This window comes from Adelges cooleyi, unplaced genomic scaffold, assembly GCF_023614345.1.
Source record: "Adelges cooleyi isolate 19-005CV unplaced genomic scaffold, UGA_ACOO_1.1 ACOO_flye_CR_arks_rails_tigmint_CR_PRNA_2, whole genome shotgun sequence".
NCBI classification, from domain to species: Eukaryota; Metazoa; Arthropoda; class Insecta; order Hemiptera; family Adelgidae; genus Adelges; species Adelges cooleyi.
In genome coordinates, this window is record NW_026095860.1 from 4,727,002 (window position 1) to 4,871,180 (window position 144,179).

Sequence of the window (144,179 nt, forward strand, 5' to 3'; positions counted from 1 at the left end):
AAAACTATGTCGGTCACACATTAATAGGAGTCTTTTAGTTGTGATCAAGAGTCGTTGTAAAAATGTATATGGAAATATTTTTTGCCAAATGGTGCCAACCAGCCCTAAAACTTCATTTCCACAAAAAACCGTAAAGTACTAAATTTACTCTAACTCAATTATTTAAAATGTCGTCTGATAAAGTAATTACATTTTCGCAGACTAGCGTTCATTCTGCTGGACAATGGACAATGTCTACAGTAATTACTTTCTCCGGAAACAAAAACTAATAATATATCTTATAGATAAAATAAAATTCCAAGTTTTTTGTACTCTACAAACTCCTGTGTTATTTATTGTAAGTTTATTTAATTAACTTTTACTACCGATTTTCTATGATGATAGTTTCATATGTATACTACATACGTTATTTTCAAGATGTTCAAATAACTACAATTAATAATCCTAATAAAATACATTTAACTTGTTTGTTCGTTTTCAGCTTTTTTTACCTGTTTTCTTTTTTTTTAACACTAAATTATACATGACGATGCAACTAAAACAGAAAAGTTTCTATAATTATACATTTCTTATTCTTTCTGCAAAAATTATCTCTGAAAACGGACGAACTCACTTCCCAAACTTTATTATAATATTGTAACTAGTAAAGTTTTATATACCGCAGCACATAGAGATTCTTATTAGTTAATAAACATTAGAAATTAACGAAAAAAACCTTTGTTAATCCTACTATTACTGTTCTGGTTTAACATCAGAGCTGAACAACTTTGCCTTATCTTAATATATACTAGTTGATGAAAAAAGTGCATTATATTTATAGCTATAGTTTCATCCGTTATATTTTTATCGGGTCATTTGTTATTCATTAAAAAGTTATATTTGCCATATAAATTAATATAAATATGCTATTAACGAGTTTAGGTTTGTTTTCGACTAATTGCCGCATTCTTAACCATTGTGCAAGTGACGCACATAATTTTCTAAAAGATTGCACAAGTCCATGACATTTATTTGTTAAGCAAACAACTATCAAAACTTTTAGAGGCCGAAGCCCCTTAAATTATTTATGAAGCACAATGACATCATTAGCGATCAATTCATGTAACTAATTGTATGTTTGCTGTGGAAAGCTGAATTTTAAATTTGATAAATATCTTTGGAACGTTGAATAGAAGAAGTTTTAATAACTTTTTTTTTAAACACATATTTATATAACAGTGTTCTTTTTGAAGAAAACATTATCAAACCTTTAATTGCTTGATTAAATAATTGATTAATTATTTTAACTGCCTAGTTAAATAAATAAATAATAGAAATAGAAAATTTATCGTTTTCTAAAAAAAAAGAGTAAATAACATTTCAATTTGAATATTTTTTTTCAAATTTTAACAAAATACGTTAAGAACATATTATAAAGATATAAGAAAACTAACTAGTTAAAGTCACCGATCGTTAGATAAAACAAATCTAATTTATGAAAACAATTTAATACAAATTTAAATGATTTAAGATAACGTTTAGAAAAAAACCAACTTTACGAAAGATGTATAAATCTGGAATTTACATAATTTTTATTCGTCTAACCGAGTTAAATGATTGCTTTTGTTTGGAACAAATGTATATTTAATTAAGTTTAGTGAACCCCCCTCCCCTAAAATAGTGCTGACTGTCTGATGTATTTTTTTAATATGGCGTATAAAATAGATGACGTGTTTTAATTAAATTTGGAAAATCTATTAATGTATTATCTTCATTTGGAATAAAATGGTTTGTAACCAACGAAACTGCAACAAAGTACAGTTTTTAAATGATAAATTGTGTTGATGATAAATTCAAAAATATTGTAGTAATAACACAAAAGTTAGCACAAAGAATTATTAAAACGGCGCGTTAAATAGGCAAAATAGGTACATGCCTGCTGACTTGTATCTAATGGATTGCTAAGGGGCTTATAGAAATAAGTATCGTTTTGATCTTTAAGAATATTGAAATACATCAGGTTAGGTTATGTATACTGTTGAAATACAATATCGATTACACCTTTACACCTTTGGTAATCTAAATTCAGATGACATGTGTCGCCGGCACATTTTTTAATAAATTTTATTAAAAATTATATTTTTACTGTATGTGTTTAAGTAACGTATAATCGAATAATAGACAACATGGTGTTAATAGTGCAACACATAATTTGAAAATGGAGTTTTTGCTCTATTGTAAATTTGATAAAAAATGGGATATTCAATTAGTTATGAGCTTAAGCGACGATACATAATGTATTTTTTGAAAACAAATTCTACAACATACACACAACGTATGATTTGATACTTCAACTCGATGGCAGGGAGACTGTATAATAGAATTTCTAGATAACACAGCGCTGTGTTCGGTGAAGCTTAATGCGGAGGAAGAAAACATAATATTATACAGTATAATAATGCCGATTGCATATATTTTCGCTGAGCGATATTGTCGTCAAAAACAATAATGCGATCCTTATTATTCGAACCGTCGTCGAAATGCGAATGGGTTGGAGTATAAAAAATGTCAAGCGTGTCTACACACGATTAAGTTTCGCCCGAGAAAAAATATCCCATAATATTCTCAATCCCGTGGAAAAATATATGTATATAACGGACGGCTACATTACACATACACACTTGTCGAAAATGGCAAAACGTGATCGCTGAAACATCTCCTAGTTTAACGCACAAATTGAGCCATTCATCTTAACACACACATACATTTATACCAATTTTTTATATTATAATAATATATATTGTTTTTATGTATATTACATGCCATAATATAATACAGAACCTGACGAAGAAGCTTCGTTTTTTAGTATCTGGAAACTACATTCAAAAGTGTGCGGGTGTTCATATTGAAATTGCATATTGGAATATAAAATTCCAAAAATCTATAATATATTTTGAAGACCAACACGTTAATAAACGTTTTGGGGGATTAAAAAAAAAACTTGAAATATTATAATTGTACAATTCAATAAAATTTACAAACGGTAAAAACATTTTATTGTTTTACTATCATCAAACAAAGTGTATTTACAATTTGTATATAAAAATGCAATAACCAAATTAGATAATGAATATCACTTAATATGCAAACCTGATAGAAAATGTCCGGTGACCCCACTTCAATTATTTGTTTAGGAGCTTTGTGTGGTTTCAAGAAGGACTACTCTTGGACATCTACTTTTGGGTTGGTTTTGTGGGATTAATGAGACTATGTAAGTTTGAAATTAGAGAATATTTTTGTTTTCGTTATGAAAAGTTTTGTATTTTTGAGTTGCTAGATTTGCTACCGTTTGTATTTTTAAGTCTTTACAGGAAGTGTTATTACCGACATACCAAAGTGTCCCAGCTATTAAACGCAAGTTTATTCATTTGAATTATTAGAGAATATTATTTATTAATTATGATATTAGTTATTTTTGTAGTAAACATTTTTGAGTAAACAACTTAAAAACATTTTTTTTTATAAATCAAATTATGTAAAGTATTTTACGCTTATGTCAGGTTTTTAGCATCAATCTAATCTTCCGAGTAAACATCTGAAACTACTCCTAAAATTTATATGAAAAAATCCACGATTATAATCCGGCAAAGCTATAATGAAAATATTTATTTTTTAATGTACATACATAGGTAGGTAACATTCCATAGAAATATATTTACAATTATTACCAATTCGGTAATAATAATTCAAAGTATCTGGTATCTGTCACTTGCCAGTTTGGACAAATGACAGTACACCCACGTGTTTCTCTTTCCAACCAACCGTGGGACGTACAATATGATTTTGTTATTAATCGGACATAGAGAACATCTCATTCCACAGAAAGGTTAAATTCCGAGTTACATAAACCTATTGTTATTTGATTTTCGTCATTCAAATGTATGGAAATTCATAGAACAAATTCAAAAACACCAACACGATAATATTATAGTCCTAATCAGACAAGTTCTAGCAGAGCATTATGCTATGCGATGACCATCACATCACATTCAATGTATCTACGCCACACCATTACGAAACATGTCAAATAACAACTATTGTAACGCAAGCATTAGTGGTTACAAGCAAAGTGATCATGTCCACCAGTGGACATTGTTTATGCGGATCTAATAAAGGGAAAAGTTAAAAATAATGCATTGAACTTCTTTGGAAATGAATAAATTATCAAGATCCGATCAGTTAACTGGACAGAGCTACTGTACATTCATCTCTTCTTTAATTTTCCCAAACTATGTCGATTATTGTCTCTAGTTTTGTCAGTTATCGAAAACATGCCCTATAATTACTTTATACCCATGTACCTTTATACGACTTTTCGAAAGACTATTTTCTGAGCTTTTTTTCTCATTACGTCGATAATATAATTTGTTTTAGTAAAAGAACAACATAGTCCAGTTATGCTTCGTTCCTATAGGTTTTTTTTGTTTGTGTTTATGGAACAGTGTAAGCAACACCTCGTAATAATGTTTAATTATAACTGTTTTCATTATAATATGGTTGTATAAAACGTCTTTTACATTGGGATCTCGGTCGGATATTTATTAAAACTTATCAATGGTGGTATCTTGGTTGTCACTTTGAAAGCGTCGCCCAATTAAATAAAACAATAAAAGACGAACTGTGGAGCTCCGAATAATGAACAACCGTTGTTATATATATATACCATTGATAATGATTCAGTAGGCAACATGTCACATTCTAATATAGAGCCGTACAAATCACAATTATTATTTTATATCTCGAACAGTCTGAGGGGGAAAAAATGTCTTGAAGGTATAACTTGAGTAAAAAGTTTCCTCGTTCTTTAGCACTTAACTCGTACACCATCATTAAGGGTTCAAAATTGTTATTTATTACCAAATAAAAGTTGCTTCTAAAAATAAGAGACCTAATACAGTACATTACCCAGCCGTTGAATGACAACTAAAATGATAATATAATATTGTCTCTGAGAAAATATAAAAATATATAGTTCTTATGTACTTGCTAGGTACATTTGTAGTAAAAGTCTTGAGCGTTTATTGAAACACATTATTTTTTCCATGAAGTACGTCTTCGGTGGTCGACCATATTTAGTCAAGTACAATATCTGAAAAATTTTAGTTTTCATTGTTTTGAACTGTTGGATTGTATTTTTTATTACTTGATCCAAAACCGTTAAAACCCATTTTTTTCTAAAATTGGATTGGCCCAATTGTGACTGTCGACAGAAATATTGTTATGGAAAAATGTATATTGAAATTAGGGTTTTGACCACAGAGATTTTAATTTTCATAAAACCCGTTATTCTAGTCTTATTAAAGACTTGTTAATACTTATAGATACGATCTATAGATAAATATCCAAATTGAAACTATTTACAGAAAAAAAATTATTAAAAAGTCAAAACCCAATGGTAAAATCAACATCATTTTCGAAGCTTCTCGTATTGCTTATAAATATTTTTGCATATTTTATTTTTGTTTAAATATTTGTTTATTATTGTTATATTTTTCAAGACTTTAAAACTAGAAATTTTAAATCGTTCGTTTTTTTATTGTAAATCTGAATTTCAAAAGTCCGCCGCTAATCGAAGTAATGATAAAATGAAGAAAAGAACGAAGTTCATCAGAAAATCAAATATGTAAACTATTTGACGTTTAAAAGTTCCCCTTAAAAAAAAAAGCATTCTTGACTTGAACAATAAAAATGATTTTTATTATTTGATGAAATAAAAATACCCAGTTTGGTTCGCTGCGTATAACATTTTTCTTTTCGTGGACGTACGAAGCGTTTACTTCATATATTATACATATTATATTGTATTTTCATCAAAATAAATGATCAAAGTTGAAAATAAAAAACACATTTTCGTTATATTTCCTTTTTAATAATGTTGTTTACCAAATAATTACTATAAACTTACTTGGCGTTCCATTAAAGTGATGTTCACTAAAAACATATTTGCTATGCTCCAATAAATAGCACTACAACATGTTTGCTACCGTTGGAGGTGAATGTTTGCTTGTTGGACGGATGCGCTTAAAGTGTTTTTTACAACGTTCAGGAGAGAAGAAGGAGGGGTAAGCGCTTTGTACTGTTACTTCAATACAAAACTTTTTGTTTGTTACAAATCTCTACAGCATATTATGGTCCGTCGTTGATGAAGAATACCCGTCTAGCTGTTTGCGAGCAATACGCTTGCTATACCGGCGTGTCTACGGGTGTAGAACAAAATATACGACTGGCGCACGCAGTTGAGTGATTTTTCATATAAGTTCATCCTGTGCTGGTGGGATAAGGTTAAAATTGATTCAAGTAAAAAAGTCTGACGGTTCGCGGGTAATCTTTTTCAATGATATTATTGAAATTTATTATTAAAAAAAATAATAATGTTGAAAAAAATAAAAATAAAAACGCAATACCTACAAATTGGTCAAGTAGGCGTCGCGCGTTGTAACAACAGCATATGATGAATATAATATAGTCGATAAAATTAATCCAAGCAAACAAAAATAAAGAAAGTAACGATAGTAATAATAAAATTGGTACGATTATTGGGGGTTGGGGTTTTTTTTTTTTTTTATTTACAAACGAGGATACACCTATGCCCGGATAATAGACTTTACAAATAATTTACTAGAGCTTTTTGGGATAAGGGACGAATGAGGTGTTCGGTGAATATTAAGGTAATTGATTGATGTCCGACAGTTAATCAATCAGTCACGGAGCAGCTTTAGTGTGGTCGACGACACTTTTGCCCACAACGCGATCACGGCGCTGAAGATTCTATCGGACAGTGTCGGCGTTTGCATTGTAAGGAGCTGTTGTGGTAGTAATGGTAGCTATTGGTCGACGGGCAAGTGTTCGTGCACGTAGGTCTTGCCGCCTTCTTCGGTAAACTGCGAGGCCGCGTGCCCGTCGCCCTTAAGTATCCACTTGGTGGTGAGCAGACCCTCGACTCCAACGGGACCTCGGGCGTGGATTCTGGCCGTACTTATGCCCACCTCGGCTCCTGTTAAAAAAAATTAAAAAATAGTATTCAAATTTGCATCACAAACAGCTGTCGAACCGGCTAATCGCAGTGCACGATTTACGGGAACACTCGTTACGCCCTAACCGTACCTAAGTTTAAGCATTGGTCAATTTTATATGATAACGTCGACTGTGTGAGTGAGAGCCTCGATGAAATTTGGTTATTTCCCCCTTATTACAATCTAATAAAATATAACAATAATTTAGAACCTTCGCTGCACAACTATTTCTGGTCATCATACCCTTACTTCACTCTCTTCCAGTACACATCCCCCATGTATAACATCATATATTTTACAACCTTGTTATAAATCTACCTTTAGTTTAATTTTCAAAACTCAAGTCCTAAACTTCACCTAAAAAAGAGAGACCAATGAAAACTTTCTATCCCGAAGGAGAGGGTTAATGATTTTTCCTTGGTTCTCCGCGGTAGTTCTATATCTAAAAGGATATCCCACACAAGTTTGGAACTAATTTGACTATTTGTCAAAATGTCATAGCGTGCGTTGAAAATGTTGTAAACTTATTTGGCGTTTTTCTCGATTTTAAAGAGGAGTGGAATTTGGCTTCGATTTCTGATCCATAGGCTTGCTAAATGAAGAATCGGTCTACTATGAAAATGTTATTTTAAAATAAAAAATAACGTCGATATCTGATCCCTAACCTACTTGCACCGAGCTACTAACTCACTAGCTCTATAAATCACACAGAAAAACCATAATAGGCTGCCTCCTATACCGTAACTTGTCTCAAGCTGGGCCTCATCGTGTGTGCCGACGACTTCCTTTAACCATAGATTACATTTACTACAGATAGGCCACGTTAATGTTTCAACCGGCAACGTTATTTCATCGATGAGGTGCTCGTAAATCTAAAGTTCACAGTGATAAAACTTTTATGGAATCCTAATGGAGACCGTTAAATCAATATACTCAGGCCTATCTTTATAAGTAGGTAATATATGGTAGGTAGTATAGGACAGTGGTTAATAGGTACACACATATATACTTTAATCTATGATTTCATCCACAAAAATAAAATGTTTTACAGTACGTATTATTTAGTGTACAATGCATATAATAGTTTAATATACACCAATAAAGTGTCTATTGGGCTCAGTTTTAAATTTTCAACTATGGGAATTGCAGTCAATTAGCGGTTAAACAAATATCTAACTAGTAATATTTTTTTCAAACGAATACTCTCTTTTAAACGGCTTTGAGCGACTATAAAGAAGTATACACCTATGTATAAATTGTGTTCGAAAATTGTACTTCTTTGGTTTTTAATACAGGTTGATTGCGTTTAGGCTTCTCCGAAGTCACGTTACAACCAATAACAAGGAAATCATTTATTTTATATAATTTATTTATGCTGAAAGTTCACCGATGTATTCGTGTTAAACGGCTACATAATATTTTTCAGAAAAGGCATCATTTAACTCCTTGACAAAAACCCGATCGTCAATCTCCTTAGCTCACCTTAGAATAATTTATAGCTTATTCTGCAGATTAAAAAAACACCAAAACCTATATTAACTTTCGTTTTTTGACGACCCAAAAGGCTACATTTAAACCTTTTGTGATAATTTACAAATATTTTTTCTACAATCAATTTTCTGTTGTCTGTAATACCTAACATTAAGACACTTGTGTGGAAAATAACAATATTTTATTTAGGTTGGCCTTAAAGTAAGTACGACTTCAACCAAACTTTAACAAGCTATGTTGTTTACGAAAGAGAAATATTACTCACTATAGAGATTAGAGACTGACGTTTTCTCTATATCTTTAGGCGTTTCGGGTAGTTATGACGTTGGCAATTAATAATATATTGTAATATATACATCATCATATAATATAAATATACATTTAACTTTTTTTCAAATAGATCTTATTATTCTTTTAATGTTTGCAACAATTGGATGGACATTAAAAATCGTTTGATCTTTGTTGTTGTAACTTAAAGCTTCGGTTCGTATTTTTTACTTCATTTTTTTTAATGCAAGAAAATATAAGTGGTTTTAATATCAGTTTTAACATTTTTGATCTTTTTTTTTTTTTGTAACCAACATCCAACCACAGCGCACCGTGTTACTTGTATACTTGTAAACAATATTGCCGCAAAGCCAGTAAAATGTGTTTTATAATTTCATTAGCAGCGAATGAGGACAAAAGCTATCAATAAATGACGGTATTGTACAGTCTAAACCGTAAATGTTCGGCTTTGGAAAATCCAAAACTTTGTCTTAATTAAAACGAATTCATTTAAATTAATTTCTCTGGAACAATTTATGTCACACTGATTTTAATTATTGTAATTTGGTATTTTCGATGGATTATTACCCAGTGTAAAATTGTATTTGTCAAAGTCTAGTATAACTGCCAATAAATCACTGCCAATTACACAAAATACAAAAATATAAATAAACATTCACATTGTCCTTAAAATATTAAGTGAAACTTATTAAACGGCGCCGATATAAATTTCTGCACAAACGTTATGAGCTATAAATGCTAACTTTCGCGAATACAAGTTGCGCAGGTTTATTGTATTAAATTAAAATTATAACATGAATTAATTACAAGCTAAAAATATAATGCGAAAGGTCCAAGTCCCCTCCATTAGGCAAACTAATAAAAAAATGCATGAATACAAAAATTTGAAACTGCGCCAATTTTGTTGATACAATTTTAAGGAGCTTTGGGGGTGTAAGGCGTTACGGCCGCTCGGTCCGGCTATTTTTGGCAAAGTTGTAGCATTTTAAGGTTGAAAACATAATAAGTTATTGTCTACCTGTATACTAATGCTTAACAATATTTGCATTGTGTTTAAACTTTTTCGAAATGATTTTTCCAACTTAGTAATTGTATATTAACCATATTATCAAAATAGTTTATTTATGATAAAAGTTTTTTTAAACGATTCATTTGAATAACTTCCGTCTTCACGTCGAAAGAGGGAGTGGTAGATTTTAAGTAAATACATTTTTTTGGCTATTGATAGTTAGAGGTGTGCTAAAGAAAAACTGCCGAAAAAACTTAACCGTGTTTTGGCAAATTTATAACGGAAAATGTAACCTAAGAACCATAGGGCTCTGGGTAGCTGATATCACTGTCTTTATCTTTAAAATTCCAATACGGTGTCACTGGATATTAAGATCTAACATGTTGGACTAACGCCGGCGGGCAGAAATGTTGAGCTTGTTTTTGAACAAAATATAATCAAAAAATATATTTGCAGCATTTTTTTTTTTGTGCTATGTGATAAATCGAACAACTAGTAGTACGGCATAAATTATAATATTTGCGTTTTACACATATTCATGTGGTCCGGTTCACGTTGATTATACATATTGGGTGTCTTACCCAGTTAAAATGATTAAAATTTCTCATAGTGTGATTGAAAATTGTGTTTTTTTTAAATTATTCTTTAAGGAATTATTAGCTTTTAATGTAAAGGCGGGAAAGAGATGGGTCGTTTATAGTTAAAGTGGTGTAACTCTAATTTTTTTAAATATACATATGTTTTCTTAGCGAGATCACATTTAGTCATATCTTTCATTATAAAAGAGAAGCAACTCCAATAAGTTCAAATTTCAATAAAAAATAGAAAACACTGGATGAATTCTTGTATTGTCTTTCATACACATTAATTTACAAAAAGGAGATAGTTCACTTTTACAACGAACGACACAAATGCAACTTGGCCCACTATACCACGGAGCATAAACTTGTCCACTAATTTAGACTGTCGTGTCAGAAGAGAACACAACAGTTTCACGATGAAATTTGAAAAAAAAAATAAACTAAAATACTTGATTCAAAACTAGTTGATTAAATTAGAGACCATGTTACAGGTTACAGGCACTTGAAACAAAACTCTACAAGCAATATAGGTGAGAACGCAATACCACTGTGTCCCCAGTCCGGTCCTGCAGTCGTAAGACACCCTGTGCAGCGAACCGGTCGAAAACTGTTGACCGTCACATTTATCGGGCTGTTGTGTTAATCGAACAGCGATTGTTTTCGGTTTGTCAGACAAAAGACATACAAAAACAATCAGAAAAAAAAGGCCAATCGCTAAAAACGTCAAAAGCGCGCGTAAATATGAAATATCGTTGAAACTTTGACGTTTGAAACCACAAAAAAAAAAAATTTGAAGTATATCCGGCTTGCTCGAGCGACGATAACACTATGTACGGTCCCCGGGGATGCATACGTGTGTTTCGGTGCACTCTATATATATATATATATATGCGGTTTCCATATTGAACGTGCCGCTTCTACCTAAACCGTAAAAATATATTATGCATTGTATGTTTAGGGTACAAACAGTATGTTCCCAAAAAACCGTCGTCCAAACCGTTTGTTACCGAAATATGCCCGATAGGCCGCACATATTTTATATTGTAATCCGATGTTGTCAATGAAACTACATCAAATCTGTAATCCCTGTGGAATGAAATTTAATTTACTTAACGCGGCCATAACGTCCGGACACGGTGCTGTAAAACTACTTGCTTCCTATACATTCGATTATCTACAGAACAACTGTACACCCAATATAATAATATATGAAAAAACAACAGTTGTCGATGCTGCAATATTACTGTATATATACTGTCAGGTCCAACTAGATTTCTAGTGCTGACTTCTTAATCCACCACGCTGGAGTTTATGTGATTATTATAAATTATAATTATTATTACTGACCCGGTTCAATTACCTGACCCGGATTAAAAGATGGTTTCGAGGTCAAAGCGTTAGACCAAAGTATGAACATTTGTACAATTGTTGGGTTTTAAAAATGACATCATGGCGTGATAAAACTGTTAGGATATCTGACAATCAGTGATTTTGAAGAATACAATAACATTGGATATTGTAGCATTTAAACAATTCCTGTATTTAAACAGAAATGAAATTTGCCCTTAACCTATACCTAATATTTACTGGTAACCTTACCAGTTACCGTTTTGTTTGATCCGACCGCTTTCTGTATTGTGTTTGTTTCAAAATGAAAATACGATTGAAATATAAATATATTTTTTTCTTGCGTTATAAAATATTGCAGTACAAATATATGCCAATATGAACGTCAAACAAAACGACCCTCTGAGTATAATCATTAACTTTTTTACTTTGCTTTAAAGGATACCAAACGTTTGTTTTTAAAATGAAAGCTTTTTTGATTTTTATTGAAAACCCAAACATTTCAAAGGTATTTGTAATTATTTAACTTTTTATAGTTCGGTACCACAAAAAAAACTCGAAACGGACGAAATTGCCTTAAAGCAATCAAACAAATAACCCAGAAATTTTATTTCTAATAAGGTATATCAAACGCTTTCATTGTTTTGTCCATTTTTTTAATAAAAAATGTTCAATTGGTAAAATGATTGGGAAACAAAAAACTCCGTTTTAAAATATTGTTATTGCATCAAGGGTTTATGTACTAAGAAGTCACACGGTGCCTTGAGCGACAACCGAACGATATATAGTACTATTCCAAGAAATGCTGGCTCGAATTTTTTTTCAAACAATTATTCTAATAACAAAAGAAACCTTACCTTTGTTTTGTTAGAAAATACCTAACCACGATTCGGACCGAAATAATAATAATTACCCACAAAATAAATACTCGCTGAAACCGTTTGTTTTTCGTCCCTATAGGGTATCCCTTATCCTTACGTATACTTATACATATGTACATATACATTTGGGCCGCCAATTACGCTGATCCACACTGTTAATTAGGTATACCAGCAAATATTTCTTAAAACCGATTTCGCTAAACTTGATACAATGAAAAATCTATAACGGTTGACGCGCGTTGCTCTTGCCAATTCCCAAAGCGTTACAATATGCTCGTCGATCGCTGCGAACCGTTAATGGCTAAACCCGAAATTCCTTGTCCTCTCAATGGCACCGTACCCCATTCCCGTTGTAATTTAATCACAAGGGTAAAAGGCATTTTAACATCAACGGCAAAAAGTGACAACGGCCTATAGCGTATTGATTTACATCATATATAGACGGACGAAAATGTCTAATAAATCGTAATTTATTCATTAATTATTATTGTCTCTGGCGCACTTGTCTTTGTGGATCGAAGAATTAAAGCCAGAACATACTTTTTGAAACTAAATGTTGAACAAGTTCATCATTTCTCACAAAAACCGAGAAAAACGCCAAACAAAATTTTCAGCACGAGATTATGCTATGACATTTTGTAAAATATTCAAATTAGTTCCGAATTTAAAGTTGATGAAATATATAGGTTGACCATTTAAAAAGCTTACTTTGATTAGATTTTAACACACAATGGATGGAGTTATTGTTTTTTAAAAATAAATTATAATCGGACAAACTAATAACTATAAAAGTATAAAAAGCAATACTTTTAACAAGTCTAATTCGGTCTAAGGTATTGGCTGGTTCATATAGTAAGTGAATCCCACAGTGTTAGTTTGGAAATGTATTAGTATGTCTTGCAAAGTCTAAAACGTCGTTCTGGGGTTCGGCGATAAACTAACGAGACGTTGACATAGGTCTACTAAGGTCGAATATAATCGAATATAAACTCTGTATAAGCACATAAGAAATAATTTTTTCGACATTTTCCCTTCCAAACTTTAAAGCATTTATTTTTTTTTTTTAGTATTAAAAACGTGTTGGCAACTTTCCGCCAGACACATGTCGTTATTGGTTTCTTTTTTTTTATGAATAAAATACGTGGTCTGAATGATAAACCTTGGAGAAAAGTTTTTTCCCTTTCTATGATTGTTGCCTTCATGCATTTTACATCACGGAACGTGTCGCCCACATACACCTGTTGTTACTTGTGTCGCGGTTTTTTTATTTTTAACTTTATCACTCACAAATAATGCCGTCAAGTCCAAATCACTAAACCCAGCCGGGTCGAACAGGCGGCGATTAAGCGGATTTTGGATGGGGTGGATGATACATTTATTATTTTCCAAACTAACGTCAGAGTTCTCAATACGGGCTCTACATTATGGGCTGTACCAGGAGGGCGGGGTGTAATCCGCAGTTGTTCTTTGTCTTAACTTATTCTAAGGGAAAAAAAATACATGCATCAACGTTTGTCGATCGAATATTGACGTTCCAACGAACGACAACGCACAAACCAGCGGATTACAGACGTTGTGCAAATAATGCAAAATAATGTTATGTACACATTCTAGTCAATCGAGTTAAGTATGTATTTTATTTTACATTAGCAACAATTAGTTTGAGTGCGTCGTTTGGTAAACGTACATTCAATGGCGCCAATAAGTAAAATTTTAGGCGGGGGCAAGGCAAAATAAAAGTTTATGCTTAGCAGAGTGTAAACTAAATAAAAGTTGAATGTTTATTCAACGTGTAAATGTAAATACGCCATTATGCTAAGTATTAATAATTAGTGTTTGTATTGTTATGCATTTTAATAAGTAGAGTAAAAAACAATTATTTTTCAGAGAGGAGCAAGTGTCAAGTGTCGTCCCCCCGGAGGTTCGTGCATTTCCATGTTTTTATTAAATGATCCGAAAAACAGCTATACAAGCTAAAAATTTGAATCAGATTTTAAAGAATCCAAATTCAAATATATTTACAGCATATTTTGTATTTTTAAAATATTGTGTTTAACTAAAAGCACCAATAAAAATATCATGAAAATATTAGGGGATTTGTTTTTTAGAAAAATAGAGAACTATAATATAACAAAAATTAGTATTATCAGATGAAAAAAAGATTATTAGACAGTTATTTTGTTTATATAATTTGTTTCAAGTGTTTTCTTTTAAAAAAAATGTTAGTTTTATTATTTTAATGTATTTACAAATAAATATTGCATAATATTTATATGTATTTATTTTATTAAGATTTTTTTTTTATTTAGACTGCGGTTACAATTGTTGTTCTCAACTAAAAAAAACGTAGAAAACTGAAAACAAATTATTTATTATTAACAATTTGAGTGTTTGAAAATTAAATTAACAAATGTTTTTTTTAGTGCATAATTGGGGGTTTGTTAGTGCATATATAGGCAATTTTGAACGTATAAACGCATGCATTTTTTGGTTGATTTAAGAACATAAATAGCTATTTACGATTGTCGATAAATACTTTTGAAATAACAGCTAATAATCGGGTGTAACATACAATGTTATTGCACTTATATTAATTACTTGAAATACAAATTAATTACTCGAAATACAATCCCTCGTCAGGGAGGGATTCCGGATTAGAAATGCTGACAATGTAGAGGCTGACTGCCTTGGCTCACTATAATTCCACTGTTCTACTAAACAATAGGACATGGCGAGTTTAAACGGCAAAAACATTTTATTAAAAGATTGAACTGAACTGCCGATTTGGCAAGTTAAAAATAATTAAAACCCGCCTTTTTCGTCAAACCTCTTCCGAGCCATTTCGCGCAAATCGATAAGATGTGCGTTTGACATGAAATCGCTAATTTTCAGTTCTACAGATTTAAAGTGTTATCAAAGTTTGAAAAGTACAAAAATACAAGTTTTTTAGTACAGCTGTGCAAGTCACAGAATAGCAAAAGCACACGTCAGAGGTGCACAAGTGTGTATCAAACGAAGCGAATGCGAATGTGTTGTAAATTAAAAGTCGGTGGCCAACTGTAAATCTAAATCGAGTGTACTTCATAAGCGTTAACAGAAAAAACAAAATGAATTTCTTTCGTGAAAATCCAAAATTTGAACTTCTACAAACGAAAAAAAAACAATAATTAAATATGACAATAGTTTGGGAATAATCAATTTGCATTGTATCACCAAGTTTCATAATTACCAAAGTCTACAAGTGGAAAATACAAATTATACGAATGTGTTGTCGGGGGTTATGATAGTTTTCGATATTTCAAATATAATACATATATAAAAAAAATTAAACCCAATTCTAATTAGCATTAATTTTGTACAAAGTACAATATTATTTTATGTAAACAATGGTTTCGTCATTAAATCAAACTACATAACGTGTATATATTGTTAACTAGCGTAACGCAATTAAAAAACAATGATGAAATAATATCATCTGATTTGCATGATATTTTCGCACTGTTTCTCAGTTTTTCTCATATTTTCACCTCGGCAATATCCAACAAGTAAAACAATTTTTCTATTTATTTTTTGAATAAAATAAAATTGAATTGTTGTATTATCATTTTCCAATAATAATATCATGTATATTATAATAAATAATAATCATAATAGATTATTCTTCTTCTTCTTTCTCTTTGCCTTTTTCCGTGCCAAACAAGGTTGGTATTAACATTATAATATTATGACTACGGCGATAAAACACGGAATTAGGTATCGCGTCTCAAGATTATCTTAAGTCGCCTTAGGAATAATTCCCGAACTACTAAGCTGGAGGACGTATTCTGAAGACAAATTTGTTTCCTTTATAACAATCCAACGATAAATACGATGGTGAGAGGGGGCGTCTGGTGTATGACAGAATGAGATTGATCTTTACTAAATCACTAAACGCGTTTATTATGAACCTGAGAAATAAACGAACAGCGTTGGCATTATTTTCGTTGAATACATTTGATTGAAACCCGAATGCCATTCGTCTCGACCGAATTATACAATAGTACGTATTTATGTTAATTGTTTCGCTTAGCAATAACTTGCTGGGTTCAATGAACTTACCCAGGCCAAATCTGAATCCATCGGCAAACCTAGAGCTGGCGTTGTGGAACACGCAGGCACTGTCGACGTCCCTCTGGAATTTGGCGGCGGCGTCGGCTAATGAAATAAACATTATACACGTGTTAGGAGAAAGAGAGAAAAAAAAAATCAATAATCCCAAAAAAACCCACTGTTCTCGGTAATAATGACTTCGGTGTGCCCACTGCCGTAAGTGTGGATGTGGTTGATGGCGGAGTCCAAATCCGACACCAGTTCAATGGCGCACGCTAGCTCACCGTATTCGTGTTTCAGCGACTTGGCTCTGGGAGGTCCGAAAGTCAAACGTTTCGACAACTCGGGTCCCGAGAATATTTGTACCTGAAAAAAATGGAGACTTAAAGGTAATCTCTCACACAAGAGTGTGTCGAGACCGACGGTGCAACCCAAACGGCTCCCATCCATTGTATGTTTTTTCCCAAACGGCTCCCGTTGAAAAAGGTTTTACGAGTAGGTAAATTCCCAAACGGCTCCGGTATTCGGTACTACGCGTATATTATCAAGTCTCTTTAACTTTTCAAAAAAACTTAAACTTAAATTTAAACCTGTAACCTCGTCCTAGACTTTAGCCTACAAACCTAGGATATTTTTAGTTAGCGAAGCGAAGCGACGGCGCCGAGCGAGCGAGTGCCAAAACACTCGGAGACCTACCGTCCTTATCAATACGAATTCCGAATTTGGTAAAAGTGGTAGCAACCCCTATTAAATCTATTAAAATTGTTGAAAAAATAATAGAAAATGTTTCGTTTTTATTCCATAAAAAACTCGCTGACGAAAAGGAATTTGTGTTGTAAAAAACCGGAGCCGTTTGGGAATTTACCTTTTTGTAAAACGGGAGCCGTTTAGGAAAAACGGGAGCCGAATGAGTTACGTCCGGACCGACTGTGTTGTGTGGGCGATAGACAGGAAAATAGAACCTGGAATGAGTGTAGCTGAGAATGCTGGTGGATAAGTTAAGTGACGATAGAAGATAGGATACAAAACGAATACATCTTGGATAGCGGACAAAAATTAGATAAAATGGACTGAGATGGTTCGGACATGTTATGCGAGGAGAGAGAAATAGGAAGCAGTAAGATGGTCACGAAAATAAACGTAAGAGGAAACAAGATAAGAAGAACGAAAAAACCGATTGGATGATAGGAGGATGATGATGTGGAAGTACGTGTCGAGTGCAGGTTTAGGCCGAGGGTGACCGACCTTAAATAGTCGGAATTGAGGCGAAGGAGAAAATAAAGATTGCCACTATTTTTCGGATACTAATTTACACTGCTTCAGTGTGTAAATGAACTAATGTTATCAACGAAGAGTCTAATCAAATCAAATTAATTAATTTAAATCAAACTCATAATAACTTATATCTCTGACCATTTTTTCCACATTTTACCGTTGGTAAGCAAACAACTAAATTCATTACTGTTAAAATGTGACATGGGAGAGCTGGTACTGACGAAATAAAAAAAATATCCATTCAAGGTATATTTATTCGAAATTTAGGAAAGACATTCTTCGTACCAGTCTTTGTATCTGGTTTTTTTTTCTTGAATAAAATACCTTAAAAAAGGCCGAAAACGGCTTCAAACCGTATTGTAACAAACTGACTATGATATGATGAAAAAAAAAAAGTTGTTGAACAATGGCTTCAATTCAGATAGGATGCTTGTTATTTAATATAGTTATTGAAAACTTTATATTTTATTTACTAAGGATAAAAAATTGTCAGCGTTCGACGTCCCGTTTAATGTAAACAATGTGTCAGGTCTTATGTACTTAATAATAATTTGCCAGTCCGTCACAATTGGAAAACGGATAAAATAATATTTATTTTGTACTTCTATTGAAAATACAACGCTGTTTGTTCTCAACTACATCCAACAGAAAATTTCTCTATAAAAAAAACCGACCTATAAGTCATGTTAGAATCATAATCGAGCCCTACAATTCTACAACGACCTTTGTCGACACACGTCCTTTACCTAAACCTCGAGTGGTTTTTGTGTCCAACTATTGCACGTATGTGTGTGTTAGTAGAGGGTTGTAGTATGCGTGTGTTTGATAGAATACCCTATCACGAATGATAACTAAACGTAATATAATGTCTCAAACGATACGCACCTCTTCTTGCTTGAGCATGTCGCAGACGTCATTGAAAAAAGGTCCACCAAAAAGTCCCTCGTGGATGAGCAGCGTTTCCATGGCGTTGCAGGCGGCCGGATAATCGCATTTGGAGTCGCGGACTTTTGTTACAGCAAAATCGTATTAGTACACCGTCGCCGGCAAAGTAATCAAATAGGAATTTGATCCGACCTAAACGGATTACTCACTTATGGTCAGGGCCTTTTCAAGGTCAGCTTCTTTGTCCACGTACACGTGGCAAATGCCCTCGGCGTGCCCCAACACGGGAATGTGCGCGCTCTGGTCCTGGATGCTGCGCACCAAGTCGCTGGACCCTCGGGGTATGATCAGGTCGATGTGCTGCTCCATCGACAACAGGTCACTGATCTCTTCCCTGGTAGACACCTTGATCAATCGCCGATAGGATCAGTTAAAACAACAACAAAAGAAGAACACTGGGCTCCAACACTATCGTGGGGGCTGAAGCCCAGGATAAAAACATTGTTTTAAAGAGATTATTTCATCGTTTTTTTGTATGTGAATTAAGGCGCACCCTGGTTTACAAAATCAAAATTTCCGAAATTGAAATTTGTTAAAAGTTTTTATTAAAAGAACTTTTTTTCATCGTTAAAATCTTAAAAATGCCTAATTTTTTACATTTTAAAAACACTTCTTTTAGATAGCTGTATAAAATATGTTAAGGAATAAAAAACGTCAGCAGTTATATCTTTTAAAAAAGATGTGTCGTTGTTTTCAAAATTACTTTCGACCGAAATTCTGAAGGGATTTTAAGGGTTTTTTAATAGGTCTGACCTTAATAGGCCTCCCCCCTCCACTAGTTAAGCCAACACTTCTTAAGACTGTAATCTACTTAAAATTATGATTAGTCAATAACTAAGTTTTAAGCAATCACTAACAGATTTTAACTTTAGGCAAAGTGTGGTTTATTAATGCGCACATATAAAACAACAATGACCTTCATTCCGCCTAATTATATTTAAACTTGAATTTTTCTAAGAGTTCAAACTTTTTACAACTGATTATTGACCATTAAAAAGTGAATAAAAGTTAAAACTAAGTTGTTCATTTTTAAGTTCTACAAGATCGATGAAGCTTTTAAAAACTTTACAAAAAAATGTAAAAATTTGGAAATTGTACAACATTTAAATGACATAAACAAAAATAAATCCGAAATAAAAAGTAACTGCGAATTTTCAATTATTATTTCCCGACGAATTGTGTGGATACCTTTAAGTCGATCACCCTGTGTAAGCGTTACATATATCATACGAATCGGGTGTAATGCGCTTTCGAGATATTACTTTTTGTTCTTTATGTATAGCAATATTTTCTTCGACGTTTTTTTATTTCTTCCGAACAACGGATCACGTTATTGTGAATGAGAAGAAATCGAAAAAAATATTCGAACATAGAAAAGCTATTTGAAAATAGAACGTTGTAGTAAAATGTTTTACTCGTTTTGTGCGCGGGCCAATCCGAAAGGGTAAAAGTTTATGTGAAAAAATTCAGTAGGCTTTTTCGATAAGCTGTTTTTGGTTGTGTTTGTCAAAATCGAATTCACACGTGTACCATGTGCCGCGTTAGGTATACAATGTGTCTATTGCTTTTTGTCTCGCTAAAATGTGCAAATCGAAACGGTATTTATGTTAGTAGTAATTCCGTTTAGCTCATGATAATTGAAGACTTTTGTGATCCGTCTGACTAGTAACCGATTTTACCGGTTACGGAACTAAATTGAGATTAGCTTTACCCGTGAGTAAAGATGTTTAATTCAAAAACCAGAACCAACTATGCTACATTACGTACTAAAAAGGGATAAAAAAATTATTATAATTACACACATAACATTGTTTCTTAAAAATATTTATAAAGTTTGAAATCAAATACTTATCACACTGTAAAAGATATTATTTAAAAGTATGTGATGACCATTACGGCAATAATGGTTTGGGGAGACACAATCATTAGTGATGTGCATGGATTTAATTTAATTTAATAATCCAAATTTAAAATTTACAGTAAAACCCAAATTTTAAAATCGAATTTTCGGTAACTAATATTAACAGCGATTTTTATTTAATCGATTTTAACTAAGTACTTTGAAATGGGTGTTGCGAAAAAAGTATCGGTTTAATAAGAAAGAAAAAAAATTTTTTTTTTAACTAGCTCATATTAGCAACTCGGCCGTTTTTAGATCCCCACCTGTCGCGCGTCGGTCGCGTTAGATTTACACGCTGCGTATAATATAATAACGATAGTAGTAATAATATATATTATATACAATGTGTACTCGGTGACACAGAACGTGAAACGCTACGGTGAATATATTTACCAGAGATATAGCGTCTTGGGCCCCGACCGAGCTCAACGCTTCTTTGACGACATCCATAAGAGCTTTGTTACTGTGCGACGCCTCTTTGCCTCCTTTTAATAAAAGTCCATTTGCCGAGCTCAGCGCCAGAGCAGCCACCTGTTGACAGCCAAGAGCCACTAGTATCATATATATATATAATATAACATAATAACATTTTACATTATATTCAATCGTGTTATGCACATATAGGCACACACACACACGCGCGCGCGCGGACAGACAGACGATGTACAAACGCCTGGATGAGCGCGACTGAGTGCCGGAACAAAAACAATTCATCGTTCGACTCGGCAAAGGGTTTTCACGTTTATACATAATATACATACATATGTGTGTATATATATATATATATATATATATACCGTAAAGGGTTAATGGTTATTCAAATTTCACGTTACAATTTTTTTATTTTTTTTTTTTTACCATAAAATATAGTTGATTTTGCTAAAAAAAAATGTCAAATAAAATCCCAATTAAATTTAATGGTCAAAAATTATACTCGATGTTCAAGTTGAAAATTTTACTTTTAAAGGTCATATGCTCAGGGATGGCATTTAAAAGCTAAATAGAGCAACCTATGTATTAAATTTACCTAAGAAAAACATAACGAAAATAACGATAACCAGTTTTGGACTAATACTTGTTTAGCTAAAAAGTTATCACAGCTTCCACTATCAGCCTAGTTTGAAAATAGCTACGCAAAATGCGTTTTACACAGCCTATATAATGGCTATAGAGGAAAAACGCTTATCTTAAAACCGATATATGACGCCTTTGCAGTGGGTATGACATATCCATTTTTCAATATATTCAATAATCGACTTAATATTTTGACGTTGTGATATTTTTTTATCCTATTGAACAGCGATAACTTTCGTCGAGAAATCCATGTTATGAACATCTATGAAATATTTCGATAAACGGATATGGCGTTCTCTCTGAAAAGTCATCCTCGATCGATTTTTAAAAAAATATGTTTTAAGCCCTTTGAAACTATTGCGAGGCAAGTAAAACGCGTTTAGCGATTTAACGATTTTACATTTGAAATAGGCGGTAAACTGCAATGATTGTCATTAAATGGGAAATTTAACAGTGAACGTGGACAGATGAAGAAGCGTGTTTATATTTTAAATACAAATATTGTGTGGAGTGAATCATGATAATTTAGCTCAAAACTATCGTTGACTACTAACGAACTATTCTATTATTATAGCGCTACCGATACTTAACGTTTGAGTAAATTTAAAGTTTGTACGTCTCCGGAAACTGTGGGGGAAAAATGATCGTTATAAAGTATGGAAAAGACGACCAATATTATTTACCTACAGACAACAGCTGCGTATTTGTACGCATTGATGATTTCCTGCATTAATTCGTACAATGAAAACAGAACTCACTCTATCAAAATATACAAAGACTGTATACACACACAATATATATATATATATATATATATATATATACCTATTGCATTATAATAATCCCGTTGTCATGTCGGATGAGAGATGAAAATAATATTATTAACTGTTTTCGTCCGGAAGATGGCAACTTCGAAAAACCAATAATAGGAGAATGGAACGCTTCGTTGCTTTGATAATCGGTTTAGATGTATGAAAGCGTAAAGCTCCTGAATAAAATTAATGTTTTTTTTCTTCTCCTTTATATTATTGAAACGTTTTTCGCAAGAACAAACTGTTAAAAAAATACTGGTATACTTTGAACTACCCGCATCCACGTCACTTGGCATAGGTAGCTGTTGTCAACGGTTCACAGCACTGAACTCATAGACCATAATACATATTTTCCTATAAATATCGTCGAGCTAATAACATTTTTACACTACACCCAATGCAGATGGGAATCAACAATTTAAATTTTTATCGACACAATATGGGCTATGAGTTCATAAGACCTTGATTGCGCACAATACCCATTTTTAACATGAACCTTTGATTAGCTAATTTTGTTTTTGTGTTCACCTGCGGCAAGCAATCCGGTCGAGATTCGAAAATGACCAGCAAAACTCCAATCGGTACGGTGACTTGGGTCAAGTCCAAACCGTCGGCGATTTTAGTCCTTTTCAAAACTTTACCGACGTTGGTAAGACTTGATGCGGCGATTTGTTTCAATCCTGTTAACAAACGCCACCATATCATTCGTTAATCCGACACCAGACCCGCATTATTGCCCGACATTTATATGTATTTTTTATTTATTACAACTACTTACCAACGGCCAAGCTTTTCAATTTTTCTGGGGTTAAAGACAAACGACTGACGAGCGGAGCGGCCGTCTTTTCTTTGATTGCGATCGCAACGTCTTTATGGTTAGCGTCCAAAATAGTCGCTTGTTTGCTTATCAACAAATCGGCTAAATTGTAAATAGCCTTGGCCCTGTCTTCGGGCGGTAGTTTTTGCAAAACTCGACTACCATGGCGCGCTGTTATAAAAAAAAAAAAACAGTACAAAAATAATAATAATAATACTCATTCATTGTACCGATTCGTAATTACAGTTAAAAAGCGGTTAGGTTATTTAAAATAGTCATAGGTCATAAATAGTTTATTTTTTGTTTATGTATTTTACATTATGTTCAAATTCGGAAAAACTTACATTATTTTGATTGAGCTTTTAGTTGAACTAAACAATATATTTAGCATTTCATATGGAGTGCTTCATTAAATTTCCGTACGCCTCGTATGAAAAAAATTATTTTAATTGCATTTTGTGTAATACGTTATCATTTTAAGAAAAAACGTTTTTTATTAATTAATTTTTTTTTTCATTTTAATTACTATTTTCGTATTGTAATATGTAAATTGTAATCTAATTTAAGTAAAAAAAAAAGAACATTAACGATGTAATTGAATTTATTTTGTTTTAACTAAGGTTTAAATATGAAATTTAAAATTCCTTAGTACACGGTTTTTATTTTATGCTGATTATTTATATAATATATACTTTTTTTTATCTCGCGGAATAAAATTTATAATAATTCTATTATTCTATTATATAGAAGTGATTATAATAAAAGTCGGTTTGAAATTTTGATTACATGAAGATGTAATGCTAGTTAAAAAAACAATTAAAATATGTGTTATGTATTAGTTACAAGGTTATGCTTAACGGAATTTTTAACTATATCATTTAGTTTCATGGATCATGAATACATATTTAATATACAAAACGTATAATGTATTACACATTGTGGGTATATTAAGCTAACGATCATAGTATAAATAAATAAATGATATCAGAATAACCATATTACTACTTAATTAGTTAAAGTTTATCGCACTAACCAAGACAATGTTCCTACATTAAAATATTAATATGAAAGATTATGAAAATCTAACGGTCGCCAATTCGAAAGGTTTGATTGTTTTAAACGTTTCAAATTTAAATACTTGATAACATTTTTAAATAGCTTTCTAAAAACATAATTCGGTAATTAGTGAACAAGTATGGTTGTTAAATTAGAGAAGTTATTGAAAAAGTACCTTTTTTTTTTAATTAGTATTTAATGTAAAAGCAATTGTAAGCATTCAGTAATGAAGAACTGAAAACGAAATTAAACAAAATTTGATTTTCTCTAATTACTTCAATAACTATATTATACAGAATATATTATCATAAATGTAAATTATGTCACTTTATATGGGGTCATATTCTATAGAAGCTAAGAATATATTTCTTAGAATTTTTTTTCTATCTAAAAAGTTTGGAGGGTTTATATAAAATTATATTGTAAGTAAAAATGAATCTATGATATTTCTGCAAAATTTTCTAACTAGTTGATAACTCAAACTTTTAGATTTTCTGATATGAATTTAAATTTTTCAAAAAAATGTTACATTTAAAAAAAAAATTGAATTTTTGTTTTTTACAATAAAACTATTGTTTACGTTTACTGAAAAAAAAAGTAAAAATATCAATTTTACTTAAACATTTTTACGCTTTATATGGTTTAAAAAACATCTAATCCAAAAAACAAGGAGTAACTAGTTTTGCACCAAAATATTTCTTTCAAGTTGAAAATTTTTTTTATATAAAAACTAGAAAACGTTTTAACTGAAAACTCTGTAAAAATGTTTTAAATATATATAAATACTTAAGTTTCCTACTTAACTTATTATTTTTTAATTATCCTAACACAATTTAGTTTTTAAAAAAGTGTCTTTGCTTTGCCTTATAGTTTAATAGCAATGCTATAAATAACGGCTATAAGTTAAAAATCACTCTGTATAATAATAATAATAATAACAATAATCGTTTGTTTAGGTCATATTGCAATTAGACAAACTTAGTTGCAACTTGAAAAATCTATAAGTTTCTTCGAATTTTTCTCAATTTAGAGATAACTCATTATGTAACTATTAGTCATTTTATCAATACAAATTGTAATTAAAATAAACTGGCCCATTACTTTTATTGCATTTAACTATATTTAACTATTTGATTGCATTTATTGTTTTAGCTGTCGGGGATCAAACATCTAATTAAATCAATGTTTAAAATCAATTTATAGCTAATTTATAGCTTAATATAGTTATTAAGTTTTGGGAATTAAAAATAGTAGTATTAATTAATTTAGTAACTAACATGACATAAGCACAACATCCATAAACTGAATGCATGGTATATATTATAAAGTCTAAAGATATATTTTCATTTTGTAAGTAGGTACTGATTAATTTGGAGAGCTTTATGTACTTGACGGATAAAATATGACACAAATGACAACTGATTTTATTTCTTATATATTAATTATATTATTCCTATTTAAAACATCAATCAATATTGACGTCGACAATGCTAATATTATTACAGACGCTTAAAGAGTATTTAATATCAAACACTGGTAACGAGTACTTAACCATAATCGTAGTCAATTGAATTGTAACTTTTTATCGTAGGTATATTGTGCCAAGTGTGAGCGCCTAATTTTTATCATCCGTTTTTGATAACTTACCTAAACGATAAAAAAAATACTCGATCGATTTGAAAAATACATTTACTACCAAATGAACAAGTCAATGAACTTTGATCGATTACAGAACAACAGTGCATAAGTGATAAAACTTGGCACTCAGATTTCACTGACAATACAAGAGTGCAAGAGTTTTTACAATTAACAAAAACATATATTTCATTAATTTCCATCCGTTAAAAAAACATGGTTCGAGAACATGACTCCGTAGACAGACCATAGATTACAGTATTAAATAGTCAATACTTAAGTATAATTGCACAGCTAAAAAAATGTATCCGTTCGAGGTAGGAATGCTAACTAATATTCAATGATTAACATAGACTCGTGTATTCATTTAAACATACATGTAACTGTTTACTATTAAATTAGCTTATTTGTAAGTTTGCCTTGAAGTTTAGAAATTAATAGAACTTCTCACTCACCGTTTTCGGCTAAAACTTCGACGGGCGCTGTGCCGGTTGTAGGAGCGTTTGTAAAGAACGTGCCAATTTTTCTACCTGCCACAATGGATTTTATTGCTTTTTCTTGCATGCCGTTACAGATGACTACACTGACGCCTTTATTAAGCGCCCACGTGGCCGCTTGCACCTGAAACGAGAGTAATATTATAGGGAAACACGTTGATCGTGTATGAATAAGGCGTGTACGAAATTCAAAATCGAAATTAAATTTTGAACAGGGTCAACTATTTCGATTAGATTCGAATGAGCAGATGCAAAAACAAACTCGCATTGTCTTCTTATCTGACTTTAAACGCGGAACCAATTAAGTCTGTTTCCATTAGAGTTTAAACTTCAACGTAATCAGACAGATACGAGATGTGTAAGTCGGCGTTTTATTGAAATTTTAATGATGGCAATGACTCACCTTGGAGTCCATACCACCTGTGCCCACGGTCGATTTCTTGCCGAACTGAATTATGTCGGCCATGTCGCTGTTGTAGGTCCATATCATTTTGGCGCCTTCTTGTTTAGGCGGTAGTGTGTAAATACCGTCCACGTCGGACATTAGCACCAACAAGTCCGCTTTGACTTCAGCGGCCAACATTGCTGCCAGACTGTCGTTGTCCTTGATGCTAATTACCTGTGAACATCCAATACCAATCTGTATTGTTAATATATGCGTTGTATTATTCCATTTGCTTGTAGATTATATTAATACGATTACAGACTACGAGTAATCTATAGGCATGGGAGAAGGCATTGGAGGAAATTTGCTTGACCCCCAAATGCGATTAATTAGAGCTCAAATTTAGTAGTAAGCCTGGTTGAAATATACAGGTTATTGCACATCGTCTCGAATTGTTATCTTCAGAAATAAAATGGCAAATTAATTTTACTATTACTACATGTTTTACTGTGTACGTATACACTTGATTTGGGCTCCCGTTACGCTGACATATTTGTTTTAACCATCGAATATTTGAATAATTGGTAAAGTGGAACAGAGGAAGTGTAGCTAGAAAATATAGAAGATGGCAACATGTGAGATGTGTCTAAAAAATGGTCCAAACTATGTTGGGATGTTGGAACTATAATTGTAAGTTCCCCTTATCTCCCCGGCGTCAAAAAAGATACCAATAAGATTACTCAACGTTGCCCGAACGGCCATACACTAATAGCCCTGGTAAGCTGGATAAGATAATGGGGAGTTCCCGATATCTTCCCGGCAATAAATAGTAATCCAATAGGACTCCCTCGCGTATGCCGAATGTCTATATTCGGGTACTTCCCAACTATAGACATTCGACTTGTGTGGGGTACACTATTGGCTTCGTAATTATTGTCAGGAAGATAACAGGAATGCCCCATTACTTTCCTAACATTCCAATGCTATTAATGTACGTTTAAATGGCTTACATACCTTTTTTCCTTTGGACTTGACCAGGTTGTCGTCTTGTGGCGGTGGCGTCACCGCGTCGTTGGTGTTAATGATTGGCACGATATTGAGGCTGATCAGCTCAGAAAGTGTGCTGAAAAGATTCTTGCGAGTTTCGTCGTTGTAAAAATCAGGTTTAGTGACCAGCACTTGGGCTATCTTAACGCCATACTGCGAAAACATGGCATCGTATAAGGACATAAGACCCGACTGACCGACGGCAGCAGCTGCTCTAGCTTCCAAACTGGTGGTAACCCCTTTCCTGGTAGCATCGCTTGGAGATAGGGTCTCTCGCATGCTCATCGACATGAGCAACTCTTGGGTGAGCTTTTGCTTTCCAAAAGCTACAGCTCCGCTGGTAACCATTATGCACTCGCGGCCTTCTAAATGACATTCGGCTACCTAAGAAGGTTTATAAAGTGTTATAAGGATAACGAAGGTTTGCGAAGAAACCTATATGAGTCGCCAATACCAAACCCCATTTCATGTATATAAAAAGTTGACATTTCCATCAGTTCGATCTACAGTTGTGGATACCCATTCAAATATATTAAATTACACTATTTCTTGTTATTTTTGCACTTAACTACCACTTGCGACTAATATTGGGCAGCGCTGCACAATAACTCAACTTATTCTAAAAATTATCACCTCTAACCTCTATGCTTACCTCAGTCACCGTAATAGTATTCGCCGCCCATTACAGACTTAACTACTTTATTGTCTTCTCTTTTCATAGCATGTTTTTACCACTTTATTAATTCGAACAAACCATTATATATACCCTAATAGAACCGGGAAGTTGGGAAGGTAATGGTGAGTTTCCGTTGGCTTCTTATTTAATGCTGGGAAGATAATGATAAGTTATCATTTTCTTCCTAACTTTCCGGTGCTATTAAGATAAATTTAACGTTATTATTTTTAATTAATCACTGAAAATATACTTTAGCTATGATATTTGTAATAAACAAATGAAATTTCAGTGTAAATAATATGACAATTGATAACCCTTAATAACAACTATAAGCGATAGGTATATGTATATAAGGTTTGTTTATTTAATGATAAGTATACATAAATATTTTCCAAATCTAAATTTTAAAAGCCGATGAATAAATATTAAATAATCAATTGTTAGTTTATTATAATTTCAATATAGAGATACGTTATTCCAAATGTCACGAATTACTAAATTTACCTTTACAATTAATATGCGTATCATCAGAAAACGTGTAGTAAACAAAATGTTGTATAATTAAAAAAAAAATTTTAATTTAAAAATAGTTCACAGAGTTCAAGGTAAAAGTATTATTTTACTAAGTTGTTTTGCAAGCTGATATTTAAAATTCAAATAGTACGTACCTATCTACTACCTAATATTTTATTAAAAAAAAAAAATTAAATGGCAATCGTAATTAGCCGATATTCAATCAATGTTGAATGGGTACATTCTTTTCGAGTTATTACTATTTAAAAGTTCAAAAAGAGAGAGAGATAAACTGAAATATAATTTTTTCTATTTTAATCCGCGCTTATACGCTCAAAACTGGGTATCGACAAATAATGTAAATACCTAAATAAAAATTATTATTTTCATTACTTCAACTTGATTTAATATTTTAATAGGTAAATAAAATATGTAGGTGACTGGTGTTAAATTACTACGCAAATAAAAATTATATAAGAAAATTCAATTTTTTCTTTACCATACTATTGGCTCGCAAAAAATAGTTAAACCAAGTCAAAGTTTGTGTGGAACAGTAACCAGGCATGTCTTTATCTAAGGACAGCCGTAAAATAAAATGTCGTCAAAAACTCGTTTGTAGGTGCAATCAGTAGCCTCCGTCATAATGAAAAAATATATTAGTGACAAACCCAACTGAACCTCTAAATGTAACATCTCCCTAATAAGTTAATCCGACGTCATAGTCGACCAGGACTAATAGATTTCTACGACAAAGGTAATTGAACATTGTATAAGTAAGCTGATGTAATTTTACTGGGAAACCCGCGTTTTTTTTTCAAATTCAATTTTAGGCTCGCTAGAGTTTTGTGATAATGGTCAGAATATCTTCTTAATATCCGGATATGGCTGTAAAACCGCTTTCGAATGATACGCCATCCCAAATTGTGCGTAGCAGAGTTGCAAAGTGATCAAATCATATTCGGATTACTCGGACTTCGCCAAGTTCTTACAGGTGCTGGTTTATACGGCTGCACGTTCCATTGATGCTAATTGGAATTTTTTTAGCAAAATTACAAACGACTTACTTGTTCGACGATGGAAGCCAGTCGACCGAGAGCGATACCGTGTTCATCTTCTCTAGTGATAACCGCACTGCCCAATTTCACGACCAGACGACGAGCGTATTTCAGTTGCGACCTGTCTGAAAACCCGCTATACTGTGTGTCGGTCGCCTGTAAAGCGCGCTTCAAGTCCAGCTGCATGCTCTTGAAAACCAAATTAAAAGCATTTTGTTTTTATTTTCCAAACGTCTTACGGTATTTTTTTGTGGTCGTTTACCGAGAGCTGGCTGTAGGACCTCTTCGCGCCGTACTGACGAATGCTCGGAGACGTGGATTTCAAACATCTACATATCCTGATACTGTTGGACAACGCCGTCAACTGGCGGTTTTGACGTCCCAAAATCATCGTGATGTGCTGAAGAAAAACAAAAATACGGATCGAATTAAAGCCAAAGTCTTTTTCCAAACTAACACAGACAACACAGGGAATTATACACGGGAAGCACCTAAGAATATCGGATAAGGGATGTTTGCAAGTTTATGAGATATTCTATTTAATTCCCGGGTATGCTACAGCAAGTAAATAGGATAAACTCGTCTGCATTTAACGGACATACTTTTTTAGGTATGAAATAAATTCCCGTTTCTTCTTGCGCTACAACGCTCTATATAAAGTTACTGCTACCATACATTCACTTCTTCTCCATTCCGTGTCTACCTCTGCTTCCCTTCTCAATGATCTCTCTTGTCTTTAAAACTAAGGGGTACACTCAGTGTGTGTACTTTGTAAACTTTTCCATTAATAGAGAAAACAATTAAGGGCTAAGATGGACTCTTGCTCTCATAGAAAATTTGTTTGCTTAATCATACATACACTCGTATTACTTCACTACAACTTAAGTTAAAAAAACAAAATTTACCAAGACTAAACAACAAGTATAACCTAACGAGATATAAAAATATATAATGTGTATGTTTTGACAGAACGGCATTTTCAAACACAAATTTAAGTATAAAATAAACGAATGATTTCTACTTTTTTTATACGTTGGTTGTAAAAATATAGTCATTATAATAGATTCCATTGTTTAGCTAACTTTATTTTTTTATTTCCCATATAGATTTTTTCCTTTTAACCGCTATACTGAAGACCCATAAACACTAAATGAGAAATACTCATTAATGTCATTTATACTTGATGTTTGCTTTAACATAAAACTATTAGCCACGCACTGTGAACAAAACCACACATTGTCGATATCCAATATCAATCAAAAACAACATATTGATTAATATTAAAAAATCACTAGTATTTTTTTTTAATTAAAACAAATTCATTAACATTATCTGTACGGTAATGTTCTATTTTATAAAATATTCAGACAGACGTTATATATATAGGTCTTGCACGAGACATATGCGAATTGAATAAAGTACAAGGTAAACTAGAAATATTTATAACTGCTAGCAATTATCGTTTGCTTAGCTTAATACGTCTCGTGGGTCATAGTGTTTTCGACTAATCCTTTGCGTGGAAAACACATTCAAATCGAATGCTAGAGTTCCAAAGTCGTTTTCTCGTTATTGACGGAGAAAAAATATATATAAAATATACAATCTAAATAAAAAATCTATATAAAATATAAAACGTGAAAAGCTGGATGTGACGATAAATGCGTTGGCTGCGGTTAAATGCTGGCAGACTTTGGTGGGCCATCGATTGTTGTCAAGTCGGAAAACGCCGCGGTGCTAAACCCCCAAAAAAAACATAACAATATAATATTTTTTATTTATGTATATATATATTTATATTCTTCGACGGTGATGCGAGTTTAGCAAGCGTGAGTAGCTGCCAATAAAAGTTTTAAAAGCGTTCGGTGTCGTTAATGCGGTTCCGGCCACGCCCGCCCGCAACGCTAACACATCCGGCTAATTGCGGTATTTATAATAATTATTTTGAAAAAAAAAAAAAATAATTACGTAATATAAAAACTCACTTTGTCGGGTGGCAATATTTGTTCGTAAAACGGTTCGCCAAGTGCGGTGAAACGCTTACGGGGAAAAAAAACTTGGCGGCAAACAATGGAAAAGAAAAATATGCAACTATCCAAAACGCGAACGTTTTACCATAAAATAGAGTTCAACGCGTTGATTTCGTTCTAGTAATTGTAATAATATTAGTTGCGTTGGTTCCTTACCTTCGATTGAGAGATGCAATGACTCGAGGAGAATACCTACAATACTTTGCAAGTGCCCGGATCGGTTTCGGGTCCGGATTTCAACTGATTTGACAGCCAGTAGCTAGCGGCTAATAGAGCACTGTAAGTTTTTAATTGAACCCTGAACGGTCCATAAGATGCCTCATGCGGTTATCACAAAAGCAGATAAAAAAATATCAATGATAACAACAACACCGTTACTCCTCCTACATAATAATATGAAACGATTGTATTCCTGGGTACCTACTCTCACCTTTGCCGTCCGGTCGCTACAATACAATAATATGCTTATCGTCGATCCTTGTAATAGTGTACATTATTATACCGGGTGTACCATGTTTGACCTTATTAGTTGTATATTTTAGGTAATGATTGTTAACAAAAAAATAATATACTTTGTTTGTTATTCGTTAGATTATATAAACAACAAAGTATATTTTATTTTTTGAAACGAATAAAAATCGCATTATAAAATTATTCAAAAATGGCATAGGTAACTATTATTTTAATTTTTAAAATATTAATTTTAAAGAGTATAGTTCCCCAAACAATTTGGTTTAGAACATTAGAACAACAGTAATATCATTTTTAAGTACACACACGTTCTGTACACGTTATGTGATCCTTTTGAAGGTTTTTTGAATTTGTTCATTTTGGAGTTCTGCAAAACGGAATAAAACAAAACAGCTACTCTAAATGTTTGAGAATTTTATTTAAATCTGTTTGTTCGTTCCAATTTCAGAGAAATGTTGTTCTTGGTATATTGCTTTTAGAATACCGGCAAGAAGTTTTTATTTATTTGAAAACACAGTTGTTATATACAGTATACAGATATTATTCATTCAAATAAATTTTCCTGTGAGAATAATTGTAGTCAATAGAGTTTGTATTTCTGAAAATTTAATGAGGTCATTTCATTCCAATTAGCTTTTTAGTAAAAAAATAAAATATAAAATATGCAGTACTCCGGGATATTTAAAATATACCGGGAAAATCTTTCTAACGCAACTAGAAAACAAAATGATTCGTATGAAAAATCTCAACAAAAAATAGAGTGTTTCATTTTCCTCATTTGAAACCGTTTTGTAGTGGGTACTACTCCACCGCATTACCCTTTCCCTCATGCCTCGTCTACATTTTATAACGTTAATAACTACATATGTACCCTAACAGGTTATCGACCAATTAACATTTTCCCGAAACCTACTCTATAAAAAACCATTTTTATTTTTAACAAATGTTATTTGTTTCATTATTACTAAAAATTATTGTTTGTTCTAGAAAATACAATTTTTTTGTAAATGTTACATAGGTCAAAATCTTATGGAACACCCTGTATTGTGCACTATTGTAGTATTTTTTTTTATTAAAAGGGAATTCGGTAGTTTTACTGTTAATCATAATATTTTAGTGTTTTTCGATATGCCCGCCTAAAGTGCAAGGCCGCTTGCATGAGCAGTCAATGTCGCGAACAAACCGATTCTTCCTTAAACAACACCACCAATATATAGCTGTGTCGTCACTTTGAACAATAATCATTATTTCAACACATGGAACGTTCGAATTCAAGTACATATTATGGATTTTTATTTTTATGCGTAGTTTTATTGGATTTATCGTTGCCGGTCATTGATAAAACACAATCATATTGTACTGTTGTACAATAATAACGTCATCGTTGCGGAAACGCTCATAATATTTTCCAGTAAAACACCGAGGTAAGCAAAATCAAGTTTTTATCGCATAGAAAACTGAAAACAGTATCTTCATCGTTTAAGTACGACACACACTTGCCAGTTGCCTTAATTACTAATACTTAATAATCATAATATTAAAGATGATATTTATTTTGTTTGGTCTAATGAAACATACATTGCAAAATATATTAAACACATAATTTCCGCACAGGGCCTACATGACCTTTGCGGATTATATCATGTAACTTCTATTATTTACTTGGTAAACAATAGAAAATTATTTTACACACATATGAAATATAACTTGTAGTAATTTGTGCCAAGTATGTAAGTACTCGAATAGACCTACTGCGATAGTTGATTAAAACTAGAGAAAATAGAGAAAAATAAGATGATCATGAAAATATGAGACGGTTTTAGAATGAAGAGAAGCAGAACGCAGAGAAAAATAAAAATAAAATGGATATGAAGGTATGAAAAATCTCTAATTTAACTACAGTCAAACAACATTTAGATGTACCGGCTTTTTTAGGTGGCATACATCTTTGACAATTGCCTACAAAGTTATTGCTTCATTGGTTTAACAGTAGGAATGCGGTGTTTCTCCATGTTTTACTATCAGTTGCTGTTTACATTAAAATAATATATCTTCAGTAGGCTTTTTGGTTGAAAACAATGATTAGGTATTAGCAATCAAGCTAAAAATATGTTTTATCAAAACCGAAAAAAATACATAAGAACCTAAACAAAGTTATGTACGTTCAATTATTCAAGTGCCGATTTTTATAAAATCGGTTCTTGTAACCATGACATTTGAGAACGCTTGAGACCTTTGATGACATTCGGGAATTAAATCAATTAAAACACAGTTACATACATTTTTTCAACAGCTTAAGGAGTCCATGTAGGGTCCATAGCTAGTTATGAAATTTAATCTTATCGATTGAACTTTTTTCAATTGCTTACTAATTTGCAAGGCCCACGGGTATAAATATTGTAAACGGTCGTTTTTTTTAGCAGTTACGTTTAGCCAATACAATCGCGAGTTTCCACGGAAAATAATAATAATGTTATTTGTAATACAATACTATATACTTCACCCCGGGTATATTTTACACAAAGGGAATACCTTCGGAGGAATTCGTTTTCTACTTAGGGTTTACGCCCGAGTCAACTTAATCGCGTTTCTTTATTCCGGGCCATCGGTTACACGTCCTCGGTGCACACCACAAAAATCTCTATACATATTATACGTGTTAGGGTGTACGCTCGAATTACTGTGGTAACGCCTATTACATGTCTTTACCGGTGTTTTTTTTAGCTTTCTTTAAAAGCCCATAATAGCCGGTCAATGTTTGACGATCGATCGGCCATTATTGTTTTACCAGGACGTATTCCAAAATAATAATGTACACCTCATCCGACCCACTCGCGCACAACCTTTATACCTACCTACGTGTAGATAATGTGCTATAATCGGTAGAATAAAAATGTTGGGTGTGTGTACACTCTTAGGGGAAAAAAACACAATAATAACGTTTGAGCTGCGAATCGAAGGAAAAGGCATACCACATTATAACGATCACGTCGATAAGAGTCAAGTTAATTAAGATAGTATCGCCTATAATCCAAAATCCGCCGACAAAAGTCAAAAGCTGTATTGAACTTTTCAAATATAATAAGTATTTCGTTGTAAGCCGCTCTTTTTGGTAGACTATCTAAGGTATTTTTATTTTTTTAAATTGTTCCCGGCCGGCCCCCATTGGGGTTTTAAGATATATTTATAAATATTTTACCCTGCGATGAATTATTTGTACGGGTGGAATTATTTCCCCGAGACACTAATCGAAATGTCAAAAGCAATAACCCAAGGGAAAACTGACCGTGCGACCAATTATTGATCTTATCGGAACTAGGTATAATACCAACGTCATCTAAACCTATTTTCCGAATAATGCGGAAATTTCTAATAATATATATATTGTTTTTGTACATTTTTTTTTTTGTTACATAACTTGTAATAATCGATTAGTTTGAGTAACGAATTTCACACGAAATTGAACAATATATGAAATTAATTGTAACACGCCCTTATCATAGACATTTAGTCTTTGCGAAGCAAATACTATTAAATTTATAATGACCATAGTGTAAGTTTAGAGTGGTTTAAATAAATGTGTTGAAAAGGCATTAATTGAGATAAAAATAATTAGGATTAGAGAAAAGAAAAACGGAAGAAGTTAAGAATTTAGCATTATTACAGTCACTGAAGCGTTTGACCGAGCTCATTCTCAAATTTAAAACAAAAATCAGTGCAAACTAAACACAAAAAAAAAATGGCTGGATGATAAAATCACTTCCAAAAAAAAAAAAAACAAGTACAGTCCGAACAGTCTTTACGATTGTGCTGTCAAAAATAACAAAACGTTTCAATGATTAACATTATATATTTTGTTTACAGACTGCAGCAACGATATTGCTCTGATTGTCGTCATGCTATTCTATTTGTTGGCCTTTGCACTGTGCGTTCATTACCTAACAAACACATATAGCCACTGATCACGTTTTTTAGTATTGTTTACAGAGGCATAAAGGTGTGAAACGGTTTCCAGCAAACAAAACTAATAATATTCTTAAAAAATATATATACACACACACGAACAAAAAGCCTTGTAGTTGTACAAACTTATTTTCAAGCACTATAACTTCTTTATTCTTTTATACTTATTGGCTTTGTGTAGTATATGTATGTAAACCGAGTTGTGTGGCCAATGATCCTATGGCTGTTGTTGTTGCGTCTTAAAAATAAGTCTCAAATATATACATATTGGTTTGGTCGTGCAAAAGAATCGAATTCGGCACTCGAATAAAAAAATCGTCATGACATTTTACATTCGAAAAAAAAAAAAAACTTCAGTTTAATAGATTATACATATCAATATTATAAAAGACCTTCGACGTACTTGACTTGAACAACTTTTCCCCATTCTCGAAAATTACATTTATAACTCAAACTTTCAACTTTCTTAAGAAAGTGCAATTTTTTTTAATGTCAAAAATTCAGTCGGAAATAATTTCTTAGCTTTATGAGATCAAATAACTCACACGTATCTAGCGGAATATAATATTATTTTTGCGATAATTTAAAAATTAAAGCCAAAACAAAATTGTCTTATGACATAACTTTTTTTTTTCAATAAAATAGCCTTAATTTAGCGCACAAGATTTCTTTAAGGTTTCAATTATAATCATTTGTACTGCGTTATACACATTACATCATTTATACCGTCACGCTACTAATTTAACAAGTTTAAGCTTGTACATATACAATATGCGTTTATAAGGGTATTCGTATATTGTATACACGATATTTCCAATCTAATGATTCCTTCGCTTAGTCACGTATTAACTTTACTAATACCTTCATTACCATTAAATCCCAAAGGATCTAGTCGTTATCCCTATAATTCTCATTATGGTTGTTTGCTATAGCTAATTTAATAACTACAGCCGTTGTAATAGATAACTAAATGCATTATAAGACTATTATGATCTTTGATAGTATATTATGATTTATGAACAATGGCTGTAGGCGAGTGGTGGCCAGAGGAGTGAGGAAAACTGTCAGGAATGATAATATTGTTTGGTTTTTGACTGCAGATCGGTAGTGCTAAACCTACAGAATAATCTGCCATTCAACCATTTTTCATACAATAATAACATATATTTTTTAATTGAAATATGTGTTAATTTTTAGGGCATTTTGTTTTTATTTTAAAGAAGTAAATGTGTTCAGGCCTTGTATGCGGGTACGACTTTAAAAAAAAAATCGTTAAATTATAGTTTGTCGTCACTATACCTTAATTAGATAAACTTACATGATACCTATTAAACATTTTTTAATCAGGTACACTAAAAAATTATTTTTTAATTCTATAGACCATAGGTCAGGAGTTAGGCAAAGGACATTTGCTGGATATTAAGCAAAAGCCTAAGGGTATTTTCTGTGTTGTAAATAATCATTTTTAAAAATATTCAAATACAAATAAAGATACGAATTTTCAATATTACTTAAAATACGTACGTTAAAAGTATTTAAAAACCTATTAAATGAATTTAATAATGAAAAAAAAATGTAATACTATGTAATGTAATAATGGCACGCACGATTATCAACGTTTAATAATAGTTTGTAAATCATATTAAAATTACAAATTATATTTTTTTAATAATTTGTGTTATTTGATTTTCTGCCAAATAATTGTTAACAAAAAATTCTTAGTTTTAATTTTTTTTTTTTTTTTTGAAGCGCACTACCTCGATATACTTTCTGTCGTTTAACTTAATCCCGGTTATTAAATTAAAATTATTTTTATAATAATAATGTTTATTAATGGATATAATGACCAAGGTCAAAGTTCAAATTAATATATTTAATTTTTAATTATATAAATTCAAGTACTTAATTGTAGTGATGTGTTGTAAATTTGTGCAAGTTATTTTCTATTGATGGTTATATGGTATAGTCGGCAGTTTTATTTATCTATAGAAATGGCTGAATGTGTCTAGATTATTATCTTAAATTATTGTCTTTGGTCATACGCGAGCCTGACATAATATGACATCTTGCAAGCGTTACATGATATTACTAGATATAATTCCAATACGCTTTCCGTAAACCATCAATATTTAATGAATTGTTTGACAAATAAACGTGTACAAACTACAAATAGGTATGTAGGTACATTCCAAGTGCATATATTACCCTACCAGACATACTTTATGAATAAAATATTTATTTGCACCACACTTTTTTTGCAATACTAAAACAATTCTTTGGAAAAACACTTTTTTATAATATTCCTCAATGTAAGATTACATTTTAATAATAAGACCAACACCACAAACAAAACAAAATATATAAATAAAAATATATTTTATCTTGAATAATGAATCATTAAAATGACCATTTACAATGTGGGTGGTCAATAGTGAATTTAAGATTTTTCTACTTCTTCGTACTCCGTAATTAATTTTGAAACATTTTCTTTGGCTACAGAAAATACGCCTTCTTCTATGCCTTCACCTACATAATGGTGTAAAAACGCCCGTTTCTTCAACAATGTGTCGTATTTTTTCAACACACTAGTCCAGCAGTGTCTGACAGCAGTATTATTGCACAAGGTAGTCACAACTTTAGGAGTCTGTGCGATATCTCCGTTTGGCACAAATGTAGGAGGCCGATAACACAGACCAAACTGTTAATGAAAACATTTTAAAATTAACATAAAGAATAATGTTTTTTTTTATAAAATATGTCAAAACAGTTTTATGGCAAACTTTGAACAAAGGTGAGTTCATGCTCGTCACTGGAATAGTGCGTTCGCGTTGAATAAAAGCTATAGTCGTGTTGACATCGGTTGGCGTTAGATCGCCTCTGAACATCATGCACACTGACAAGTACTTGCCACTTCTGGGATCAACCATGACCATTTGGTTGCCTTGGTCAAAGCACATGCCGGCGAGCTGAGTATTAGCAGATAGGTTGCTCGCATCGTGCACCATTGGAGCATGGGTTATCAACGGAAAGTGCAATCTTGGCCACGGTATCAAATTGGTCATCAATTCGGATAAATTACTGGTCAGAGATCCTTCAAAACGAAGGGATGAAGTCATGCCTGATGAAACCTACGTACACAATTACATACAGTTCAAATAATACATTAAGCCAGTACAGTAAAGGTGAGATATGGTAGAGGCAAAGCATACTGGAGAAAGGGAAGTCACTAGTCTTCAGGAATTATTAAAGTTGAAAGTGATAAAGTCACTTTAAAATAAATTCTTTGATGTGAAACTGTAAATGGTAAAAATTCTAAATTCTAAATACAAATAATTGTTAACACAATAAATGTGTTTATAATTATTTTATTTGAATTTTAAGTTTCCTCAATAAAAAAAAAAGTATCTTGAGATTTTTTAAATTAAAAAAAAAAAATTGTATAAAATCATTACTTTCTCAGCTCGGCATTAAAGCTAAAACATTTTTAAATATTCAGTTTTGTATGTATATATTGTACATACCATTGCTATTATTCGGTTTAAATTCGTATAGGTCGGCTTCGGAACATTCAATTTAGAACATATATTGTATAATGCGTTGTTGTCGTATAGCATAGTACAATTAACTAAATCCAAAGCAAAATGCGTTGCTAGGACAGCGTTGTATGGCTCAACAATCACTGGTGATAACTACAAAAAAATATACCATTATTTAATAGTGATATCGTTTCTATTTCAAGAAATCTCTTACCCTTGGTGCTGGGTAGACATTGAAATCAAGAACGGTTTTAGAAGGGTACCTATTCTTGATAGATTCAAGTAGTCCTGTACCCATTCCCGATCCCGTTCCACCACCAACAGATCTGGACACGGCAATCCCTTGCAACGAACTACAGTCTTCCGTTAAAGTAGCTAGTCTGTCCAACACCGATTGGGATAGCTTTCTGCCGACTCCATAAAAACCAGCTGCAAAATTACTCGCTGCATTTTCTGTTCCGGTTAAGAGATTTTGACTAGAAAACAGATTTCTATAAGCGCCATGTCTGATTTCATCTGAAAGTTTGTAATTTCTATAATGACATCTACAATAGTAATAATGCAATTGTACTGAATCATACTAACCAATAACTGAAGGTTCAGTGTCTACTAACAAAGCTCTAGGAACGTATTTCTCCGTTTGGGACATAGAAAAGATTGATGTAGAACTGGTGGTTAATTGATGGACGGTGCCATCTGGATTAATGCCGTGTTCTAAGCAAAACAATTCCCAACACGCAGACCCGATTTGAACTCCGGCCTGCCCAATGTGTATGAATATAAATTCTCCTTGAGAAGGTGGCGGCGGCGGAGGTGGCGGTGGAGCAACTTCTATTGCTGGCGAGGCCATTACTTTCTTTTTCGATCCTTTTTTTGAATTTTTACCTTTAGAGGTCGGTTTTTTAGCAGGCTTTTTCTGAAAAGGTTACTTATCCACCATTATACTTTTAAAAACAAAAAAAAATATGTTTTCTTACCTTAGGCATCAATCAATTTAGTCAAATAATTTATCAAATGTATAAATTTTCTTAAGTAAATAAAACATAAATATGAAATAAACAACTAAATAAACATCTGTTTTTATATTATACGTATAGGGTGTACTGGGTTTAATAATGTAATAATAGTATCAGATGTTGCTCGTTATAATTTTAATATTTATTAAGATAATTCATAGCTTTAATATAAATTTAAAGAAATGCATAGTGAAATTAAACCGCTTACAAGATTATATTCTATAAAAATAAAACAATTTCTTTTTAGATTTTAACAAGCAAAATCTCATACTTTATAATAAACAAATTCTCGCCAAGTTAATATATATTTTTTATAAAAATATTTTATTTTTTATTTATATTATTAATCTACATTAAAATTATTTTAACTAATAATAAATATTATTATACTTTAGGTAATTTTTTAAGTTCGTGAACTAACCAAAGTGCTAAGGATAATAAGGTAAGTGAACCTGATTGATGAGCTGCTGCTAGAGAAACCGGAACGTAAGTAAGAAGTGTGGAAATCCCTAGGCCCATCTATTATAAATAAAAATAATAGTAATAAATAATAAATAAACCGCCGGCATAACTATAAAATTCTTACTTGACACCATGAGAAAACGGCTAATGCAGTAGCTGCCGCTTTGGCTCTGGGTGGTAGCTTACTTTTACGAGACATAACATACAACGCAGATAAAATTGACACCGTACTGATGCCCTACAGAAAGAAAAACTAAATAAATAAAAATTTATTTGTATATTTTAAACAATTGCAAATCAATTTTAAAAAAAATTTCCCAAAATCTTAACGTTGTTACCCATGTTTCAAAACACAGTCAATAATGCACTTTTTTCCCACTAATAACACAACTTTTACAACTTTCTGTGACACTCAGATTTTTAAAAGAATTTTTTACTTAAACAGAAAAAAATCCAATTAGTGTTGGCTGTGTTATTAAAATTGGAAAAAGTAGGTATTTTGATATGTAGATTACGGTTAAAATTTTTGGAGGATTTAAAAATTGATTTGCAGTTGATTGAAATACCAAAGTTATCAAAATTGGTGAAAAGCCTTTTTAAGAACATATCTAAACTAATATAACTTTAAAATTATAATTTAACTATTACCAATATTCTATGATTAAATTGAACAGTTGTTGGGTTTTCTGTAACATTACTAATGACAGGCTCCATGTTCAATATGTCATCGGGTATCCAGTTATCGCCCATTTTTGGGAAAGAATTATACACAAGACCTGCATCTAAGCCAGCCACAAACGCTCCTAGAAACATAAAATGTACTTGAAATTAATTTTTTTGTTAAAGAAGACGTATCGTAAACCTCAGCCAAAAAAAAAACTAATATACAAACCAGATAAGGCTGTTATAAACACCATTCCTTTGGCAGCCATAGCTAGACCAACAAACTTCTTACTGACGGCACCAATAACTTTAACCGGTAGAAGAATTCGTAAGGAATTTGTTAGTAAAAAGGAATACAATACAAACGCCAAGCCGAGATGTGAAGCTAACCTATACTGCGATACTCTTGGAACGTCTGTAGGTTTATCAAATCTGTCTTCTAAACCAGATTTCACCATGTACCAACCCATTAGACCCTAAAAATCACCATACCAAAATATTTTTTTATGTTGTTAGCTGATATGAATAAGATTGTTAAATCTATTTGTTAATAATTAATTAATTAATTAATTACAAAACTCACTTGACCGGCTAATAGCACAGAACATATCATGGAATGTATTTTAGAAGTACGACTGAGTTTACGAGTAAACCACAGGCCAGCCATTGGTATCAAAAATGCTGCTCCAATACATCGGCCCCAAGTTCTATGCGCGTATTCCATCCACCAAATCCACTTGAATTCTTCAATAGTCATAGTTGAATTTTTCCTAAATTTTAATTACACTTTTTAGTATTTTAATGGAAGAAATATAATAATATAGGTAGACAATAACATTTTGAATTCTGGATACTGTTGATATTTACTAAATTCTTCTTCCCATTGGCTCTGAGTAGTAGGTAATTTTTCACCTAATAATTTCCAATTAACCATCGATAGACCTGATTCTGTGAGCCTTGTTATTCCCCCTAGAGAAACGGCAACAAAAACCATTCCACTACATCCCAGAAACCAGTATCCAACGTATTTTGGGTCAGTCTCTACGGTTTTAATATTGTTTAAATTCCTTTTAAACAATTGTGTCTAAAATATAACAACACCAAATGTTTAAAAATGTGAAAATTATGCTAGTATTAAATCAACTATGAACTAGGCAAAAACTGGTCCTTATTTTTGGATTTAAAGTTGTAGATAACTACATAGTATCTGTGGTAAATCATCAAATTAAGTTTTATCAAGATTAAATCTATGAGCATACTTACAATTGAATTTTTAGGAACTAAAGTCTTCTCGATCGACGGCCGATAAAGGCTGTTAATCGTATGGAGCCTAGCAGTTTTGAATTGTGAACTCTAAATCAAAGATCCATTTTAATAGACAATAATTAAATAAATAATTTATTCAATTTTGTTTAAATTAATTACCTTATTGAGTACATAACGGATATTAATTTTTGTACTCAGGCCACACAAACATCTATTCATACTGAACATAATAATTTTCTTTTAATCAATAATTTGTATTATTAATATTGAGATTAAGAACGAGTTTTAATTTTGTAGTTTTCTAGTTATTTTATAAGGAAACGTTAGATGTTGGTTGAAAAATTTAAGCGTTTTTTTTTTTTTTAATTATAATTTAAGTAGTAAGCTTTATGTCTGTCGGCACTCGGCTTTCATCAACTGGCGCAATCAGCAATGTTATCTGATAAGCCATAACGAGCTAGTATCATTAATCTATAAGAGACATTGATAACCGTGATAATGGATAACACCACAGAATAAAATAAATAATAATAAATTGTAGCCGCAAATAAATGCTACTTTGGACTAGTACCCCTACTCAAGTCAAAGATGTTATCATGGAAAACGAAAATAACGCTGTACAAAGTTCTGATAAGACCGGTAGCACTATATGCCTGTGGCGCATGGGCAACAACAAAGACGGATGAGAATAGACTAGCTACGTTTGAACGAAAAGTCCTTAGAAGGATATTTGGGCCAAAAAGAAACGCCCTAGGGGACTTTGAATTAAGAACAAACCGAAAAGTAGAAGAACTGTACGGCGAAACAAATATAATTGGAGTGCTTAAGAGTAGTAGACTGGGATGGGCTGGACATGTGTGGAGGTCCGAAGGCCCTATAGGATTGGCAACGAGTTGGATGCCAGACACAAGAAGGCCGAGAGGACGGCCCAGACAGCGGTGGAAAGACAGGATTACAAAAGATGCATCGAGGTTGGGAGTAAACGACGCAAAAGAACTAGCTCAAGATAGAGATGGCTGGAGGCAAGTGGTTGTTGCGGCAATGGACCTAAATGGCCCGTAAAGCCAAGAGAAAAAAAAGAAAAAAAATAATAAATTGTAAAAATTTGAAATTTTATTTTTCACAATTTGCAGTATATTTTTTTTTAATTAAGTAATACTAAATTTATTGTATTTAAGATTTTAGTTTTTTAGTTCAGCAAATAAATGCAGCAGTAAATGCGAATAAACAAACATAATTTTTTTTGTACTAATTTACTTGCTTAAAATATTACTTATTTTACAAAAAAAGTGTAACATTCTACCCCTATCTCATATTTTTGTTTTTAGTTAAAACTTTTAAAAAATTTACTAAGATAATGTAATAATTATCAGTATATGTATGAGTCTTTTAAATAATATAATAGAATAAATAATTATTCTTAAAAAATTACAGCACAATATAGTAAGAAATATTTGTTGCTTGTATTTTTTCGTTTTAATAACAAAATCAAGGAAGTTATGATAAACAAAAATGATATCAAAATCAATCAGTTATGTATGCAGAGCACAATTACATTTTAAAAAGTGAGTGGCTTTTAAAAAAATACATTAATTCATAAAAATATGTAATGCTGAAAATAATAATAAAGGGAAGCTGAATATGTGGCTTCCTATTTAAACAAATAAATTATAATTTATAACATAAACACTGTGCAGTCAATACCAAGAAAAAGACTTATACATAATCAAAATCAGGACAGTATAATACTGGCATATTAAAAATATTAACACCAATGGAAAATCAGCATAGTATAACATTTCAACTTAATTTATTACAAAAATGGCTTAATTGTTGTTGACATGTATGTAGTATGTCACTATCAAATAAAATACTTAATAAATAAATAAAATAATTAATAATAAAATGTAAAATAATTATATATTGGCATTGAGAATCTAAATTAAATTTTTCAATAACCTTATTTTAAGAAATTGCAGATTGGTAATGTTGTTGTTTATTATTTAATATTTATATAATATAATTCAGTCTTCAGTAACATAAGTATAAACATAACTAAAATTTCATTAAAAACAGTAGTAACATAAATACACATAATAACAATTTGTACATAAAGTCCTTAACGTTAAAAAAAAGATACAATTAAGTTATGTATACATAAATCAGATGTAAAAAAAAAGGTTACAATGCCTTAAATTAATAGACAATTTAAGAATATTGTACAGATATTATGCTGTTAAAGTAACTTTTGTTTAGTTTTTCTATATTACTATTTTCTTGTTATTTTTTGTGTCGATGGTTATATTTTTACAACACCAATTTGTATGAAACTACAAAACTGTTTATTAGTTTCTGTTATGTAAAATGTTTAAATTAAATTAAAAAGTTAATTTGTTTTCACAAACTTTTATTGAAACACTATTTACTTATCAATAAAACTCCAATTATTTTTACACAAAAATGAAGTGTAACTATTGCAGTCTCGTATCTTGTTATGCACATATTATCATGTTATGCACTACCATAAATTATAAAAAGTAATGTCACAATGTTGTTTTAACAGTATTTTCTACAGTTCAAATAAAAGGTTGCAAATTTGATATAAATATTAATAATAAAAAGGATGATGTGTTTGCTGAATTTCTCAGAATAATCACAATATAATTATGTTCTAAATTTTTGTAACTATAATATATTCAGCCCATGCATAAAAGCTTACTGATTTCACCTATTGAGAACTTTGTAATGAGTACCGAGAACAACAAATGGTGTGAAAATATTGTATAAAAATGATTCGGGTATCAAATTTTTTTTTTTTTTAATTGCTAACAAGATAACGTTATATTGCAGACATCTCATCTATTTTTTTACTGATATACACACGCTTATGTATTACAATTTGAAAGCTTTGGCTAAATAATATCTTGCACACATCTCAATCATATGCTTTTTCGTAAGTATGCCTACTCTTGATATGCTTTTTGAGATGACACTTTTGGACAAACGATTTTTCACAAATAGCACATTCGTATGGTTTCTCACCAATATGCACACGGTAATGTGTTTTAAGATTACCATTACTGCTAAACGTTTTATTGCACATTATGCATTTAAACAGTTTCATACCAGTATGCAAGCGATTATGTGTTTTGAGAATACCCTTACTGCTAAACGTTTTATTGCACACAGTGCATTCATAAGGTTTGTTACCAGTATGCATACTCAAATGTATTTCGAGATGAGAGTTTTGGACAAACGATTTTTCACAAATAGCGCATTTGTATGGTTTCTCACCAATATGCATGCGATAATGTGTTTTAAGGTTGCCATTACTGCTAAACGTTTTATTGCACGTAGTGCATTCAAATGGTTTCATACCGGTATGCAAGCGGTTATGTGTTTTGAGAATAACCTTACTACTAAACGATTTATTGCACACAGTGCATTTATATGGTTTGTTACAGTATGCATACTCAAATGTATTTTGAGATGAGACTTTTGGGCAAATGATTTTTCACAAATAGCGCATTCGTATGGTTTCTCACCAATATGCATGCGATAATGTGTTTTAAGGTTGCCATTACTGCTAAACGTTTTATTGCACATTATGCATTCAAATGGTTTCATACCGGTATGTAAGCGATTATGTGTTTTGAGAATACCCTTACTACTAAACGTTTTATTGCACACAGTGCATTTATATGGTTTGTTACCAGTATGCATACTCAAATGTATTTTGAGATGAGACTTTTGGGCAAATGATTTTTTGCATATAGCGCATTCGTATGGTTTCTCACCAATATGCAAGCGATTATGTGTTTTGAGAATACCCTTGCTGCTAAACGTTTTATTGCACACAGTGCATTTATATGGTTTGTTACCAGTATGCATACTCAAATGTATTTTGAGATGAGAGTTTTGGACAAACGATTTTTCACAAATAGCGCATTCGTATGGTTTCTCACCAATATGCATGCGATAATGTGTTTTAAGGTTGCCATTACTGCTAAACGTTTTATTGCACGTAGTGCATTCAAACGGTTTCATACCGATATGCAAGTGATTATGTGTTTTGAGAATACCCTTACTACTAAACGTTTTATTGCACACAGTGCATTTATATGGTTTGTTACCAGTATGCATACTCAAATGTATTTTGAGATGAGAGTTTTGGGCAAATAGTTTTTCGCTAACACCACATTTATAAAAATGTTTGACAGTATACATGCCTTCATGTAATTTGAGTTTAGATTTATAAGTGTGACTGCCATCGTTTCCAGAAAATTTTTTACCCCAACAGTCTAGAATTTGGATACCTTTTTGAGACTTCTGCTTTATGTTTGAAATAGTGGAGTGTGATTTTGAAAAATGATAAATGATTAGTTTTTTGGTAGCAAACGATTTTTGACACAAATTGCAGATGAACATACATATTTTGGGTAAGACTTCCTTTGATGTTTCCCTAAAAACTTGCAAATTATTGTACGTATCTATCTGAGGCTCATTGTTATAGCAATTGAAGTCATCTATTTTACTTCTTGTATTGATAGCGTTTCTTATAGTTTTAACTCTAGAACATAATTAATTGCCTACATTAAAAAAGTTATTTGTTACAGAAAAAATAAAAAATATCATATGCAAATTAAATTCATAATTAAATGCACAATACATTTTTGAATACATTTAATTATTTTTTAACTAACTTAATAACATTGTTAGTATTGAGTTATCCAACTTTTTCGATTTTCAACGATATTAAAAAAATTAATTATCTAGTATCTACATACAAGTTTTCTTTGCTTAACTGAAACCTATCTTCCTACCTGGCACTTAAATCAATATGCTTTGAAGCAGTAGTTTTTTAATTTAAGCAAACTTCAAGGAAATTACTAAATATGATAAATAACAGTAACATGTTGATAAATAATCCTCCATTTAAGTATAAGTTAATGGTAAGAATTGACTTCTAGCTCGTTTTTAAAAAGAATAAATATTTTTACAAAACCAATATGTATATAATATAGATGTAACCGAAAATGTTGTAATTAGTTTTAATAATACACACTATACCATCTTAAACCCAATTTATAAATATTTTCACCTTAAAAAATCTACAAATAATATTTTTTTAGTTCAAAAATTTGTATTTTTAGGTGCTTGTGTTTACTGATTAATGAGGTTAAAAATATCCTTACTTATATCCGTTTTTGGCTCTGATTGAAAATTCATCGATTGTAGAATTATCATTGTGCGATGTTGTAATATGATTTTTCAATTGCCTTTTAGATGTAAACGGCTCCAGGCACAAATCACATATTTCTTCCGCCAAACTGTTTGATACTTGCAAAGGCCTAGTTTTTTCAACTTTCATCAACAATTTAGAGCAATTTTCTGCCATTTCATAATTCTTATGTTTAATATTTGTCCCATTTATCATTTTATTACCTCTACGAGAAAAAAACAGAAAACTATGTTATAGATAAATGATAGATAGATGGGATAAATTACTAAGGGATACATAAAATATCATTAAACAGTGGTGTAACAACCTCAACAATACCTGGAAGAAATCTACAATGGATAACGCATAATAGCGTAAAATGTATACATTGGAAAGGATGTAGACAGTAGAAGTGGATTTTAATCATTGACTGTTAGGAATGAGCTTGATAATGCTCTCAAATATTAAAAAAAAAAAAGACGGCAGTAGGACCCAATTTAAATTAAATTATTAATAATTAATTAGTGAATTGTTAACAAAAGTTGATGACAATGTGAAGAGAATTATTTATAATAAGATATTAGATATGTAGAACACAGGGAATATCCCTAATGCTTTCACAATAAGTAAGCTATTCACCATCTCCAAGAAAGGAATGCTACAAAGTGTACTTAATATAAGCAACTAGATTTAATTGCATATACTTTAAACATTATAGATACTGCTAAACATAATTTAAAACAGAATAAAACTAAAAGGGGAAAATAACATTAAGGACAGCCAATATGGTTATAGATCAAGAAAATCTTAGTTTGCCTTAAGAATATTACTAGAAATATGGTTAAATCTCAACGGAAGCACTCATGTTGCGTAAGTGGTCATCAAAAATGTTTTCAATAATTTATATTGAATGGATTAATCAGTTATTTTCTACCTATACAAACAAGAAAACTCACAAATTTAAATCAAGGACGTAAAAAAAGTGCTCTAATCAGGAAAGGAGTAATACTTAGCATTAATATGCTAAAGCCAATAACTAAGGGAGTGTTAATAAAATTAGATATTAACTAAGTATGTGATGACTCTTTTACAAAATATGTTTTGAGATTTAAAAATGCCTTACTCGAATCTATTATCTGATTTTTTTTTAATTGAAAGATCGTCGATCGTAGAAATACCACTGTGCGTTGTTGTAATATGATATTTCAGTTGCCTTTTAGATGTAAACGGCTCCAGACACAAGTCACATACTTCGTCCACCAAGTTGTTTGTTACTTGTGTATACAAAGAATATTTATCCATTTGGTTATTTTCTCGTTCAATATTATTCTTGTTGATAATATCGGTATCTCTACGAGTAAAAAGAAGCAAAGGTTATTAAAAAGTATAGGTTTTTAATTAGTTGATTAATAATTATAGGTACTTTAAAAATTGTACGCTCAAACAATATCTTATAGGGTTTACCCTTTATAATTACTATTACAATTATTACACTACTAAGACAAAATGATAGAACTCGGTTTTTATTTTTAAACTTAAAAAAATAAATTGTTATCATGATCAGATGTTGGTCCAGTCTATATAAAATGATGAAAACGTCACACATAAATTACGAGATGACTGTTCAAATAATGTAATTATGTATGATTTTTCCTTACCCCAGTCTTTTTTTTGGCATCTAGGACTTTTCTTGGTTGATCATCATATATTATATTTTATAATATGATAGGCAAACGAATGGCTTTATTTTGTTGTTCAAATCTTACAACATAAGTTGGAATTACGTTTTTCATAAACATTTATTATTATAGTAAAATAAATACTATGTAAAATATAATTCTACGAGACTTAACATCTACTCTTTTTTTTTTTTATAAATTTAGCGTTGCCATGATGCGTAATGAGAATTATGAGTTCCTGAATTCCGATGGAAGCAGCAATAACCGCATGGTTATATAGATAAACTGGTTGCATATCTAACTATGATAAAGACAGTCGCAACTACCGTCCATTAAACACCGGCCGGCGGCCGGGCAAGTGACAACATTTTGCCTACATTATCTTTCATAACAATACCAAAGTAAATATTCCAAACTGCTGGAAAAGCTGTTTACCGTTAGGAGCAAACATATTATTAAACAGTTTTGTCTTTTTATTTCAAACACAATCGGCACCCACCGTTTGCTTTCGGTACTTCCCAGTTCCCACCGATATATTATAATTTATAAACATACGGTAAACAGCTGTCATAGGTTCCTGCTAGATAGCGGACGACCGACCATATTATTAAGGATGTTTTAAGGGGATTGCATGCGGTCTGTTTTTTATGACGATTGTCCGCATTCGAAATCACACGCCGAAACTGTTTGCTGAAGAGGATAATCTGGAATTTGTCTAACACAGACACAATCGTTTTTTAAAATCATAATTCATAGAAATAGAAGTATGTTTCTTATTTCAACATATTCCAAAACGTACAATCCTAATTCCTAAAAGCATAAAAAATATGTATAATGTACACATATTAAAATTTAAAACTGATTACTAACAAACATAAAAAACCTCGTTAGTTTTTCCCTCGAAAGAAAAATATTGGACCATGAATATGTCTATTGGTACCTCCTATACCTATATAATAGGAAGGAATTTCAATTCAACAGATAAACTGCACCAAATTACTTCAAATATGTGTTCATGGTCATTTTCCTACCCTCACGTTCCCTTTCTCCTCTCCTCGCTTTCCATTTCCCTCTCCTTTCCTTCCCCGCCCTGAGTGTATATTCAGGTACCGTTCGTATTATACAGGTTTTGGTTTATTTTGGAAACACTTTGTCTTTGGCCCATGTCTTTGCTAACTGATGACGAGCCGTCGTGGAAAACATCTAGGAGAGCCGTATGCATGGTAATGCAAAGAGATCTGTCCGGCGCTCGACTACTTTTGGCCACAAAACCGGATGACCTGCATATCGCAAACTGCAGTTGTTTTATTTCAACGGGTAAAGGTGGGTGTAATTCTTTTTTACATGAAACAATTAGGTATAGTTTAATCTCAGTGGTTTACTCGAGTTGCTTTAACTCGGGGTTTTAAGAGGACACTGTATATTTTTTACAGGGTGATACTTGTAATTAATTACATTACACGAAGGAAGTTGATTGAAAGTGTAAGAAGTGAAAAAAAATCACCTGATAATTGTAACTTGCTAATGTAAAAGGAAAATTATAACAAGAGTTTTAAAAGATAAAAAAAATATAGTTATGAACGATATGTGAAGCTTCAAATGTGTTTATTAAATTAAAACAAAAATAAAAACAAAACTGTAATGTTTGATATAAAAATAATAACTTATTCTTCTCTCAACAAAACAATGAACGATAACCTAAATGGCGTTTGAACAAAATTAGAGTAAATTTATTTGGTTTAGCAAGACCCGTTTTATGCGCCTTTTCAGATGTTTAATACAATTGGATTAACACGAGTGAAAATAATGTTTCACAGTACAGAACATTTTCATTTAATTTAAATTCAACATTATAATTTTTATTTAAAAAAAAACTTAAGTACAAGAGAAAAATTAAATCGTACCATCAAAACGCCGTGCATTTTTTCAAACGTGAGCTTTCAAAAAGTTGCTTTGCATTGAAGACTTGGGTACAAGTAAAAGTGTACATTTTTTACTGAAGCTCTTATTTATGTGTTTTTCACGTCCTTAAATGTTGTTTTCCCCGTTCTTTGCAGTATTTGCTGTTGGAAACTCCGAATTATATTTTTCAATAATTATCTATCAAAACGCGGTCTTCTTGAAAATCATTATGCGTTTATTTTGAAAATATGTAGTCAGCTTGAGCACAACATAATAATATAATATAATAATATAATATGCGTATAATCAGGGTATTCATACTCGTTTCCAAACCACCTATGAGGTAGAGTACTTGGCTCGTTTTTTTTTCGACGTGGTATCTCCATCTACGATGATGTTTCGAATTGTATTTACCAGTAAAAAGCGGATTTGGAAATATGTATGTGTTGGAGGTGTCTTCTGTGGTGGAAATGAGGTCTTGGATTTAGGTGGTTTTAAATCTTTTTAGTTCCGCGAATGTGTACTATTCCAAAAAAAAAAACTAAAAAAAATGATAAACGCTTCGTTTGTCAACATAGACAACGTGTTTGTACGGAATACTCCAAATTCCATTCCAGGCTCGTTTCCTACCTTCGAAAGATTTCTACAATCGTGGCCTGGAACTTCAATCCCTCAGTCCCGAGCCTGCGTTCCAGCATAGTTTGGTTCTATAACCCGGAAGCCAGCCGAGCAAAGTATACATGGTCACGTCGAAGGTTTAATGCAGTTACCTACCGCTACCCTCTCCGTTAACGTGAGAACCTTTCGGCTCATATCACGCCCAAACTTAGCCGGGACTCCTGCGAGCTATAACCCTTATACGCTGGCATGAAATGTGGAAATATTTTTTCTGTACGAAATTATAGTAAAATACTTTAATTAATATTAAAATTTAAATTTAAAACGTGTATTGACTTGTTTTTGGCAATAGTACACCGCGGTCGTGTTGTGCCTATTAATCTTCGAGAAAGTTATAGTTAGTTAGTAAGTATAGTTTAGGCGCGTGTAGGTATTTTTTGAGATATATGTATGCATTTGTAAACTGAATTAGCTATGAGTGTAATTGAAGTACAGTTACAGTTTCAATTTTTGTTCATGAGGCGAGGACATCATCGTACACAGACCTAATCCACGCAGTACTTGACTTGGTCGGGACAGGGGGAGGCGATAATTATCAATGGACAATAATTAATACTAGTTTAAATGAATTTAAAAAAAATGTGTTTTTAATAAGGGCCAATTTTATAAGTTTTCAGAAAACAGTTTTTTACCAAATCAAGCAATGTATTATGTAGGGTCCAGAGTTAACTTTTCGATGGAAATCTCCGCCACCAATCAAGCACGTTTATAAGTTATTCCACAGTTTGACAGGAGTTAATTCCGGACCCTTATATAGGTTGTTTTAAATTATTAATATTTCACTGTACTATAATATTGGTTACTTGTCCATTTGTATTGTATATTTATTTACACAGCAACTGTCATGGCTCATGCTCACAAGTAAACCTAAAAAAAAAAATACATATTTATGTGAATAATAATAACCTTTACTTATTGTTAAGGTTTTGGCAACATATTAACATATTGTTAACTGTTTTGTCGATCGATGGACCGGTTTTACCGTAAACTATGTAAATTTGTTAGGTGTTCTATCCTTTTTGAAAGGGTAGGAGTGAACTTTTACAATTTTTGCCCAAATAAAGTGTCTTTCAGGAACGATTTCTGATGCTACACGAATAAATTGGCTTAGGGATTTAGGAAGTATCGCGGGCCCAGGCACACATCGTGGGTTCGGAAAAATAAAAACACAATACCTTCTCGGCTCCTGTAAAAGACACGTCGATATGGCAATGCGTTTTTAATGGTGGTTGACGTTCCTTTTTTATCCAAGTAATATCAGAGTATACTTCCTCCCAGAATGGCTGACGTTCTTGTGGATACCAATGCTAGCCTGTTAAACTGTCACGAATGTGACTTTTGGAAATAAAAATACCAGCTACTCTCTATTTCTTGTACAAAATAATAATTACAAAAACAAAAGTACGTAATACAATATAAACAAACCTTACAATAATAACAATCAGTAAACATAGTTACACATCTTGTTATTCGGACCGACCGTTAAGCTTATATAGGTTTCATATAATATAGGTATAGGCCGTATAATATGTTCTTAAACGCAATAAATGGTATAGCATTATGGACTTACTTTTTGCAAGCATCTGTAAAATTTTAATCAATACACTTATTACACCTGTACGTTAAACCATCGTTATAATATTGTCTAACTTTAGGTGTCGGGCTTCGGGCGGGGGGGTGACAGTGGTCGCGAGTGGAGTATGGGTTTTTTTTTTTTTTATGCCTTTATTAATAAAACATACTTGGCTCGACAATTAAACAGTACTCAAGAGTAAATGTAAGGTTACATTATTAGTAATGACATGATTTTAAACGATAAATATAAAATGATAGAAAATAACAAAAAACAACCAGAGAGTGCGTAAAACTAAATGAAATTAATATAAACTTAAATTAAACTGAAAAGCCAGAGCTCTTTAGAAAGGAAAGGATTGCAAGAATGACAGGAACGGAACGGAAGTTTAATAAGTTAACGGTAAAGAGAGGCTGAATGTTAAGAGAGGAGAAGAAATTAAATAGGGAGAGCCTTTTGTTGGTTAAAGCCGGACAGATGGTAAGGAGGTGAGAGAATCGCAAATAGCTTCATCATCATGAAGAGGACAATATGGAACAGAATTAAGCAATAGATGGAATGCGTGTGACGGTAGAAGATTATGCCCAAGTCTAAGGCGTCAAAATAGGATATTACATTTCTGGGAATATTTAAATTATGGAACCAAGGACGAAAGGTAATGGAAGGGGAAATAGAACGTCTTGCCACGCTTTGACTACAGTTTAACGGAAAAGGCGGACGAAGTCAGAAGAAGGTCTTTAAATGTTAATTTTTTTGTAAAATCCTATTCATATACAACTGTATAGTTAAATGTAAATCATATTATGTACACTTAGGACTGAATGTGAGATTTTATACACTTTTATTTAATTTGTATGCAATTTTTGTTCTTTTTAATGTACAGTGCATATAATTTATAGTATTTTACAAAACATTATTATTTAGTAAGGAAAACATATAGTTTAAACACAGGTGTAATAATTAATTTTAGTAGGTACACAACTATACGCCACGCCGTGCTGTTTGCTGTCAAATTATATATTATTGTAAAACGAATAATTACGTTTGATATTGACACTGTATAACTTAGTCGTACTGGTAAAAGTTTAATAACTAATAGTACATTTCGTCACCTTCTATAAATTTTTTTCAAAAAGACTAAACTATGTTTTTCTTCCGAACATCAATGGTGGTTTTGATGATTTTTACTCTTTTTCAAAACGGAGAAACGGTCAATGGCAGTTCAAAACAGTCAAATGATATGATAGCTGTTCAGTACTACAATTTACTGAACGTCGATACGGGATATTCAAACGATGGTATGAAAGAAACACATAATCAGCTAGAAGAAATCACCGAAAATGCAGTAACGGTAACAAAAGAAAAAGTCTACAGAAATTTGTTGTGTAGTTATGTGTTTACTTGTCGGTATTACATGAATTTGATTAAAAATCTGATAGACTTAGTAAGTGAAGATTTTTTTAAGGTTGCATTAAAGTACGATATGATCAATGCGACATATTTCAAAAATCAAATTGGTATAATGTTTTTCGTTTTGAAACATCTCGGTAAGGTAAATTCTTTAGACCCGTTATGGCTGATGTATGCTTACTTGGATTGTTTAAAAATTATTGCCTCTAGCGAATTAGTCTCAAAACAAAATATCAAGAAGACCATCCTTATTAGGCACGATCACGATATCATCTATAGGTCACTTACTAAATTTACTGACAACAATTGCCAACCGGATAATATGTATAACCACCAATATAATGAGTCCGACTTCTTCAAAGAATTGAACAAGCTCAGTTTTACTGATACAAACACAGATACCCTGATAAGTATATTGCTTACTGATATTTTTCAAACGACAAACAATAGACAGACAAAAATAAGACGAAGCTTAAGCATCGACAATGTCCATGCATATTTTACCAATGACGATTTGCGCTTAAGACACATTATGCTCGACGCAGATATTATGAAAATATTGTTAGATGATTTCGCAGAGGCCAAGAACAAGCCGGATGCGTACAAGACAATACAAAAATACGGTTTAGACAGCAAACCGCCTCCAGTGGTCTCTGTTCGATCATTCGTCGCAGAGTTTGGCGGGTGCCTGGTTATGTTTGTTAATCTAATGAAGTACATAATCGCTCGTAAAGCGATGAAATATGTACTTGATGTGCATACGACGTTGCCTTTGTGTAAAAACGGAACACAGTCACCAGAGGAATTGACACGGTGGATTTTGCAGAGTAAATTAGAGACGACTAACGAAATTATGTTGAAAAACTATAAAGATATTATCAGTTTTTTAAAAATAGACGAAGACGATGAATTAAAATTTGTTGCCGAAATGTTGAGCTCGGAACCGCATGCTACGTTTAGTGATTCAAAGAAGAATACCGAAAACGAAATCCGAATTAAGAACATGCTGGCCAAATTTTCGAAAGCGTTACGCCTTTTCTCATCATTAAAAATTGCACGTGCTGATTTTGATCCATCTTACAAAAGTCAGAGAAAGGCGGAAGTGCTTAACTTGGCAAAACGGCTTAAAGTGGAAGCAAGAGATTCGGACGGGAATGAATACGAAGGCATGCTTGATCTTTTTGTACTTAAAGTCTTCATAACTAAACTATACGGTGATACTAACTTTGACGTTCCTCATTCATTTTTCGAATTTCAAACAAATTATTTTATTGATAACGAAAATGTTAGTACATCGAAATAGTTATACACGGAAGCGATTTTATATTTATAATAAAGACAATTTTTTTTCTGACTTTTTAAAATTAAATTTTTATTTTAATTAAATCATAAAATCTGTAATTATTTATTTTACAATAGGTATTTTATTTAATTGTTTACAGTCAATACAGTATACACCTATATTACACGCACAAATTTTACACGTCTCAATTTGTTTTTCTTGGCTTATTCTAGGCCTCTTCTTTGGATATGCACCTTGTTACATGTGGCTCAACATGTTGCAAAAACCAATTTTCAACTTGACAGGCTTTTTCCGTGTATATAAATGAGTTTATTAATAACATAACTATCTTAAGTATCTAATTAACACATATTTGAGCGATAAGAATATAAAAAATAGAGGTTCTGAACCAATTAGTTCAAACATTGATTCGCCAGACCATTGAAATGATTTCCACTGATCAAGGGTCACACTTTTATAAATTTGTGAGCATAACTAATGTTTTTTTACTATTGACTTTGCATGTACACAATAAGGAGGCATTCTTATTTTATTTATTCTTTCGGGAACGTTGAGATATTACTTTGAGGTACTAATGTGGTATTACTATAAAGGTACAATGGTATTCTACATATTAGTGTATAATAGATACATAATGTATATCTAATATAATAATAAATAGCAAAAACATATCTATAGAATAGTATTAACAAACAATGGTAATAATCCTATATTATCATAAATGGATGTATTCATACTAAACTCTACTTAAATGATAAGCACAAACCCGCGAGTAATCGTTTTTTTTTTTTTGTTGAGTTACTACAAAACGCTCCAACTCCACTCCTGTCTCCTTAGTCCTTTCACAGAATGACGGCTGGACTCAAAAACAACATGATAACAGCTGCTGGCTGCTGCTATCGATTATTGATAAATACAACAAAATAATAATAAAAGTGTAAACAGTTTAAATAAAAAAAGGAATAATTTTGTTAAAAAGTATTCGCTATTGTGTTTTTGTAAGGTATCATCATGATGATACGGTTCTAATATAAAATAATATTGTTATATTTATGTAGCAGCAGTCAATGTTGGAGTCGGTCGAAGAACAAATTGATTCATATGTTTTTTTCCTTTTTACGTTATGGGATTTCGATTTCTGAATGGATACTTTTAACTGGTAAGTATCGTCGAATCTATGACAACACAGCTGTTCAAATGAATTATGTAAAAAAAATCCTCTGTTAAATTATACTCATAAGTATGTACTTTGTTGAGAACAAACTTGTATATTTAGGTATGTAGAGAGTTCATCGTCATTACATCAAGTAAAATCCTTGGGTTTATGCGATTTGTCAAATGTACAACTAAGGTTCCTGTGTCCACAAGATATAAATGAGGTAATTACTTGTCGACAAACATTTTTATTTGTTTGAATGAATTGCATCAATAGACTTTATAAATAAAATAATGTTTTAGTATTTATGTGTACATACAGATAGATAGCTTAATATAGAATTAAAAAAACTGGGGGGGAATTCAACAATGTTACTGCCTAATTTGATCTCAAAAGTGAAAAAAAAAAAACTAACGCATGCCGGCTCTTGTTGAGCAAGTTTTTCTCTCTCTCATCAATTGGCTTTGATGTTGTAGTTCATAATTAATTTCTATTGGTGCTTGTAACATTAACAAAGCATAAATGGGGTTTACACTGATATAATAAGTATGAGTATAATAGAACCAAAATGACAAAAAAAATAGTTAACCTTATAACAGTAACACATTATTGTAATGCAAACTAATAATGATTTATATCTACTCAAATTAGAAAATATGTTGACAAAGTTGTAAATGGTCAAAGTTAATTAAGCGACTATAATCGATTTTAATTAATTCCTTGTTTTTTTTCTACAGGTAAATGCATTATGTGTGGATTGTTTTCCCGTAGAGTATCCGAGATCTTGGTACGAAGACATTACTTCTAATCCAAAGTTTTATTCATTGGCTGCTATTCACAAATCGGCTATAATCGGTATTATAGTAGCAGAAATCAAGCTGTACATAAAATTATCACCAAAAGTATGTAATCATTTAATAATTAATGTTTGACTTATTTATTTAAATTTTTTTTTTTGTCAGGAAAGAGAAGTAGTATCGCCTTCAGCTGGAAAATTCACTCAAGTTGGATATATTTTAAGTCTAGGAGTAAATAAATCGTATAGGCGCAATGGAATCGCTTCATTGTTGTTGGACAGTTTGGTGTCGCACCTTATGTCGCCAGAATCTCAAAATTGTAAAGCAATTTTCCTGCACGTGCTCTCTAGTAATTCGTCCGCGATTTCCTTCTACGAGAGAAAACATTTTAGGTATTGTATCACAAAACACAATACAAATTAATAAACTCTATTTAATGCCACCAGCAGTTTTTGTACAACAAGTGACTACTAACGCATTTGTAACATTTTTTTTTTAATGTTAGTTTTTGCTTTACCTTTATTGGAAAACTGCTAAAAAAACAAAGTGGTGGTGGTGTGTACATTACGTAGTTTGGCAGCGACGGCATTACAGTAGCAACAGCCTCTAAATTGGTTAATAACAGATAAAAAAAAAATCCAAAATTGAAATTAAAATCTTAAAAAACCATTTTTTTTTAGATTAAGCTCTAACATTAAAACTATGATATAAAATTTACAAAATTGTTTTATTTTTTTTATTTTGTTAAAGGTTACATTCGTTTCATCCATATTATTACATGATAAACGGAATAAACAAAGATGGGTTTGCATATGTGCTGTACATAAACGGAGGCCACCAACAGTGGATGATATTATATCCTTTTAAAACAATAATTATTGCTTTTTACAACAATTTCCTTTTTTTTAGTTTTTATATCAGTAAATTAATTATAAAACATTAATATTTGTATATGGTTTGAATAACGTTGCCTTAACTGATATGTTTACTGACGTCTTAAAGTACATCTACACGACTGTTTGCGAACTAAGCGTTGTAAGATGGACATTAAGTAAAGCTCGGAAAGCTGCTCGACGTTATTGGCCGAGACTCAGACGTATAGCATCTCAGAATACTAGCACAATTATGATCGACTGTAGCTGAAAAACGTACGCTGAAGAGACGTGTACTTTTATATAATATTACCACAACTGCCAACATTATATTTACACGATATTGATTCTCTTCTTGCAAATCTATTAAAACCACGTTATTGTCTTCTTATAATTTATTACATAATATTTAACTGTTATCTTCAAGTTAGTGTTAACGATTAACTTAATATATATATATATATATATTTCAAATGGATTAATTATATCTATTACGATTGGGCAATTTTCTTTAAATGTCTTGCCAACGACTATTCAAACAATTGTAGAAACTAACGCAAATTTGTTTTGTTATGTAATGTTATTTTTGGTTTTGGTCGGAGCTTTAGCAATATTATAATACTAGTTTAAAAATGTACATATTTATTTAAAAATGTTTGTATGTATATGTTATTATTTATCAAATTCTGGGTCCATTGGAAAAAGTGTCAAACTATCTACTATATCTACGGAAGACTAATCTTTACTATTTTTGTATAACATAAACAATATTACAAATTATTCTTAATAATTAAAAGATTACATTATATAGTAATTATTTTTTAGTATAAAACTATGAATAGCATTATATTAAAAATATTAAATTGATTTATTGTCAATTTGTAAAATTATTTTTCTAACGTTGAACAAATTGTTCTTTTGTTTTTCATTAAGACCGTTTTCTAGTCAGATTTTTATTTTAATAATATTTGAAGTTAATCTCTAATTTTTTTTTATAATGTTATTTCTATCAACAGCCATTTTGTTCTTTTGTTGTTATTTTTTTTTGACAAAACATTAACTCAAGTGTATGTTTTATTACGAACACTAAACGAATAAAGTATTAAACTAAAGATCTTTATTTCCCAAAATAAAAATATATTAACTTGTGTATTCGATTATTTGTTTTATATTTTATTTATGTTTATTTATAGTTTAATGTTATTATTTTGATATACATTTAAAAACCATTTATTATAATAATTATTGTTAACCCGTATCTGAACAAAAATAATGATCTAATTTTTTTAATTTATTTATATGATAGTTGTTTTTATTCTGTTAATTATATTTTAATTTTTAATAAACTGGATTCAATGTGAAACACATTTTTATTTCCAATTGAAGTATTTTTTAAATACTTATTTTTAACTACTAATCATTCCAAAACTATTTTTTTTTTTTGTAATAGTTGTATGTATTTAATTTTTAAAAAATTTAAGTTAAATTTTTAAAAGTCTGTTATTGTTTTATTAGAGGTACCAGAAATTTGAAAATTTATTAACTTCAACTTAGGACGCATTTTACCTTGACAAGCACAATTTTATTTATAATATATATTAACATTTAGATTATAAAAATTAAATTGTAACAAGTACAAGTTTTTTTTTATTATTTAGACCATAAAGACCACAATATAAAAATTTTAAGAAAATAATGTTTTAATCTTTATAATATTTCTATTACAAGTATATAATAAACAAAAACTCAATACTTTGTATTTGGTATCGCATGATAACTACAAAGGAGAACTGTGTTTTAACCATGCCAATATTTCCGGAGTGTAGTAAGATACAACTACATCGGCTCCTAAAACAAATACAATTAAAATATAATTTAATTTATTACGAGAACAACTTGTAAAACCATACATACCTGCTCGTCTCATACTCTTTAATATTTCTAACAACCCGTTTTTCAGAGTGTAAACACCTGCTTGAACAGCATGATGGATCATCGCATACTCTCCTGATACCTAAATAAACAAGTAATAAGTAAAACAAGAAGTCTTACATAAGATTGTAATTTTATTTTAGTTTTGATGTAGAACTAAGAGGGTATTTACAATGACGTGTAACAATAATCTATAAATCAGAAAGTGTACCCAAATGGTACTTTATAAGGCCGAAAAAAAAAAATTTACCCCTCAGTTTGAGAAAAACATCCTAATAATTGTACACAATTTTCATCTTATGATTAGTAAACTCGTATAACTTTTTTGAAAACCTCAGAACCTCTTTTCTAGAAGGGGTAGAACCTTTTTTTTTTCTTATACAGATGTAGTTATACCTGATACACAAACAAAGGTCTGTTGGGATATTTGTTTTTGATTTTTGAAACAATATCTAAATACATCATTGCCGGCTTAACCATTAACATATCACAGCATTCTGTAACATCTCTATCCTGTAACATTTCATAATATGTGCATTAACAAACAGATATTAAAAAAAAAATTATAAAAAAATGTAATGATTTTTTTGAGAATTCTTAAGATTAAATGGTAAAGAGGAAAACCAGGTTTACAAAATCGAACATTTTTTATTTTATTGACTTTTTTTTATTCTGTTTAAAATTGAAATTGGCTGTATTTACACACACAATAGGTACGAAGCACCAAAACTTAAAACTTTAAACACACATTACTCAGAACATTTTGTTTTTTAAATGCAGGAAGGATATTAAAAAAAAACATTTGATTTTGTTAATTTCTAAAAGATTGTCTAAAATATGCATTAGATGAACATTTATAGTAAAATATAGATTAATTATTTTGTACAAAAAACAATTCCATCAGAAAACTGCAACATATTAAATGTTGACAGCATAACCGTTTAAAGTTAGAACTGTAATAACGAACAATAATAACAAAATATCGAATAAAGAGTATAATTTTTTACAATGTTAATACTATTTAATTTTAATGACACGTTACATGCAACTTAAGTCGATACGCGGAAAAACAATTACTGACCACTATTCTTTCTGCGAGACTCGAACTTCCAACCGGAAGCTGATAAGAAGCTCGGTTGCTAAAACTGGGAGCACAATTAGCGGCATCTCTGAAAGGTCCATAAAACGATGAACAATATTTGGCAGCGTACGACAAAACTGCAACTCTACTTAACAGACCTCCTTCTAGTAATTTTTGTTTTATTGATTTCACAGTTCCGTCCATCATACAAGACGGAGCAACAATATCAGCCCCTATAAATTAAAAAACCGTTTAAACATGATTATATATATATATTAGATATATATATATATATATCATTTTATTTATTTAATAATTTATGGCATAGCCAAATATAGTGAAATACTTATTTTACATACAAAATTATTTTCGTGCCCTTTAAAATTAAACAAATTCCAATTATTTTACGTTCCATAGTGCTGACATGCATAAATATATCAATTAGAGTTATCAAAGGTAAAGAGTATTTGTTATACTTTATAAGTTATAACACTTGAGAACGTACCAGCTATGGCATAAGACAAGGCTATTTCTCCTAAACGCTTAATGCTTTTCTCATTGTCAATATATTTGTTTTCAATAATTCCACAGTGTCCGTAGGTAGTATAAGAACAGAGACATACCTACAAATGTTAAAAATATATTAGAAAATTACAGTAAAAATTTAAGGTGTGAACTATCAACATCATATTCATAACAAGTTTTTTTTTTTTTAATTAACAAGCAAACCAAATGATTTTTCCCGTGAGAAAATTATTTTCAAATAAGATTATTTACAATCGTAAAAACATAAGAATATTGATAATTGAATAAGATCAACTTATGCAAAAAATACATTGCTTGTGCCAAGTATAATTTTCAAACTAAAAATTTTATCTTTTTAAACATTTTTATAACTATAGTATTATATAATAACAAATGAATTACATCGCATGCTATTGTTAAGTTTGGATACCATTGTTTTAATAAAGGCAAAGCTTGTATGACCGGATTTTCAGGGGAATCTGCGTGTGTTCCGTGCTCGTCCTAGAGAATAAAAATAAATAATAATAATATTCTGTAGTACAATAATTAAAAATTAAAAAAGTGTGCTTTACTTTAGGTAATCTATTAATTACTCCAAAGATCAATAGAGATTTAAGTCCAGATTCCACCACCGGGTCTAATGACGCTTTTAAGTGTTTTAACCCTTGGCGAAAAATTCCAGGCATAGACTTTATTTCTTCTTTAATATCCTCATCGTCTCTAAACAGAAATAAAATTATAATATTGATCACATTATAACCTACACTATATAGCCTAAAGTAACCGGACAGTATCTAAAAAAAATTCTAGAAGGATTTTTAATGTATAATGTTATATTGTATTATGTAATAATATAGTTGTAATATAGTCATAATATTACTGTCGAGTACTTCTCAGTTTTGTAACAACTTTATTTACAACTAATTCACTCCTACTCTAGTCTACTCACACGTTTATTTTCTACATTAGTTATGATGTCAGTATAAAATTTTAAGTTTTTATACTTTTGTGAAATATTTTGAACTATTTACAATTTAAATCTTAAAACTCACAAAATAAAAATCGGATACATCAAATTTGACGATGTAATATACGTATTTTGACATTGCCATTCTCTCAGTGTATCGTTAAAATAGCCACTCTGAATAACGCTTTCAATTGAACTCATTTTTTTAACAATGGGAACGGAGAAAAATGTTTTAAGTAAAACGTACAAATTTTAACTGGAATTATTATTTAGGAAAAAAAACACATTGCACAAGAAGCTTGTTTCTAATTCTTTATTTAATTTCGTCTCATATCTCAATTACAATTAACAATTTTTTTTTTTTTAACAAGCAATAATTACTAATCAGTAATCGGTATCTGACTAATAACTGATCACTTATCAGTAGTCGCTAGTCATTAGACAATAATAATAATAGGAAATAGTAATTTGCTATTTGAATTTCACAAATCAATTCAAAAACCTTGACCTTTATTTTTTAGATTTACAATGTTTAATATTTTTTTTTTTTTACTTATTAGCCTTTATTGGGAAATATGATGGCTCGACAATTACAAATTATTATTTAACCAAAAATAGAAGAGCGTTACAATAGGTAATATGTACGTTTAATGTTTATACTTGATAAAAACAACTATAAATCATATTATATATTTTAAACAATGCCGTAATATGTGCAACGAAATACAAACCATAGACAAGTATACAAACTCGTTACTCGTATGCCCTGAGCCCGTATTTGTAATTTGTATGTTCTAAATTCTAATTTAAATTATAAAGATAACAGACAAAATAATAAAATTGATAGCAGTAAAAAAACATGAAATCATGAGTAGGTATGCTAGCAACTTGTGATGACGCTAAAATGGCAGCTAATGTTTTTGAGCAACTGTGTATTTCTTACCGGAGACCAGTGGTAGCCATGTTGTTAAAATTGATAACATGAGTTACTAGCATACTTATTCTTTTTGCCACAACGCGCCGAAAAATTAAAACAAAATAAGTTACAAATTCAATTATTCAAACAAAAAAAAAAAAGCTACAACCACAAATGTTTACGTGAATACGGATTTCTGTGATCATTAAAACGATAATATTGGTTTGATAAGAAGAAGGGATCACCTTAATGTATAGAGTAAATATCGTTTTGTGAATTAAAATTTGTAGTTTTTAATTCAGAGTTGGCCGTTATTATTCACTTAAACCACTGGTAATTTACCAGATAACAAAATATACTAAGCACTTGGCTTAGCTAAAACAAGTAAAATTGTTATAATATAAAAGGTTTTCGTAATAGATAATTCTAAGCAATTAGAGCTACTGTTAAAGTGTTTTAATAACATAGGTTTTTTTTTAAATATAAATTACAAGAAATCTTTACTAATTGTTGTTATTTAACCGTAGAATTTGAATATGTGGAATCGTCATTACGTGTTTTAGCAGTAGCGTTCTACTGAACACTGAACTTTAGCACAAGAAAAGTTATACAATTTTCTCATGAAAATTCCAAGTTTATACTTGGAATGTATTATTCGTCTTCGTTATTCTTGTGTCTAGGCAACCGCAGGGTAATGTTGTTTTATAGTTTTGAAGTTCTCGAGTCAACTTTGGACGGACACAACAAAATATACACATTTAGCCGTCATTTGGTGTTAACTTAACACGCCTCGCGCGACCAACAAAAGTGGACAACTGACAAGTATAGTGTATACTATAGATAATAGATATGTATATAAAGTGTATTGAGGCGGTGCCAAAAACATCCTTTTTTTTTGGTATATAACTTTTAAAGTTATTTTTATTGTAGTTACGGAGGAAATTTGATAAAAATGACTACCTATTGTAGTCACTCTGTGGCGTATTTAATAGTTTAACTAATTACAGTTGTTCTTATATAAAGTATTTTTCAATTAAAATGTTTGTTATAACTTTAAAATGTGTTGTTTTATGTACCATAATTGTATACGAGTACATGTCGTTTGGCAACCATAAACACTGGCCACTGCGACTCGCATCCTTATAGTTATACTAATCTTTCTCTAGCCTCGATTGGATAGACTATTTCCATGTAAAAATAAAAACTAAAATCTTAAATTACCAACATAATTCGTAATAACTACAATGGTCGACACTCGACAATAATATTATTACCTAAGCTACGATGAACCTGTGAATCTCGGAAGATATTAGACTTTTTTAAGTTGAGTTAATAAAAATACGTGACCATTTCAAAATCTCAAGTTCATAGGATTTTAACATACAAGGCATGTGGTTATATTTAGTCGACAAATATGAAATATATCAAATTTTGGCTTACTAATAACTGTGTGTGATATAATTAAATAAAAGTCGAATAACTATTAAGATATAGACTGGTTTTTGTAGTTAGTGTATCAGTGTATATAATATGAGGTGTGCAGTTTGATTTCGAGTGAAGTGTAAGTTGTAACCTTATAGTCTCGATTTTTAGCCCGTTAAGAGGGCGTCGCACCGGTGTTTTTCAGTGGTAAAAACATGTTTAAGCAGACTGAAAATAACTCGCTTAATTTTGGTTTTAGAGTAAAAGCACCCATTATAAAAATAAAAGAGAACAATATTCCGGAGGGCAAGACGGTGCGTTTTTTTTGAAAAGTTACAGTCATTTAAAAATGTTAAAATAGTCGTAATTTCTAAACTATGTATTGAGCGCTATACTAAGAATAATGAAAAAAACGCACCGCCTTGCCCTCCGAAATATTGTTCTTTTTTAATTTTATAATATATGCTTTTACTCTAAATCCAAAATTAAGCGAGGTATTTTCAGTCTGCTTGAACATGTAGAGATGAAAAAACATTTTTAAATCGCTTTCAAGTATGCTGTGATAGTCCAAAAAATAAATTAACTACCAAAATAGAGTTTTAGTTATTGAACTAATAATTACACATCACAGTTTAACCTTTAAATTAAGATTTTGTTAAAAATTGCCTATACTTTACTCCTTAAAAATGGACGGAAAAACATGAGAATTCAGAATCCGATTACGGCAATACTATAATTATTATTAATTTGTCGAATATCGATTATAAAAAAAAAAAACCGCACACAGTGTGACCATTTATGAAAGGTCTTTTTTTAATGTTAACAACATCTGGGCCGTATTATCAAGCTGCTGTGTCGGACCATCATATGTGTCACAACTCACAAGTGTTCACGATTTTGACAGCAGCAGCTGCAGCAGCTCTGGTGTCAGTGCGTCTCCTTTTTAGTCAGTTGGGTTCGGTTCTGTGCGGTTATTGGTCATGGTGGTTGGTCTGTAGGACTGTCCGTCATAGCAGCTGTAGTATAACTATATACCAAATAGTGATCTTAAATTAAATTACATTTTTATTAGTTCATATTTTATTATTTTATTTTAAAGTTAGTGATCAAAATCATTCGAGTATAATGAATCACCCGAATTACAATCAAAACTACAAGCTGGTTGTCGTCGGCGGCGGTGGTGTTGGGAAATCTGCTATAACTATACAATTTATCCAGGTAAACTACTTATTTGGTATTTACAGTAATAATATATTGAGTTCAAACGACAACATATTCGATTTCAATCATAAATTCGACGATTATGAACAAATTTTTCTTAGTTTTTTTTTTTAAATCATCGAGGATTATTATACTGTTTAATATTATACAGTCGATCAACGTACATTATATTAACTCTATTTTCCTTAAAAATGTTTTGTTTTAAAAAGAGTCATTGGGTCAGAACTGTTAAAATCAAATGCCATATTTCAAATTTCCATAATAGTACTTACCTATTTATACGATGACCAATCGTACAATTATTTTAATTTGGACGAGTACCTATTGAAACGTTTAATATTCATTCAAAAGTGTAGATTGAAAAAATACTAGTTTAATTTGTCCCGGAAATTGTAACACTAAAGCAGTTCAAATACAAGAGGCGTATTTCAGGGCGCCGAGAGGATCACCCTTTGAGTACCAAGCTGTCCCTTAGGTGTACCAAATTTTTTAACCGTTAACATCAATAAAATTTCAAGGTTTAGTTTTGAAACTAGAAACACTAATGTGCATTATTCCCCATTTATTTCTGATATTTCCGGCACTGATAATGCAAATCCCTCAAAATAGGCCTTGTTATAAAAATATCACAAAGGCATTTTATGCTGTGGGTCGTTCGGTGGTCCAGTCTATTTTTTATCTTTTTGAGCAACTGCTTTGCTCATTTTCTAGTAAACTAATGATTACTTTAATTATTATAAAACGAAAAACAATTTCTCAAGTTCATTGTATTTACATTTAATTTTATACTGAAATGTTGCACAAATATAGTTAACGTTACCTGCCTATATGTGGAAGATTAAAAATTATTTCTAAAAACATAATAAGGACAGATGAATGAAGTTTGTAGAAAAAAAAATTGTTTTTTTTTTTATTGAAATATATTCTAAAATAAATTTCACAAACTAATTGCATAATGTGTGTAGGTGTGGACGTTTCCTTGCCAGTAGGTCCAATCCAAGGTACACTCATTGTACCTACACAGATCACATACAGCTCCATATATGGATTTGCTATAGGAAAAAACTACATAATTTTATTTATGTGACAAAAACATGTTATAATTTTAAAAAAAATGTTTAGTATTTTATCTTATAATTAGGTCATAACATAATAATAAAATCTATGATTGATGATAACATTAAGTCCATTCCTAAGTTTGATGTGTAAGTGTGTTAGTTTAATTTCTTAGTAAGATACCAACTTCCAGTAAATTTGGTTTTACAATTTAATTAAAAAATTATAATTTTAGGTTTTTATTGAGAAATATTCTTATTTAGTAGGTTATAATAATTAAATAATTAGTTATAATAATTGGACAACAATTACATTTTTTTATTATAATGTTTCAACATTTATTTGGTTAAGAAAAATAAAACCATTTTACTATTGTGGTAAAGACTAGTTACAGTTTGTAATTTCTATCAAAACAATTTTTTTCAAAATGTTATCAATGCTAATTAATATATTTTCACCGGTATAGATATTCATATGAAATTTTTAAATGAAACATTTGTTTTTATCATAAATTAAATATAGCCCAGTAATGTTCTTGGCTAAATTCACATTTTACTCTCTCAAATAAAATAAAAGTATTTTTTCTAAAAATAATTGTTGCTCCGAATTGGAATATATCATTCTACATACATAAAAAAAACTGTTTTCTAGTCGAGTTATTTTCTCTGAAACTAAATAAACTCTATAAGTCCCGGAGAACCTTCCCTGTACCAATGCATTCATTGTTTTCAAACTTGGGATTATAAACTGTGTACAAATTTGATTTACTATTTGGACAACTAGAAAAACTGGGAAGGCGTATTTTTCACCAAGGTTAAGGACTTTAAACCATTGCAACTTTTCTAGGATTGTAAATCTGGAACTTGCTGGCCAAGTGGTACAAGCAAGATTTTGTATCGAAACTGCAGTCTTAAAGGTTATTAATAAACAGTTTCCATAAAAATGTTAGCAGATAAGACAATCTGTATAATAAAGAATTAATTTGATTTACATGGCCTCAGGCTGTCGTTACAATAATGTAAATCCAATGAATGAAATATTATAAAATATTAACTATTAAGTACACTTAGCATAAATATGTATTTACTATTGTTATTTGTTGCAGAAATATTTTGTGACAGACTATGATCCCACAATAGAAGACTCGTACACAAAGCAATGCGTAGTCGACGATGTTCCTGCAAAATTAGACAGTAATGTTTTTCAGCTCTTATACACTGCTCAACGTAATAATACGTAAATTATATTTATGACATCTTTTTTTTTTATATTTAGTTTTGGACACTGCCGGTCAAGAAGAATTCAGCGCAATGAGAGAACAGTACATGAGGTCGGGTGAAGGATTTCTGTTAGTTTTTTCTGTGGCAGACAGAACGAGTTTCAACGAAATGGAAAAATTCCACAGACAGATTCTCAGAGTGAAAGACAGAGACGAATTCCCCATGCTGATGGTTGGAAATAAAGCAGACCTGGGCAACCAGCGAATGGTATGAGTTCATTTATTATGAGGTCACCCCCCCCCCCCCCCCCGAAATTATATCCTATATACTCCACCGCACATGGGTGTTTCCGTTGGTCGTTGTTCGTTTTGTAAAATAACAACTAGCTGTTAATTATTATTATATTTTGTATTTTTCATTCTAAGGTTTCTGTACAAGAGGCACAAAACATGGCTATGCAACTTAAGATACCCTACATTGAATGCAGTGCAAAAGCAGGAATGAACATAGACCAATCTTTCCATGAACTCGTACGCATCGTCAGGAGGTTTCAGATTTCCGAGAGGCCTCCGATCAAATCTGTGCCACATAAAAGTACAAAAAAATGCAACATACTCTAGCAGACCGACTCAAAATGTTGTATACGAGCTGATCACCTAAACAAAGAACCTAAATTGTGTTCCCAACTATTGTCATTTTCAACTCTACACATTTTTTTCTTATACAGTATTTAAATTTTTTAAATCTAGTCGTACGAAGTTTGTACAATATTATTGACACAACTTATAGCACATAGTTAACATTAGCCATTTTTTTTTTAAGACTAACAAAATTATTACTAAAAATGCATTTGACGAGTCAACTAAATACAGTTTTGGTGAGTCACCGATTGGGTTGTTATGAATTTCGATTAATATAATTGTTTATACCAATAATTGTAAATTCCTTCTAAAACACTACCAGTGGTTGTAATGTATAAAACATTCATTTTTGGGTAGTATATACAATTTATTTCTGTTATAAATATTGATCTTATCAAACAAATTATGTTGTTTTACTTTATACATCTTTTTCTATGTTAATTAAAAACTCCTCTTAAACTATGTTAGTTGCTAATAATAAAAAAAATCAACTTAAACGACCAATTCAAAATATTGAAGTATTACCATAAACGCTATTTGCTAATTGTTTTTTTTTTTTTTTTTTTAATTGTAAACTAACTGTAGTGTTTATACTATTAACAGAGCACTGGATTATAATCAAAAGTACAATATTGCAGCTAATATATTATGTTACCTAAAACTTTATATTTTTGATGAAAATAAATTTGTTTACATTTTTTTTTTTATAGTCTATAAGATTTATACTTAAATTATATATTTTTAACATATATTTATTATTTATTGAGTACTTAAATTAATTTTATTATAACCTGTTTATGTTTTTTTATTGTTAAATTATTTTAACAATACGTTTGTAAACAATTCTAAAAGTTGAAGTCAAGATCTAAATAAATGTAAATTACCTAAATAAGTAAACTCGTGTTGTTTTTTTGATTTATAAACAGAATTTGACAAAATAAAACTATATTTAAAGTTGGTACAGTTTTAAATATTGTTACTCTCTTTGTTAAATGTAGTCAAGAGTTGTGTATAATTTGAATATAATGTTATCTTAATAATCATTAGGATAACACATTTTTCAAATGAAAATTATTTAAATCATTCCAAACAACTATTTTAAATTCAATTATTCAAACACTTATGAACATATTGTTTAAATAATATATAAGTTATGTGTACCAAGTCCTAATTCAATATATACTAATAACAAAACCAATAGTGAAATATTTTAATGATATATAAAAAATTATTCCTTTATTTTATGGCTACTAAGTTTTAGTGGTTCCTTAGATATGACAGATTGGCAACTATGATATTTATTATTTACACATTATTTTAATCCTCAACTTCTGCTAAGCTAATAATATAACATCAGGGTATGGCTATTTTGTTTTATTTTCAGCTAAAAAATATGTAAATCTGGTTGTAATGTTTGAGCAAAACAAATAAAATTGTTTAATATAAATATTTATCATATAATAGATAGACAACGCCGATATTTTTATTACATAATATATTTAACAGTTAACACGGTGAAATAGTATTTCATTTCCAGTTGTTACATTAGTGTCGCCTTCACATGCATAGTATATTTATTCTATGATCACATACACTTATATACTATTATAAGATGTAACCCAGAGGAATATTTTAGATTACACATTAGGTATTTAAAAATTCATTAATATATGTGCACATATTTTTTTTTTAATATTAATTTATGCAAAAATTGTATGCATTTTTAGTACTCCTTACCTGATTAAGTTGTAAAATAAAAAAATTATTTGAATGTTTCATTCGAATAAGAATATTATGTACAACAAAAATATACTAATGCTCAAATATATTATAATATGAATGAAAAAATGTGTACTATTTGAAATTGTGTTATTTCTTGGGCTTAGCAAAATATAAAAATTCAAGATTTGTATTAAATTGTGTAAAAATAAGAGTTTAAGCAGACATTTTCATCGGTAAATACTGTTGGGTGGAGAAAAATGTGCTTTATCTGATGCACAAGCACAAAAATAGATGTAATCATTATTATTTAACAATCAATTTAAATTTGAACTTTGCAGAAAAACCAACACCGTTTTTTGCTCAATAAAAAAATGTCTGAACGAGAATACAAAGGAAAATAAAAATAATATATATACAACCATTTTAAGACAATATGCCAAATTACCTACTAAAAAAGTTGATATTAGAAAGAAAAAGATTAATAAAATAACTAACATTTTTTTACTTTCCTAAAAACTATGAAAACTGTTGCTTAGACCCTTTTGTGTAACTAACATATTTTGATTTTTCTTATTCTCTATTTTTATTTATTATAAGTTTTAACTTATAATCTCAGTCGTCATCATTGTGATTGTATCTCACAGGTACCACACAACTATCATAGTCAATCCCACAGATACTAGGCGACTACCAATGTTACTCTGAGTGACGCAACTCGTACAGTGTTCTATTGAAATGTTTGGAAAATAAAATTGTTTAATTAAAATTTCCAATACAATTTTTAGCAGATAAACTGTTGACCATCAATTTTATAACTGATGAATAATTAATCATAATAATGAATGACAAGGTAGAAATAAAATTTAAAAAACAAGTTTCACAAAAAAAATATTTTTAATTAAATCCATTGCAAGAAATACAATAGCATTAAACAGCAAGTAGTTCTCTTTGGACCTTCCTCCAGTTGTCCAAGGGTCCATGATCAGGGCGGAACTTAACATTAGCACCATCGGGCGCCAATCGTCCATCTTCCTTCAATGTTTCGTATTCTTCACGATCATACTTTGTAAAACCCCATTTCTTGCTAACATAGATCTAAAACAACAATAAAAGGTTAATGTGTTTCACTTTTAAAAACAATTATTTATAATTAATAAATAAATCAAATTAAATGGAGGACTACTATAAAACTATTGCTTTTTATTCAAAAGTAATAATATGAAAGTTCTTGGCTTTGATAGGCTTACAGCAGTATTGATTAAAAATAAAATAAATAATGGAGGCACAGTTATAACGGAGTTATAACTTAAGTTATTAAAGATCCGAGGTATGATTAATTTTAATCCAATATAAATGAATGAGAACTTTAAATATTAACAAATTAACAAAGATTAACTCTTCACTGGATTATTCATTATTATCTTTCATTATTTGTATATGGCTATAGATGATTTTTTTCGTTTGGAAAAAAAATATGTGCTTTGAGTATGCTTACTTAACACTACTTAAACATCGTTTTTTTTTTTTTTTTTTGAGATTTAGTTTCGAGGAAAACGCCAATTTTTAATTGTTCTAAATATGGAACATTGTGCAGTGACAGGTTAATATATTTTAATTTCTTTGTGGTAACAATTTGTAAGAAGGTATTAATATAGATTGATCAGGAATACTTTGATAATAGAGTATTTACCTTTTGACGTCCAGGGAACTTGAATTTAGCACGACGCAATGCTTCAATAACAGCCGCCTTGTATCTGTCCGAAGACCTAACACTCATGATTGGTTGTCCAATGTGCACTCGAGCAACAGTACCTTGAGGTTTACCGAATGCACCTCTCATTCCAGTTTGAAGCCTTTAAAATAATATTATCACTCATACTATTTATTTTTTAATACTAATAATAACTCGAGATACCAAGAATTAGTTGAGTATTAACTCTAGACAAATTCCGAAGGCAAGGCACTCAATAGCTACAATTACTTGATTATAAGATTTAATAAAAAAGCCCTTTTATAATCATTCCATCCAACCCCCAATTTCAACTATTAGTAACCAAAAAACCACTTGAAGTAATCTACGATTTCTACCAACTTATTAGGATTTATATAAATTTAAAACAGTACCTATCAGCTCCAGCGCACGACAACATCTTATTGATGCGAATGACGTGGAAGGGATGAAGTCTCATTCGAATATGGAATTGATCTTTACCACAGTGTTTAACCATATATTTATTGGCGCAAATACGTCCAGCTTCCAGAGCTTCAGACGACAACTGTTCATATTCATCTGAAACCTAATGAAAATGGGAAAATATTAACATAACTTTTGCCTACTGCTGAAGAATACCTGAAACAGTGCTACAATATTTCAACTTACAAGATGTACACACAAGGGAAAATCATCGACCCTAGCTTTCTTCTTTCCCAAATCGAAAATCCTAATTTTCGGATCTGGCACACCACGACAAAACCGTGACTTGGGGTACGGTTTGTTTTTGCAGTAACGATAACTGAAATCGAACGTGACAAAAGTTCAAACATTAGTTTTCAAAAACGTTTGGTGCAAAGTATGTAATCGAACGTTATTATTCTATACGTGAAGTGTTGCATTGTAATTAATAGTATTTAGTGTTAGTATAGTGTGATGTGTAAATTGCGACATAACAATACAAGACCGTATATAAACAAAAATTGTGTTACTTACCACCTAGCAGGTCGTCGCCCCATTTCTGTGGAAAATACAAAAACAACCGATTAATTAAATTGATCGTTCTCTAAAAGGACGAATATTGTGCATTTATTAACGAGATGGAAACGGATAAAAATTACTTACTTGCTTGTTGAAAATCCCAATGAATCACGTATCCCGAATACTGTTTATCACAATTCGGTAAGAAGGACTGCGAAGAGAGCGCGAAGTAGAGGGGTAAGGAAACGATGACATCGCGGTGAGATTATAAGCAAGAGTAAAAGTCATGGAAGAAATGAAAACCCGTATATAACATCAGTCCCGTCCACGATTAAAGATAATACATGTTAAAATGATTATCTTTAATCGTGGTTCCGTCATAATATGTATGCAATGGGCAAACAGGCGCGAATATTATTAAATCATCAAAGTTATAGGCTGTTTGATTATTAATTATTATAATTTATCAATTTATGATATTGTAACAATAACCATTAGCTGAAATTCTAATTATTTTTTTTCATTAATGGAATAGTAATCTAACGTTGTTTTGGTATTTAAAATAATATAATGGATGTAAAATGTAGGTTTTTTTGAGATGCCCCGGGGTCTAATAATATTTTTAAACATATTTTTCTTAGTAGGTAATTTTCATCTTACCTAGACAGTGAAGTGGTTTCGTCAAAATTTAGAAGTTATATGACTCATATTATAATGGTCTCATTAAAAACGTTTAATATTGAGTTGGGGGTCAAAACCCTACCAGAAATTGATTTTTGTCAATGCCTATACCTATGTTAGTTTTTTAAATCCTAGGTATAGCTATAAATGATGACATTTGTTTGAATCTGGTAAACCCCAATTTAAAGCAGAAGCTAATAAGTATCAGTATCTACAGCATTGAAATTAAGAAAATGAGGATTTATCAACTTGACAAAAATATCTGTAAATGATTACAGATATCAATCTTACCCGTCCTACTTGACATTTTTTTAAATATAGACCATTTTGTATAAAAAAAAAAAATAAAATCTCTAAAAGGAGACTTCTTAAGTGGGCGTTACATTACTTTTTTTCAGCGCGTAAAACATGTCTAAGTCAAGACCTCTTTTTTAAAGAACTGGGCAGTTTAGCGTAAAAGTGCAACTATACAAAATTAAAGATCAGGACTTAATCTAGATTTTGAAATGGGCGATTTTTGATAAAAAAAAAAGGTTTAGCAAAGTTGTAAGCTTTCGAAAAACTGTAAATTCAACATATGATAAAAGTTTCTAAAACCTTATCGAAAATCGCCTACGTCAAAACTTAGATAAAGTCTTGAACTTTAATTTTGTATAGATATACTTTTACGCTAAATTGAGGTTGGAGGCGAGCGGTTTTTAAGCAGTTTAATGTAGTCAATATTTAAGAAAAAATTGTATTTAATCAATTTCGACCATGTCAACTAATTTTACGGTAAATTTGTATAAGCCTATAGGTGTTATTTTTAATTTATATAATTTTTTCTATGCGTATGCAATTTGGTTTATTTTAGACCTAAAGGCGTAACACATTATGTCTGCATACTACTTAGGATGTTTATATTTAAATTTTATAAAGAGATTCGAGGTTTTTTCATTAAACCACGGCAATAAAGACTATAGGGTCTGAAAAGCCAATTTTTTTTTAAGTTTGATAATTAATAAACTATGAACGAATCTAAAATGTCTTGTTTAAAAAATATTAAATTAGATAAAGTGGATTTATTACGGCGAAAACCGTGTTGCTGTGTGCTTAATATATTTTTGAAACAAGAGTAGATAATTTTGAATTTATGATCTTTGAAATTATTCTAGGAAGACATAATTAAGAATTGATGAGCGGTAAAAATATTGTAAAAAATATTTAATGCTTAAAAAGATTTTTAAGTTGCTTAAAGTAGCGTTTTTCGGATTCCCATCACTATTTGTGACTATAGACAAGTATACTAGTCTATACACAGTTCCACAGATGAACGCACGGCGCGTCGGCCAAAAACGGGTCAGCGCTGGCCGCCGGTTATTATCACCCGGAGAGGGGATATGACATTATCGGTCGGCCCGGCGCCCCACGGCCGCCGTGATCAGTGTGTAGTGTATTCAGGTATACTATACTACAGCAAACAGCTGCTGTGCTGTTGTGATAATCGATAAAAACCGAAAGTGGTCTGGCGGCTGTGTAGCCGTAGTACGCACGAGTTAGTTTACGCTTTGTTACGACATTGTTTTATTAAGCTCAACGACAATTTCGAGTTTTACATTTGGCGATTTATTTCGTTTATTCATATTATTGTTTTGAAATGGAAACTATGCCTGTAAAAATGAACCCAAGAGGAAAGGTTAGTATTCATGATGTATGTACCTACTTACGCTTCGATTTTGATTGCTTTTACAAGTAGATTTTTCGCCAGCGTAAAATGGATACGGTTTTTTGTAAAAAGCCAATGTAGGCAGATAGGCCGGTCCACAGGTATATAATGTACTCCGTTCGCCGAGAGAATAACGCACTATGATTGCGCAGCAACAAAAACGCATTACCATCTTTTGCGCCTGCGCAGACAGGAGTTATGCGTTTTTGTTTCTGTGCAGCCATATTCTCTCGGCGAACGGAGTACGATTTGTAATGTATAAAGACTAAAGAGACAGCCAACTTGTCAATGTATGCATTGAAGCTTGGGCGCTATCTGCAGTGAGGGCAACGTTTGTAACGCGTCATCAGTATTTCATTATGATATAATGATAGTAATGGACCTAAAGCCGGGTTTCGCACGACTCGTCTATTCGATGAATATTTTATATAATATGGTATTCAGTATTCGTCCTCTTCTCGCGAATTGTCGACAAATGTGACACGAGTCAAAGGAATGCCAAATATTTGCCCTTTTACGCGAGTAGTGGGAATGCCATACTTGTGTTTATGTTTGGCGGGTAGACGGAAAATGTTGAGAATCGAAACGAGATTTAATTTATTTAAGGGGGACGGAAAGCGCTATTTATTAAGGGGCAAAGGATAGGCAATATTTGAAAAAAATGTTCTAATAGCCATTTTAAATATGCCGACTAATTTTAAAATGAAATTATATTAAGTTTTTCTAATTATAATACTTTTTAAGTTAATTTTCTCCGAGTTATGGCGAAAATTTGATGAAAAATGACTTTCGTAGAAGTCATTTTCTGGCGTATTTATTGGACAGATTTCAATTTTTTTTTTTTTTTTTATGAAGCTTACTATTATTTCTATGTGGGCTAAAAAGGCCGATTTTTGATTTAGTATTTAGAAAATTAGTAAGATTTATTAGAAAAAACTATAAAAAAAGTAAAAATATAAATGCTTATAACATTTTTTTGAAAATTAAAATTTAAAAATCGACTTTTTAGCCAATATAGAAAATATGTTAAACTATATAAGTAAGATATCTAATACTAAGAAAAATATTTTTTTTTTATGCTAAGATTTGTAAAGTTATAATAAGTGTAATACAATTTAAACTTGGCATATTTTAAGTGAGACAATATAAATAAATAATATTAAGAAAATGCATCAAGCATTAACATCGAATTGGATACGTGTGAAAGGACAGAGGACTTAAATACCTCCTTAATTTCAATAATGATAATTGACACATACAATAATATACATAATAATTTATACACAAGAAGAAGGAAAAATAAATAGATAAAGAAGGAGAAATAACATTTTTTTTTTTTAAATACATAAACATACAGTTAGTCGTCGACAACAGCACCTTTGAGCGTCCTCCCTGTCTTACATTGAAGATGTCACTAACGTTCATAACCGGCTGAACCATAACTGTCCAATCTATCTCCAGCTGTGCCGCATTACCGATTATGACATCGAAAACGATCACCATTAAAACGCCAAAGCAAATATATCAAACATCATGCTATCAGTAATTTAAACAGTTTATGCTAGTATATTATTGTTTATATTATAGAAAAATAGCACCATAATAATTTAAGAAAATATAGGCACAGTATAAATTATAAGAATTGTTAAGCACATTACCACAGATTATATGTTGTTACAAACAATTTCAACTAATATTATTTCCACAATAATTTAATATTTAAAATTGAATGTTTCGATATTTTCAGTTTATTTCGTCATCTCAAAAAGAATTAATAATTATTGCTTACAAGAAAAAAATTGCCCAACATCCAGGTCTTAAAAAAGTAGAACTGCGAAAAATGTTATCCAAAGAGCTAGGAATCGGACAAAGGACAATATCTTCGACTATTCTCGAGTACGAAAAGTATAAAACAGTTTCTTCTCCCAATAGGAAAAAAAATAGAGACAGCATCAACGCCAAAATTGACGAGTTCGACAAATATGCAATTAGGAGAATAATTCACGGTTTTTGGTTTGAAAAACAATTTCCTACATTGGATAAAATTTTGTCACGTATAAACTCAACTGAAGGACTGCCTAAATTTACCAGAAGCTCTTTATACTTGCTGCTACGAAATTACATGGGTTTCGAATATGTGAAACGCAGTCGAAATAACGCTATGGTTGAAAATGATGGGATAGTTGTATGGCGTAGAAACTACCTGGAAACAATAAAGAAATATCGAAATGAAGGTCGTCCAATATATTTTATGGACGAGATGTGGATAAATTCTGGAGAATGTACTATTCGTACGTCACGCCGAGATGCTTTTGATGCAGGCCTTTCAACCAGTCCAGTTGGTCCCAGTGTTAAAGGTAAACACATGATTGTTGTTCTCGTCGGAAATGAAGACGGTTTTGTGCAGGATAGTCTTTTGTGTTTTGAATCTAAGCACAAAAAAAATTATTACCATGACGAAATGAGTGGTGACGTTTTCTTGGAGTGCTTGGAAAGTGTTTTGCCACGTTTAAAAGACAATGCCGTTCTTGTTATGGACAGCGCTCAACACCATTCGGTAAAACTTGACAAAGCCCCGACTAGTACAACAAAAAAGGCGGATATTATCAAGTGGCTCCAAGAAAAAGGAGAAATTATTGACAAGCCAATGGTCATAGCTCAACTTATGACCATAGTTCGCAGAGTTAAACCATTGTATGAAAAATATTCTGTAGACGAATTTGTCAAACAGCACAACAAGGATGTTCTACGTATTCCTCCTTATCATTGCGAGCTCAATCCGATACAAATGGCTTGGTCAGTTGTGAAAAACCATGTCCAAATGCACAACACCGCCAACAAACTCCCTGATGTCCGACGATTGTTAGAGGAAGGTGTAAAGAAGGTAAATGGCGATATGTGGAAAAAATTGATCAGCCATGTTGTCGATGAAGAAAAAAGGTTATGGGACATGGATTTCATTATTGATGACATGTTAGCAGAACATAAGTCCTTGGATGTTTCTTATTCAGGTAAAAACGTTTAAAATAGTTTACTTATGTCATAAACACACGAAGGGTAAAAGTAAGAAGGGTAGTAGTCCATTTATGACAATTTTGCAGGAGAGTAAAATCCGAGTTATCTATGTGGGAACCGTTTTAAAGGTAATCTTTTTTCAACAATTTGATCAGCTACAAATGCAATAGCCTCTTCTCTGCCAAACTTAATTTTAGTAATATATTATAAATTTCATTTAAGCTTGTTCATATGCTTTTACTAAATAAATCCTGTTTACGTCCTAGCTTACAACATTTGAACTTTTACTTTCAATATGTATTTCAACTACTCCACGATGTTTACTTATCATTTAAAAAAGCTAATGTCAATGCTGACAAGGTTTAAATAGTTTTAATGTTTATACTGTATGGCTCAGACAAACACAAACAGATGACGTACATAATTGTTTTTAAATTTTTGGGAATGGTTGTTTAAATCTTTAAACATTTTTTACCGTTTTCATTAGATAGATCAATGTTCTCTTATGTCACTCTTACATTATATCAAGTCTAATTTCTTTCTATTTGGCCTTTGTTGATATTGTTGTATGCCTTTGGCTTATTAGAATAAATAAATAAATAAATTATTATCACTTGGATGAATGATTTTCATATTTTATGTACAGATTATTACAATAAATCGGTAGAAGACGTGATCAAACTGCAAGAAAATAAAGATAAAAAAGATGATACTTCACAATTCTGTTCGTAAGTATATGTTTTAAAAAAAATTACTAAAATCTTTTCTTCTTTTACTTCCGTTAATTTTATTAATTTTATGCTACCTTCATTTGAAGTTAAGATATATTCTATTTTCAATTATTTTCTTAGATAAATACAGATTTTTAAATCAAGTTAGTTTGAGTTAATTGTGCTACAATATAATGATAAAACGTCTCTAATAATATTAATCTTAAATAAGTTAGCTGGTAATATTTAGAAACAGGCTGCTTCTACTTATCTAAAAATCTGGCTGCGTTCGGCATCGCTAGTTCCTGAACGGGTGATCACCTAAGAATATCAGCAAAAATTCAATGCTCCTAACAAATACTATGTGCCAATTGAATGTTATGTAATACTAAGTATAACGATGTTTACTAATAATTATTCTCTTTTCATAATACAAAAAAAAAATGTGTTGAAATACAATCATGTAATTTAATGGTTTATTAACTGCTAATTAATACAGTAGTCTTAAACCAAAAGCTGTATAGTTTGTTTAATGTCTTGTAGTTTTTTTTCTAATCGCTTTGATTGAACTTGCCTTTTTTTAGTGGTATTAAAACGAACGATGAGGCAAAAATCGTAGTCAAGCTAAACGAAATCGATGGAGGTAAGCAAAAATCATTAAGCGTACGTAATTCGTGTCATTGCTAATTTCATATAAAAATATTGCTTTATAAAAAATATTTAAGAGGAGGAGTGGCCGAGTGGGTAAGGCGGCAGTGTGTTAGCGCTCACTGTCGTCGGTTCGACACTCGGTCACAGGCGCTCCGTTTGCTGGGCGAGCAATCGTCCGGTAAAAAGGAACCGCCATCCCCCTCTCCGGCGACGGATTGACGACCCGTCCCGGAAGCGAATTCGTCAAGAAACCATCTCATGATGGCAGCGTTGGGCCTTCATGGCCCGTTAAGCTACATGATGATGATGATTATAAAAAATATTCGCTGTTGTGGTTTGTCGTCTAACAATACTCTTAAAAAATGTCATGTAAAATAGGAACTAACACGCAGGGTCGACCCATTTGTTGGTCGACGCGCCGTGCGTTCTCTCCTTGAACAGATTATAAGAATTTTCCTCCACAATCATATTATACATGTATCCAATATATTTATTGTTAATTAATTTTTTATCGATCCAGAGCAGGCTGTCAATCCGAAAGATCACGTGGTCATAAAGCAAGAAAACAAAAATAAATTTGACCAACTCTCACAGCTGTGTTTGCCAAAGTAAGTTTTAAGTTTATAAACTACAAAAGCCAGTAGCTATAAATAAAGTGTATCTACTTACTTTTAGTTGTTCTAATTAAAATTAATTTTTAGTAATAATGAAATGATCGAAGTCGAGTCAATTAAAGTAGAAGTAGATGAAACGGATGATTGTTACTATAGTTCATTGATAGAAATAAAGGAAGAATATAGTCCGTTTAATAGTACTACAGACTTTTCAAATGATATGATGCCGGACCACTATGAAAATTCGTACAATAGTAGTCCAGAACAGTCCTAAAAAGATCGAGAAAAATAAATAAAGGTATTGTCATTTTTAAAACACATTTTAAAAAAAAAATTGCCTAAAAATATGTAGAGAGATTTAATAATTAGGTTCCACGAGAAATAATTTTTTTTTTTAATTTTTCTTAGATTAATATAGATTTTTAAATCTGGTTACTGCGATACTTATATACTGTAGTAGACAAAAGCCAAGTTAGCTAATAATATTTAGAAACTGACCTGAATGTTTATACTTTAAGTATCCCATACAAATATTGTCTTCTTCCAAAGTTGCTAGTTGGTGGATAGGTGACTATAACATTGTCTGTGCTCTACCATGGCCTCTTTTTCAAATATTTCCACCAGTTAATGAATAATTATTTAATTATAAAAGAACTTTTTTGACTTTTTAAAAAGTGATATAGCGTCGGTTGTATTAGGTATATCGAAAAAATACGGATGATGGAGCACAGATAATTTTCTCATATATTATATGTATGAATTTCTTTCCTTGACTTTATATGAAGCTTGAGAAAAATGAATTACGCGTAAAACTCAACTCAACAAAATTTTTGTTTTAAATCACTGTCAAGGATGCTGTGATAGTCAGAAAAATAATTTAACTACCAAAGAAGTCCTGACTAATAATAATTACACATCACAGTTTAACCTTTGAGTTAAGATTTTGTAAACAATTTTGTATAATTTACTCCTTAAAAATGCGCGGTGTGGCGTCCTCTTAATTTAATTTTATTGCAAATTTAAATTACATTTACCACATGAGCTCGTGAGCATCGATATGATTTTTGCATTTTTACGCACAATATTAGTGTAAGTTTAATTTTAATAACACTTATAATCATTAATCAGTGGTCGAACTGTGGGAGGATACGGTCATACGGGACCACCATATTATTAAAAAAACAGCTATCATTTCTACAACCATTTCTTTTTTGTAAATTACAAAATATTATGAAAAACATGTGTGTCCACAAAGATGCATTTAAATTTTTATTTTATTTTGTCTTTTGTAAAACTTAAAAAAATGTCACTTAATATTGTTTTTAGTTGAACGGCCATGTAAGTTGTAATAATAGCGTAAAATATGATTAAATTACATACAACATATTTGTTTGAAAACCAGTAATAAAATACAACTGAATAAGTTATATCTTTTGTTCTGTGATAGATGGAATAACTTCTTCAAAAATGTATTTAAAAAAATTACGATGAAACTTACATAGTGAATTTGTTTTGTGGAGGTTCTTAGAGCCCGCCCCCCTCCCCTTTGTCTTAAATATTTCACTGAGTATGTATTATGGTAACAATAATATGATTCGTCTATCTACAGCGGCCGTGCTTACTATTATCCATAGATAATAAGAGATGGATGGGCCATCAAGTTTATCGCCTGAGAATATAGTGATAACAAAAAGGGGTCACAACGTAATACAACTATACCTATAAATAACCCCTTGCCAAAAAGAGACATAAATACTTCTATGGGAAAAAAAACTGTCTTTCTCTCTTGCCCATCCTAGCGTGCGTCCCCTCCCTTATTTTGCTAATATAGGCATGGCCCATCCATTCTTTTATTATCTATGAAATTATCATGCTTTTTCCTAGAATTATCTTTAGGCTATCTATTATAGTCGTCAGGCTCCCAGCTGATAGAAACAATATGACAGTCGGCCTTTTTTTGGTGGCTCACAAGAATCCATGTCATTTTTAAAGTTTCCTTTCTGGTTATTCTGTGCTTACAAGCCAAAGAAACATGTGGTCATAAAACGAAAAAACGAGAATAATATGTTTTACTATTTATTCTCGCAGCTATGTTTGCCAAAGTAAGTTTTAAGGTGTAAAAAAATTACAAAGAAACTTGAAAAAGAAACTTTTCAACGTTATGGACCTTAAAATATTATTTAGCATATTTATATTAATTATTATTACCTTTCGTACAAAAGTACCGAAGCTAGTATTCATAATATAATATAAATACAACAAACAAAATTGTACACTCCACCCAGTAAATTGAATTTTGCAATAACAACAAAAATATGTGAATTTTTTTAGGATTTTTCTCGCCGAATCGAAACCGATCTCAGATTTTATACAACACCACATCAAGTTTTGTTGTATTAATTGATGTTTTCTTTTAACTGTTATGTATTTTTCAAAATAAGTTTAAAAGTTGTTTAAACATAAATTGTAAAATATTTGTTTTTGCCGAGTTCAAAAAGTCTCGGAATCATTATTATTATAAAAATCACAAATACATTTTTTCTAGATTAATAAAAATGTAATTGTACCTGTACCTTATTATTTGTTTTACTAATTAAAAAAAAAAATTTCCTCTGCATCTTTGGCCATTGCTGCGCTTTTAAATCTATAATTTCCAGAAGGTCGAAAGAAATGTATGTAATAAATGCATTTGTAAAAAAATTGAATACTGTATTACTAATTAGTGTGTTATATAATTAATGTAGTGATTTTAAATAGTGCTATGATATTGTAAATATGACAAAGACATTACCAGCACTGTCAAAGATAAAATGTAATTGAAAAATAAAACGCACAACACTTTAGCTTAGTATTATATTTTGTTCAGTGTGATTTTTTTTTATATACATTAAAAAATATTGGATACAAATTAAATTAATGTAAGGAGTAACACAAATAGGATCCTATAACGATTTAAAACTAAAATATAGTCTAGATAGATTATGTGGTTTTACGCGATCTTCGACTTTTCATTGTGGTAATACACTGCGGACAATACCATTTGCCTTTTGGTGGATCTGTAATACCAACACACTCGCAATGATACCATTCGTATGGGCACTGAAAAATAAAAATAAATAAAACAATTAATAAATGAACGAATTCATAAATGCCTAAAAATAAATACCCCTTTATTATCACAAGCCACCATAGTGCCATAAGCCACTTGATTACATATACAATAACGAGGTTCATTGGGATCAATTGGTTCATCAACATCTTCTTCATTCGATAAATGCTGAGCACCTCGTCTAAACGTGATATTCGAATAATTGTAAGTTTTATTTATACTACAACACAGTTGATCATTTCTATAATATTAAAGCTACCTTCTATGTTTTCTTGCCCCGTCAATATTAGGGTTGACTAAATGTGCGACTCCAGCAAGTTCTTTGCTAATTGGTAGTTCTGAAGGCAAGATACCAGGAGTGGACGTCATTTGCCCGGTTAAAGGTGTACCGGAACTTATCGCTTCCAGAGATGCTTTTAAACTGGCAGTTCTACGCCCTTGGGATAGCTGAAATTTTTACATTTATAACTTGATTAAAAGCCAGGAACAAAATAAAAAAACTTAAATTAACAAATGTGTGTTTTAAATTACTTGTTGAGTTGCGACAATTGCTTGGGACGCTGCAGCTGCAATGGCGGGACTACCCGCACCCATGTGTCCCAACGTGTAAGCTAATGAAGAAGAAACAATTCTCGAACTAGCTGGACTCGTATCACGGTTCGAAGGCGAAGCAACATCTCCACTACTAGCGGAGTTTGATGCCACTGATGCTGATTTTTGTTTGGAATTATTGCCTTGATTTATGGATTCTTGTTTTTCTACAACAAAATGTATACATAAATTATGTTGGTTTTTAATTTCTCAATTTCGTCTGCATGATAATCTACCTCGTCAACTTGCACAATGTTACATGCTAAAAGTTATTTATATTACATCAGTCATTAAGATTAAAAAACAAAAAATGTTTATATGTGAAAATTAAAAGAACCGGTTTTTGGTTTTTATTATTCACAATTTATTAAAATGATCTATGTTTCTTTTTTGATTTCTAATATCAATTTAAAGCCAAGCACATTTCACCATTTTAATGGAAAATTTTGAATTCTTATTATAATTTATAATATTTATATATTTATAGAAACAAAGGAATACAGATTTGCACAAATAAAAATGGTCGTTTGCACAAACTACATTAAATTAATGCGTAGTTGTTGTAAACGGCAATTTATATATTTATAAAACATACTAGGCTTAAGTTAACTAAAATGAAGTTTGTACAGAGTCCAAATCCTATACTATAAGGTATTGTCAGTCTACCAACAGACAACTTGCTAACAAGTGATCTATTTAGGTAATTATATTGGTTGACTGTTGGAAATCCTTACTTTAATATTATTTTTACGATATTGATTCCTAAAAACTATGAATAGTTTATAATATTTATATTATAATGGTAATAGGTTCTCACAACATGCAGCTCTTAATTTAAAGTTGACATTCATCGGTTGTACAAATATTACAGAGCCAACAAAACTAATAGCTGATCTGAAGATATTCTGCAGATTTTCATACAATTTCGACAATAATTTTAATCTATAAGTAGTATGCAGACGTACGTAAAAAATAAAGCATATTATGTTATGTAAATAAAAATGTATTAACCGTATAATATTTAAAACAAAGTCAATAAAAAAACTTGTAAACTTAAAACATAAAAAAAAAAAACAATAAAATAATAATTATTCATACATTTTCAAATATTATTAAGCACAGGTACCAGCAGGAACACGAAAGGAAGGAACGTAGTTTGTCTAGCTTATAATGGCATAAACTACCTACCTCCAAAAAGACATCTATTTAGCTGAAACTTATTTTCTTTTTGATTGACGGTACTGGTTTGTTCTGAATCTAAACTTCCTGTAAACAATTTTAGAAAAATAAAACGGTTACTAACTTTTAGGTTCATTATAATTATTGTATGAAACTTTTCAACTGTATATTTTAAAATTGTTATTATGATTATTATAACATACAATTTTTTCACTGCATGTAATGTAGTAACATTTTGTTGCTCACGTAAGAACAAATTTACATTCTAATTTTCTAGTTTGATAAAAAAACACAAGTAACTAAGTAATTTAACTGTGTCTTTATACATGTTTTTGCGTGTCAAACCCTTTTAAAGTTAAGGTAGATCACATTAGAGCTATTTTTAAAACAAACTTCAAGAACAATATAAAAAAGACAGCACATCGGAAATTTTTTTTTTTACAACAAAAGTTATTTTCTGAATTTGTGGAAATCAAAATCTTTAATTTTAAATTTGGCAGAATTTATTAAGTTTTTTATTGTTATAAACCTTTAATAGAATAAACAAATACACAAACGTAGGCAACTTACTTTTTTCAATGAGACCAGTGATACCACTATTATCAGCTTCCAATTCCATTTTAAACTTATGTAATTCGTGGTCTAGACGTCTCATGTATTTTGTCATGAGTTCATGCATATGGTTGGCCAACTGAACTTTTTCCTCTAAAAAACAAGTTAACGTACTTAATGGTTTTGACTCTGTAACTTTAGAGAAAAGATAACAAGTAGAACTAACCAGACTGTTCAACAGATTTTTCGCCTTCTTTTATTATCGCTTTGAAATTCGCATCCAATTCATCCGAACTCATATTATCTGCCTTTGAAAATAAAGTATCTACATTCTTTTTTATGCAGTCCATCGAGTCTGAAAATTTCATAATATTTACGTTATTAAAAAAATATAAAATAATAGATGATGTCATAATAACAGTTTATATCGACTAATAAAAAATGCGAACCAGTCAAGATTGGATATAATGGGAGTAACTGCAAGGCGTGTAAATAGTGTAATAAAAAATGCTTTTGCAGAAAATAACACGAGTTGTATCAAGCTATAAATGTTTGTCTCTGGCATCAATTCATAGATTAAATTTATTAATATGATTACTTCACTTAGTTTTACTAATGTTTTAAGTTTGTACCATACAATTTTACAGTCAAGTAAAAATGAGATATATTTTTCAGTTCTTATGAAAAGTAGAGAAAAGTGCCGCTTACAGTAATAGATTTTTTAACTTCCAGTGTTCAATTAAAACAATTAAATTTTTTAATTGTAGTATTAAAAATTAATTTTTGATCTGTTGGGAAGTATTACCTACTAGGATTAACCAAGTGTAAATGAGATAATTAATTTTAAGCTAATTATGTCACTATAAGTCACTGTACATGGTTTATTATTACATTGAATTTTTATAACGTACATTTAAAATTTAATTCTCAATTTGGGTAAAATTATTTATGCTTTTTTTTTTTTTTTATTCACTGTTAATTAAATTAAATTTTCATTTATTAAAACATACAAGTTTACTAAGAACTATTTCTATGTTATGAACTACTTCTATGGGAAAAAAACCGTCGTTCTCTCTTCCCCATTCTGGCGTGCGTTCCCTTATTTTGCTAATATAGGCATGGCCCACCCATTCTTTTATTATCTATGAAATGATCATGCTTTTTCCTAGAATTATCTTTAGGCTATCTATTATAGTCGTCAGGCTCCCAGCTGATAGAAACAATATGGCAGTCGGCCTTTTTTTGTGGCTCACAAGAACCCATGTAATTTTTAAAGTTTCCTTTCTGGTTATTCTGTGCTTACAAGTCAAAGAAACATGTGGTCATAAAACGAAAAAACGAGAATAATATTTTTTACTATTTATTCTCGCAGCTTTTTGTTTTAATTAACCATTTCTATGTTATGTACATATGTATTGTAAGACATATAATCGTAATATATAAAAAAAACAATTTTTTGGATTTTTTAAAAAAAAAGCGTTTTTACTATTTTGAATAAGGTAATTTGTTCTATAGCTTTATTTTATGAAATTATTACACTGCCAACCAATACTATAATTGATAAGGTAAATGTGTAAATGGTAAAATAATAACAAAAAAATAATATTACTTTCTACTTGTAAGTCCATTTCTCTCATTTCGGTAAAACGATTTCTCATTTCTTGAGGTAGATGTTCGATATCTAATTAATAAAATAAAAGTGTTGCAAGTATATATATTAAGTAAACATTATAAATGTAGTGTAATTTCACTTACTTTCCAAGTAATCTTCAAGGTATAACATATTTAAAAACGTTACCGGTTTCAACGCTTAATTAAAAAACGGACTGTACATTTATCTCAGGTATATTATACTAATCTCTATTCTATTTATAATAAAAATTGTTAAGTATTGCAAATTAAATATTAAATTTAGAAGAGAACAGATTTCAACGATTGTCGAACACGTTATCATTGAATATGCGTTTACATGTCTGAAGTTGTAAGAGATATCCATATCAAAAACGTCTCGTGTGATAACAATACCGTGAAGAAGTGATAACTCAAGGCGTATAATATACTATATATATATATATAGTTTAGACCGTAGCACTGAACTGAAGTTCAGTGGACTGTAGTAGGGATGAACTACTGTACGAATATATCGATAATACCACTATCAATACTATCATCCAGTTGCATATACAATCAAAATATATCGATATATTAAGTTACAGTTATCGATATTTTGATAGATCAATATAATGTTTAGCACATCCTTTGACTAAGAGGGTGTGTCGTGAGAAAAGTATTAGACAACTTATTAAAAATAGTATAATAAATGTCCTATTACTTTTAGCTTTTACCCAATATACTATTTCATATAATATACCAGCATGAATTTAAACCCAAATTTCTAGTATACTTGGTGTTTGAACTCAGGTGGGTGGGGGGAGGAGGTTAATTACCGTTTTTTGGTGGTTTCAACATTACATCGGATGCATTATTTATATTTAAAGAATATGCCTATTGCCCAACAAATTTGAAAGCAGTAATGACTACTTAGCAAAAATGTATAGAGTGCATTAATCCACGCCAAAGTTACATTATAATGTAGTGTTGGGTATACCCACAAACGTAGGTTAGATTTTAATATAATGGTGTTCCTTATTTGTTAAAAGTTTAATAAATTAAAAAACTTGCCAAGTAAGTCTATAAAATTTAATACGTTTTGTTCCTATATTTATTTATTTATTTATTTAGGTAATAAACAACATGTAAACACAATTGTTTCTAGAATACCTAGTTTAAATTTTACAATTTGGCAAGTCAAAGGTAAATTCAAATACCTTTAGATATAACTATGTACACTTAACACAATAATAGGTTCATAGACAAATTTATATACAATATAATATCTATTATATTTCAAAATTTTTTACTTATTTTTATATTTTGGAAACAAAAACAATTATTTGTTAAAAATATAAAATTATTAAATAAATAGAAATTTATTGTGTTGTGTCAGTCATAAACAATTCAATCACACGATTGAATTATATTTCTTGCCCTTTGATATCTTATGTGTTGTGCAGAGTCCTGATCTTCTTGCGAATCGTCCAATTGCGAATATTCTGCAATAGTTGCGTTTGCGTTTTCAAGAATCATTTCATGGCTTTTACCTTTTATGGTTTGTAGGTATTCCACTAAAATGTCAAAATCTTCTTTGTTTATCTGTAAAACAAATTAATTCATTTTTTTTTCATAACTCTGTTGCTTAATTGATACAACTTGTATGTTTATATAAAATTAGCATAACAATGACGCCAAACTTATATCCAAACTAAAACCACTTCTTCATATGATATAAGGCTGCAAATACTGATGTTTTATTAAAATCAATTTTGATGAAAATAAGACAATGCAGACATAGGTCGTACAAAAAAAAAAAAAAAATAGAAAATAAACTTAAAAATTACTTTAGTGTAGCAAATTTTAGATTGTCTTGTATTAGAATGTATTTTGGGGTTCTTACATTTTTCTTTCGGATAATAATTAAACACATAATTTAAAACCATTCAAACTCCAATAATTTTTCAATAAACTGTTGGAACGTTAAAAGATTTTTTACCTCTTGAAAGTATTTATTTTTTAATTATGAAATTGCAAATTAGACCGAACATATTAAGAATACCCTGTAATAATATGATTTTGTTTTTGAGAAGAAATACCACAATTTTGTATTACTGCTTTAAGTGATAACTTCATTTATTAATTATAAATTATTTAGAAAAAAATTTACCTTGATAGGGTTGTAAATATTTTTAATCAACCAAAGTTGAAAAATTTTCTTGAATTTCCAATTTGATCGGTCATTTTTCCATTGCAACAAGTATTCAATTGCTCGTTCTTGTCTAGGTGTAATTGTAGCATTAGCATTTTCTTCTTGTTTCTTTGCATTTTTCAATTTATTTTTTTTCGACTTCAATTTTTTTATATAATTACGTTTTTTACGCTTATTTAAACTTAAAGGCTTCAACTTACCAGCTGAGCATTTATCATCTGCTTCGCTTTTCACATCATCAGCAAATGTAACATGTTTTAACTTTTTTGATGGGGTACATTCATCATCGTGAATTTCTACACTTTTGCGTTTTCCTACAGGTTTCTCCTTTTCTATGACTTGATCATCATTTTTTGTTTCCTTTTTCACTTTTAACTTCAAAGCTTTTTTAGACATTACAGCATTTTTTTTTGGCGGATTGTTACAAGTTACATCGTTATTGCATTCTTCAGTATTAATTTTCACATAACTCTCTAGCGGTTTTTCGGAAATATGGTTGTTGCTTTTATGTTTTTTAGATTTAATCGTTCCAAATGGATTATTAGATTTTAATTTTTTTATTTTATTTTTCAAAATAGATTTAACAGACATAATTATTATAAATTAAAAGTCTAATACAAACAATAGTTTCAAGTAGAAAAAAAAATGCCGAAATATTCACTTCTTCAACAGAATTTATAAAATAAGATTAGGAACAATAATACAAAAGTAGAAGTTAAGAGAGTACTTTACATAAATAAATATTACATTTTAAAAATGTATTTCGTATAATATTGTATACATTAGAACCTATTTTAATTTACAACGGACAATAATCTAAGAACTGAAAACCCTGGTAAATCAGTAAATGTGCATTACATATGAATTACGATTACATATTTTGTTATTTATATAACTGAAGTTAGAGTCACTAAATTGACCTTATCTTCAAAGCCAAAGATAACAGTTCGTTATCTATGTTGATAACAATATAATCTCCGTGACTCCTTTTAATGCTTTTGTTTGACATTTTAACTTACGTTAATCGTTGATCAACAGTCGTTAATATCATCGAGTTAATAAAATCGTTAATGGATAATTAAACTTCTCTTAAAGTAAATCCATGTAATTCACCATAAACGGTTAAAATGTCTTCTAAAAAGTACTCAATTCTATTGCCTACGTATAATGAAAAAGAAAACTTGCCAATTATAATTTATCTCATTCACAAATACTTAGAATATTGGTAAGTATTCAAATGTTTTATATTATGCTTGTACTTACTCCAATAACTTATGAAGTAGTATCTAGAAACCAGTTTTCTAGTTGAAGCTATTATTCGATACTTGTTCTCAAGTTTATAAATAATTTATATTTATTGTGTTATAAACAATTTATTATAGCCAATTGTACTATCATAAAAACAATTCTCATACTTACCAACTTATATTTTAGTCTAATAATTAAGTTTAAATTCTGAAGTACAAATGTATTTACCAAATGCGAGTAGACATTGTATTACTTATTACTAATATCGTAACTTGTATAATAATAAATAGAAATACAAATTGTATGTACCTACAATAGTGTTAAATTATTTTAATATTGAAAAATCTTTTTATTTATGTACAAGTAAATTTAGTAGTAATAATTATATAGCATTTAAATTTAGTAGATAAGAGAAAGAGATATTAGCGATTATATATAAATATTACACTGTATTTTCTTCATTTTTTAATTGTAAATGTTGTCTATTTTTTCCTAAGTTTCAATTTGTTTTTACAGACAAGTATTATGATGAATACACTAGACAAATATTGAGTCAAGAATCAAGTAAAATATACATTTTATTTAGTATTTGTTTTCTACAAAAATAGACTCTATACATATAAAAACTCGTAAAACAATGAGTTTACCGTATTTTACCCCTCCTAATCATCACAATTCAACATTATCGGACATAAATGAAGTATATTATTCAGACTCTGAAGGGTCAAAATGTTTAATTTTGCCACAAAGCAAAACATTCCTTAATGATTCAAATCTTGAAAATTTTAATGATTTTCAACGCAAAACTTTGGCAACTAGTAGCCCATTGAACAATAAAGCTGCTGTTATTAAAAAAAACTATAGATCATATAATTTAAAACATAAAAATATTTTGAATACTTTATCAAATAAAACGATAAAAACATTTAAAAAGCAAAACCGTTTTATTAAATCAAATTCTTTACAATTGTTAAAAAATAACTCTATTATTAACAACATAAACAATAAAAAGAAATATTCTCTACAATATGATAAATTACAGCAATTTAAGGACCACAAAATTACAAAAAACCCTACCCCTCTGTTGAAACCCCTTTGTTTATCGAACAATAACAATACTTACAACAGTGCGAACAAAAACAAAATCATGAACTATACACAATTAAATAGATTAGAAAAAGCTGAAAAAGAAAATAATGACTATATTAATAATTTGTCTGTTGAAAATTCAAAACCACCTTGCTGTTTAGAACCTTTAGACTCTCGGAAAAAAATTTTGAGTTATGATAATGATTTCGAAGAAGCTTTAATAAAAATATTTGAAATACCAGAAAAAACTACCGAAGAGGATTCTATTAACATTACAGCTTATAATGCTGTACACAGTATTCTTATAAATAACTCTATCAATATAGATATAAATAAAAAAGAGGGAACTTCAGTCAATACATTTTCAGGTAAACTGCTTCACAAAAATTCTCATGATTTTATCAACTTAAAACCAAAAAGCTACACACATAACACAACAAGTATTTCTGTACCGCCTAAAGAAGATCATAAGAGCTTAATTTTGAATGCTAACAAAAGGAAAATTAATGAATTTAATTATTCACAAAAAGACGAAGAATGTAACAAACTGAATAGTACTGTCAATGTACATGGAGTATTAAATTCAGATACATCAAATAACAACCATAGTTTTAATTATTGTTCATCTGATATGACAATGGACACCATTAATGATGTCAACAATGCTCCAGACACCAATATTGGTTTTTTTTCAACCAAGTACAACGAACCAAATAACTTTTACATTAATAATAAAGACGGAAACATTTCAAACAATGTAAATATAATTTTGGACGAAAAAGACTCAACCGAACTATTACAGCTTAATTTAGATTTAAAAATGTTCGAAGAAAAAATTGTTCCTTATTTAAACAGTTTGAAAAGTGATATGTTGGGCCTGATGATGAACCATAAGCACAGACCTACAAAATGCGTAACTAGAGGTTCGTCTAACATTTATGATGTTCTAAGAAGTAACAAACGTTGTATATCACTGAAAAATATTAACTTAAATGCTATGAATTGTAAGAACCAGTTGGATCCAATTGAAGACACTGGTTGTCCAAAATATGCCAAATTAGAAATGGACAAGTTGAATTTATTAAGTACTAAACTTAAAACAATTGACAACCTTAAAAAACAATTTAATTTTTTGTTTGAAAATAATCAATTGAAACATAATGACAATAACCAAAATAACTCTGGAACATCATCATTAAGCTCATCTAGTTTATTACTTTCAAGTACACTTACCGAAAGCTCAATTAGAGCACCTTCGCAAGTTAGTAGTACTGAAACAAATGATTCGTTAAATCAAAACCGAGACATCCATAAAGAATGTTCTGTTTCACCAATAAGTAATGATATTGTGAATTATAGTATTTTGTCGTCTAAACCAGAATTGAATAATAGTTCCTTAAAGCATGTCTCTGAATCGCCAATTAAAAAACACTCTTTATCGCCAGTTGTAGTGATGGATACAAATTGGTCTTACAATAATCAAAAAAATACTTCTTCCATCAGTGGAATTAGTAATTTACAAGAAGTCCCTGAAAGTAATGATTTTTTAGTGGACTGTAACAATGGAATAAACAATTGTTATTGGCTGAGAAGTACTCCTAAACAAACTAGACGTTTTGTTGCGCCTATCAAAGTCGCTGCAGTTAAAAAAAGAAATAATCGCTTAAAAAATACAAATGATATATTTGTTTTAAAAGGAAGAGGAAACAGTAAATCATTTGTTCGATATAAAGCTCATTCAGTAGTAAATCCCGAAACAAAATCTTTTCCAAAAGAGTTATTATTTAAAAGCAAAATCCCCAAACGTAAACAGTCAAACACGAGTAACACTGAATTATTCAGACCGTTAATAAACAATTGTAAGCCATGTGCCTGTGGTATATTTAAATCTCAAATTCCATCTTGTTGGACCGGAAAACTACACAACTTGATACACGAAAACTTGTATAAACTTAACTTCAAACCTCACGAGTCATTAAAAGTCGTCGAAAGAGTCAGTCAAAAAGAATTCAGTTATGATATAATAAAAACTACAAACATTAGCAGTTCAAGTAACAAAAATGTCCTTAAGGTATTAGAGATTTACGAGGAGTTTATAAATTTGGAACTTAACTTTGTAAAAAGCACAGTCGGTGGTAACAGAGATTTTTACGTGTATCTGGCCATACATCCCAACTCTACTGTTGTTGGGTATTTAAAAGTAGAGACATTAAAAAACGCTTGTACGCTGGATAAGGGTAAACTGACTGATAATTTAGTAGTTGTAAAATTTGGAGTTTCAAAATTGTGGGTGATGGTCAGTTATAGAAGGCTTGGAATAGCCACTAAACTATTGCAACGGTTCCAGGATGATGAAAAACTGTCAAACGACAGCATTGCGTTTGCTCATCATGGATCTACTGGGATAGAATTCATCAACAATTATTTTTCTAATAATTCCATATTGGTTTACTGAGTTTTGACTATTCATGAAAATTGTAATTTTTTTTTAATTTTTTGTTATTTTGTACTTAATGTTTCTTTTTTTCTCTTACTTTGTCAAACTCAAGTATTAAATTTTAATTGCATATGTTTTTTAAACAAGTTAGTATAATTAATAAAAGTTGTCAAAAAAAAAATGTCTAAAAATTTGTAATTTTAATTACTAAATAATTAAATAATTAGTTTAATTTGAAGAAAAAAATGTAATTTTTTTAAAATGTAAATTATATTTCCTTTTATTGTTAAGAAACAAGTTAATGTTGTATTTTTAAGTTAACACATTTGAATAAATAAATAATGCAATATATTTAAATGATCATCGCAAGAATTATAGTTTTAATGAATTCTGTGTAATTAAACAATTTGAATTTGCATTGCATGTCTCATCATATTCAGCTTAATATAATGATTTGATTGATTATAGTGAAATAGATTATGAAATTATCATAATAGATGATGGCAGCCCAGATGGAACTTTAGATGTTGCTAAACAACTGGAATCAATTTATGGAAAAGATAAAATTGTATGTAACGACTAAATGTTTGTATATAATATTTATTATATTAAATTATTGTTTTGCAATTTGTTGTTTCGTAGTTATTGAGACCTCGTGAAAAAAAATTAGGACTAGGCACTGCATATATTCATGGAATAAAACACGCAACGGGAAATTTCATTGTTATTATGGACGCAGATTTATCTCACCATGTAATACTGATTTAATAAAAAAAAAATTCTTATTAAATAATAAGGAAAAAAAATTGTAATGTTTGCAGCCTAAGTTTATTCTTGACTTCATTAAGAAACAATCCGAAAATGATTATGACGTAGTGACGGGATCTAGATACATTGGTGATGGCGGTGTATATGGCTGGGACTTCAAAAGAAAATTGGTCAGTCGTGGTGCCAATTTTTTAACTCAGTTGTTGTTAAGACCAAGAGTATCTGATCTTACTGGAAGTTTCAGGTAAATTTGTTTTTCATTTCTTTACAATTTCATCTAATACAACATATAATCTAAAGAATTGGAAAAAATTGCACACAAATTTTTATAAACATTTTTCATAAAAAAAAAACCAAAAATCAGTATGTAAACAGCTTAATAAATATAAGCATTTCAAGAGCATTGAAAAAAAATGATGTCATTTTTTTTATATAACAAAAATTTGTGATGCCTACTAAAGCTTCTCGTATTTACTTTAAAAATTACTGTTGTACAAAGATGGATAAAAATTTGTATGGCAGAATGAAAAAAGTGGCAATATTTTGTTGTTTGAAGCAGATTTAGTTGTTCAATTCATGTTTCCATTAAATTGATACTGAATTAAATCTATATACTTGTAAATCTGCTTGAGGGTAATTTTATTTTTCAGATTGTACAAAAAACCAGTTTTAGAGAAATTAATAGAATCGTGTGTATCGAAAGGATATGTTTTCCAAATGGAAATGATGGTACGTGCGAGGCAATTAAATTATACAATTGGAGAAGTCCCTATCACTTTTGTCGACCGTGTCTACGGAGAATCAAAACTAGGTGGATCAGAAATCATTCAGTTTGTTAAGGCTTTATTATATTTATTTGCCACAACTTAAATTTTTTTTATTAATACAGCAATTTTCTAAAACAAAAAAATGTAAATTATTTATATTGATCAGCTTATATTGATTATCATAAAAGTATCAAGTACAGTTTTTATACTTAAATGTGTTTGACCATTTGTAGAAAAATTGTTTACAATTTTTGTAACATGATTTATATTTTAATATTTATTATTTAAATTTAATTTTTACAATTTATTCAAGTTAACGGCTAACCAGGAGGCCACTGCATTTGTCGACCGCCCAGAACATGTAAGTGTAAGTGGTATACAGATTGAGCACCATCTTTGCCATTGTTTATAACTAAACGGTAACCACTTTCTAAACCCTGTTCCTTGGCCAATTTGCTGGCAACTAACATTAAATGTCCAAGCAACTGAAATTAAAAGTAAAAATTATTAATACATTTTATGTAAATAATAAGAAATATATATATTATTTTGTAAAATAATAATTCCTTTTCATTTATTCTTGCATTTTTAACAGTAGATAACGCTAATTTTTTAATTTCACACAATTTTTAAATATTTATGCTATATGTTAATCGTAATGATGACTAAAGAAAAGACACAAGAGTACAATACTTATAATTTAATCCTATTTCTGTATAGAATAAAATTATAGCTTAATAAGAACAGAAATATTAGTAGTACTGTTTAAATGTATTAAATCAAAATTCTTTAACTCACAGACTGATCGGAGCTATCTGCAGTGGATAACATTTCAATAGGTTTCCTCGGTATCACCAAAAAATGAACAGGTGCTTGAGCGTTTATGTCGTTGAATGCAACACACTAAAATATCAAAAGAAAAAATATTTGTAATCTAGATTTTAAATTTCACAGTTACATGATTATTAAACACACAAAATAACATTAGCTTAATTAATTCCTATCGGATTTTCCACCAATACTTTAGTTTTTTTCTTCAGAGCATTTTTGTTACTGTTAATTTAGTAATCACATTTAGATTTTAATACATTTTTCTTACAATGTGAGTGTGAATCAACAGTGAATGGGTATCACAAAAAAAGTTTCATGTGGCTAATTACGATAAATTTTGGAAACAATGGCAACAAAATTATTATAGACAGAGAATCGACCCAAATCAAATATTCCCTTTCACTATAAATACAATTTTAAATACATTATTATTTATTATCATAGAAATGTTTTTATCAATATTAATATTTATATCATTTACAGATTCACGTCAGAGAGTTTGTTAGAACAACATTTTATCCACTCGGTTACATTAATTTCTGTAGACAAGTGACCGGCTCAAAACCTCAATCTACTGGTTTACTTTTTTTTAATTATACACACTTTGACCTTGATAACAATTTCCCATATGGAAAGAAGAACTTTTGTAACACAAGATGTGTTGAATCAAAAAAAGTTATAAAATTAATATATAATAATTAATTGGTATTGTTGGAATTCGTGTATGTACGTGTGAACGATTTTTGTAGCATTGAAAACCCGCATATGTGACGGTGTAGTATTTTCACGGATTACCTATGGCATTTTTGGCTCAACAGTATTTACACAATATTTTGAGGCTTGAGCGCTAATCGATATCACACTTACTTGTTCGTCTTCGTAGATGAAATTGCACGGGATTTCCTTTCTGAGTATTTTGCCGAAAATCGTGTCTCCGCCGCTGGGTGCGGCAGATTTGGCTTTGTCCACTTCGTCGGACATTTTTTGAAAAGCAGCACTTGTCAACTTTGATAAATGAACCGGACCTGTCTTGTAGTTGGCTTTCAAAGTCTTCGTCAAAGTGGCCCGTCCGTCGTTTTGTAACAGTGATATGACTCCCAAAAACTTTCCCACGCTCGTCCAAAACATCTGTATACTGTAATAATATTTTGCCGACTAGTTCCGGGTTATCAATAAAAAAAAAATTAAAAAATACCCGACAATTATGAGTTGGGGATAGTTCTTCCAAAAAATGATCACGATTGATAAGAAATAAATGTTACATAACCTATAAATTCTGTAAATTACAGAGTACAGACAGTACCAACATCGATTTTGTCAAAAACCCGCCAAAAGAAATTTCGTATTTTAATATCAAAAACATTTGACCTTTAGTTAGGTTTTTATCTTTATTAAAAATTGTAGTTAGATCTTTATCTATTCTCTAATTAAAATCATATACGCTACACATGTAAAATTCAAAATTAATTACATTTTAGTATAGTATATACATAACGTAAAAGTATATGTTATAATTTAATACTATTTGGTATAAAATAATAACAATTTTATTGAAATTTCCCACAAGTTGTTTATATTACTATTTAAATAAAACATTATTTTTACTTTTTACCCAAATTAGTTGACGATTTCAGAATTTGGCTGTCAAGTATAAATTAGTTTTACCACATCTTACATATGTATTCTGTAGTTAAAGAATACAGGTAAGAGCTTATGAGCTTTGTTTTCAACCTTGTCTTTTAGAAGATATATTATTAACAAAATTTGGTACCTAAAGTATATATTAGAGCAAGGAAAACGGAACTTGTAGTTTAAATGCCTAACATAAATAACTAGAATAAAACACATATTTAGTTTATAAGTTTCCACACAAAATCCCGTACCATACAAATTCGTTATTAATTATATAACAATTAAATATTAATAACGAATTATCAAAAATAGTATTCAATACCAAATAATGTATTTAAATGTCAGTATTAAAATACCTTGCAAGACTGAATGTTATTTATAAGCTATTAGTAGGTTTTTAAAATAATTATTATTCACTAAATATTTTACAAAAATAAGTTTATATTAAGCTCTGGGTATATAATTTTATTAAATAAACTAAACTAAACAATATGAATTTGTTTAGTCATAGTTATTCTAACGATTAAAAAATATGATTTAATTTTTGGTTAATATAAATTTGCCAATTTACAATTATCTCTTGATTTGAAAATGTCCATATTTGATAGAAGATTGCATAGCCCATATTTTATTAATCAATGTACTTATTCATTAAATATGGCTATTTACTTAGCGATAATCAAGTCTCTACAATGAACTCAAAAATATAGAATAATTTATAAAACTATTCAATTGTTATTAAGACATTTTTTATATATATTTTTTTTTATAGTTTTTAGGCAATAGCAGGTATTGTTAAGGGTTAAATCTACTAAGGCTAATTTATTATTTATTTGTAGAATCTGTAATTATTTACTGCATTATACTCTGCTTATGACTCTACGTATAAGTAAAGATAACAATGTCTGGACTTTAAAATAAAATTTATATCGAACATATCATTGTATACTCTAACAAAGATAGTATTCAATATGTTTAACATCCATCATTATATAATATCACTTATACAATATACAGATACAAATCACTCGCTTTCGAGAGTAAATGTGTCTATGAGAACAGATTTAGAAAAAACACATTTGGTAAATACTTAATAAGCTTTGAATCTTTATCATAATTAAATATTATTTAATATAAAATCATCAAAAAAGTAAGTGGTTATTAAAACATGTTTTCAGTTGTAAAATAACACAAACAAATATGTTTTGAAAAATAATTTTACCCAATTGAAATTATTATGAGAAAATAAGTGAATCATATTATATAATTTAGCTAACCAAGAAAAAACAACTTTTATTTCTAAAAAACAATGTAGACTTTCTGTCTAACAGGTGCTTATAGTAACACAGTATACATTTCAGACTAATTTTATAGTTTATTAAGTACAATTCATAAAGTTTGATAAGTCATTTTAAATAAATAATACATTTTAATAATAGAAATAATATATTTAATAGTTAAAGACACATGAAATAATCTGGTAAATAGTATAAAATATATAGAAATATACAATTATTTAATACATGATATATTATTCAGTGAATTGACACTGATTAAAATAAAACAATTTTTTATGATACTTAAATAAAGATAATTTTTAGTTAAAAAAAGTATATTTTATAAACTAAACATCAAAATTTACAAATATATAATGACTGATCAACTTGTACAATTTTGATTGTTTTAGCAAAAAAAAATTTTACAGTTTTTTTTAATCTAGGTATTCAAAATTTGATTACACATTTTTTCCCGACCATCATCAACATAATTTCAAAACAGTTTACAAAATTTTCACTCTTACAGTTAAGTCAAGATATTTATACAATAAATTAATATTTCAATGGTATTAAGGCAAGTAAATATTAATAGATAAGTAAATATAAAAACTACATTTATAATTTGTTAGGTAAGCTAATAATTATGTTTGTCAAAATTTGTATAGTAATATACTGTTAGTATCTTAAATGAATACAGTTTTAAGTCTAGTATATTATAAGATACTTGTATTGACACTCAAAGTGAAAAAATATTCAAACAATAATACAAAAATTAAAAAAAAAATTTTAAGTAAGTGTTACACGCTTGTTGACTCATGTACTGAAGTTCGAGTAATTCATTGTAGATTTTTTAAGAAAACTATTTTAAGCACACCGCACACTGGTATGATTAACTCAATACAGTATTACCAAATGTACGGTGTGTTTAAGGTAGTTTTCTACAAAACGACATTTGGCAAGTTGACTGATTAAACAAATCCCGACACACCACAAAATATAAAAATATAATTTTTTATACCTACTATATTTAAACTCACATTACTATACTTTATCATAATAATAAAATACCCTTGAAGTGCCTAATTTTATTTTTAGGATTTTTTCTAGCATCTGTGTTCTATTTTGTTTATCATTGTAGACTGCCATTTTGTCACAAGTAGTTGGCCTTTTTTTCAATTATTGTACATTTGCATAATGCACTAAAAATATCATGTATTTCTACTAATAACAAAAAAAAAGATTTATTAGTTATCTATAAAAAAAATAATGTATTACAATAAACACCACAATGGTGTTTTCAGATATTTCTGGTCATACTTAGTTTTTGGAGTTATAGACAAAAAACAATTTTTTAACAAGTTATTATTCATGTTTATTGCTAAATAAACGAGAACTAAACTAGATTCAATGTAATACTAAATATGTAATAGCTGTACTTCTAAAGCGACACAGCTGCTAGGCCGTTCGCGTGAGTAGGTCAAGGGAGCCATAGAAAGTTATGAATTTACACGTTTACCGTAGTGGGAGCTGTATAATCTGGAAGCCGTCAAAATATTGTGAAAGCACAAAGAAGCCATGAGATAAAAAAATTTGAACTTTTCCACAGCTGCTGGCGGATGCAACAGCGATAAGCAGTCGGCGACGCGTATCGAAATTGAAAAACACGACCACGAAGGGCAGAGCAATAATTATTTAGGTACCTACGTTCAATACGTTTGTTAGGTTATAGTTCAAGTAGCTATAACTTTTGAACTAGAGGAGCCTGCCAATTTCTGATATCAGTTTCATATTCAGCGTAATATACATCATATGACAACAACATAAAAAGGGTACCCGGAAAAGTAAACTTATGACCAATATTGTATTTTCAGACGATTAGTCAAAATCCAAACCATAGTCTCATAGAACTTATTGACCACCCAGCATACAGAACAGTCTCAAGAATTTTTAATGTTAGTAGTGACAATAGCTTATCTGTTTTTTTAAATTTAATTTACACAGCAAAAAAACTTAGTTGTGAGGTTAGGTTTGTTGTATTATTTTTCCACTTGCTTGCCGCGCATACCGCACGTTTTTTTATCCAATATTTTAATCGGAATTAAACGTGGAATAAAGCAATAATTATTAGAAAAAAGTGTTATTTAAAACGGTATAGTTCAAAAACATTATGTTATACCTAGATCTAGAATTATTGACAATTTATCACGGGTAGTTCCTGTAATCGGTAAACAGGAAATGTTGACACAAGGGCTTCTAACGGGCAGTTGGCCCCTGTTGTCTTATCCAAACTGCACAGCAGATGCCAGCTAGGTCCTAGAGTAACATATGTACACAGTGTACTAATTGCAAATACAGTAATTATTTATTAGACTTAAACTCACAAAATATTTATGGTATTAACAATGAACAACAATCAACAGCGGGCGAAACTCTTCGGATCTGGACTGTATCCACGCTCCCATACAACCGAGATCCAAACCGGCGTAACAGCGAGAAATTCGGCACAAGAACAGCGGCCCACGGCAACAATAATTCAGCCGGCACAGCAACAGTCAACAACAATTACAACCCGTCCGGCAAGACGACGGGAAAGCTGGTCACAACCAAAAAACTGGTGATTTGATACGGAGCAGAAAACAGCACAGTCGCAGGCGTTCCGCTTTCGTCCATAGGCGACGGACTCGCCTTGCCTCGTGCCGGTCGCACGTGGTTTACGGAGAAGAAAAGACTTCCGGCGACGCGAACGAAGTACGAACCGGTCGCGTCCGGCTGGACAGAACAACACGGGTGACTGGTGACAGTGTTACCACCCGGTTATGACGGCGCACGAACAGGAAATGTGCGTCAGCCTAAAATATATTGTTTTTTTTTATCATTTGAATTATTGCCATTTGGTTCTAGAGATAACAGTTAACTCTGATAAACGTTAGTTATATTTTAGTTACTTTTATTCTGATAGAATGGGCAGACTGACAGATTGTGATTTTATATTTTGGTGTTTCGGGGTTGGTCACGCTGATAAAATAAAAATTTTGTTATCTTTTGGAAACACTGTTATCTCTTATAATTTTTTGGAAGAACTGCCCCTGGTCCTACAGGCTACAACCGACCGTCTGTGTGATCAGTGAGCGCAAAATTGTGGCCCGCAATTTCCCAGAAACATTTTACTATCTTAGCTACGGTATTTAATCATTTCAATATTGCTTAAACATTGGAATATAATATTTTTTTTTTCGATGCAATTTGTACGCCACATAATACGCGCAACCAACTAAGAGATTAATTTAAATGCGCACACAAACAATGTTTGTACGTATATTGTTGACGATTGACCATACATTATAATATGTACATTGATTGAGAATTGTAATTCAATCACAAATTAGGTTCTGTTTTTGTTTCTATTTGAATCGCTTTTTGTTAAAAGGGCATATGTTAGATTTTTTTTTTTTGCATTTTTCAACTAGTATAAACTTGAATTAAATATTTTTACAGTATCGAAATTTGGTATAAATGTCGAGTACTATGCACGTCATAATACACATAAAAACAATTATTTACAAAGTTACCACATTTTGAAATTTATGCAGTATTTTATAATTTCCCAAAAGTTCACCTGTTGAAACATGTGCCCTTTTAACAAAAAGCGATTCATTTAAAATAAATACATTTTGTAAAAACGTCAAAAGCAATATACACGTTTATATTGGCATCTATACGTGTGTGAAGTTAGCCCCCTCGAAAAATTGTTTATTCAAATCAGTCCTAACAAATTGTAAGTAATTGTAACCAGATATTTAAAGTTTTAACTTCTTACTTGGCGGAAAACGCCAATTTTAAAAAGACCCTAGCCCTCTCCCTATTTTGCTCTAATAGTTCCGGACAAATTGTAAGTCATACATATGAATTTATAAGTAATTTATAATTCCCCATTTCATAACTATTGTAGTAATTAATATTTGATAAACGGAATATTATAGATAATAATTTATTTCGAAGGTATCAGATATTATTATCAAAGCTATTTAAAAAATGCAAAATATAACCATTAAAACGTTTAAATAGTTATGGTATTTACGATTTATTTAATAGAACTGTCGGACACGCAGGCCGGCATTTAACAATGAATAATCACACTTGACAATATATATTTCCGGATTTTACGGCACTATTGGGATTTGAGAATGCTCCAAATGATTTGGCGCATTAAAAAAATAAGTATACTTATTTACTTTCAAATTAAATTTGTACGCCAAGTAGTACATAGAATAACAATATAATCTCATGAAATCATCACCGTTTTTTTTATTATTATTTTCTAAACTCGAATTTATTAATAAATACTAAAAGGTACCTAAAACGTGATTAGTTAATAAATTGTTAATTATATAAATATTATTCAATATAAATTCGGATTTTTGCTGGTGACAGCGACGTCTTTGATTTTGTTCATAACCGATATATTTTGTTATAATATAAACAAATTAACGCGTTTTTAATCTATTCTATGCTTTTAAGTTCAAATAAAACATCATGGACCAAATTAAGTGTATACTTTTTATACTTCGCTCATTCGGCATTCCCCCAAGTTGTTATTAATACTTTTTATAATTTCAGCCCTAACTATAGGTACAAGTAATTTTATGAACACACAACATTATTTATTAATAATACTTAGCGCTTTCCAAGACACACACACACACACAAACACAAACATATGCAACGTTATAAGCACGTGCCATGTTGACCGATCGTTTTTTCAAAACATAAAATCTTTTGTCTTTGCGGGCTTTGTTCGAGTCGCATGTCTTGCAGCACAATAGATAGCCGGTAGGCAAGAGCGGCAAAGTCTCAACGTATATTTTCGTCGCGCCATTCGACAACGGTGGCACCGAGCTGAGCTACCGTGAATTGACGTTTGACTGTGACTGAACGCCCCCGCCACGATTTCGAGTTCAGTACGTTCCAACTTCCACCCACGAGCGCGGCGGCGTACGTCACCGGCGTGCTACTACCGGCCTGACGTCATTTCATGGAAGATCCAGTGGCCAACGGTCGTTTACCGTTTTGCCTATAGAAACTGACGTTTTCCCCATCGGCAACACTAGTCTTCCGACGGGAGACATTTTCGACACAAGCGACAACCGCTACGGACCGGCGAGTTCTGCGACCGAACAAACTCGATTTTCGACCGTTGTTTTTTTCTTCCATGACATAGCAACGGGAGCTCCGACGGACGGCGATTGGTCACAACACAATCGCGAGTATCGTAGCGCGCACAGGCGGCTCCTGTGGTAACTGGTTAAGTTTACAGGTTATTTATTTTACACACGGCCGAATTATTACAGTAGTATAACACATAATAATATTGTAACACACAAATTATCAAGTGAAATCCAAACGTTCTTGACGACCGTTTAGTTATTGAATAAAATTAATTGTTTTTTTTTCTCTGTTCTGTATGTTTAACTATTTCGTGATTGTATTGTTTTGTTTGTTCTAATTATATAAAAAACAAATTTTTTTTTTACTTTTTTATACGTGTGCACACGAGCCGTCTTCAACCGACTGCAATACCGCCGTCCGCAGTAAGTACATGTTAATATTATATTCTAACACACAACACGATACCTTTGCCTCCAACGTCGTCCGATACGGCGGCGGTGCTTATCTTATGCAGCGGTGTGTACAATTTCGGATCTAGGCGGTTTGCTCTTTTGAACAATTTTGAAAAACGCCTTTTCGCGGTTATCGAACGCGGGGGACAGGTTTGGATGTCGTGTGATCAGACGCGGCCGATACGTTTGCCAACCTTGTACATAGTATTGTTGACCATGTGATAAAAACGCCTCGGGACCGTATTGCATGTTTCCGTTGGTCAATTTTCGGCAGTATTCCGCCCAGACAAGGTCACTTACGAACAAAATTCAAAAGTATCTGGGCCCAAGCGAAACAGTGTAGGCTATTGGTTCACCACTGTAATTTTGGACGGTAGAATTAAAAATATAAAAGCCATAAAATTTCAATAGAAAATCACACTGCAGTAAAGACATATCAACTGGGTATGTGTTTTCAAAATTGAAACACAATTGAACTGAACATCACAGTTGTTGCGTAACAATTTGTGTTCGGTCGTATGAGCATTTCCTTAGATAGTTCATATGTTACTTAGATATTTCCTACAATAGTTATCACATTCGATTTGTTCGATTCCATACGATAGCTTTGTAGTTAATCGAAAAATCATTTTTTTATATACCTATTAATATATATTATAGGTTAACTAATAATACAATATTTAGATCCATAATAAAATAAATAAATTACATTAAAAAATGTGTTATGTAAAAAACATATTTTAATCTTTAATTAATTGTGGCCTTCTTTATTTTTTGTTTGTCAACATATTATACAACAAAGTCAGTAACTATTTGCAAAACAATAAAATTATATATTGTTTGAAAACCTATGGTACCAATTACCAATACTTAAATTTTGTTTGCTTATCACCTAGGTAATAGAATAAACAATTACAACTTAGTATTTTGTATCAATATAAAAAAAAACATTTTTCATGATTTAAATTTGAATTGCCTATGGTCATTTCTGAATTTATTGTTGTATTTTTGTTAAAAACTAATTAATTATTATATTTCTGTTTGTTTTTTTATAAATGTTTATTCTTTGTGTGCTTACAATTGAAAGTGTGAATATATTATATTAGGTATGTTAAGAATTGTATTTAATAATTTTAGTTTTAATGTGTTTGTTATAGTATTCTGTGTTATTCGTATGATGTGTTGGAATGATGCCTGCCGCAAGCAAACAAATAGGTTCTGCTTTGTTCCAGTCCCTGTCCAATCAAGTTAATGATAGGCGGACTCACCATACTACTGTGGCTGACGACCGGTCCAGCTATTTGTATATAGCTTCTAGCCGAATTCTGGATAAAAATATTGAATTTGAAATGCTGGACCACAAGCCATCCATGTTGACCCAAATGAAAAATAGTTGTATTATGTTACTACAAAATGGTTGTAACAAAAAAGATGTTAAAAAACCTGAACGGATGAACGGCGATTGTAATGGCAAAGTGTCTCATTTGCCCAAACCCAAAGTGATATTGTTTCCTCCTGAGCGTGTTCAACTCGGCTGGCAAGATAAAAAAATGTCGGTTGGTTCCGGATTAGAAAATCCCGGTGTAATATGTTACATCAATTCTACGTTGCAGGTAAGATATTATTTGTTATAGCTTTCTCTACTTGGATGGTTTTCACAGAAAACTTTTTGGTAGTAAAATGTAAACATCAGAAGTCTTTAAATAGTTTTCACCAATATTAAAATAATTCATTACACACATACCAGTCTGGTATATATACTATTTTATAAAATTAAGAAAAATTATAAATGAGTTGAGAAACAACCTTAATTATACAAAAGTATAAAATAAAAACTATTTTATTTTATTATACAATAAAAAAAAAAGTTTATTTTCTATGATAAAATTGCTTAAATATTAAAACATATAAAATGGTTAGATTACAAATATTTTACGTAGTTTGCTTTAATTACCAATTGTTAATTTTTGTGTTTTTTTTTATGGTAGTTGCCTAGACAAATTAATATTATATGTACCTAAATATAATATGTATTATTGCAATATTGTAATTTATGTCTAAAATAAATATATTTTTGCTTCAATGCGAAGCTGAGAGGATATTTTTTATGTAATAATGGTGTTGTATAAATATTTTTTATAGAACTTTTTTATTATTTTTTTTTTTTTCACCAAAAAGTTAGTTCTTTAAATATGGTACACGATCCCATTTTCCTTTATCTATTGTGTAATATTGAAGATTCTTTTTTTTAATTGCTTACAGGCTCTTTTTCACATTCCTGCATTTACAAATTGGTTAACAAGCGACGAGCAACATCAAAAAAAGTGTCAGCAAAAATGTAAGTTTTTTTTGCTTTTAGAACAGTTACATTTATTTTGGTTTTAATTTCATTTTATTTGGTTTTTAATTATTTTACAAATAAAAACATATTGTTGATTGTAAACGGATTACTGTTTTCTCATTTCAACATTGATTTTTAGCTGGCTTCCAAAAAGATTGCACGGTTTGCATGGTGAGCGATACATTTATACTATCGCAGAAGCATACTGGCTCTAGTTTCAAGGCCTCCATCATTACAAATCGTCTTTCTCGTATGTACTACTGATTATTTATTATCACTATGAAAGATTTAACAATAAATTATTATTATTCATTTTTATTTCAGTAATATGTAAACATTTATCTACATATCGGCAAGAAGATGCTCACGAGTTTCTTCGTTACCTCATTGAAAGTATGGAAAGATGTTATTTGTCCGTTTTAGGGCTCGCGGCTAAGTCGTAAGTGATATTATCATTTTCTTTATTACGAAAACAATATTAAAGTATTTTTTCAAACATTTTAACAGCTTAGATAATTATTCTAAAGAAACGACACCCATCAATCAAATATTTGGGGGTTACATTCGGACAGAAGGTAACACAAATTTATTTAAACATTTAAAACCAATTAATGTTGACGGTTTTTTTTTTGTTCAGTTACTTGTGGTAAATGTAGACATGTGTCTACTACGTTTCAACATTTCCAAGATCTCATTCTTGACATTCGGCAGTCGGACACCGTCAATGACGCTTTAAACAATTATTTCGAAAAAGAACCCTTAGACGAATCATATGTTTGTGAACGTTGTCGACGTCAAGTCGCCGCTGACAAAAAATTTTCAATAGAAAAAGCACCGAACGTGTTATGTATTCAATTGAAAAGGTAAACATTATATATTTAATAATATAGTGCATCTGTTTAATATTATTTTATGTTGATAACAATGTGTTTTCATCACTGTTTTTGTAGGTATAGTGTCGGATTACACGGCTTTAGTAGCGGTAATAAAAATAGTAAAGCTATGCAAATAAATGAAAGAATAGACTTGTCAAAGTATCTGTTCGATCAGCATAAAGATCGAAACGATTCGAGACCACTACGATATCGTTTAGTATCTATGGTAATACATTATGGTTCGAGCTTAAACAGTGGACATTACACTGCCCTTGGTCTGACGCCGTCGGGATCATATTATTACTTTAACGACTCAAGCGTATGTATAGTTGGCCATGATATATACATATATCATTATTTTGTTTATTTTATATTTATTAATTTGCATTTCAACCTACTTTTTAATAGGTTAGTCAAGCAAATTTCAAAAACTACTCGAACAGCCATGATTCGTACATTATATTCTACGAGCTGGAACCTTCTGCGTGTGCAAAAAATACGACATTCGAAATAAAAAATTCCACTGTCACGTCTGCCAGTCCTAATTACAAGTCGCCAATAGCAGGATTTTTTTCGAGTACATATTTTTACACACAAGAAAATTAAACCTTGAATGTTATGAAAATATAATAATAAATGTATGTATTTAGATAAAACTAACACCAATGGCATTACAAAACCATTAAACGGCGTAAATGGTATCAAAGCGCTGAACGGTAAAGAAAAGAAGCCCATGTTTTATGACAAATGGGATACACATATTAAAACGTAAGTAGTAATTAAATTGTCGTTATATTTGTCGTATGTTAAGCTTTCAAAAACCAAACGTGATTACATTACATTTTAGTAAACTATTAATATACGTAATTGTGCTGAGATCAGTGTTTGGAACATTCAATGCCAAAAAACATGTTAGTATACATGTTTAGGTAGTTTTTTTTTTTTTGATACATCCAATTATTACATCATTTATTTTTCCATCATTTCAGGTGCAAACAAGGGCAGGCAAAGGACAAGTCTCATTTGAAAATTCCTTTATTCCCCAACAACAATAAACTGACTGCAGAACCTCAGATTACTTGTGTTAAACCGTCTTCCTTGTTTAACAGATTAGTGCCTTACATCGACTCTGACAAAGACGATAGCGATACTAAAAGTAGTTTATCTGGTGACGAAAGCCCTAAAACTGTCGAAGTAGCGGCAAAAAGTAAATCCTCTACTGATCAAAAAGTGCCAGATAAAAAACCTTTAGTGATTAGACCCAAAGAAGAATCAAACGGTGAAGTGACGAAGGATACACCTACAAAAAAGTGTCTTGTGTTGAAACCGACGCATGAAGACTCTCCTCCGACTAACGAGAGAAAGGACTTAACACCCGTCAAAAGGTGTTTGGTACTGAAACCTAAAGATGAAGAACCATTAGAAATTAAACCAGAACCAGATTCTGTAAAGAAATGTTTGGTGCTTATGCCAAAGGAACACAACGGCTTCGGCGTAGCCAAAACATCGAACTCACTCGATACAAACTGTACTGAGAAAAAAAACCGTCGCCGTGAGGCGAACGGATTCCACGATTTTGATGGGAATAAATCTAATACCCGACTAGAACACAACGGTGTAAATGGGTAAGTGTAAACATTGTTAAGTAATTATCAATTTTACAATTTGATAACAAAACAAAAAAACATTGTTTTTTTTTTTAATATTTTATAAACATCAATTGTTATTACAAAATAATTGTAATTTTTTTTTTAAAAAAAATTTGATATTTTATTTAGGTTTAAATCACCTTCAGACTGTAATAAGACTAATGAAAAACTTAATGGCAATCATAACGAAGAAAAAAATTGGTAAGTCATAGATTTAAATAACAACTTTTTTTGTAAAATTAGTTAACACTTTTTTTAAATTGGCTAAAAATGCAAACCAAAAAAAAACATAGTTGTTTTTGCCTAATAAATGTTTAGTATTATTTTGTCACCACGTCACTACATTGAAAATAAACAGTAGTTTAATACTTCGGGTAGTTTTAATCTTCTACGCACAATTTATGTATATACATATATAAGTACATTTTTTTTTCAGGAGCAAGTTATCTAACGGCAACAGTCACAAACATTCAAATGGTACAAAAAACTGGTTAGTAGTATATTAATAATATTATTTGAACTAATATTTATAACTATTCTAATTTGTCTTTTTTCCCCCCTGTAGGCCTAAATTTTCAAACGATTTTCAAACTAATGGTAACATAAGATCAAACGGTAATAGCTTTAAAGAATCTATGAAAAACCGAACACATTTAGGTTTTGGTGGAGATGGTATGTAAAATTTAACTTAATTGATAATTAAATTCTTTTTTAAACATTTATCAAAAAATAAAACATTTCCTCCCTTTTTTTTCTTTTTTATATAAATGTTTGTCTTGTATATTTGTCAATGATAAAGATAAAATATTTAAATAAACCCTTAACCGCAAAAATAATACTTTACGCTATAGAGTATTATTTTTGAGATTAGGGGTTTATTTAAATAAATAATTATTTTATTATCTACAACCACAAGTGTTGATTAAGTTTTTTCTAGATTAATTAAGATATTTACATAATTTTTAAACATTTTTTTTGCTTGTCACTTTTAGTTAAAACTTGGAATGGGGAAAAGAGCTACGTGGAAAAAGACTGTGAACAGGAACGGAGTAATGGACTCAAACGTACTTATGATGACGATTACAATGAAGATTTTGACCGAGGAGTTGTAAGTCTTTTGTAGAAATATGTTATAGAAAACATGAATTAAAAATACTTAGATTGATTAATTTTATTTGATAATAATATTAAGAGGATGTGATCCCCCCTTTTTATCAAGGAGTTGGCTATAGGCAAATTTTTCCAAATTCCTAATTTAAAATTTTAATTTAATGTAATGTGTAATTATTAGTTTAGTATTTAGAACTCCTTTGGATAGTTAATCTATTTTTCGGACTATTGCTGCAACTTTGTCAGCGATTTAAAACATTTTTATCACTTAAACATAGTAACGCAGAAATTCCATGGTTGTTTTATAGCAAAAAAAACCTATTTTAATATTGATAGATTACAAAATTTTGGAGACAATATTATATCCAATATTGAAAATAACATTGTGAAAAAAGATTATAGCTATTTTAAAATTTTATTTTTTATGTTAATTATTCAGCTAAATATTAGGTTTATCAAAAATATTGTCACCAAAATCTTGTCATCTTTTGTTTTTGTTATAAATATTTTACTCTAAAAACATCATGGAGTGAGTAAAATGCGTTTTGTGTAGCTATGTTTTAACGTTGGAAAATTGGAAAATGATGTCCTCTTAAATGAGACTAAATGGAGGAGTAGTGGCTGAGTGCGTTTGACGTCAGTGTGTTTGGTGCTCACTGTCACCAGTTAAATTCGACACTCGGTCACGGATACTCCATTTAGCGCCATGAAATCATCTAATAAAAAAAGATCTGAACAATTGTTAACTATTGTCTTGTTGATAATGCTATTAAATAAATAGCTTCACAATATTTGTTTTTTTAATAATGTTAATATATATTTTTAAAAAAAATCATAAGGAAAATATTATTTGATAAAAGTTTCTTTTGATTTTGTATAATAACAAATTAAATGTGTTGCAGGTAAAGAAAAAGAAATTTGATAAAAATCACTATACCAAAGAAAACGGATCAACAAATACTTTGCAGTTGTTACACAATCAGCTGAATCAATTCAATGGTAAAATGGGACGTAGTAAAATCACTTGGATGAACCGATCGAAGAACAATAATAACTATAGATCGTTCAACCACTCCAATCACAACAGTTATCGTCACAACGGCGGTTTTAAAAAACCCAGGTATAACAACAATAATAGACGACACTGGTCAAAGCAACGTTAGATACATATAAAAAAAAATAGTTTTTTTTTATTTCATTTTTAATATAAATTTTGTACTAAAAATATAAACAACAAAAAACTTGTACTGTAAATATATTAATTTTGATAAATGTAATGTTATGAAAAAAATAAGACAAAAAAAAATAGGAAGTCTGTTATTATTAAGTAGACTTCATGTCAGGTTTAATGTTGTATAATTCTTATACATGATACATATTTTAAAAAACATTTTGGCTAGAGATTCTGTTTTTTTTTTTAATTTTTAACTAAATTTACCCGCGTATCATTATTGGTCTAATTCAGAATTCAAACTTCCCCCTCCCTATATATATATAATTGCATTTTTTTCTTTCTTAATATGTCTTTCATAATAATTCATTAACACTCTATTGGCAGTATAGAATCGCTATTAATAAGTTGTTGTAGAACAATTCTTTCGTTATTCCCCATTATTATGTATGTAATTGTATATTATGTATTTATTTCAGTTTTCAAAACTTATTAATTTTTTTTTTTGAGAACTGCAATGATTGGCCTACAGACTAAATATTAAATTATTATAATTTATACGTATATTTTTTTTTTATGTTGGGACATTAATGTTTTAAATAATGCCATGAGAACCGTTAAACTGAGCACTTCTAGAGTTTCTGGTTGTTTTTTCTACGAATTGAAAGTATATTTTAAAGTAAGAAGAAAAATGAAATGATTGCTAAACACACTCAATTGTTACGATAATATATTTTTTTACATTTACACTTGACTTTTAATAATTATATTTAAGTAATGACTACTGTAATTTGTATTTAAGATAATGTGTCTAGTTAGAATTAATATACATTTTAAACACAAGTCAATACCCAACAACTTTTTTACTGATGAGCCTTAATTACACCGGGAGAATTCCCCAGCTAATCGACAGCAAGTAAAGTCTTCAGTAAGCAACTGTTGTTGTGAGTGTAAATTACACACCGTCTACATATCTTGCGAGTAGCGTTAAAAATGTAACTTGTTGCCGATGCGTTTAACTAGACTTACGTGTTGTAAATTCACTTAGTGTAATTGAGGCTTAAGTCATCGTGCTTGAAACATAATATTGCCTTTTTTTTTAGTTTTTAAAACACAAAATATTTTAAATCTATTTGCAATGAAGAATTTGTTTATTCTTATTTTAATAAAATTACAAATAATATAAATGTAAGGCTGATAATATTATGATAAATTTTAGTATGATATTTAAAAAGTAATTTTTTTTTTGGGCATTTTATTTCATGAATAGATAATTTTTCACAATTTTCATCAATTATTGTTAAAAAAAAATAATAACTGGCAAGTACACACTTATAGTATTGAAATACAAAAGACCTTTTGTAATATTGTTTTGTATTTCTTAAGTTTGTAGGCACTGGCGAAGAGCCTGTTGTTCTAAACAATGTTTGTACTCCGATTTACACGGTTTGTTCCTATTGCATCAAAGTATCCGAGCTACAGAATTGTATTTATTTAAAAAAAATCATTATTATTATTATAACTATTATGTATTTGTTTTGTTTGTACTTGAGAAAAATGTTGTGTGTAATTTTAAATTTGAAAAAAAAACGAGTATTGTTTCTTTCTTATTTGCCGATAAATAAAAACAAAATATAAGTAGCACAAATTATTAATTGAAAAAAAAACACTTAACGCTAAGGTTGAAAAAAAATAATGTAGTTTTTCGTTAAAATTTCAAAATGTTAAAACGATTGAATACATAACAATCTGTTGTATTATTTAAAAAAAATATGTATATATATACATATATATATAAAATTATAGATCTAAGAATTTCAGAACTTTACTTTTTAGCTATCAAAGTCGACTTGTTTGTTTTGTTTTTATTTTTTGTATTTAATTGTAAATTTTCTATGTAAATATGTTTTGTATTTAGAAAAAAAAATGTATATATTTATAAAAACCGAAATGAAAAATGTGTACAATTTAAAGTGAAAAAAATCGTGTAAATATTATTATAATGTTGATATTGACGATAATAGGATATATATATATAGACAAAGTATATAATTAAAATAATTACGAATGTCAATTTGAAAAATAAATAAATAGAAATTGTTTAATGAGATGATGTAAATCGTAAACAATGTTTCCTACCCATTATCGATTTCCTTCTTAAGTATAATCACTTAATCATTTTGATACCCATAATATGTATGTGTATATATTGTACATTATACACCCGTCTAGCATTGGAAACAGATGTTTTTTTAACCTTTAAACATTCTTGACCCGTTTCTTTCGTTTCGCCTGCAAACTCGTATTATGGTGATGATAATATAGAAGAAAAAAAATTAATTAATATTTCAAACGAGAATCTTTTTTACCACGCCGAGCCAATAATATTCTCGTGGTAACTTTTGGTTGGAGAAAAACTATCAGCTGTAGTTGGGTTGGGGAGGCCACGGGTCTTTGGGAATTTTTTTAAGTGAAATCTGATGGTGTTTGGACTTTTTTCATAAATATGTATATAATTTTGTTTTTTTTTCGTCATGGATTTAGATATGGATTGATTTTCGAATAAAAAGTTGTGTTGGTCGTTCTCGCATAAACAACATTTTAGATATGCGAATTAATAATAGAAATTAATCTTGGAGCATATTGGCAACGTTTTCAGACTTTTTTTAAAACCCATCCTGATCTTAAAATATATGATTATCAAATAATTTCTATGAAAAAACTATTATTTTAAACAAGACAAATGCAGCTGGTCCTGCATACCTATAGTTCTGATTCAACAATAAGGAAATAGTTGTCAATAATAGAGTTTCAGTTTATTGTGTTATGGTAAACGATTTATTAATTTACCAGTTAAGGTTTTCAAATTATATTCATTTTTTTTTAAATTAAAAGTTTTATTTTTATTCGAACAAAATCAAACAACAGATAAAAAAATGATTTAAATTAATTTTTATCTAAATAAGTTCTGTATTTAAATTAATAAGAATGAAAATAATAATTCAAAAAAAAGTTTATATAATTTGAAATCCCATTAAATGGCTGCGGTTGTCGAAATGGTAAAATAAAAATCGATAATAAATAAAACATTATTTGAAACAGTAAATACAAATTTATTTCAAGAACAAAATTATTTGATGAGCTTAATAATAATGCAGAAATACAACATTATTATTATGCCTACGCCTACCTTTTTCAAAGAACTCGTTGTTTTCCAACAATAATTACTTATTATTTGTTATTTAAATAAAAAAAATTCCAGGTTTGCCGTTTGGTCGCCGACCGTTAAGTCGAATCATCATAATGATGAAACTGGGTTAGGTCTCGCCATATATATTTTTTTATCGCCGGATTTCAATTATTATGTATTTATTTATTGATGTTCACCCGTATACAAGTAATAATTAAAAAAATACATATTGTTATCAAACAATAAATCATTACCAACGTTGCTGATAACCAATATCCGGGTAACACTATTTCGGGTTAAGTTTCCTTTATATGTGTAAGGTAGTATTAATATTAATGTCATCGATTTGTTTTACAACCATCGCTTTAGAGTGTAATCATCGGTCGGGTTCTATAATTTTCCTCCTCCCGTTATAAATTCCACTGTTAACGCCGTTAGTACATACTGCGGCTATTAATATTGATAAATCAATTATTATGATATTACAGAAGAGGACTTTTCTGGACACAAAAAAAATTTCGCTGACTTCCTGACGATTTACTGTAAAAAGTCACAGCCGTATGTATATTAAAAAATTCGCTTTCGTTAATATTATATCAATGGTTCGTTTTTTATTTATATTACCGTTGAATAATACATATTTTGTTTGAAAAATTCTTCGGTATTACATAATATGTATTATTATCGCGTCGGGTCGTATAATCGTACAGCAGCAATAATAATAATAATAATAATAGTTGTACAGTCATAACAGTTATAACGTCGTTCATTGATAAAATGTGTTGCATTGGCATTCTGATTCGTCTGATTACCTACGCCATTGCGGCGTGACGCCTATAAGCTAATACTAAAATACAATTTAATATAATAAATGTATTTCCGTGGTATAATTTTTTAGCCGATAATAAAACATTTTTTTTTTTGTTCATTATTTAATCGAACTGAATTAATATGTGTCCACGGTTTCGTTAAGCGCGACATCCAGCGTTATATATTATATTTGAATTTCTATATACATAAGTATTACACACATTAATAATATGGGTTGTGATCTTGAAAAAACAAAAACCGACGACTTCGACGTTACCCATCCTCCTTGACCGGGGACCCGTGCGTGTACAATGTATATAATAATATATTTGGTACAATAATTTAACTGCGCATAAAATTTCGTCTCCATTCGCGCTACTAGGCACGGTACAATTATATTATAATATGTAAATACTTAATATATTATAATAATATATAATACACAGATGTAGGTATTTTTTTTTAGCCAAAAATGAGCGACTAAAGTGCAAAAACCGTTTTATACTTCTTAAAAATGTACACCCCGAATATTATTGACTATTGTCACCCGTTGACCGCTGTCCACGTTGACATCAGATATGGGGAAATTAAAATGTGCAAAAATTGCCAAATAACCCAGCTCGGTTGATCGACTATTAAAAAAAAAAAATCTTTTATTAAAATGATAACTATATAGGTAAATTAACTAGAAAAATAACATTTAATATTTATTAGGTATGTCATACAGAGGCATATATAGGATTTTCTCGAGGAGGGGGATATGAAATATTTCTTTTGGAGCTTAAATATTAATTTTCCTAAAGTATCATAGACTTTTTTAGTTTTTTTAGGGGCAAGGTACCCCAAAAATAATAATTGTCCTCCAGCTCATGTAAACTTTTCACTTCAGCTACTCCCAAGTAAGGCATTTAATAACAATGAACATAATAATACGTATTTATTATATTATATTTATTATTCGTATTTATACTTTATTTTATTCATAAGGTTTTACCCAGTTTCGCCAGGATGGTCGTATTTTTAATTTATTTGTTATTATTGTAATGTCACTCACAGATAAGAGAATACGGGATCTGTTCTGTGCATACTTGTCTTTAAAAAAAAAAAGGCAAGGAAGGTCCTCTATACACCCCCCATAAATACGCCACTGATGTCATATAAATATTATAATATAATGTATAAGGTCTTCAGAATATCGTTATTTCTCTAAACATTACATGAATAAGTTCTAAATTTAAATTTAATTTGTTTAGTTTTTAAAAAACCTATCGCTGCTAGTCTCATTCTTCAAAGCGAACGGTCTAGCAGTCGACGAACTGCGTAAGATGTGTCTTTTAGTCCTGAAGGACACATTGTATATTATCAATTTCCACCTATATTCTACGTAATTGTTGTATTTTTTATTCAATCGTCCATTTATTGGATTATTAGTCTTATTACTCATTTATTAATTTTTGTCTTAAAGAATCTATGTTTACCTGTGTTACTATTATTACCATCAATGTTAAAAGAAAAATTGTGTTATGTACTATTGTATTGATCTAGTATGCTGTGTCTTATATGGCAACCTATGTTTTAGGCAGCCCGCTTGATTTTTTTAAATAAAGTTGCTTCTCTCTCTCTCAGGCCTTACAAGTCTGATAATTAATTGTTTAATAAATCTATTTTTAAACTAATAGAACGGGAATTGCAAATTTCCAGTTTAACTTTTTACATGCCTAAAATACGACTACAAAATGTTGGAATACATCAAAGTAAGTATTAGTAATTACAGTTTTTCGTTAAATTACTAATTACTATAAATGCATTTGTTTAAGTCTATTAAAATTGAAGTCGACTAAATTAAAATTTCAGTCATTTATTCAGTAAAGTCGACTACAACATTTTGGTAGTCCATATTTTTTTTTGGGTGATTTTTATCAATTAAAATCTAAACGATTTAAAATGTTGTCACTTAACATAGTTATTTTTTTTAAAACGTACACCTACTTCAATTAATTAACTATCCAAAATTATGGGTTAAAAATGTTTAGGCATATCAAAACGTTTTAAATTCTGAGGCTTTTAGCAAATAAAAAGTTTTTAGTTTTCATATAATCTCATGTTGGGTATATTTTTATACGAAATGCTCGTCGATTGGACCACTGAGTCCATACTCCGTCTAACTGCATAATATGAATATTAGTCAGTCGACGTTTTAACGGTTCTGAAGGATAACACAAAACGATAATAATTGTAATATTGCCCAAAACGTTTTAATAGTAATTATAACGAAGCGCTGGTTTTCTATTTTACTGTTACCGTCAAAGATGACGGGCTATTCTACGATACCACGCCGAGGTCGTTCAAGTCACCAGTCTATTAGAATAATATACAACAACTAGGAGACAAATGGCTCCCAATGAGGAGTTCTCAATATTTGTTTGGGACAAAAAAAAGGTCAAATTAAATTTTTGGCTAAAAATTAGTTAGACCACAAATCTCTAATGTAAATTAAAACACTCTGTATATTGTGTAAAACAAATTTAAATTTGTACTGTTAACATTTCAACAAAATTAACACAAAACCTAACGTATAAATTTAAATGTTTTATTTTCAAAAGCTACAAAATTAATTTGGACTTTTAAAATCTTATGTCTTATTAGCAATATACACCTACGCCATATGCCATTAGTTTTACAGAATTCTGACGTGTAATTGTAAAACTGTAGTATTTCCAATCATTTACTTTCACTGTAAACTAAATGTAATGCACACTGCACAGTGTACACATAACAGTAATAATTGGTTATTTAAAAAATATTTTTAAATCTGTGTGTATAGTGTTTAAAATACTTTAAAATTGTGTAAATATGCTAAAATACGATCTAATCTTTCAATTAAAAAAAAAAAAAACCTTGAAAATTTACCTATTTTTATAGCGTATTTAATCAGGTTTTCACCTTAAATAGTTATTTTATTTTGTTGTTGATTTAAACAGTAATGATCGAGTTAAAAACCTATAGTTTTTTTTTTCATTTTTTGTAACAGTGATTAACTAATTAAAGGAATTTTTTTGTTGGAATTTTCGTTTTAGATCTTCTAATTGGTTTTTCTGTTAGATGACAACGTCAGTGCAGTCAATACCTATTGTACAATAATATTACAGCCATAGACTAGATAAGTGGCCCGAAAGTAAAGCGTTTTACTCGTAATCTCGGGACCCTTGGTTAGGGGACTTTCGGTCCCTTCTTTCGGAAAAGCTTAAGTCAATAATTATATTTTGTATTATTTGTTGTCGGCCGCGCTCGAGTCGATTTTTCCCCCTACAGACGCGTGACCCTCCGCGTAACGGGTATAGCTTTGTTTTGTGGACAAAAAAAAAAAAAATGGTTTACTTGGGTACTGGATGAAATGTACAGGTGCACTGTCGCGTTAACACATGTCAATTATTGTTTGCGTGGAAACAATCCTCTAGTCGTCGTCGACCGAATTCGTTCCAATAATAATATCATAAACAGAGTCACTTCATCGATTCTCGGTAAAACTGCTCACCTACACCGACGACGACGACAACGCCGCCGCTGGTGCATGTATGTGTACATATGTATAATGTTATACTGTATAATATTATGTATGTATGTGTGTACACTGTACACTGTATAATATGTTGTCCTTCGGGCGCACGAATTCCTCGAGAATGACTATCGCGTCTAAATTGGCTTGCGCCTATGCACGGAAGAAGTATTCGAAAAATGAAAAAAAATGCACAATAATATCAACCGGTTAAGTGCTGCGCTGTGTTGGCCGCTGTGGTACCCCCACGTGTCTTTTCCATAAAACATAAATATTATGTTTAATAGGCATTCTCTACCGCAGTCGTAAACGACTTAACCGCGCCAGTGGCGCGATTTCGCTTAATAAAATATGGAGGGGACAACTTTTGGGGATTCTCTAACAAATAAAAACAAGCCAATTCGAAGGGAGCTCTAGTCCTCCCTCCCCTCCACCTCTATTTCCGCTTTAGTTTTAAGGTCAAAAGTAAAGACTGTAGACGATTAGAGCTAATGACGGTTACATACACACTATCAATAAACCACAAAATTTGACGGTTTTTTTTTGGACTGCTGTTTACAATTTTGGCTGCGATTTAAAACAAATTGACGTGACGCTAGATATTCAGCAAAAATAAATCCATTATAATATTATGAATATATTTGTATTTTTGTTTTGTTTTAAGACCTTATCCGGTTGGCAACTCTTGTTTTATAAGACTTGTATCCTGGGAATAGCGATTTATATAATATTCGCGGTAACGTACTCAATAAAATCCGATATTTTGTTGTACAATGTAATCACTAATGAACCGAGCGCAAACTATTTATCTATATAATAATATCCAAATATGTTAACCACAATTTTTTTATCTTTTTTTATAACCAAATAAAAAGAGTATACATTTTTTAGCGTTTTATTCAATTTGGTTTTAAAATCACCTCCAAAATTTGAAGTACATTCTAAAAACAGTATTGTCTAATAATTGTTTTTTTTTGTGTTAAGAAAAAAACTAAAAAATCTACATCAATTCTTAGACTAGTATTTAATTCAGCAAAGAATACTGGCTAAAAACTCTATTTGAAATAAAATTTAAAACATATTCTAATACAGCAGTATACTGAACACGTTTTTTTTTACAATTCTGAAGGCGATTTAAGAAACAAACTGACGTGCAAGAAATAGTCTGTGACAAGATTTGAATTCAGCGGAAACCCCCATAAATTGATGTATTTTGGTATTGTTTCAATAAAATTGTGTTGTGTTAGAATTAAAACTAGTTTTTTAAAATTCTAAAAATTGTTAATTTACGCGCTGTAGGCGTTAAATTTGATAAAGTATTTAGTTAAAACATCAAACAACTGATGTTTTAATAATAATATTAAAATGATGAAAGGGACAAATAAAGTACCTACTAATAAAACATTTCGTGGAAAAGTATTGAGATTTAACTTTTGATACAATTCGATTAGTTTGCATGACTCGAGGTCTAATTTGATGTTATAACAGTTATTAATAAAAATACTTGTTTTTTTTTTAATTCTACCCTAGCCTAGATTATGATACATTGAGGGCGCCAGACATTTTCCCCTAAACAAATTGAGGTCATGCCAAAATTAATTAGGTACCTAATAAAAAACCAATAGCTGATAAAATATGGATTTACAAAAAAAAAAATGACACATAACATGCTATAGTGCTATGCTAATATTTTATCAGTAAACAGATAAGAAAAAATATTACAGAAAAAATGAAAATTTTGTAGGAAAAATTGATAAAATTTATGAACTTAAAATTACTCTATATTTTCGATTTCCTCATTATGTTTCGACGTGTTAGTAACTCTTCAAACAATATTATTTAATTCAATTCGTATCTTAATAATAACAATATAATATAATTAATCGTAAATATAAGACTAAAATTACAAACATTTTTTTTTATCAAAACTCGTATTTTTGTAGTCTCATGTCCATAGGCGCATCTAGACCTACATTTTAGGGGGTGAGTCTGGAGGTGCTACAGTACCCCTAGCCACCCCCTAGTTGCGCCTATGCTCATGTCTATTACACACCACAATAAATCATGAAATACTCAATTATAATTCATTAACTAGTCTTGAATATTTTTTTAAATGTTTTATTTATAGAAATTGTTGTTTTGCTGCGTTACAAGCATTTAAACTTAATTTATAATTTAGGACAGTATTATTTATCTTATGGAAAATAATTAACAGTTACATATGTACAAAAAGTTAATAAAAATTAAATAAATTTTTTTTTTATAACATAAAAGTAGTTAGATCAGTTAGATAGTTAGATTAGTTATTACTTATTGTTAATACTGTATTATACACATCAAACCAAAGGGTTTTCTTGAGATAAAGTTAACAGAGATCAAGATACGGAAATATGTTTGTTACGTTTAACAATTTAGTAAAAAACAGCCAATAATATTTATTAGGTACTATAAATCTACTATCTACCTATGTATTAGCAAATACAAATTAATTTATATGGCACACAAATTAAGTTACATACATAACATACGACGTTAGGCCTGGTGTAAACAACAGTCACAGATTAACGTTTATAACGAGATCATTTTATGAATTTCAAATGTGATTTCTTGACTGAATCGGCGATTTTTATGTTTTAACAAGGAGTTTAGGATAACAAGAACAGAATTAACCACAACAAATATTTAATTACCACAAGTTTTAATTTTTTTTTTATTATAAAAAATTGTTTGTTTTAACTTTCAGCTCGTTAGTCCCCTCGTCTTGTTATTTTACTTAGTGTTTATGGTTTAACAAAGCCTTACCCAGAGGCAGGGCACCAGGGGACGTACCCCCTCTCGAAATGTTTTTAAAATAACAATTATGTGTGTGTGTGGGTACGCAAACAACATACTACTTCTTAGGTATAAATCACTAGTAGGTACCACACTCCCAAAATAAACTTTTGGCTATGGTACTGTGGTAATATTCAAACCTAATACATTTATTTTAAAAGCGAGCCTAAAAAATCAAATGATGTAACGTTTATGATAAAAATGTAATAAAGTAAAACAATTTTGCAAAAATAATAACTATAAATGGCTAAACTACAAGTAGTATAAAATAGTGCGGCTTATCATCATGAGTATAAACATGGATAATGATTTATGCCCGACGTGAACAAATAAATTAAAAATAATTTACTATGGATGTATAGATACGTGTTATTGCTAGTCTGTGACAAAAATAATTCGTCAAATTTCAGATAACAGTGGGCCACTGCGCATGCCCTACTATGATTGATTCTGAAGAAAATACAGTAAAAAGTGTAAATATGTTCGGCAAACTTAATGAAAAAGGGTCACTACATCTATTAGGGTAAGGGGATGGTGTAGTGATAAGGGTGGATAAGGTAGGGAATGTGATGCTTAAGGGTAAATTGATGTTACTTTAATAGGTAACTAATAATGGAATCAGCTGATAAATAAGACAGAAAAACAGCTGATCTTAAGACATATTTATGACCCCAGACCCAATATGTTTTCTTCATGGGAAAGATTTTTTTTTATACTTGCATTTCACCTTTAGTTTAATTTGCTCAAAGGTTATTATTAACACGGTTTGGTACAACTGTTTTCGGGAAAATATTCAAATTTTATCAATTTTCATAATATCAAAGGGATCGTTTGGTGTTTATGCTATAAAATATAATATTATTTAAGACCAAAGTTTAGACAATTTTTAATCTAAATATAATAAACTGTTTCTTCCATGAAAACCGCAAATGTCCGCCATTTTTGATTTTACATTCGCTTTGTTTGTGGTACCCTCGTTACTCGTAGTAAGTTCCTAGGAATATTTGATTTTAATTATCGTTACTCAAGTTTTAGTGATGTTTTTCCCAAAAAATCCATCTGTTCGTGAAGAAATGATAGGATAGTTTTTGTGAATACACACCAAGCGAACCCCGTTTATTTTTGTTGTGGCCTCCTATTGTTTGTACCTCCAATTTCCAAAAGGTATCTCTAAACACCATTTCGGTTAACATAAAGGGACCCTTTTAAATGAAATCCTAGTGCTCCTATATATTATTAGATATCCTTTTGTTTGCATCACGTGTCATTTAGTTGGTTCAATGTTCTTAATTTTGTAGGTATTGCAACAACCGCGATGATAATAATAATTGCATAACAATAAGACACGTGGTACATACAGAACATACCTTTAACTGATTACGTCGTAATTAACTTTTAATCTTCAAGCGGTGCAACCCATAGACATATTATTATGTCTATGAGGTAACCTATGAATATTCATTTTTTTTGTTAAGATATCAAAATGATGTGTTTTACTGAAAATTGTAAATGGTTGACAATCGGTTTTATATTTTTCAAAATAAACAGCTTTATTATTATTATTTTTTTTTTAATAAAAAATATTTGGCTCAACAATTTGATAGTAATAATGAACTTATTATTTAATTATTCGTTTTTCTCGATAGGGAATCCATGACAAGGAATCAAAAACAGATGACTAATAACCATTACTTTACACGGTATCACGATACAAAATAATTTTAGTCATTTAATAGTGTTTAATAAAATATAAAAATACATGTCTATATTAACACTTATATTGTTGGTAAATAAAAAACCTACGATTGTAATAAATCTTAAAACTGAAAAGTTCAGAAATTAATATACAGAAAAGTCGAAGAAAAGAACTGTTGCCCATTTTGACTTGCCATTTAACTAATTATTTTTAGATTTTAGTTTTTGAATACTTGATTGTAATGGTTCACACTAGTCAATCCATTTTCTAACATAATTATAATACACCATTTATTATACACAAATAATAAGTTATTTTTTACTAAACAATAAATATTATAAAACTAAAAATAAGTTATAACTTATAATCAGTTTGACCAGCAGTTTAATGTCTTACTATTATTGCTTAAAAATTATTCAAATAATAAATAATTCTTCTTGGTCATAACATTTCTGGTTAAAAAACAATAATTTATTTTATTTCATTAATTAACACTTCAAGAAGTTTACCTTTTAGGGCTAAAATGTATATAAATACACATAAGAATTTATAAGCCATTAGAAAGTATATTTACATCTTTTTTAAGTCCGGTTGTAATATTTTCCACAGAATTGATCGTCAAGTACATTGTTAAATAAACATAATCAGTAAACACGAGATATTTACAAAATTAATTAAAAAATACTTTTTGACGATAGCCTGTCAAGTATCTCAGAAACTAATTAATTACGATATATTCTATATATATATATACCCAATTAACTGAACTTACTATTCAGATTTATTACCATGGGTTATGAATATAATCATTTTTCAATATTTAACTAAATACAACATGACATATTTGATAAAATTATTGTTTCCCAATCAGAGAAGTAGGTACTACAATATTATAAATAGGTAATCATTTTTAGAATCGATTTTATATATATATCTTTGTGTATAGACATGTAATGTTTTATAGTATAAATATGAAATTTCAACGTGTCAAGCGAAATAATTTTTTAGCGCATCTTGCTAAATAAAATGCAAATATCTATATTATTTAATGTCAAGAATTGTTTAAAAGTTAAATGTTTATAATATTTTGTAATTACAAAATTTAGAACGACTGACCGCCTCCTTGACCGTAAACAGTAAACACCATTTAATGAGACGATACTCGATTTGAAAATCAGTTTTTATGTCTAGAATATTACAATTTAATAAAATTATCGTTTGTTAAAACTCAAATGCTGTTAATATACAATTTTAATTCAAACTAAAACTATACAACAACTGAAGACAGACTTGGCCGTTTTGCAGTTATAGCATTTTTACATTTGGACCCAAACCAGGTATCCATTGGACGAACAAATAAAATTAAGTATTTGTAACATTTCTATTCATTTAATACTGCATAACGCATCATATATAAAACCCAATTAAATATTATAAATTACCATTAATAATAATTATTATTATGCCAATCGTAAACCGATAATCTACACAATGGACTTGTTAAACCAATATAGCATTATTTGTTGTTATTCATTATACGACATAGTCTATTATATAAACTAATGGAATGTTGGCCTTCTCGAAACCTTTTTTTTTTTTTTTTAAGAAGCATACTCATCTTTTTAATGACAGTAAACGAAATAGTTAATATGAAAACCATTAATATTAATTTTGCTTAATAAATAAATCCTAACAAGCAGTAAGTTATGATGACAAACAATAAATCAGTAGGAACTAGTTGAAATCCAATTAAGATGTTCGTGAATACACAATATCAATTTAACTCGACGGTTCTGAAAATAAAAATAACTAAAGCGTATTAAAATACAACAAAAAGATGACATTTAAATGAAAATATTGAAAATTATTATTTACACCGTTCTCGCAAAGATTAAACACAACATACTAAAACTTCATAATCGATAATTATAAATAATATATTATTTTACAATTCACTGTTCAAAAAACCAATTATTATTCATACATCGTCTTAATTAAAAACAGAAACTAAGTTAATTATTAAAAAAAAAACTGTTTTATAATAAGTACTATTCAGCTATATAATTATTAATCATCATTTATTAACTATTCTGTATGTATTTATTATTTAAAAATAATTCACTAATAGTTTTACATAATAATTGTATAGTACAAAGAATATTATCTGTAAAATAATAATTGACAGTTTTGTGTATAATTAATTTCTCAGCAATGTTTTCTTTTCAAATTTTTTCAATTCAAATACAATTCAACGTTACCAAAAAAAATTATTACTAAACACAAAGATTGCAATAAGTCAAGATGTTTAATAATAACATTACAGTTTTTAAATTTAATAACCCACTAATTATATTTTCAAATTATAATTGCAATGAATTAAAATTATAACATAGCCCAAAATTATTGCACGGTACTCACGACAGATAACAGAGAGTAGGTCAATAATCAACAAAGCAAAAATAAATTATGATACACAAATTGATAATGTACATTTTTGAACTTCACAAACATTTAGGCATGATGAAACATTGCTTGAAAAGTTAATAATAATAATTATAAAATATTAAACACCGTTTCGTCGTTCACGTATCACACATTTGTTTTTAATTTTATACTATTAATAAAAATAACATATTAAAACAACAATTATACTGTTGAGTCTGTTGTTAGCGCTGAAGATGACAACATTGTTGTCGTAACACGTGTACGCAAGAAGTGTATAATTTTTATGGTTTAGGGTTCAAGTAGATTTTATATCTTTACAACAATTATATTTTAATTTAAAGTAGTTTAATAAATTAAGTTGTACATTCTTGGCTTAAATAAAAAAAAAAACTATCGTATTTAAAAAAAAAAAAAAACACTAATCAAGACAACTCTGGTTAGCACGACTGAAATTTTAAGGTCACAATTACTTCAATTTATCATTAATGTAGAAAACTAATACAGTTAATATGACTGGAGTTATAAGATTTGTAAAAGACATTAAAACCATTATGCTATAACATAATGTTAGGGGAGTAAAAATAATTTTTTTTTAATTTAATGCACAGTATCGCTTTTAAAAATAAAACCAGTATGCATGTATTATCTTAACAATCATAAATGTTTTTGGCTTTTATTTTAATATTTATTAGTAACACACATCACATATTAAATTGTCATGTTTAGCGTGTTTTGTATAGAAGGGTTTGATGAATATTTTTGACAAAATGTATCGGTTGAAACGTCCGCCCTTATCGCTAGTCCCATTAATCAACTGCATCGACGGTTTCTACCAGAGTTGACAAAATTAAAAAGCCAACTTTGCTGCAAACATTTGGTATTTAACCTGAAATATGGTTTTATTATGTACACAAAACAAAAACCCAAACTAGGTTTTTATAAGAAAAAAAAACTTGGGTTTATTGCCAACTCTTAAGTTACTTTTGAAAACAGCAAATTAAAGCAATATCTGTTATCCGAACTGGAACTGTTGTTGACAGACGTTTTCACATATCTGGCGAACAGCAAAACAAAGAAGATTCTGTAAAAAAACTGAAAAATTAAAATTGTACATAAGTCAAATCGGATGACGGAAAACGACGGCACGCGAGGTAAACTTTAAAATATAAAAATCTTTTCAGTTTTGGGTTTGATGAAATTTGTTTTCTTTTCGAGTTAGTCATATTTTGCTTTCGGGGTTAGTGCCGGTAGTGAGTAACCACGTGTTTTTTAATCTTGTCGACTAGCAATTCCCTCAAATTAAAAAAATCCAATACCGGAGTGAAGATAACTCAAGGGGGACGAATATACAGAGCGAATAAATAATAATGCAACCAAAGAAAACCGGATCTCGATTACAAACCGTTATAATGATGGCTGCTGCTGTTACTGTCGGGCACAACAACACTAGCGGTGGTTACCTGTACACGTTATTATTATTATTATTTTTTTTTCATAAGGTCTTAATAACAATAATTTTCCTTGCTGAGAAATATTCGAGCCGCCCGTACACAGTGTGCCGGCGGTGAAGGGGATACGAACGCATCGAATACACACATAACACTGGCTTACCGTACCATACCATCATCAGTATTTAACGCGGGGTCTAATACACAATTAGTCACGCCAAAAATAAACGACTTATCGTGATTACCGGGGCTAAGCAGCATGTGCGATACTACACAGTAGTATTACATTAGAAGTACATAAAATAAAAATACAACATTATTGTTAAAAAAGTAGTTTAAAAAAACTAACGGGGTACGGTTGTCGAGAGAAAACAAAATTTATAATTAATACAATTATAACAAACTAATAACTATGTAACAATAATAATACATACACAACGTTATTAACATAATATTTTACTATATAGACGGCGATAAAACTACAATGATCGTGAGTAACAATTTAATAATAATATGTAGGTTTAACAGATATAAAATATTTTTTTAATAAATCAGAGCCGTTTTAAAAATTAGTAGCTTTGGCCAAGAACAATCCCCGCGGAGACGGAGAAACATTGCGTTATAAAATGAGTTAACGTTATAATATATAATAATAGTAATATTGCTAATATAATATACATAAAAATAGAATAGACTAGGTCTTTAAATAAAACGTTGGTTGTGCTCGAGATTGGCGGTATTTTTATCGGTAAACAATAATATAAATAATAATACATTACGACTATTGGCGGCCTATTTGAGGTATATATATATATATATATATATATATATATATATATATAATACATTTTGATGGAGCAATAAAAGGGGTCGATAAAAAAAAACATAGTACCTATACAACACAAATATTACACGTTTTTTTTCCTCGGTGGATACGCAAATCAATTAAAAAATAGCCGGTCGAACACTGGTATTACCGTGAGGTACGAAATTAGCTTTCACAATGATCTCAGAAAAGGTAAAACGTAAATCTGACAGATCAAAGTGAAAACCAGCTTCGCATCAAATAGTAGTATCGAAACCCGACTATAACAAACAAAACACGGACCGTCAGAATAATTGGATCTCTAAGTTTAGTAGTAAAAAAAAAAAAAATGTACATATAAATTTTCGTTTAAATCTCCTTAACAACACATAATAATGTGTAATTTACGGAAAATTGAAAATAAAAAATTGTCAAAACTTACTCGTGTTCGGCAGAGTTGAAAACAATCGCAAACCACGTGTTCTCCACCGGGGAACATGTCGTGTGCACACACTCGCAATCCTGCATTTCCGGTCGGAGCGAGTGTCACCGTGAGTGTGTGTGTGTGTATGAGAGAGAGAGAGAGAGAAACACCGATGGGGCTCTGCGTGTGTTCACGGGTATACACAGTGGTCGTTGCCGGAATCGTCATGTGCTTTGTGCGCAGCCCATCCGCCGTTGCCGTCCGCGTACACCACGACTGCCAATAACCGCACAAATAAAACGAGTTACGGCGCTATGACGCAAAAAAAAAAAAAAACCACACTCGTGTGAAACTGACGTAAGGCGCGGCGCAAACGAAACGCGCAAATGGTTTACGATATTTTTTTATTTGGAAAAACTAAATAAAAAAAAAAAAATTAAAATTAATAATACCGATAAATAAATAATAAATAGAACATGAATAGTACACATACATACACAAACACACACACACACGGATCACGTCATTGCTAATACTCAAACACACTGTATTGTGTGTGCGCACACGCGCACACACACACACACACACACAGGCACATCACACTTACACGACTCGCAGGGAATGAAACAAAACGGCGAATGCGACGGACGGCGGACGCGGCCCGGTACCAACTCCACTCGACACCGCGTAGTGGTGTGCGCGCGGACTGTGCTGCGGCGACTGGCAGCTCCGAATACAGTTTGTACACGTACGCGGACCGAAGGCCGCGTTCGGTTGGTACTTTGTATTCGGTACGATCGTACGCACGCGCGTTTACGTGCACCAGTCGAAAGCGGCCGTGTGTATGTGTGAGCGTAGAGAATCCAGTGCATGCGCGTGCGTCATAATCCCCTCCGCCGCCACGACCGCATCGACGGAGAACGCGAGATGGGAATGAAAACGGAGGCGGCGGGACAACCGCGTGTGCTCACGCGCGGGACAAACACGTCGACTACGGACCGAGTGACCGCCGCCGCCGCCATCGGCTTTCTTATCTTCTTTCTCGCTCGCACATCACTCTCGTATCCGCCGCCGCCGCCGGTTTCATTCAGAAAATTATTTACTCCCTCCATATTCCGGTGTGCGGTGGCGGCGGTGATAATGTTAATAATAATGATGATGACGATGACGATCATGTTTACAGTGGGAGGGAGAGAGATGGAGAGTGAGTAAGAGCAAGAGCGGCGGGCGGACGCCCAGCACATAAATGTAAACCGAACGCAGGCGGCCGGCGCCTCCCACCAATCCAACGCAGCAGCGCCGTTTAATAAGCGACATTCTTTTTATTCATACATACACTCATACACACAGACACATATATATATATATATATACAACGAATAATGCGAACACATACGTGTGACCGATAAAGCCCTTGCATGATTCATTAAACGAATATAATTCACTTACCACAATCCGGACACAGTCCCTTACATTGAGTGGCGCAAATAGCATCACAATCCTGAGGGCGAGGGGCTTCAGATAGACTCCAGCGAGGCTTAGTCCCAATAACGCGTGGTTGCGACGCTTTGGTCCACTGTCGACGGAGACATTTGCGTTCCGGACACCACGTGGACGCATTCTGTGAAAAGAGGTGATAAAATTTGGCCAAGCGGGGGACAACATTTTAATGATATAATCGACGGTGGCCATAAACATTCCTTCCGGGGGTTTTCCTCCTCCCGTAAGATTTAGATTTTTCACTGGACAGCAAGGGGGTCGTTTTTACTCGACGAATTCGGTATTTTTTCAATTGTTAAAGGGCCCCCGGTAGGTCAAAGTCCCTGTTAAAGGTCGTCTGGCCGACGGGACTAAAATTAACGCGCCTGGGCGACATGCGACGGTGTGTCCTCCTCTCTTTCTCCCGTCTGGTCGCGTTCGTGCGGGCTGTTGCTTTTCGGCCGACGTGAAAGTTTACGACCGTCGAAAACGAATAATACCGGAGTGATTAACCAAAAAAAAAGAATAAAACGATACCTATCCTCATATCGGGTTGTCTTTGCGTGTTTGCAAACAAAAGAGAACTTTTTGTTTTTGGAATTTTATATTATATTTAATTATTGCCCCGCAGCCGCTCCGCGTCACTACCCGGTCGCCGATAATTTATGCGTATCAACCATAAAAATCACCCCTCCGCTTGGCACAAACATTCACACACATACACACACGCACACAGTGGTGTTTCGAAGAAATGCGACATACCGCCGTAGCCGCATACCACAGCGCGGGTCGATAACCCTTACACGGCGGCGGCTTAGCATACAAACGCATCGACACTTGCACGCACGCGCAACGCGTAGACACACGCACGCACTACACGACAGACCGGTCCGCCGCCGCCGCCGTCGACGGAATGTGCCCCCCATTCCGCTGACCTCCGTGTTCCCACAGCTCGTTGGTGGGCCGCCGCCGCCGCCGCCGCCGCCTGAATCACCGTTGTGCCGATTTTTGCACGAATTCGAGTATGATAATGAAAATACCGGCGTGATCGACGACGAAAAACCATATATCGTTACGATCGAACCGGCGACGGTACCAGGAGACCAGGGCCTGTGCTCCGTTTGCCTTGTTTTTTTTACATAATTTTTCATTATTATTATTATTATTATTATTATTAGTATTATAGTATTGTACATACCGTTTGTATAAAAACACAAGCGCCGCCGATCCGGGATTGAGAAATCGGCTTACTCACCCTTTGACCAGAGAGAGAGAGTAAATATAGAGAGTCGTAGAACACACGAACGACGTCGACCAATCGGCAAATGTGACGGCGTAGAGAGCATTTGGCACGCACATGTGACGTAAAAGGAAACGATTGAAATTTCGCACGCCAGTTTTTTTTTTGGTGGATCTCGGCCACGGAGCGGTTTTTTTGAAAACGCGTTTTTCGAAAAAATCAGATCGAAAATCAGTCCCGAGAGTATACCGGAAGGACTTATCGCGCGCGACTGTCGTCCGGCACCACGGCGTGGCCACCAATCCGTCGGCGCCGGGAAATAAATACAAAAAAAAACGCGTACCTACTCAAGCAACAATGATAATATTATATATTTCAATAATGATAATACGGTATAATAATATAGTTGCGACTGCAACGACGGCGACTGCGATTGTTAGGAACGTGCGCGCATTACATTACACCGTACAAACTGCTGGTGCAATGATATTAATTGATAACTCGACCATTGTCGGTGTGTGTGTGTGTGTGTGAGTGTTTGAGACAAGTATAGGTGGGAGTAGGAGAAGGGAGGGGCGTCCTCCTCGTCCTAGCATCGGCCCATCGGTCGTTTTTTGATAAGGCAGTTTTTTTTTCGTCTCACGAATAGACGGGTAGACCCGGTTCAATCCTAAAAAAAACAAACGACAAGCTGGTGGGGATAAAAAAAATTACATACATATATATATATATATATATATATATATATATATATGCATCACTTCCCCTACGGACAGCCGGCCACCCCTCCGTCAACTGTTCCCCACAGAACGACCACCCACCCACCCCCTCTGTCTGTGTTCCGAAAGTGCGACTGATGACTAACTATCCGACGTCCTCGCCATGTTATCTTGTTAAAAAATCCAAAATCTTTTACCATCAAAGTTAACGGAATTGCATAAAACTTGGTTTTTTCCCAATTTGCCGTTGGTCTATATTTTGGGTTTTGTGTTAAACGAACGTGGATTCTGTAATTGGGGCCCCTCCCCTCCCCTCCCCTTAGGTCTATCATTCGAATATTACAAGCAACAATCAAGCCTAATATTATTATTATTTTTAATATTAATCTAATTATTAGAATAATATTAACATCAACAACCGATATTAAAAATTAAAATACTAGTCACTAAAGAATGGATACATATTTCTATAGGCAAATGACTAATATTTTACAAACTTGTACATAATCAGTTAAAAGGATTTATGGGCTTGTAACCGTCGAACCTATACCGGTATCCTATCCTCTGAAGTGTACAAACTTTTGGGACTTTTTTTTCTTTAGACATAATATGTCAATTTGACACTCCCTGCCACTTCTTTTTCTCGCTACAAAACGATAAAAGAAAATCTTAAGTAGCCGCACAGAAAAAGAGCGACAATTCTAAACTATTAGATATATTTTGTAAAAACAGAATCAAATGACAAAAAAAAAATAGTTATCAGTATTTAACCTGTGACCACAAAATTTGTATACATGTTACACTTGGTCCGTTGTCAAGAAATATCAATACGGTTATCATTGTAAAATCACTGAATTCTTCGGTTTCTAATATTGATATCTAAAAGTCTAAATGTATGGTTTCGCATTTTTCGTTACAAACACTGATTTAAATCAACCCAACTCGATAATGTTGTACGGGAAGTGTCAGTAGTGTAAATATTTGGGTTTCTCTGGGCAGTGTACAATTAATACTATCGCTAATAATCAGTTGTCGTTATTGTTGTTATCGCGAGGATAAGAAAGTCGGAAGTCCTCAGCAATCAAGAACACATACCTAGGGAGGTGTAGACCTCCCGATCTCTTATAATATAATTTATTGGAATATCGAAAAAGAAGATATTGTGTAGGCATATAGGGCTCTTTGCCAATCTTATTTATTTCCATGCAGCTGCTATTTTTTTATTAAAATCAGTTCAAACACTAAAAGAAAAGGGTAGGAACTTATTATTATTGTTTTTTTTTTAATTTCCGGATCCAATCTACTTTTGACCGGATTCCTAATTCACTTTCAATCAGGCTCAGGGGACACGGTTGCATATTTCCCGGCTCTACTACCTACCCCGAGGACGATATTATATTATAGACGGCCACTTGGCGGTAGTCAAAACGGCAAGAATGCTAAACGATTAAGGTTTATTGGCAGCATTGGCGACGGATACACTTGTCAGTTGTGTGTACATAACGTTTGCACACAAAAGCGCCGTATGGATTTTCATCATTACTACCGTCCAAAGGAAGTCGACCCCACTTTGGGTAAGGTCGTGTGGCGGCGCTATGGACGGCCGCAACAAGAGGGTCGCGTTTGGGTTCTTATTATTATTATTTATTTAAAATTTTTTTTGTGTTTGCCATTTTTCTGTGGTGTTATCCCGCAGGGAACGCGTTCGGAGTCAAGTTTTCGATTACCTTAAAACTTAAAAAAGAGTACAATAGTAGTATTGGCGATGATGCGACGGATATGCGAGAAACACGTTGAGAGCAACACTATAAAACTAAGAAGTACAAGGTTTTGCATAAATCACAAAAACAGGAGACGGTTAACTGGACAAGTGTGCTAGTGACATCAAATGGGAGAGAAAAACACTAAAAAAACACTTACCCCATGCCATAGTGGCGCCGCCGAAACTACAAAAAAATCACTATAGCGAATATCAAATTTTAACAGCACCCACCCACCACCTTGCAATGTATTAAAAATACTTGAAATGTTTGTATTAATCAAAGTCAGACATGTTGTTACGTTATACAAAATATTATAATACAAAACTATCAATTACACCTATTTAATAGGCTGCACTTTTTTATTGGGGTTTTACATTTAATCATTTTAATTGTCTACTACATATTTTTGACACAAATGTAGCTCCATGATTTTCTGAGTTTTAATAAAGTAACATCTTCAGTTATTAAATAAATTTTGATATTTCAATTATGAATAGAACAATTATCGTTAAACAAAGTATAATAATCTAACCTATATTACATCTAAAATGTAGAAGTATAAATTGATAAAACAAACAAATTGAGTATTGTAACTGGATTTTTTTATTTATTCATAACTCATAATAAACTTGTTATAGGCATGTTAAACATTTACAAAAGAAACTTTTATTTATAAATTACTTAAAAAATTAATTAATGAGTGCTGTTGATTTGCTTGCACATATATATAAAAATTATTTTTTCTTTATCAATACATACAGCTAGTTCGCCTAACCTAACCCAGCCAGAGGGCCTCTGGCTATGTGCCTGGTTCGAATTATTAATACATAGAAAATGCTCTTTTGAACTTTGAAGTGTGGAGCTCATTCAAAAATGGACGTTAAATTGGATCTGTATATCTGAATATAGTGGTTATATCTGAATATAACCACTCTTTGCGCATTTTTGAACTAATCACAACACCAAACAGAATTATATGTTTTTTTATTTCATTTCGATTACAAATTATAAGCCGGTGTTCCACATATTGCTCCATTGTCTGACTTATACATTTATAGGAAATAATTAATTTGGAAATTATTATATAAATACTCTGGATGAAACCCCTTTGATGCGAATCCTTTAAAAATTTGTTACTTAATTTTACTTCAATTCTAGTATTAATAATAAGCAATCAGAGTTCTCAGAGTCTGCGGTCGCCGCGAGACCATACACACAGACTGATGTCTAACAATATGACATGTTAGATACTAAAGTAGGGGATTGCAACCGAGATCCAAAACAGGTCCCACGCGTTTATCTTTGCACCCTTCGATGGCACCACATACATAATTTACAACGCGTTCAAACGATTTCCTGATAATATATAGTAGGTCTGGCTTGTGGCACTAGGTACACCAGTGTCTTCGGAATTCCTTTATAGCTCACGGGAGAGTTCAAAAGAAACGCTATTTAAAATGTACGATGAAACACCACATTTTTTATTCGACAACTTTCTCAATTCGGGTCCATAGTTTTGTACCGAGTTTCCGGTGTAGTATTCTTGTCGGAGGCCAACTCCATACAGACCGTATTGATTTTCTATAGTGTTCAAGTAAAAAAAAAAACAGCAGCTATAAAAACTTCTCAAAGGATCCCGGAGTCTGCCGCCTCCCGCTGATGGCAAGTCAGCATATTATTGTTTTTCGTACACTTACTTGGTTTTTTTTTCCACTTTTTCATACAATACAGACAGTGTTGTCGGCGTGAAGTCCCGTTGGGGTTTTAACGTTAACAGCTACACCCTAGGTCAGCGGGAGATTTATTAAGGACGCATTGCTGCAGTCAGCTATCTACTCGCAGTAGGTACCAAACAAAATGTATCCTAGATTCTCTTTACATCAGCTCGGTCTTTGCATACGATCCGCAAAGGTCTTTTTTTTTTTATATTTTTAAGTAAAAATAATAGTAACGAAGCGATCGCAATACGGACGGATCTATTTTCGACTTAACGGTATTAGTTAGGCGGCACAAAAAGGTCGTATTTGTCGGTTTGGTTTTCGCCCTTCTCGCCGAAGCACGTACCTTTTTTGGATAGGACTCCTCGGTCTGGCCTTCGGTGTTCTATAATTGAAGAAAAACTACAAAAATGTACGTCATGAGACATAGTCCAATAGGGATTTGATGTTAAACGATTTCAAATTAGGTTTGGTTAGGTTAGGTCGGGTAAACGTGTCTGTAAGTAGAGGTAGTTTGATCATTCATTTTGAGACTCTTTTTGGAAAAATCGTAACTTCTTCTCTTTCCCCTGTTCTCCCAGCGATCTGGGGTCGACCACCCTTGGCGAAATCTTAACGTTGAACAAATTTAAATATTTTATTGGTAAAAGTATCATCAGGTTCCACGTGAGCACTATGATATTGTGTGTTACTCGTTAGGAGTGATGTAAAATTATTTTTAACTTTAATCCGAATGTGCGTTATTTTAAAACGAGGAGTTATTTTTTTTTTTGTTTTATTACTCATATTTTATCTTTTTTAGGTACTCACTTATTATTTTATATTTTAGAACATTTCATATTTTCTAATCGATAAAGTTATTAGACTAAATTTTGCCCTACGTCCGTGTATACAGCTGATGTTTATAGGTACAGCTAGAATCTAAGTATAGCTAAAACTATATTAATGGTAGACGATATAGTGTTTGAGGGTGGAAGTTGTCGAGTTGAGCTCGATGTAGCACCATCAAAGTGTTAGAAATGCTCAACCATACAGTTTGCCGAACGGAGAGATTAGGTCAGGTTCGGATCAGACACTATGTCTGGTTTGGTTATGTTAGAGGTCGTAATCATCTTGAAACCGTGGACCTAGGTGGAAACCAGATGTTGGAGTGTCTATTGATACAAATAATTATATCAAGTATCAATTATTGATATTGCTATAAACGTATCAATGTATGATGATTTAATACGTTAATTAGCTACCGTGTCCAATTGCAGGTTCCCGGGAGCTTACATCATGATGCCGAGGGGTGACGATTCAACGTATCGACGGCGTGTCCGGTTTATCCGGCAATGGTCTTAATCCCTTTTGGGGGCGACTTCCCAGACACACCGTATGTGACTGAACCCCGTGCGACTTGTGCACGACTTGTTGATCGAAAACCTCGATGTCAAAAACCTTAAAACTCACAATTAAGTTAGTGCTTTTCAAAATACCTACAATTTTCATTCGGCGGCGGATTTGTTGAAATCAAAATAAATGCATAGCCGCTGTCCGTGTGATGTATGTATAATATCGCAGCTCTCGCACTGCGTTTGGGTTAGGTTCGCCCCGTGCCGTTGCCGACGACGCGGTGGAAAGCGAAAAGGAAAACGAGTGAAATTTCCGCGAAAATCAATATTGAAAGAAAATCCTATGCCGGCGGCGGCGGCGGCGGCAGTAAAGTATATAATTTTATTATACTGGTGTACTGTGGTGTGTGTGTGCGTGCGCCGAGCCCGTGTGTATGCGCGTGCACTTAAAAATCGCCGCCGGTGTCAGTGACCGAAGCGTCGCGGCGCCCCGGGCTCGGTTCCAGAATGTCTATTTTCAAATGGTCGTCGGCGGGGCTCCGGCGCGAAATCGTAAATGTTAGGTTTATTTTTAAAAGCTCTTGCCGCCGCATCGCACCCCCCCCCCCAACCCCCGACCCCGAACCCCGCTCCCCTCGGCCCCTAAAACTGCCGTTAAAACACACGGCCATCACCTCCGCCGGACTTGCGGGCGACACGTTATATAACACACACGTTATATGTTGTAGACCGTCGCCCGCTTACCTTGTGTGTGTGTTTTATAAATGAGAAAAAGAAAAAGAGAAAAAAAAAATATGAGTAAACCCAAATTTACATACGGGGTGTACACGGTCAGGTCGCGTTTGTCTGGCGCGTGTCTAAAGTCTTATAAGTTTAATATCAAACAAATATTGTCGTCCAGTCGATACCCTATAAATTATTATCCGGTGTCCCGGACGCTTTGCTCCTCGATACATCCCGGTTTGGGGGTTCGAAAGCTTTCAAAATATCATTTTCAAAAAAGGGTACAGAACTCCAAGTGCTTGGCCTTTCTTATGAAGCCCCGAAATGTGAGAGGCACCCCGTGCGAGTGTTCGGTTTATCCTATCTTTGCGCCGGCATTGGCGATGCTCGTTAACCTATACCTAACGATAGGGTAGACTGTTAAGTAAGGTAAAATAACAAAAAAAAAACAAATAATTGTTGGAAAGTCAAAAAACTACAGCCAGAAACTTATTTTAAATAATCTTCCCTTTCTCCTCGAGTATGGAAATTCGAAATTGAAAATATTTTAAAAATTAAAAAGCGTTTGTCTTCATTACGATAGCACAGGAATGATTTTATTTTTTTTACTTTGGCTTTTCTAATTTAATTTTGATGAATAATTTCTAGTCTGTTAAAAAATGTTATCGTAGGTCCCCAGACGATATTATTACTGTTGATAGCGTCAAATAACATTTGTAGATTTTAAGTTTATAATTAATAGATAATAAGTATCAGTTATACCTGATATGATAGGTAAAACAAGTACAGTATTATTAACTATTTGTGTCGAATAAATTGTTAGAGATTTAACCGAGGATATACATAACAAGACTAAGTTAGGTTAGGGTTGCAATTGTTATATCTATTCAAATTGGCCACTTTTCTTGGGCGCTACCCTCTGGTATGAAGAGATTATTAATCTCAGAGTTACATATTTAAACTATAAAGCGTTAACTATTATTCGTATTTTATTTAAACTGCTTGATTAAATTCCCAAAAATAGCATCTAAACAATCAAAAATGATTATTCCTTTGAGTAAGTCTGGCTCTCTCGTTTAAAATCATACGCCTAATTAAAATGTACAACTAATAGAAATATACAAACAATACAAATATAACACTAAAATATACTGAGACTAATAATTTTCCTATTATAACATTGAAAGTTTTTAAACAGCAATTCAAATATAATTAATAGTTTCAGATGTTCAAACATAAATTATTTAACCTAGTGGGTCTATTTTACCATTGGGATATGCACTTGAAAGGTGATGTATTTGGAATGTACTTAGACCGCGAATTCAATAAATTCAAAATAACATAATGCCTTAATCGTTTAAGACCTAAAACGACCACCTGCGACAGTATAATAATATCTATCATGGTTAGTTTGTATTCGTGTTCCAAGTATATATATACTATATTTGACATCTAGTATTCGTGATAAACTCGCATTCATCACACAATTCATTATTCAAATTACATATTTATTTTAAATAATTTGTTCGAAAAAATGTATAAATATGCGACAGAACGGCTTGCCGTTTAAATTTATTAAATAACTATAACGCTATTTATAGGTTATTTTGTATGGCTATATTAAAATATATATGTTATATAATATGCACAGTGCAAATTGAATTATATAAGAATTATTACAAAACTTGCTGGTGAATTATTTGTACCTAACGACGAGGCGTTATAGAATTGATAAGGCTAAATATTCGAGTATAAGAAAATGACAGATAAGTATATATTATATTATATACAATTTTGTAACACCAAAAATGTGTTATTCGTTTTTGGGTGAGCTTCGTCTATAATTTCCTGTCACTCACCTACTAAAATGTCACTGATCGAGGTCTTTGATGGTCCGTTCACAAAATAAAAGCAAAGGAAAAAAAATATCTAGGTTAAATTATCATACTCCTCAGTGTGGCTGCCAAACTTAAGTATTCTCTTCATTAATTGCCAAAAAAAAAAAAAAAAACAAGACTTAAACTAGCCAAAAATATTATTACGTTCGTTAGAACTTCTCTACTATACATGATTACATTGTACAAATGTAATAATATAGTATACATAATGCCAAAAAGTCGATGACGGTAATTTAAACTATTTTTAATTTTAAGTTGAGAATCGTATAAATGGCGCCGTACGACAAGGTTTTGCAATGCGAACAATAATGGATTCGCATGTAGAAAGTATTCTATTTTAGACTTGAAACCCTTTGTTAGTAATTTAATTAATAATGTCTATAACCTAATTAATAATGTGTTTTATAACTAAGTATATAGCGTACATTTTGTATGATGATTTACCTTTCAATTGCAAATTAATTTTTTATTTAGGTATTATTTGTATATTTTATATGGAAATCGTATGCGTTGCATAATATTCATTACGTTGAGGTGTGCGATACATTTGTCTGTTAAACATTTTGGGTACAAACAAATATTGTATTCAGTTTGATATTTTGTATTGTTAACACTATGTGTAGGTACTCGATTTTCTATAATACTTTATGTAAAAAAATATGAGCCAGGGCAGGCAGACTAACTAGCCATGATTTTAATTAATTAGTAAGAAAACAGAAATTTTTAACGCCATAAGAATATGTATAGAAGGTCGCTCAGTGGTCAAAGCGCTCGACCGGCAATTTAGGTTTTTAATTCTACCTGATTTATTATATTTATGGCTAATCCGACATGTCATATA

General features: G+C 31.0%; 13 protein-coding genes and 2 long non-coding RNA genes across 25 annotated transcripts; 5 read left to right on the plus strand and 10 right to left on the minus strand.

The window, feature by feature from the left end:
- Window positions 1–6,353: 6,353 nt before the first annotated feature.
- LOC126833367 (delta-1-pyrroline-5-carboxylate synthase) lies at window positions 6,354–32,750 on the minus strand. 3 transcript variants are annotated; one of them, XM_050564664.1, is made up of 14 exons: window positions 32,609–32,750; window positions 30,688–30,825; window positions 30,435–30,614; window positions 28,149–28,565; window positions 27,153–27,368; window positions 26,708–26,873; window positions 23,523–23,732; window positions 23,273–23,424; window positions 21,252–21,389; window positions 19,108–19,303; window positions 18,899–19,020; window positions 16,918–17,104; window positions 16,748–16,843; window positions 6,354–7,033 (listed from the first exon to the last, which is right to left on the minus strand). In XM_050564664.1, exons 2-14 carry the CDS (start codon window positions 30,814–30,816, stop codon window positions 6,864–6,866), a joined length of 2,379 nt encoding a protein of 792 aa, XP_050420621.1. In that variant the 5' UTR covers window positions 30,817–30,825; window positions 32,609–32,750; the 3' UTR covers window positions 6,354–6,863. The 3 variants fall into 3 exon arrangements, with proteins under 3 accessions (XP_050420621.1, XP_050420619.1, XP_050420620.1); XM_050564662.1 differs by having other exon boundaries at window positions 27,153–27,389; XM_050564663.1 differs by lacking the exon at window positions 32,609–32,750 and adding an exon at window positions 32,408–32,599 and having other exon boundaries at window positions 27,153–27,389.
- Window positions 32,751–39,253: 6,503 nt separating this feature from the next.
- On the minus strand, window positions 39,254–44,246 carry LOC126833745 (tubulin alpha-2 chain). 2 transcript variants are annotated; one of them, XM_050565255.1, is made up of 8 exons: window positions 43,989–44,246; window positions 43,827–43,916; window positions 43,400–43,647; window positions 43,147–43,333; window positions 42,793–43,039; window positions 42,549–42,703; window positions 42,025–42,138; window positions 41,772–41,957 (listed from the first exon to the last, which is right to left on the minus strand). In XM_050565255.1, exons 1-8 carry the CDS (start codon window positions 44,055–44,057, stop codon window positions 41,823–41,825), a joined length of 1,245 nt encoding a protein of 414 aa, XP_050421212.1. In that variant the 5' UTR covers window positions 44,058–44,246; the 3' UTR covers window positions 41,772–41,822. The 2 variants fall into 2 exon arrangements, with proteins under 2 accessions (XP_050421211.1, XP_050421212.1); XM_050565254.1 differs by lacking the exons at window positions 42,549–42,703; window positions 42,793–43,039; window positions 43,147–43,333; ... (1 more) ...; window positions 43,827–43,916; window positions 43,989–44,246 and adding exons at window positions 39,254–39,584; window positions 39,667–40,014; window positions 40,408–40,575; window positions 40,637–40,938; window positions 41,008–41,338 and having other exon boundaries at window positions 41,860–41,957; window positions 42,025–42,139.
- Window positions 44,247–47,099: 2,853 nt separating this feature from the next.
- Window positions 47,100–50,999, minus strand: LOC126833964 (zinc finger protein 585A-like). Of its 2 annotated transcripts, XM_050565581.1 has the most exons (5): window positions 50,709–50,999; window positions 50,174–50,401; window positions 49,025–49,276; window positions 47,823–48,399; window positions 47,100–47,402 (listed from the first exon to the last, which is right to left on the minus strand). In XM_050565581.1, exons 1-5 carry the CDS (start codon window positions 50,726–50,728, stop codon window positions 47,202–47,204), a joined length of 1,278 nt encoding a protein of 425 aa, XP_050421538.1. In that variant the 5' UTR covers window positions 50,729–50,999; the 3' UTR covers window positions 47,100–47,201. The 2 variants fall into 2 exon arrangements, with proteins under 2 accessions (XP_050421538.1, XP_050421537.1); XM_050565580.1 differs by having other exon boundaries at window positions 47,100–48,399.
- Window positions 51,000–58,406: 7,407 nt separating this feature from the next.
- On the plus strand, window positions 58,407–61,670 carry LOC126833967 (N-alpha-acetyltransferase 60). The gene is made up of 6 exons (XM_050565584.1): window positions 58,407–58,754; window positions 58,872–58,974; window positions 59,489–59,653; window positions 59,714–59,940; window positions 60,299–60,403; window positions 60,538–61,670. Exons 1-6 carry the CDS (start codon window positions 58,738–58,740, stop codon window positions 60,689–60,691), a joined length of 771 nt encoding a protein of 256 aa, XP_050421541.1. The 5' UTR covers window positions 58,407–58,737; the 3' UTR covers window positions 60,692–61,670.
- A 330-nt stretch (window positions 61,671–62,000) lies between these two features.
- Window positions 62,001–65,783, minus strand: LOC126833966 (delta-aminolevulinic acid dehydratase). 2 transcript variants are annotated; one of them, XM_050565583.1, is made up of 8 exons: window positions 65,657–65,783; window positions 64,531–64,678; window positions 64,361–64,459; window positions 63,939–64,056; window positions 63,434–63,666; window positions 62,749–62,865; window positions 62,335–62,434; window positions 62,001–62,268 (listed from the first exon to the last, which is right to left on the minus strand). In XM_050565583.1, exons 2-8 carry the CDS (start codon window positions 64,642–64,644, stop codon window positions 62,198–62,200), a joined length of 852 nt encoding a protein of 283 aa, XP_050421540.1. In that variant the 5' UTR covers window positions 64,645–64,678; window positions 65,657–65,783; the 3' UTR covers window positions 62,001–62,197. The 2 variants fall into 2 exon arrangements, with proteins under 2 accessions (XP_050421540.1, XP_050421539.1); XM_050565582.1 differs by lacking the exon at window positions 65,657–65,783 and adding an exon at window positions 65,011–65,319.
- A 2,391-nt stretch (window positions 65,784–68,174) lies between these two features.
- LOC126833968 (ras-like protein 2) lies at window positions 68,175–71,925 on the plus strand. The gene is made up of 4 exons (XM_050565585.1): window positions 68,175–68,481; window positions 70,646–70,733; window positions 70,816–71,027; window positions 71,186–71,925. The coding sequence occupies exons 1-4, from the start codon at window positions 68,389–68,391 to the stop codon at window positions 71,378–71,380; spliced, it is 588 nt and encodes a 195-aa protein (XP_050421542.1). The 5' UTR covers window positions 68,175–68,388; the 3' UTR covers window positions 71,381–71,925.
- A 2,073-nt stretch (window positions 71,926–73,998) lies between these two features.
- On the minus strand, window positions 73,999–76,069 carry LOC126833254 (60S ribosomal protein L10). Its single transcript, XM_050564470.1, has 6 exons — window positions 75,960–76,069; window positions 75,831–75,855; window positions 75,504–75,636; window positions 75,248–75,420; window positions 74,814–74,976; window positions 73,999–74,218 (listed from the first exon to the last, which is right to left on the minus strand). Exons 2-6 carry the CDS (start codon window positions 75,851–75,853, stop codon window positions 74,051–74,053), a joined length of 660 nt encoding a protein of 219 aa, XP_050420427.1. The 5' UTR covers window positions 75,854–75,855; window positions 75,960–76,069; the 3' UTR covers window positions 73,999–74,050.
- Window positions 76,070–77,916: 1,847 nt separating this feature from the next.
- LOC126833253 (uncharacterized) lies at window positions 77,917–85,751 on the plus strand. Its single transcript, XM_050564469.1, has 7 exons — window positions 77,917–78,171; window positions 79,949–81,212; window positions 81,863–81,944; window positions 82,511–82,569; window positions 83,098–83,185; window positions 83,279–83,489; window positions 85,523–85,751. The coding sequence occupies exons 1-6, from the start codon at window positions 78,133–78,135 to the stop codon at window positions 83,463–83,465; spliced, it is 1,719 nt and encodes a 572-aa protein (XP_050420426.1). The 5' UTR covers window positions 77,917–78,132; the 3' UTR covers window positions 83,466–83,489; window positions 85,523–85,751.
- A 234-nt stretch (window positions 85,752–85,985) lies between these two features.
- Window positions 85,986–90,578, minus strand: LOC126833432 (inhibitor of growth protein 3-like). Its single transcript, XM_050564766.1, has 9 exons — window positions 90,378–90,578; window positions 90,232–90,303; window positions 88,849–88,977; window positions 88,641–88,775; window positions 88,080–88,157; window positions 86,832–87,058; window positions 86,560–86,747; window positions 86,358–86,481; window positions 85,986–86,290 (listed from the first exon to the last, which is right to left on the minus strand). Exons 1-9 carry the CDS (start codon window positions 90,403–90,405, stop codon window positions 86,171–86,173), a joined length of 1,101 nt encoding a protein of 366 aa, XP_050420723.1. The 5' UTR covers window positions 90,406–90,578; the 3' UTR covers window positions 85,986–86,170.
- Window positions 90,579–91,448: 870 nt separating this feature from the next.
- On the minus strand, window positions 91,449–93,280 carry LOC126833262 (uncharacterized protein C7orf50). Its single transcript, XM_050564491.1, has 2 exons — window positions 92,404–93,280; window positions 91,449–91,835 (listed from the first exon to the last, which is right to left on the minus strand). The coding sequence occupies exons 1-2, from the start codon at window positions 93,034–93,036 to the stop codon at window positions 91,641–91,643; spliced, it is 828 nt and encodes a 275-aa protein (XP_050420448.1). The 5' UTR covers window positions 93,037–93,280; the 3' UTR covers window positions 91,449–91,640.
- Window positions 93,281–93,386: 106 nt separating this feature from the next.
- Window positions 93,387–99,043, plus strand: LOC126833261 (dolichol-phosphate mannosyltransferase subunit 1). Of its 2 annotated transcripts, XM_050564490.1 has the most exons (5): window positions 93,422–93,670; window positions 97,688–97,787; window positions 97,862–97,972; window positions 98,041–98,231; window positions 98,638–99,043. In XM_050564490.1, the coding sequence occupies exons 1-5, from the start codon at window positions 93,573–93,575 to the stop codon at window positions 98,855–98,857; spliced, it is 720 nt and encodes a 239-aa protein (XP_050420447.1). In that variant the 5' UTR covers window positions 93,422–93,572; the 3' UTR covers window positions 98,858–99,043. The 2 variants fall into 2 exon arrangements, with proteins under 2 accessions (XP_050420446.1, XP_050420447.1); XM_050564489.1 differs by lacking the exons at window positions 97,688–97,787; window positions 97,862–97,972; window positions 98,041–98,231; window positions 98,638–99,043 and adding an exon at window positions 94,210–97,382 and having other exon boundaries at window positions 93,387–93,670.
- Window positions 98,904–100,781, minus strand: LOC126833263 (adenosine 5'-monophosphoramidase HINT1). The gene is made up of 3 exons (XM_050564492.1): window positions 100,453–100,781; window positions 99,553–99,657; window positions 98,904–99,239 (listed from the first exon to the last, which is right to left on the minus strand). The coding sequence occupies exons 1-3, from the start codon at window positions 100,711–100,713 to the stop codon at window positions 99,075–99,077; spliced, it is 531 nt and encodes a 176-aa protein (XP_050420449.1). The 5' UTR covers window positions 100,714–100,781; the 3' UTR covers window positions 98,904–99,074.
- Window positions 100,782–102,690: 1,909 nt separating this feature from the next.
- Window positions 102,691–105,238, minus strand: LOC126833491 (uncharacterized). The gene is made up of 3 exons (XR_007684952.1): window positions 104,876–105,238; window positions 104,671–104,807; window positions 102,691–103,715 (listed from the first exon to the last, which is right to left on the minus strand). It is a non-coding gene; the product is annotated as an uncharacterized LOC126833491 (long non-coding RNA).
- A 2,315-nt stretch (window positions 105,239–107,553) lies between these two features.
- LOC126833552 (ubiquitin carboxyl-terminal hydrolase 36) lies at window positions 107,554–116,964 on the plus strand. Of its 2 annotated transcripts, XM_050564968.1 has the most exons (17): window positions 107,554–108,082; window positions 109,270–109,725; window positions 110,375–110,450; window positions 110,593–110,703; window positions 110,778–110,892; window positions 110,961–111,028; window positions 111,091–111,316; window positions 111,404–111,647; window positions 111,737–111,905; window positions 111,979–112,096; window positions 112,318–112,953; window positions 113,107–113,178; window positions 113,414–113,467; window positions 113,543–113,649; window positions 113,970–114,085; window positions 114,990–115,207; window positions 116,645–116,964. In XM_050564968.1, the coding sequence occupies exons 2-17, from the start codon at window positions 109,300–109,302 to the stop codon at window positions 116,649–116,651; spliced, it is 2,763 nt and encodes a 920-aa protein (XP_050420925.1). In that variant the 5' UTR covers window positions 107,554–108,082; window positions 109,270–109,299; the 3' UTR covers window positions 116,652–116,964. The 2 variants fall into 2 exon arrangements, with proteins under 2 accessions (XP_050420925.1, XP_050420924.1); XM_050564967.1 differs by lacking the exon at window positions 116,645–116,964 and having other exon boundaries at window positions 114,990–115,343.
- Window positions 116,965–130,252: 13,288 nt separating this feature from the next.
- LOC126833565 (uncharacterized) lies at window positions 130,253–133,194 on the minus strand. 4 transcript variants are annotated; one of them, XR_007684971.1, is made up of 4 exons: window positions 132,962–133,194; window positions 132,483–132,881; window positions 130,769–130,879; window positions 130,253–130,673 (listed from the first exon to the last, which is right to left on the minus strand). It is a non-coding gene; the product is annotated as an uncharacterized LOC126833565 (long non-coding RNA). The 4 variants fall into 4 exon arrangements; XR_007684972.1 differs by adding an exon at window positions 132,128–132,321 and having other exon boundaries at window positions 132,483–133,194; XR_007684970.1 differs by having other exon boundaries at window positions 130,769–130,868; window positions 132,483–133,194.
- Window positions 133,195–144,179: the final 10,985 nt, after the last annotated feature.

Bases quoted from the DNA above. Each gene is read 5' to 3' on its own strand.
- LOC126833261 (XM_050564489.1), top strand. From the start codon at position 94,331: ATGAGTTTACCGTATTTTACCCCTCCTAATCATCACAATTCAACATTA.
- LOC126833367 (XM_050564662.1), bottom strand. From the start codon at position 30,816: ATGATTTTGGGACGTCAAAACCGCCAGTTGACGGCGTTGTCCAACAGT. The intron at 23,425-23,522 runs GTAAGTAGTTGT...GTTTGTTAACAG, and splicing joins ATTGAAAAGCTTGGCCGTTG to GATTGAAACAAATCGCCGCA. The intron at 19,304-21,251 runs GTAAATATATTC...CGATTGATCAAG, and splicing joins CCCAAGACGCTATATCTCTG to GTGTCTACCAGGGAAGAGAT.
- LOC126833254 (XM_050564470.1), bottom strand. From the start codon at position 75,853: ATGGGGCGACGACCTGCTAGGTG. The intron at 75,421-75,503 runs GTAAGTTGAAAT...CATTTTCATTAG, and splicing joins TTCCCTTGTGTGTACATCTT to GTTTCAGATGAATATGAACA. The intron at 74,977-75,247 runs GTACTGTTTTAA...ATTATTTTAAAG, and splicing joins TCGTGCGCTGGAGCTGATAG to GCTTCAAACTGGAATGAGAG.
- LOC126833964 (XM_050565580.1), bottom strand. From the start codon at position 50,728: ATGCCAAAAAAAAGACTGGG. The intron at 50,402-50,708 runs GTAAGGAAAAAT...TTTTACTCGTAG, and splicing joins ATGCCAAAAAAAAGACTGGG to AGATACCGATATTATCAACA. The intron at 48,400-49,024 runs GTAAGGATATTT...ATTATGTTCTAG, and splicing joins AGAGCCAAAAACGGATATAA to AGTTAAAACTATAAGAAACG.
- LOC126833968 (XM_050565585.1), top strand. From the start codon at position 68,389: ATGAATCACCCGAATTACAATCAAAACTACAAGCTGGTTGTCGTCGGC. The intron at 68,482-70,645 runs GTAAACTACTTA...TATTTGTTGCAG, and splicing joins TAACTATACAATTTATCCAG to AAATATTTTGTGACAGACTA. The intron at 71,028-71,185 runs GTATGAGTTCAT...TTTCATTCTAAG, and splicing joins ACCTGGGCAACCAGCGAATG to GTTTCTGTACAAGAGGCACA.
- LOC126833263 (XM_050564492.1), bottom strand. From the start codon at position 100,713: ATGTTTTGGACGAGCGTGGGAAAGTTTTTGGGAGTCATATCACTGTTA. The intron at 99,658-100,452 runs GTAAGTGTGATA...TTGATATTTTAG, and splicing joins TCATCTACGAAGACGAACAA to TGTGTTGCATTCAACGACAT. The intron at 99,240-99,552 runs GTGAGTTAAAGA...TTTTAATTTCAG, and splicing joins CAGATAGCTCCGATCAGTCT to TTGCTTGGACATTTAATGTT.
- LOC126833745 (XM_050565254.1), bottom strand. The intron at 40,576-40,636 runs GTAAGAGATTTC...ATTTTTTTGTAG, and splicing joins ATGTCTACCCAGCACCAAGG to TTATCACCAGTGATTGTTGA. The intron at 40,015-40,407 runs GTATGTACAATA...TTGTGTACGTAG, and splicing joins TAAACCGAATAATAGCAATG to GTTTCATCAGGCATGACTTC.
- LOC126833253 (XM_050564469.1), top strand. From the start codon at position 78,133: ATGGAAACTATGCCTGTAAAAATGAACCCAAGAGGAAAG. The intron at 81,213-81,862 runs GTAAAAACGTTT...TTTTATGTACAG, and splicing joins CTTGGATGTTTCTTATTCAG to ATTATTACAATAAATCGGTA. The intron at 82,570-83,097 runs GTAAGCAAAAAT...TTATCGATCCAG, and splicing joins GCTAAACGAAATCGATGGAG to AGCAGGCTGTCAATCCGAAA.
- LOC126833262 (XM_050564491.1), bottom strand. From the start codon at position 93,036: ATGTCTGTTAAATCTATTTTGAAAAATAAAATAAAAAAATTAAAATCT. The intron at 91,836-92,403 runs GTAAATTTTTTT...TTTGTTTTACAG, and splicing joins ATATTTACAACCCTATCAAG to ATAAACAAAGAAGATTTTGA.
- LOC126833552 (XM_050564967.1), top strand. From the start codon at position 109,300: ATGATGCCTGCCGCAAGCAAACAAATAGGTTCTGCTTTGTTCCAGTCC. The intron at 110,893-110,960 runs GTAAGTGATATT...ACATTTTAACAG, and splicing joins TTAGGGCTCGCGGCTAAGTC to CTTAGATAATTATTCTAAAG. The intron at 114,086-114,989 runs GTAAGTCTTTTG...AATGTGTTGCAG, and splicing joins AAGATTTTGACCGAGGAGTT to GTAAAGAAAAAGAAATTTGA.
- LOC126833966 (XM_050565582.1), bottom strand. From the start codon at position 65,126: ATGAGTTCAATTGAAAGCGTTATTCAGAGTGGCTATTTTAACGATACA. The intron at 64,679-65,010 runs GTGAGTTTTAAG...ATTTCTGTTTAG, and splicing joins ATGTATCCGATTTTTATTTT to AGACGATGAGGATATTAAAG. The intron at 64,460-64,530 runs GTAAAGCACACT...TTTATTCTCTAG, and splicing joins TAATTAATAGATTACCTAAA to GACGAGCACGGAACACACGC.
- LOC126833967 (XM_050565584.1), top strand. The intron at 58,975-59,488 runs GTAATTACTTGT...TTTTTTCTACAG, and splicing joins GTCCACAAGATATAAATGAG to GTAAATGCATTATGTGTGGA. The intron at 59,654-59,713 runs GTATGTAATCAT...TTTTTTTGTCAG, and splicing joins ACATAAAATTATCACCAAAA to GAAAGAGAAGTAGTATCGCC.
- LOC126833432 (XM_050564766.1), bottom strand. From the start codon at position 90,405: ATGTTATACCTTGAAGATTACTTGGAAA. The intron at 87,059-88,079 runs GTAGGTAGTTTA...ATTTTGTTGTAG, and splicing joins AAATAGATGTCTTTTTGGAG to AAAAACAAGAATCCATAAAT. The intron at 86,748-86,831 runs GTAATTTAAAAC...TAAAAATTTCAG, and splicing joins CAATTGTCGCAACTCAACAA to CTATCCCAAGGGCGTAGAAC.